This window comes from Astyanax mexicanus, chromosome 12 (assembly GCF_023375975.1).
Source record: "Astyanax mexicanus isolate ESR-SI-001 chromosome 12, AstMex3_surface, whole genome shotgun sequence".
Taxonomy (NCBI): Eukaryota; Metazoa; Chordata; class Actinopteri; order Characiformes; family Acestrorhamphidae; genus Astyanax; species Astyanax mexicanus.
The window spans coordinates 2,191,476-2,317,961 of NC_064419.1; the positions used below are offsets into that span (position 1 = coordinate 2,191,476).

General features: G+C 37.9%; 4 protein-coding genes across 9 annotated transcripts in view; 2 read left to right on the forward strand and 2 right to left on the reverse strand.

Annotated features, from left to right (window-relative positions):
* slc66a1 (solute carrier family 66 member 1) overlaps window positions 1-9,438 on the forward strand; it is a 10,685-nt gene extending 1,247 nt beyond the window's left edge. For 2 of the 4 annotated variants that reach the window (XM_049486228.1, XM_022670609.2), the window contains exons 2-9: window positions 155-333; window positions 1,433-1,622; window positions 2,872-3,001; window positions 3,253-3,340; window positions 5,151-5,311; window positions 6,036-6,146; window positions 6,277-6,462; window positions 7,691-9,438. In XM_049486228.1, the coding sequence (XP_049342185.1) occupies window positions 1,435-1,622; window positions 2,872-3,001; window positions 3,253-3,340; window positions 5,151-5,311; window positions 6,036-6,146; window positions 6,277-6,462; window positions 7,691-7,777 (951 nt within the window). In that variant the 5' untranslated portion in view covers window positions 155-333; window positions 1,433-1,434 and the 3' untranslated portion in view covers window positions 7,778-9,438. Of the gene's footprint in view, window positions 1-154; window positions 334-766; window positions 788-1,432; window positions 1,623-2,871; window positions 3,002-3,252; window positions 3,341-5,150; window positions 5,312-6,035; window positions 6,147-6,276; window positions 6,463-7,690 lie in introns of those variants that run through there. The other 2 variants (XM_049486229.1, XM_049486230.1) reach the window with 2 other exon arrangements.
* A 3,811-nt stretch (window positions 9,439-13,249) lies between these two features.
* Window positions 13,250-44,498, forward strand: nr1h5 (nuclear receptor subfamily 1, group H, member 5). Of its 3 annotated transcripts, XM_022670610.2 has the most exons (11): window positions 13,250-13,345; window positions 22,148-22,277; window positions 34,947-35,300; window positions 35,393-35,533; window positions 37,406-37,557; window positions 38,297-38,392; window positions 39,052-39,151; window positions 39,245-39,361; window positions 39,476-39,586; window positions 41,226-41,342; window positions 42,508-44,498. In XM_022670610.2, exons 2-11 carry the CDS (start codon window positions 22,181-22,183, stop codon window positions 42,714-42,716), a joined length of 1,494 nt encoding a protein of 497 aa, XP_022526331.2. In that variant the 5' UTR covers window positions 13,250-13,345; window positions 22,148-22,180; the 3' UTR covers window positions 42,717-44,498. The 3 variants fall into 3 exon arrangements, with proteins under 3 accessions (XP_022526331.2, XP_049342179.1, XP_022526332.2); XM_049486222.1 differs by lacking the exon at window positions 13,250-13,345 and having other exon boundaries at window positions 21,975-22,277; XM_022670611.2 differs by lacking the exon at window positions 13,250-13,345 and having other exon boundaries at window positions 21,976-22,277; window positions 41,229-41,342.
* Window positions 44,499-45,967: 1,469 nt separating this feature from the next.
* Window positions 45,968-65,103, reverse strand: brpf3b (bromodomain and PHD finger containing, 3b). The gene is made up of 13 exons (XM_049486211.1): window positions 64,440-65,103; window positions 60,154-61,762; window positions 58,988-59,144; window positions 58,337-58,468; window positions 56,422-56,550; window positions 54,406-54,718; window positions 53,076-53,354; window positions 51,997-52,647; window positions 49,949-50,030; window positions 49,751-49,845; window positions 49,023-49,114; window positions 48,504-48,658; window positions 45,968-47,719 (listed from the first exon to the last, which is right to left on the reverse strand). Exons 2-13 carry the CDS (start codon window positions 61,725-61,727, stop codon window positions 47,536-47,538), a joined length of 3,843 nt encoding a protein of 1,280 aa, XP_049342168.1. The 5' UTR covers window positions 61,728-61,762; window positions 64,440-65,103; the 3' UTR covers window positions 45,968-47,535.
* A 2,295-nt stretch (window positions 65,104-67,398) lies between these two features.
* On the reverse strand, window positions 67,399-88,671 carry mapk13 (mitogen-activated protein kinase 13). The gene is made up of 12 exons (XM_049486225.1): window positions 88,380-88,671; window positions 82,613-82,742; window positions 80,746-80,804; window positions 79,565-79,670; window positions 78,193-78,222; window positions 74,843-74,890; window positions 74,565-74,679; window positions 71,347-71,418; window positions 70,234-70,313; window positions 69,835-69,913; window positions 68,662-68,835; window positions 67,399-68,164 (listed from the first exon to the last, which is right to left on the reverse strand). The coding sequence occupies exons 1-12, from the start codon at window positions 88,490-88,492 to the stop codon at window positions 68,079-68,081; spliced, it is 1,092 nt and encodes a 363-aa protein (XP_049342182.1). The 5' UTR covers window positions 88,493-88,671; the 3' UTR covers window positions 67,399-68,078.
* Between the last annotated feature and the right edge of the window lie 37,815 nt (window positions 88,672-126,486).

A 126,486-nucleotide genomic window follows, 5' to 3' on the forward strand; every position in this document is an offset into this window, starting at 1 on the left:
AAAATGAATAAAAATAAATATAATATACTCAATTGGGTTTTTTTATTTATTAGTTTTATGATTAAAAAAATAACTTCGTATTGTTTGTAGCTCAGTTATCTATTTTATAATAAAAATATTAAAATATTATAATATAAATTTGATTTTTTCTTAGTTTTTTCTTAGTTTTGCTGAGGTATCCGCGTTGTTCTGTTTCCGTATTGATGACTCGTGCCTGACGTCACCGCCAGTCATCCAATCAGCGGGCGCGGAGAGCGGTGTTGTTACAGGCTGGTTGATTGTGCGGGGTTGTGTTTGTGCTGTTGGGACTGTTGGAAACTGCTGATCTCCGCGGTAAGAAACGCTTTTACTTCTCTTTTTAATCGAATCTCCGTTTAGTTTCGTGTGGTTTAGTGAGATTTATCTCTTTAAGAGTTATTCTGGGTCTCGTTTACCCGGGTCTCGGTATTTTACACCGGCCTGTGGCCCGAGTTACAGTACTGTATACCTTCCTACTGCTACTGCTGACCTAAATACACCCAGACTAAACCTGAATAACCAGAATAAAAAACGAACTGGAGCTGAGAGATTAATTGATTGTGTATATTTTACATACACTATTGCATCTCAACATTTTTAAGCGTTTATTTCTTTTATTGTTGATGATTATGAAGCTTACAGCCAATGAAAACCCAAAAATCAGTCTCTCAGAAAAATAGAATATTTTATAAAACCTATTTTTGGTACTTTTTGCAGTGTGGGTAGTGTACCAAGTCCTGCTGGAAAAGGAAATCCACATTTCAGGAAGGTATGAAGTGCTGTAAGATTTTGTGGAAAAACAAAACTGCACTGACTTTAGACTTGATAATAAAACACAGTGGATCAACACCAGCAGATATCAGACATGTCTCTCCAAACCATCACTGATTGGTGGAAACTTCACACTAGACCTCGAGCAGTTTGGACTGTGTGTCTCTCCACTCTTCCTCCAGACTCTGATCCCTTGATTTACAAATGAAATGTAAAATTTACTGATGATCAGTGATGGTTTGGAGAACTTTTATGGAGATACGGATTTCATTTTCCAGCAGGACAATAAAAAAAATATAAAAGCTTATGTAAGAACTAATTGTAATAAAGAATCGCTCATATATTTAAAGAATATCAAGATTTTTTTTTTTTACAAAGTTTAGTCATTTATTAGACAATAGTTTACTATTTCCACTGTTTTTTACTGTCTAATAAACTTCTTTACTTATTGCTGATCTAGTGTTGTACTCTGTGCAGAAGCTAAATTTACTATGTGTAGCACAATCTGTGATATTGCATAATATGTGCAATATCACCACTTATTTTATATTTATTTGCTATTAATTAATTTATTTTCAAATGTCCTGCAGGTGAGTTTTGATGACATGTTTGTAATTTGCTCATATGTTTGTCATGTCTTCAGTTATGTCTGATGGAGGGTCTTCTCGTGATGGATCTCTGTTTGGTGGGAATGGAAACTTCAGCTCTCTCTGCCCAAACGGATCAGAGTGGGTTTGGAACGGGCTTGGAGAATGTGCACAAGACGCTCGGGACATGTCCAGCGTTATCCTGGGCCTCCTGTCCATAGTGTGTTTTATGGTGTCCAGTTTCCCGTAAGTATCTTAAATCATCTTAAAGTGGAATTTCTCTCGTGCTATATTACTGAAAGCTGCGATAAAAGTCTTTTCTTAGCACGACCAGCTTAGAAATCCAGGGTCAGACAGACCAAGGGGCCCAACCGTGGCTATTTAGCAAACCCAGACGCAGGTATTGAACCAAAAGCGGTCAATAACAGCACTCTAATCTCTGAGCCCAATACTGCACACAATACTGCAAGTACAGTACCAGTCAAAATGTTTATACACACACATATATATATACACGTTAATATCTATAATGCATTATGCCCAAACCTTAATAAATAATATGACATAATATAGTTTTTACAAAACCATTGCTTGTACTTTTAACAGTTTTTTTGTAGCCTGAAACAGAAAAACATAAAAGTCACTTTTCACTCTGTCACCACAACTGTGATAAATTGTGACACAGTAAGTTCTCTATAAGTGAGCGTTTCACATTAGGCCACTTTGAATGACTTTGGTTTACAGTTTAACCAAATAATTATGCAGAAATGAAACTTCTGAAATGAAAACTTTTCTTATTTTAGGTGTAAATTGCTTTTAGACCAAATATGTAGAGGTGCAAAAGTAAAGCGATATGGCCCTAAAATAATATCACGATTTTTCATGGTATTATCACACTTTCTCATGGTCATTAAGTTGCGACCCACTTTTATAGAATACAAACCGAAAATAAATGTATGTAACTTTTTGCTGGTTTTCTGAGCAACTGCACTGCTGCTGCTAATGCTTCTGATACAAGACCTACTCCGAACATGGAGGACTAGAGCAGCTTTCTCAGTCTGATTATACTAAAGTAATTGTTAAAATAAAGAAATGCTAAAAAAAAAAGTCCTCACTAAAATCAGCAATTTTATCCACTCTGAAAGTAGACCGCACCACAATGCACGTTTTAAAAGTACTTTTTTTTTTAAAAATCATGTCTGGTGCTGTTTTAACATTCTCATCAAATATTTAGGAACTGTCACTTTAAAATCTCAACCTGACAGTACTTCTGTTGCATATGAAAGCTTAAAGAAATGATTTTTTTGTCTGTCCTATCATAATAATAATAAAAAATAATTAAAAAATAGTAAAAATAAATAAATAAATAAATAAATGAAATAAATCAAAACTCATAAAAATAAGATATGATGTTTAAATTGATTGAAGATGATTTTTTTTGTGGAAAATAAAAAACAGTCAGATGATTAAAAGTCATTCTTTTAACCGTCCGTAGGCAGTACTATAAATCCTGTAAGACTGGGAACATGGACAGCGCTTTGTCCATCTGGTTTCTGTTGCTGTGGCTGGCGGGAGACTCCTGTAATCTCATCGGCTCTTTCCTGGCTGACCAGCTTCCGCTTCAGGTGAGGAATAAAATCAATGCTGATTAATGGTTTTCAGTGGAAATTAATGATTTTAAAATGCTGATTAATGGCTTTGAGTATGAATGAATGGCTCTGAATGCTGATTAATGGCTTTGAATAGTGTTTAATGAGTCATTTATGCGAGTAATGATGAATTGTGTGATTAGTGGCTTTGATGAATGATTAAAGGATATTAATGGCTTTTGTCTCATTGATTTTTGCGTGTGTTTTTATTTGTTCTTCTCTTGCAGACGTACACGGCGGTGTATTACGTCTGTGCTGATCTTGTGATGCTCAGTATGTATGGCTATTACTCGCTACGGCATAAAGTGGGAACCGGTGAGTCAATAATAAAGATTTGTGTTTTTGTGGCTTTTCTTTTAGATTCGATTTGCCAGAAGCTTTATAATGATCTAGTGAAGTGCTGTTCATGTTTTATACAAGTATGTTCTCAACAATAACACTTTAACAATCACCAATCAACAAAGAAAACACTGTTCAGATTACAACAGAAATTCTGCTGCTTCTTTTTTTTAGGGGTGTGAATTACAGGGCATCCCTTTAAAAAAAAGAAGTATATTTAAGTACATTTAAGAGCATTAAAAAGTATATTTATTTAGGTTAATACTATTTATGATTAACAGTGCAATTTATATTTAATATACTTTATGAAAATGCACTTTAAATATACTTTCTGTGTATTTTTAATACAATTTATTTGTAAGCAATATGCTTTAAATTATACGTTGTGTTGATAGAAAAAATATATAGTGGTTTAATATACCGCTTTAAGTGTACTTTAGTGTATTTTTTTTTTCAAATAGCATTAACACTAGCATTAGCAATTAATATGCAATGTAATATATTTACTATATACGTCAAGTGTATTAAAAGACTGTGTATATGTTTGCAGCATATATACACAAAAAAATGCACTCAAAAGGACAACCTAATTACTAATTAGTAATGAAATAGTAACTTGAGTAAGTCTAATTGGGGGGCTTAGGGAGTTTTAGGAAGTTCAGAGTGCCGATGTTTCAATAAAAATATTGATATTTGATGCTGTGTATAGATATTGTATTGCAAGTAAAAAGGATGCAATATATCGCAATATGGATATATTGTCCAGCCCTGAAGACAGAGCTCTTCAAAGAGCACCTACTCTCCTAACACCTCTAACTAACTACCTTCTACTACCAGATCAGGAGAATCTCTCACTTTCTTTAATAAACTCCTGAAGACAGAGCTCTTCAAAGAGCACTTACTCTCCTAACACCTCTAACTAACTACCTTCTACTACCAGATCAGGAGAATCTCTCACTATCTTTAATAAACTCCTGAAGACAGAGCTCTTCAAAGAGCACTTACTCTCCTAACACCTCTAACTAACTACCTTCTACTACCAGATCAGGAGAATCTCTGGCTATCTTTAATAAACTCCTGAAGACAGAGCTCTTCAAAGAGCACTTACTCTCCTAACACCTCTAACTAACTACCTTCTACTACCAGATCAGGAGAATCTCTCGCTATCTTTAATAAACTCCTGAAGACAGAGCTCTTCAAAGAGCACGTACTCTCCTAACACCTCTAACTAACTACCTTCTACTACCAGATCAGGAGAATCTCTCGCTATCTTTAATAAACTCCTGAAGACAGAGCTCTTCAAAGAGCACTTACTCTCCTAACACCTCTAACTAACTACCTTCTACTACCAGATCAGGAGAATCTCTCGCTATCTTTAATAAACTCCTGAAGACTGAGCTCTTCAAAGAGCACTTACTCTCCTAACACCTCTAACTAACTACCTTCTACTACCAGATCAGGAGAATCTCTGGCTATCTTTAATAAACTCCTGAAGACTGAGCTCTTCAAAGAGCACTTACTCTCCTAACACCTCTAACACACTAACTACTTCTAACCTCATTTCCTTCTTCCCCTCCTTCACTTCTCTATTCCATTAGCTCCCTTTGACCTCCTTTTAGCCCTATCTAAAGATGTTTTACCTTTAACTTCTATTATTTTTGTACTTCACTATTGTAAGTCGCTTTGGACAAAAGCGTTTGCCAAATTTAATGTAATGTAATGATGATGATGAAGGTGGATATTGATATGTATAAACTGAGCGGTGCTGCTGTGTTCTGGTCTGTAGGGGGGGACAGAGGGGTGCTGAATGTAGCCGGGGTGCTGTGTGTGTTCGGAGTGTCCGCCTCTCTGCTGCGTCTTCCAGCTCTAAACACACAGTCAGGAACCGTCTCGAGCTTCAGGGGCCGATCTCTGCTCGCTGTGGATGAACAGATCAGTTCAGTGCAGGTAAATAAATGGCATTTTTATCCCAGAAGCTCTATTTTACTTATTCTTTGTGATTTAGAATACTTTTTTTTTATCATGTTTAGAAATAAAAGTTAATTTTGTAGTTAATTGGATATCTTTTAATATAGATTTAATATTAGGATAATAATATTAGAAATGATGTGTGCATTATAGAAAGCAAACAGCCTTCATATATACTTTTCCATAACTGAATAATAATTTAGGTGTAAGGGTTAAAAAGTTCAGCAAAGCACAAATTTCAAGTGTATTATTGAGATTATACCACAGATCAATTATCACTGTTTATTGAAAGTTTTTAAAGAGTTAAAGAGGAGGAGAAAATAGGATCTGTTTGGTTATAAAAACTCTACCAGTTAAAATAGTTCCATAGCTGTTCTGTTTGTAGCTGCGCTGTTTGGTTTGTAAGCGCTGCTGCATCGTTGCTAGGTTACCTGTATGTAGCGGAGTAATACATGGTGAGCTTCGGTTACAGTTCATTACTGGCTGATAACGGCACTCATAGAATGCCTCTCAGCCAATCACATTGCAGGGTCGAAACTAACTGTGGTATAGTATTAATAAATAATATAATCAGATTGTCTGTTGGTTTTCAACACTAAACAATCCTGCTGGAGGCTGTGGACAGTTCACAGTTAACGTGATCGTTTTGTGCATAAAGTAACCAATTAATATTATTATTACTGTCTCAAAAAAAAAAATCCAGGCTTTCAGTGCTGTCCAGCCTTTCACTACTAAAGAGATCATCGGCTTCACGATCGGCTCGGCCTCTTCGCTGCTCTACCTGTGCTCCAGGTTACCTCAGATGTACACGAATGTAAGTCTCAGTCATTTTAACCTCTAATTCACTAGAGGATGCTCTTGTTATTCCAGGTGTACAGGCTGTAAAAGCCACACTGTAATTCAGGAAGAATTAAGCACCTCTTTTTCTCCTCTCCTCTCTGCAGTTTCGCAGGAAATCTACAGAAGGCGTGTCGTACTTCCTGTTTGCGCTGGTGATTCTGGGAAACATCACGTACGGCCTGAGCGTGCTGCTGAAGAACCCGGAGCACGGGCAGGGCGAGGGCAGCTACATCATCCACCACCTGCCCTGGCTCATAGGCAGCCTGGGGACGCTCTCCCTCGACCTCCTGGTATCCTTTTACTCACAAAAAAATCATACATTTACTTATATTAAGATAAAATTATTTATTTAAAAAAGTAGGCAGGGCTTGGTGAGAACAATAGGTGAATTAGTATGAATCTCAGTCCAAAGCTTTTCAATCTTTTGTTTGTCAAGATTCAATGTTTTTTTGAACAATGACCTTTGGACAGAGTGATGAATATTATATAGAATACTATATAAGACCAATTGGTACTTTTGGCTGTAGTGTGGGCAGTGTGCCAAATCCTGCTGGAAAATGAAATCCACATCTCCAAACCATCACTGATTGGTGGAAACTTCACACTAGACCTCGAGCAGTTTGGACTGTGTGTCTCGCCACTCTTCCTCCAGACTCCTCCCTTAATTTACAAATGAACTGTAAAATTTACTGATGATCAGTGATGGTTTGGATAAAGAGTCATGTCTGTCATCTGCTGGTGTTGATCCACTGTGTTTTATCAAAGTGGTTTATTTAAAATCAGTGCAGAGTTTTATCACAAAATGTTACAGCACTTGCTACATGCTTCTCTCTGCTGACAACGTCTTTTTATGGAGATGCAGATTTCATTTTCCAGCAGGACTTGACACACTGCCCACACTGGCAAAGCACCAAAAATAAGTCTTATATAATATTGTAATTTTTTTCTGAGACACTTTTTTGGGGGGTTTGGATTTTTGGGATTCATTGGCTGTAAGCCATAATTATCAACAATAAAAGTATTAATAAATGCTTAAAATAGATCACTCTGTCTGTATTACATCTATATAATATATATATATATAATATGAGTTTCACTTTTTCAACTGAATTACTGAAATCAAGGAACCTTTTAATGATATTCTCATTTTTTGAGATGCACTATATATGTGTGTGTGTATATAGTGGTGTCAATCTCGTAAAAAAAAAAATGCTCTGTAATGAATCATGATGATTTTTTTTTTGGGGGGGGGGATGGATGTGTGTCTGATGGAGGGAAAATGAGAGAGATGTAGATGTAAAATGAAAGAGAGGTAGAGATATGATACAAAATAAAACGCTAATGTGTCACCAGGCTCTCTAAACTTACATAATTAATTTGCATTTTAAAACAATTAAACACTTTACGCATTTAAACACTAAAACAAAAAGTGATGTAATTGATCCGTGTTGCTCTGAGTTATTCTTTTCCAGCTGTTTGTTATTATTACCCTTCACTCCTCCTCCTCCTCTTCCTCAGATATCAGTGCAGTTCATGATTTACCGCGGAGCTCCAGTGAATCTCTACGGCACGGCGGAGGAGACCACCGCTCTCCTGTACAACTGAACCAGCATCCTCCACGAGCCGTGCTCTGCACTTACATTCCCCCTCACACACACACACACACACACACACACACACCGGAGCATACAGGACTGTACAGAGCGCATCGGTTTATTCCTCATCCTATCTGATCTCATTTTTTTGTTTGTTTTTACATTTTTTTATTTATAGTAGTTTTTTTATCGGTGGGTTTTGTGGGTTGGTTCTAATGTAGCGTTCTTAAGTAGTTTTTACAATTTTAAACAAAAGGGACTCGTTTTGAACCTCATTCTTTTATAGTACTTGTATTTGGTGTTTTGCTGTTTTCACAAATCCAATTGTGAACTCTGTTAATAGCAGTGTTTTTTTTTTTTCTTTTCATTTTATCTGTGGAAAATCGGTGCCTTTACATTGATGTTAATGGTTGTATACTGTAATACATCTAGTTGTGTACATTTAGTTATAAAATTTGATGCCTGTACTGTGCTGCATGTTAAATGCATGATTTTAAATTACATTGAAATTTTGAAATTTGAAAAAAAAAAATTAAAATTTAGATACTCTTAATTTTTTAAAAAAGTTTATTTTTATAATTCAGTCCTGTTGTTTCATTTTAATTGATTTTGCTGCTCAAGTTTTGCCTTGATATCAGTGAAGGATGCTCTGACTGAATTTTTGCTCCAAGAGTGGCATAAAGTTATCCAAAAGCAGTGTGTAAGACTGGTGGAGGAGAACATGATGCCAAGATGCATGAAAAAAACTGTGATTAAAAAAGGCTTTTTTGTTTGTTTGTTTTAGCCCAAAAAAGTTTATTTTTATAATTCAGTCCTTTTGTTTTATCCTAATTGATTTTGCTGCTCATTTTTTTTTTTGCCTTGATCTCAGTGAAGGATTCTCTGTTTCGGTCACAAAATGTTTTACAGCAAAGCATTTTTGAAGGTTTTTTTGGTCATTATTTTATTATTTTCTTTTTATTCTAACCCTAGTCCAATTCCCTCTAACTACTATTACACAAAACCACACGCTCCGGGAGGAAGAGAGCATCTTATTAAACTTCCACTGGATGCAGCGCTGCTCTACAGCTCAACATGCTCGGAGGAGAACACTAATAAAACACTGCCGGTTCTGTTACATGAAGAGTGATGGAGGGAAAGAGAAGACCATTCTACCCAGTTATGCCCTTCAGGATTGCTAATGGATCACATGCTGGACTTAACTGGTGGCCTCTTGATAATTGAGCCATAATTACGTAGACTTCTGTGCTACTCAGAAGCTCTCTCAGTCAGATATCAGAAATCAGAGATTACACATCTGCCGTTTAACATTGTTTATTGATGTTGCACGTTCAGAAAAACTCAATACTATCAGTAAATGTTGATTAATGTTATAACCGCAATGTGTTTATCCATAATTAACATACACAGACCAAGAAGTTCATGTTTCTGCCCTGAGAAATCTCCAACATTAAAACATTATTCATCATATTTGAGGCTTTATTTGCTTTCCACTTGTTTTTGCTTGAGAAAATTGTATGTATGTTGTATAAAAACTGTATAATAACAGGCTATCAATGATTGAATGTTTCATGCTTCACCAATGGAAGTGTTGTACAAACTGTCGCTGTCAAATGAAAAAAAGTATCTCCAAAGTGGCAACTTTACAGAATAAAGATAAAACCTACTTAACTGTCAATGGAAGTTAATGTAAATTTCAGGTCATTTTGGACAATTTCTATTGGTCCATTTTCCAAAAGAAATTCTGATACAGTGTAAGGGACAGTTTGTGTGTTCAAATTATGTGGTAAAATAAAATTCCTTGTTTTTTATTGGACATAATATACAAAAAACAGTACATACAATATACAGCTCTGGATAAAATAAGAGACCACCAAATTGAAAACCTCTGGAATATAATCAAGAGGAAGATGGATGATCACAAACCATCAAACCACCAAACTGAACTGCTTGAATTTTTACACCAGGAGTAAAGCAGCATAAAGTTATTCAAAAGCAGTGTGTAAGACTGGTGGAGGAGAAGAACATGATGCCAATATGCATTAAAAAAAAAACTGTGATTAAAAACCATCAGGTTTATTCCACCAAATACTGATTTCTGAACTCTTAAAACTATTTTATGAATATAAACTTGTTTTCTTTGCATTATTTGAGGTCTGAATTTGAGCTCTGCATCTTTTTTGTTATTTCAGCCATTTCTAATTTTCTGCAAATAAATGCTCTAAATGCCTATTTTTATTTGGAATTTGGAGTTTAGAAGGTTTTTGTCTCTCCTGTAAAGTCTCCTGTAATTTTTAAAGATACTTGTTTTCCATTGGACAGCAACGATAAAGACAGCAAATATGGCACTAAAAAGCATTTTAGTGATGCTTTTCCAACCCCTGATGAAACAGGGTGGCGGTTGCCCCCTCTGCCCCCCACCCTTGAGTCTACAGTTTGTCAGTAGAGAAGATTTGAGTGTTATTTAGCGGAAGTTCTCCGGGTCTTCACGCTCCTCGCGCTCCCCCGCGGTTCCTGTCATGGTCGCCTGCCGGTCTGTTGTTCCTGGAAAGTGAGCTTGTGTTGTTTTCCCTCATTAGCAGAGTCCCTGTCATTAGTGTCCCGTGAGTTAAGAGAATCAGGGTGGAATCTGTGACCCTGAGAATGTCCCCCCTTTGCCCCCGAGCTAGAGCCCACCCATGGAGGAAAAGAGGGTCAGGACAGTACTATTATCTGTGTGTGTGTGTGTGTGTGTGTGTGTGTGTGTGTGTGTGTGAAAGAGAGATGAATTCTGCAGTGACAGTGAGCGAGTGGGGGAGTGTGTCACGGTGATTGTGAAACCCAGGATGGAGGGAGCGAGGCCGCAGGAAAAGTGGAGAGATAGTGACCGCTCATCCATCAGAGGCCTAACGGGCGCTGTTTATAAATACTGCTCTGCTGGGAATGTCCTAATGAGTCTCACGCATTCACACGCTGCGTCTCTCTCTCTCTCTCTCTCTCTCTCTCTCTCTCTCTCTCTCTCTGTCTTTCACTTTCGCAAGAAAACGAAGGCATCTGTATCATCTGCACTCATCCAGAAATTTGCTTGCTTTTTATATAATCCTTCTTTTCTCCAAAGGTGTAAAAAAGTATAGATAATAGTGTTTAATAAAACACTTCTGTAGAAGTTTAAGCATCAACTCAAGCTTTTTACTCTTTAAGTAAAAGTATGGCTTAAAAAAAGTACTGGTTTCAAAACTACTTAAAGTATTTCATGGCTAAATTGGAGCAGCCTGGTGGTCAGTCTTCATTAATTGCACATTATTGCAGCTGTAAGAGCGTGAAGGTTCAATTAGCAGGGTAAGAGCACAGTTCTGCTCTAAATATTGCAATGCACACTATAACATTATGGGAGACAAGAGGACAAATTGTTGGTGCACGTCTTGCTGGAGCATCTGTGATCAAGACAGCAAGTCTTTGTGATGCATCAAGAGCCACGGTATCCAGGGTAATGACAGCGAGATACCACCAAGAAGGACCAACCACATCCAACAGGATTAACTGTGGACGCTGTAAGAGGAAGCTGTCTGAAAGGGATGTTCGGGTGCTAACCCGGATTGTATCCAAAAAACATAAAACCACGGCTGATCAAATCACGCAGAATTCAATGTGCACCTCAACTCTCCTGTTTCCACCAGAACTGTCCGTCACCACAATCAATTACTGTGCTCTAAAAGCAGGTGTTTCAGTTTCATTGTTTAACCTCTAAATGAAATAGGAGTAACAAGGCTATTTTTAAAATGTAAGGAGCAGAAAGTTCAGATAATTGTGTAAAAGTTAGAGTTAGAGTTAGGACTAAGTTGAAGTGCAATTAGACAAATGACTTGGTTTTCAGCCTAGGCTTAATTTTACAAACTTGTGTCTGGGAAACTCGTCCATAGACTGAAAATGATCTCATGCACTGCTGTTAGACTTTACTTGAAGCTTAAAACCTAAATCTTAAATATGGCTCTGTTCTTCAATAATGAACAAAACCCTCTTCATCTGGTTTTCCAAGCATTTGTACCTTGGACCAGTTTTCCAGAACCAGATTAACCTTAATCTTTTTTAAGCTTTTTAGCTGTAAATCACTACTGATATTATGATTTAGTCTACAGGGTGTCTGTGGATCTTTAGGAAGTCTTAAAATATTTTACATTTGCCTTACTTCATGCAACACATTAATACACATATAGAAGAAAGTTAACCCTTACTTAGAATTACTTTTTTGTACATTTTATACAGCTGGGTTGTGTTTTTTGTCATATCCACAGTGTTTAATTCATTTTTGGTACTAATTGGCTATACAGTTTTACAATAAGAGTCAAAAGTTTGGACACAAACTTTAAGAGATAAGAGATCACTTAAAAAAGACGAGTTTCTTTGCTTCGATTTTAGCAAATTGAAAACCTCTGGAATTTAATCAAGAGGAAGATGGATGATCACAAACCATCAAACCACCAAACTGAACTGCTTGAATTTTTGCACCAGGAGTAAAGCAGCATAAAGTTATCCAAAAGCAGTGTGTAAGACTGGTGGAGAAGAAAACAACTTGATGCCAAAATGCATGAAAAAAAACTGTTGGATTTATTCCACCAAATATTGATTGATTTCTGATTTCTGAACTCTTAAAACTTTATGAATATGTACTTGTTTTTTCTTTGCATTATTTGAGGTCTGAAAGCTCTGCATCTTTTCTTTTTATTATTTCAGACATTTCTCTCATTTTCTGCAGATAAATGCTGTAAATGACAATATTTGTATTTAGAATTTGGGAGAAATGTTGTCTGTAGTTTATAGAATAAAACAACAACGTTCATTTTACTCAAACATAAACCTATAAATAACAAAATCAGAGAAACTAGTTCAGAAACTGAAGTGCTCTCCTCATTTTTTTTTATCCAGAGCTGTATATTGGCCGGTTAGCTCATGTTGTGTCATATTGAATGTCAGTGTTTAGATATGGAAATATAGGTACCACTTTAAAAAATAAAATAAGACTACCTTTACAAAGGGTTTATAAATGGTTTACTATTAGTTTATTAATGGTTAATAATTAGGTTGTAAATGCCTTAAAAATCATAATTAATAATCAATTATAACCCATAACACAAAGAAAGGCCAACAATATAGATGGCTGTGTAATATAGTTCACTATTTGACAAATTTGTCATTGTTGCCCTTTCTATGTATGTGTTATAACTGATTATTAATGATTTTTAAGGCATTTACAACCTAATTAGTAACTATTAATAATTGTAAACCATTTATAAACCCTTTATAAAGGTAGTCTTATTTTAACAATGGTACTGGTGGAAATATTGATACTTTGGAGTTTCAGTCTGTTATGTGCATAAGAAAGAGCACAGAAGCCTGTACTGGTATGTGTTTGAGTTAACGGTTTGTATTTGGGGGAAAGCACTGTTTGTTCTGTGTGTGTGTGTGTGTGTGTGTGTGTGTGTGTGTGTGTGTTTGGTAAGTGTTAGATGTCAGAGGCTGGAACGCTGTCAACATTACAAATGTAAGGGGAGTGAAATCGAGAGGATATTGAGAGAGTCGAGGCAGAGAACATCTCGAGCTGGTGAGTACACCGATCCTCCATCCACACAAACTCACACTGCTGCTGATTTACAGAGAAAACCACCTGTAAACTCAATACTGGGCTTTTTATTCTGCTTTAAACCTCTATACTCTGATTTATTGGTGATAAAAAGTGTATATCCTAATATATGTAGTGTGTATTTAAAGATCTCAGCGGGTCAGGAGGTCGTGTGTGGTCTTGTTGCTGGAATTTTAAAAACACAGATGTTTTTAAAGAGTGTTATCATATCACTCGTCCAGCCGGCAGTGTTTGCTGTATCGGAAAAAACACACATATTAACTCGATAACGCTGATCTGTGTGGAAGTGCACGATTCAGTACAGATAGAATGAAAGAAAAGGACATAAACGTTTTACTAAAAATGCATTTTTAGAACAGACTCATTACTCATTAATCTTTTAGAAGTACACTACTAAGCAAATACTACAAATAATCTGAAAATACTTAAAAAAAACTATAAATTGCATTTTTTTAAAAAGTAATAGTTAAGTAGTTTAAACTACATGAACTCCAAAATGTACTTAAAGTAAAAAAAAGTAAAAGTATTTCTTTAAAATCCGAAGCAAACAAACATTAAAAAAAAAAAAATCTATTCAAAATCTACTTTAGAGGTAGCAGAAGTACATTAGTCCTATTCTTTAGTAAAAAATAAAAAATAAAGCTACAGTATAAATAACATGTTTTACTCAAGCAAAATAAGCATAAAATTACTTAAAAGCTTCGGTTCATGTATAAAACAAGCTATGCTGAGATTTGGTTTCTACTTTTAAATGTAGCAGACATACACTAGTGCAAATACTTAAAAATACTAAAAAAAAAGAGTAAAAACACAGTAAAAGCTGAAGTATCAATTACATTTTTTAACTAATAATAAGTTTAAAACTATATGCTCCAAAATGTGCTTAATGTAACAACATAAACATATTTATTTAAAAGACTTAAAGATACAAATACTGAATAATAAATGACATGTTTTACTCAAGAAAAATAAGTATAAAATTACTTAAATGGAAAAGGTATTTTAAAGGCTACTTTTAAAGGTAGTAGAAGTACACTTGTACCATACGTAAGTCAAAAAATCAAAGCAAAAAAAATATATATATTAAAAGTATATATATATATATTTTTTTTTTAACTCAAGTAAAATAAACAAAGTTTTTAAATCTTGTATTTTTTTATTTTAATATTGCAATTTATATATTCAAAATAACAGTATTGCAATGTGATTTTTTTAGTATCATGACTTTCAAATTTTCTTCAGCAGCTTAATTTTTACTACATTACTGAGAGGTGCAAACCTGTATATAAGCATTAAACACTTTAAAACTTCTTATTTTGGGTGTTATATTCCATTTTTAGTCATTTTGTCTAAACATTATCGAGCAATTAAAGCGTGAAAAATCACTGTACAGGTGTGTGATGTTGAAACTAATGGAGGTCATCGGTACAGAGTAAGGTCAAAGCAGGAATGGAGGAAAGGTATGGAGAGTTTATGTTCAAGTAAACCAATTAGCTACTGTGAAGCGTCTGTTTTACAGGAAAATACACTGAGAATTTAGTTTAAAATGTCAGATTTACTGATAAACTGGATAAATTACAAACATTAAACTAAAACAGATTTGGGTTTTAATTTTTTTTTATTTCTAAATTGATTTCTATGATTGACAACTGTGCACAACTGTGGTGTTCACTACTGTTTATTACTTATAGTGTTTTTTCTTATCATTTGTTTCCCATAAGTTTAATATGAATGGTGTAACAGGATTGAACAAAATTAGAATTGCAATTTTATAGAATATTTACTCAAAATGTGGAGTAAACTACTCAAACTATAGTTTGCTTATAGACTTTTTACAGTCTATAATTGGGTAAAAAAATTAGGCAACCCAAAGCAGTAAATTATTGGTAATTTTTAAAATCTTAACACCAGCTTTTCCTCATGTTATGGTTAAATATACAGGAAGCGGCTGTTTTTATAGGGCATCCCAAGATGCATTGCATTGTACAGTTATTTACTGTATGATTTTAGTGTTTTATTCACACTTCCGCATTAATAATAAAAGAAGCGCAGTGTGAGAATGGTCTATACTGAGTAAATTTACTCAGGTTACAGATAATCAAACACAAATCTCAGTTCCTTTTTTCAGGCACTCTGGTGCAGTTTCTAATTCCTTTTATAGGTTTTACTGTATTTTTAATCCAATCTGCTTTGCTGCTGTTCATACAGTATACTTTGACTGGGGTTCCTTAGCATTAGCATTAGCACTGAAGAGGATCCCAAAAGAGGGTAGAACATAATTTAATGTTTCTATATTAACTGATGTTACTACAGTAGATATATGAAGTAGTTCTATAGTATTACACTGAGACTCAATTTACTAAAACTAGCTTAGATCAAATAGAAATTTCAGAGTTAAACAGCTGAGAGTTGATATAAATACAATACAAAATGCTGCCCAGCTCCACAGAGATTAAATGAAACTCCGCCCAGTTAAACTCCTTATTTGCTTAAATGTTAAAAGTGTTGTTTAACTCCAAAGTGTGTAAAGCTATATAAAACCTGGTAAAGAGTTGAAAGTTAAAATCAATTTTAATTTCTGCTGTGAATGAAATAATAGTAATACCTAAGGAAATTGTGTCTTATCATTTGATGATAATATAATTTCATTATCCATCATGTTATAGTTGATTAGTTATGCCTTAGAGAAAGTACTGTACTTTTTCCCAGCTTAGCTATGATCAAAATCTGCCTGTCAAGCAGTTGATTGATTGTTTTAGCTATTGTTTGATCCTATTGTTTTAGCCTTCATTTTATCACAAATTTCACAAACATTACTGATTATTATTTTTTTTTTAGGTTGTTATACATGTTTTGTATATATACTGTGCTGTATAGAAAAGATTCAGGGATTGTTCCTGAAAAAATAAAATAATTTCTAATGGTAGAAAGCTAATAATAGTCCATATTTAATAATTCCATATTTAGCTTTTATTTTACGATAAAAATGGAATTTAAGTTATTTAAAATTGCTTTTATTTTCAGTTTGTCCTTCAAGAGACGTGTGCAATGTCATTTTCTCAAAGATGATGTCACATGATCTGATATTTTTTTTATTTGTTTATATAGTATAGTGAAATTAATTGGTGTAGCAGGATTGAACTAAAACAATGGGGATGATGTTAAAATGCATTTTTTTGGTTTTAATTAATTGAAAATCCTTGGAGGAAAGTTTTGCTTTTTTTTTAGTAGAAATGCTTTAATTTCAGTGTGAGCTTTAGAATAGTCTCCCCTCCTGTGATGGCAGGTACACATCTCTCGTTCAATAGTGACTCACGACCGATTATCTCTTCATTCAAAGCGTTTCAACCCTGGACTTTACTCTCTCCCCCCACCATCCCCGACTGCAAGGCCACTCTAATCTAAGAGTCTGCTTCCTGTTAGAATCCGTAAACAGCGCAGCGTCCCAGCCAGACTACTGACAAACAGTGCATAAACCACCCGAAACAGAGATAGACGTGACTGATGGGTCTGTAGATGGATGGATGAATGAATTGATGGTCAGATGGATGGATGGATGGAGTGAGTGAGGAAAAAGTTGGTCAGGTATCAAAGTGGTTTTCTGTGTTTCGTTTAGCAGTTTTGGACCCATATGCTGATTGAACTCAAATGATTTAAGTCTGTTTACATAAAATTGGATATTTCTAAACAATACTCAACTATTTTGAGTTAGTTGAACTCAGATTTGTGGCACATATACTGTACTATTCAAACTGAGATCTTTGAGTTGAACCAACTTGTTATTATAACTGAGTTTAGTCTGTTTTGCCATTGGCAGCTTCTTTTCTATTGGCTTCTATCTCAATCTATTTGCATAGAGGGTGTGTCCAACAGTTTCTGACTAACACTCACCATCAGTGTGTAGTGATTTCCCCTGGGCTACCCTAGAAATAAATCAGTAAAATTCCCCTTTAGTTGTAATAAATTAACTTGATGTTTTAAGTTATGCTAACTCAAGTTTTATTCCCCATCACTTAAAAAAATTGAGTAAAGTGGCTGCCTTAAAAAAGTTAAGTAAACTCAACTTATCTGGTCTTATAGTATGACAAAAATAAAAATAAGTTAAATCAACTTCCCCTTTAGTTGTAATAACTTGATATTCTAAGTTATGCTAACTTAAATTTTCAATAACCATTACTTAACTTCTTTAAGGCAACCGGTTTCCTCAATTTTTTTTAAGTAAACTCTACTTATCTGGTCTTACAGTATAACACAACTCCTACTCCCAGAAGGCCTTGCAACACAGGAACCCCTACTGACCTCCTATTCACAGAATAAGCGTGCTACTATACCACATATAAACTACGTGATGCTATTTACGTCCCCCTGTTAAACTCCACACGAACGAAAAATGAATGAACGTTTAAACTCTTTAACCCCCTTGACTCTCGCTGGGGGTTCAGCAGTTCTGCACTTTCTCACCCTGTCCCGAGTGAAGCAGCGTAAGGCGGCCAGGCAGAGGTCCTGTTTTGATTCCTGAGGAGTCTTTAGGAAATGACCCGCGGTCAACATTTTGATGGATAACACTAGAAATAACACAAAAAATAACAGAAATAACAGCCCTCGAAAATCCCTCACTCCCCCGGCACACAGAAGCTCTAATAATGTTCTTATCAAACATCACTGACCCTCACACTAATGAGGAGAACCTCAGCCAGCTAGAGCTTAGCCAGTTAGCATCTACTGCCACTGCTACTGCCACTGCTACTGCCACTGCTAGTGCTAATCGGCTTTCAGTGTTTACCTTAGTAAGTATTTACCTTACATCCAGTCATGTTGGAGCATGTCTATCTACCTGTAAGTGAACATACAGAACATGTGAAAAAGGGACCGTCCCCAAACTTACCTTACACAAGCATTACTCTACTGTCAATAAAATCAATTAATCAATCAATCGATCAATCCATTCATCTATCTATCTATCTATTGTCTGTAAGTGAGTGTACAGAAGATGTGAAAATAAGAAAAAAGGGAACGTCTTCAAATGGTTCCAACAAAGTTGGGAGCATGAAAAGCCCAACTCCCACACCATAATCCCCCCTCAACCAAACTTTACACTCGGCAAAATACAGTCAGACAAGTACAGTTATGTTATACCTTACTATCTATCTATCTATCTATCTATCTATCTATCTATCTATCTATCTATCTATCTATCTATCTATCTATCTATCTATCTATCTATCTATCTATTTCTATCTATCTATCTATCTATCTATCTATCTATCTATCTATCTATCTATCTATCTATCTATCTATATGTCTGTCTGTCTGTCTGTCTGTCTGTCTGTCTGTAAATGTACAGAATATGTGTATTCTGAGTTGTTAGGAAAATAAGGAAAAAGGGACTGTCCCCAAAAAGCACTGTCTACTGTCAATAGAATCAATCAATCAATCAATCAATCAATCAATCAATCAATCAATCAATCAATCAATCAATCAATCAATCCATTCATCCATCCATCCATCCATCCGTCTATGTATTGTCTGTAAGTGGATGTACAGAAGATGTGAAAATAAGAAAAAAAGGGAACGTCTTCATGAAAAGCCCAACTCCCACAGCATAATCCTTCCTCAACCAAACTTCTATATATATCTACATACTATCTATATATATCTGTCTGTCTGTCTGTCTGTCTGTCTATCTGTATGTGACTGTACAGGAGATGTGTACTCTGAACTGATAATGAAAATAATGAAAAAGGGATCGTCCCCAAACTGTTCCAACAAAGTTGGGAGCATGAAAATCCCAACTCCCACACCATGATCCCCCCTCAACCAAACTTTACACTTGGCAAAATGCAGTCGGACGACAAGTACAGTTGTGTCAAACCTTAGTGGACACAAGCACTGTCTACTGTCAATAGAACAGAATCTACGTATCAATCTATCTGTCTGTAAGTGAATGTAAAGGGGATTTGCAGAAATTTCTCCTTTTACAGAAACAAATCTGGTTTTTTTATTTGCATCCGGATCAGCCAAAAAGCCACGTCAGTGTTTTTCTCTGTTAATCTCCGATCTCGTGGTGTTCCGCTGTGATTTTCCGGGGCAGATGTGGCCTCACGTTTTGTCCACTTCTACTCACCATGTTAAACACTTCCCCAATTGCGACACAGTGCATGCTTATGAAGTAGAGTGGTGATGCAATGGTGATTCACCAATCCAATGGCATGTGAGTTTATTGCAAGACTTAGACACTTAGTCAGTGTCCATGAAACCAGCAATTATGTTTATATAGTATAAGCATAGTAGGAAAAAAAATACCAATCAAAAGTTTGGACACACTTTAAATTGAGTGTTTTTTTCCCCTTTTTTTAATTAAAATACATTAATAAAGTCAATCTGAAAAATCTCAAGAACTTTAAAAGTATCCTCAAGTGCCGTACAAAAGTTTTGATAAAACTGGCACTCATCAGACAGGCATTTAGGAAGTCCTGCAGGATCAGGGTTAGGAACCATAGGAAGAGCAAAAATACACATTAGCAGAATGAACTAACTAACTTACGTAACTCAGGGCATTACATAGAATCGGTTGTCCCTTTCTCTTTTCCACAGAATGAGTGTATGTGTGTGTGTGTGTGTGTATGTGTGAGCTGGGGTAAGGGGGAGTAGATGCTCCTAAACTCCTAAATCTCTTTAGTGTCAAATATTAACTGCAGCACAAACAGAGCCGTAGCAAACAGAGCAAGAACAAACAGAGAACAGAGCGTCACAGAGGAGCTGCCATCACTCCAGCCGTCCCCCGGGATGCTCACAGTGACCCACATCCATCCATCCATCTATAGGGCTTTAGTCAAAATAGATAGATAGATAGATAGATAGATAGATAGATAGATAGATAGATAGATAGATAGATAGATAGATAGATAGATAGATAGATAGATAGATAGATAGATAGATAGATAGATAGATAGATAGATAGATAGATAGATAGATAGATAGATAGATAGATAGATAGATTTATTGTATTTATATCCACTCTCAGCTGTTTAACTCTGAAATTTCTATTTTAGCTAAAAAAATACTTCGAAATACTTCGTACATCTACTGTAGTAACATCAATTACTAGTGAAGTGATCTATCAGACTATGAAGGAACACATAAGGAATCATGTAGTAACTTAAAAACAGTAATAAACAAACCAAAATACTCTGTGAAGTACTGGGGAACTGATAGCACTGATTAACTTATCCTGTACAACAGTGGAAACTCTTGGTCTTCCTTTGTAAGGGATGGTCCTGATGAGTGCCAGCTTCATCATTATGTTTTTGATGATCTTTGCGGGTGCACTTGAGGATACTTTTTAATTTCTTGAAATTTTTTCTTTATTTAGTTGAGTAGTTGTTGTTTCTCATAATCTGGATTCGAACATTACTCAAATATTCACTATTCACTGTATACCTGTAACTCTACCTCTTCACTACTTTACTTTAACTGATGCTCTCAAACACTTTATTAAGAGACAAGAAATTCAAGTAATTAACTCTTGATGAGCTCAGCACAGCTGTTAACTGAAAGCCTGAATCCCAGGTGACTCTACCTCATAAAACTGACTGAGAAAATCAGTCAGTCAGTTTGTTTAACACAAGTTTTAAAATAATGGAAAAAAACACTGAATTTAAGGTGTCCCCTCATGAAAAACTTAGTTCAAATTTAGAAAATTAAACTGGTAAAAGCTACTTTTAGCGACTTTTTAATCATTTTTCCAGAATTCCACAACAGGTCCTCCAGCCTCAGAGCTTCTATGTAGGATCTGTATATAAAAATAGCTGCTGATGGTTAACTCAGAACATGGATCAGTCTGAGGAGGGTCAGAGTGTGTGTGGGCCTCTGGGGGTTGTGTATGGAGACGTGGGACAGCGAGTGTGAGAATGAGACGGAGATGAGACCCGGGCGTCCCCTGCAGCTGCTCTGGCAGAGCTTTCAGAGAGAGGGGCGAGTCCCCGGCGGACCCCGCAGGTTTGGACTGAAAGTAGGGACGTCCCTGCGGAGTCAGACAGCTGGAGGCCCTTTATGACGCACCTGAGCGCTTAGCTTTAGGAGCTATACGAGCTGCTATTGGACCAGAGGAAGTGCTAGCATGCTACAGGAAGTAGCCCCACTGTAGAGACCCCAATCAGGACCAGAACTCACAGGATGTTCTCTTCATGCTTTTTTCCCCAGATTCCCCAACAGCACTCAGCGTTCTCTCTGCTCGTTTTAACCCTATAAAACTCATATTTATCACTGTTTATATTTATCACAAAAAATGTTCTGCATTTTCTGCCCGTGTAACAAAGGAAATTTACTTAAGAGCATTGAAAGTATGTTCAAATTAGGTAAAGAATTGTAAAATAACATTTGAAATTTAATATACTGAAAATATTAAAATACACATTAAATATACTTTCTCTTTATTTCAGTAAAATGTATTTTTGTGCTTTAACCCTTTCAGACCTGAATTATGTTCCACTGATGAGAAAAATATATAAGAAAATATATGACCAATGTCTGTAATGCCGACTCTAATGTTAAAAAATTTTTTAAATGTGTACTAAATCTGTAAAAAAAAGTAAAAAAGTAAAAAGTTTCTTGTAAATCTTTACAGCAAGTTAACAGCGAAAAAGTTTATAAAATGTATATATAGAATAATACACAGAAAATATATACATGGTCTCCATTGTAATGGACGCAAGATCTAAACAGGTTAATTACTTTATATATTGCTGTCTTGCTGTGAGACAGGTATCTCTGTGGGTATCTCTGTCAGCCACACTAATGAGGGAGTGGACGGATCATGATATGGGCGTGGCGCCTGGAGGTTACCTGTCAGGTGTAGACGCCTACGGCATTTCAGAACCTCTGCAGTATTACGGTGAGATTCTTTATATTACTGTACTTATCAAACTGTTCTTACTGCTGAACTCTTCATAAATCACATACTCTCTACTGACTACACAACAAACTCTATTTACTCTATAGCAATACCTTAACTCTCTAAATCTTTTATACTGCTCAGCTCTTCTTACTGCCAAACTGTTCATACCGCTCAACTCTACTTAAATTGAACTCTTCTTACAGCCAAACTCTTCATACTACTGAACTCTTCTTACAGTCAAACTCTTAATACTGCTTAACTTTTCTTGAACTAAACTCTTCTTACAACCAAACTCTGCTCAACTCTACTTAATCTGAACTCTTCTTACTGCCAAACTCTTCATACTACTGAACTCTTCTTACTGCCAAACTTTTCATACTACTGAACTCTTCTTACAACCAAACTCTTAATACTACTGCACTCTTCTTACAGCCAAACTCTTAATACTACTGAACTCTTCTTACAGCCAAACTCTTAATACTACTGAACTCTTCTTACAACCAAACTCTTAATAGTACTGAACTCTTCTTACAGCCAAACTCTTAATACTACTGAACTCTTCTTACAACCAAACTATTAATACTACTGAACTCTTCTTACAGCCAAACTCTTAATACTACTGAACTCTTCTTACAACCAAACTCTTAATAGTACTGAACTCTTCTTACAGCCAAACTCTTAATACTACTGAACTCTTCTTACTGCCAAACTCTTCATACTACTGAACTCTTCTTACTGCCAAACTTTTCATACTGCTGAACTCTTCTTACAACCAAACTCTTAATACTACTGAACTCTTCTTACAGCCAAACTCTTAATACTACTGAACTCTTCTTACAGCCAAACTCTTAATACTACTGAACTCTTCTTACAGCCAAACTCTTAATACTACTGAACTCTTCTTACAACCAAACTCTTAATACTACTGAACTCTTCTTACAACCAAACTCTTAATACTACTGAACTCTTCTTACAGCCAAACCCTTAATACTACTGAACTCTTCTTACAACCAAACTCTTAATACTGCTCAACTCTACTTAATCTGAACTCTTCTTACTTCTCTTCTACTAACTTTTTATTCTGCTCATTTCTTTTTACTACCAACCTTTTATACTGCTGAACTCTTCTTATTGCCAAACTGTTTAGACACTTTAATCCTTCTTTCTACCAAGCTCATTATACTGATGAACTCTTCTAACTACCAAACTCTTCATACTTCTGAACTGTTCATATATTGCTTACCTCATCATTCTGCCCAACTCTTCATAAGGTAAAACTCTTCTATTCTATAAACTGTTCATACTGGTGAACTGGTCATATTGCTCAACTCTTCTTACTACATAACTCCTCATAATTCTGAACTCTTCTTAATGGAAACTCTTCATAATTCTGAACTCTTCTTAATGGAAACTCTTCATAATTCTGAACCCTTCTTAATTAAAACTCTTCATAAATCTGAACTCTTCTTAATGGAAACTCTTCATAATTCTGAACTCTTCTTAATGGCAAACTCTTCATAATTCTGAACTCTTCTTAATGGAAACTCTTCATAATTCTGAACTCTTCTTAATGGAAACTCTTCATAATTCTGAACTCTTCTTAATGGAAACTCTTCATAATTCTGAACTCTTCTTAATGGCAAACTCTTCATAATTCTGAACACTTCTTAATGGCAAACTCTTCATAATTCTGAACTCTTCTTAATGGCAAACTCTTCATAATTCTGAACTCTTCTTAATGGAAACTCTTCATAATTCTGAACCCTTCTTAATGGAAACTCTTCATAATTCTGAACTCTTCTTAATGGCAAACTCTTCATAATTCTGAACTCTTCTTAATGGAAACTCTTCATAATTCTGAACACTTCTTAATGGCAAACTCTTCATAATTCTGAACTCTTCTTAATGGCAAACTCTTCATAATTCTGAACTCTTCTTAATGGAAACTCTTCATAATTCTGAACCCTTCTTAATGGAAACTCTTCATAATTCTGAACTCTTCTTAATGGCAAACTCTTCATAATTCTGAACTCTTCTTAATGGAAACTCTTCATAATTCTGAACTCTTCTTAATGGCAAACTCTTCATAATTCTGAACTCTTCTTAATGGCAAACTCTTCATAATTCTGAACTCTTCTTAATGGCAAACTCTTCATAATTCTGAACTCTTCTTAATGGCAAACATACAACTAAATACACAATGTGACGCTGGCTCACGTGACCCAGAAGCACACTCACAGCACTTTGTTTCCAGTTTTTTCGCATCATTTCACGTTGGAACTGTGGCAGCTGAGTGTGGAGTGAGGTTTACTGGACGTTACGTGAGCAGTGCTGTTCACCAACACGGCTGTTTACAGAGAACACTCAGTGGTTTACAAACAGACACGAGCTCAGCTGTGTCACACAACATATCTGAGCCTGAACCCGACAGAAAACATCTGGGAGAGGAGTGGAGGGGAGGACGGCTGAGAGATATGAATTAGCTGTGGTGTCATATACAGGGGGCACGGAAACCAGTAGGGAAAATTAAATACCATGAATTATGTGCATAAAAATATATATCTTGGGTTATTTTAAGCTTGAGTGTAGCTAACCCCTTAACCTGGAGGATTATTAGTTTAGTTAGTTACAGTACGAATCTTAAAACTTCTTAATCAGTCATATATATATATATATATATATATATATATATATATATATATATATACAGCTCTGAAAAACATTAAGAGATCACTTCAGTTTTTGAATCAATTTCTCTGATTTTGCTATTTATAGGTTTATGTTTGAGTAAAATGAACATTGTTGTTTTATTCTATAAACTACAGACAACATTTCTCCCAAATTCCAAATAAAAATATTCTCATTTAGAGCATTTATTTACAGAAAATGAGAAATGGCTGAAATAACAAAAAAGCATGCAGAGCTTTCAGACCTCAAATAATAAAGCAAAGAAATTTGGGTACCACTTTAAAATAAGACTACCCTTATAAATGGTTTATAAATGGTTTATAAATTAGATTATTAATTATTATTGATTAGGTTATAAACACCTTAAAATCCATTAATAAGCAGTTTGATGCAAAGCATAAATTAATAAGGCAACAGTGATCCGTTGTTTGCTTGGTCATTTAATTCAACACAGTAATTTATAGTAAATAGTTAAACATACTTAAAAAAAATATATATAAATTTTACAGGTTGATTACATGCTGATTAATGGAAAACACAAAGTAAGATCAGTATCTAAAAAAATATGAGGTTTGACAGTTTAGGTTTAAGTGTGAAATCACTATTTTTATCACAAAACATTCAGCTCACTGTTGCTATTTTTATTTACATGTTGTAATGTATTTATTAACTGCTTATTAATGGGTTTAAAGTATTTGCAACCTATTTGTTAATTATTAATAGACTCCTTTATAAACCAGTCAAAACCTTTTATAAAGGTAGTCTAATTTTAAAAGTTCAGAAATTATTCCAATATAACTCTGTTTTTTAATCACAGTTTTTTTTCATGCATCTTGGCATCATGTCCTCCTCCACCAGTCTTACACACTGCTTTTGGATAACTTTAAAATTCAAGCAGTTCAGTTTGGTTTGGTGGCTTGTGATCATCCATCTTCCTCAATTTGTCAAAATCAAAGAAACTCATCATTTCTAATATTAATGCATAAGAATATTGTACATAACAATGAATTGAGGCATTGTAATGATTTTAACATTAAAATAATGATTAAAAATGTCTTAATTAGTGTCAGTTAGTAATTAGTAGATGATAATTCATGATACTCAGGCACATTTCTGCACTTCTAGTTAGGACTGAACTGACAGAAAGCTGAATCTCTCTGCAGGAATGTGGTCCACGTCCACCGAGTTGCGTGATTCATGAATTATTTAACGTCTTTCACGAGCGCTCTGGGACATAATAAAAAAAAATCAGAGCAGGACCTTGTGAACCACTGACTGATTTCTGCAGACCGGATGCAGCTGAAGGGCTTTTCGTTGTTTATCATATTAGTTTCCTTTTTATTTGGCCTTCGATCTTCACGGCTGTGAGGAACAGAGGCAGGCTGGGATGTTCGGGCGCGTGAGAGTGGGCCTGGGATTCACGCAACATTTTGTAAGTGACCCCACAGAGAGAACACGTGTTCCTACTGGCCGGCCTTCTGAAACACTGAAACACATCTGTTCATCAGGCCGTCGCTCTGATTCTGTCTCACACACCTACACTCACAAGCTGCAGACTGCTGGAAACAGACTGTAACACCTGCCCAGAGACTTCATTTACACTGTGTGTGTGTGTGTGTTGTGGTGGAAAAATAATGACAGGAAGAAAGAAATTTTCAGAGTCTCTGAGTCTTGATCAGAATGAGTAACAAGATTTATTGAGAAGACACACATGTGAATACAGAGTGATCTCCTGTCTTGCAAGAGTGCCAAAACTCTCTTTATACCCCACCCTTACTATCTGGCTTTCCCAATTATGGGCACAGTGCCACCATTGTGACACGTCATGTGAAATGACATAATCCCTTAGTGAGCATATCAGGCTGGTTCTCAAAACATTGCAAGCAGGGGCTCTGGCGCCAGATAGAGAAAGCTCTCACTCAGCATTTCAGAAATGCTTACTGAGGGTAGAATGTCCAGTTCAGTACACATTATCATCGCATAGAACAAAAAGTAATATCATTAATAGTCGTCATTGTTTATGAATCATCACACGTCATTGATTATGAATCATTTCAATAAACACCTTCCATCACACTCCCCCCTTTGATTCTGAATCAATAATGAAATTTTCTTTTTACAGCTAATTTTCTTTACCTTCATTAAACAAACGGTCTAGCCCAAATGCAGTATCTAACTCTATTGTATCTACTGTAACTTGCAGGAAACTGGCCTTTCTTCTGCATATGGCGGAACAAAAATTAATAGATATATATATTAGAAAAGAGTAAAAGTACATCAACAAATAAAATCTCGATAGGTCAACACATTCGCGCGCGAGAGAGAGAGAGAGAGAGAGAGAGAGAGAGAGAAAGAAATAAACTAAAGCCAGTCGAGGGCCAGAGAGAATTCCTCATACTTCATCCAAGCAGTTATACATTTTGCAAATGACATGTGATTGTACAGAACTTATCAATATGATTACGTCAGCAGAGTCCAGTTAACAGCATGTTGTCCAGTTTTAATGACGTGATTAGCTCCAGTCTGTCTGAGCAACAGATTCTTATCATGATGTTGTTCAGCACTGTGTCCTTCATGAACACAGCAGACAGTCCTTAAGTGTCCTAAAGTCTGTGAGAAGATGAGACAGAGGAAAAGAGTGGATGTAAAGATCTTCTGGCTATCTGAGGAGAGGTTTCCAGCACTTCACTCAGATAACTTGTTGTCTCCTAGTTCATATGCACTGGTCCCAGAACAGCAGAACAGCAGTGAAGCTTCTCTGCCACTCAGGGTCACATTCTCCTCACAGCTCTCATTGTTGATGAAAACACTCTGACCTTCCTGATTCCTGAAAAAAGTAAAAAAAAAAAAAAAACAACCTCCAAAGCCTTGTCATAGTGACAGTTAAAAAGAGAGCAGAGATCATAAGGTTATTAAGTGAATTATAATGTGAACAGTAAAAATAATAACTGTATATATAAATGTATAAAACATTTAAGAATAAGAGTGTGAAGGTGTGGTTATCTCCAATCACACCCTTCACTCCCCCCTTCTAGACCAAATGGAATCATCCAAGATTCCATGATGGTCTACATAACGCCTAAGAAGCCCCGGGAGTAATGACAAGTGTCCGCATACAGAGTATGAGAACAAGTGTTTCTTCATCTCAGCTGTGGACATGCTGGGGCCTATTGCACACCAGTCCCCACGCCGGACTCTCCCTGCCTCGTCATGCCCACCATGGATCTGAGAAGATTCATAAACAAATTTTACTACATTAACTTTCTCTTTTTTTTTTTTTCCAGAATTACAACATGAAGTTTAAAAGTGTTAAAATCAAGTCAATGTTTTTCAACATTGTCACTGTTTTCGCTCTAGACTATAGAATACATAGTCTCAACATTTATTATCAAATGCCTTCATATTTTCTTTTAACCTTTCACATTGTCTAATTTAATCTTCAACCACAATAATGTATATATTTTTATACATTAATTAGACATTTTCTTACACTAGATGCTGAGAAGCTGATCTACACCTTTGTTTTGATTAGAGTATTGTAATGCATTATTCTCTGGATTACAATTATTATTCTCTACAATTTACAAATTACATTGTGGTCAAAATGCTGCAGCTACAGTTCTAACTCACACACATAAAAAAGAGAGAAGATTATTTAGATTGGATTTTAATATTCATTTAGTGTAAAAAGTGTAAAAATCTCTTAACTGCTTAGCAGCTAAGTATATATCAGGACTCCTGACAGATCGACAATTCCAGCTCATTTGTTGAGAACATTTAGCGTTGCATTCTGTATTTATGCACCAAAGATTTGTAACTCTCTATCAGTTTATATCCATCAGGGATCACCCAGTTCTTCCTTTGAAGCACATCTAAAACTTATTTGTGCACTTCAGATTAATCTTAGTTTTATTTATTTTAAAATAGTTTGTTATGTGCCAAAATTCTTAATGCCAATCTGTAGACAAACAATCCTCAACTTTACACATACTCAGAAATCCTTAAAGCATTGTTCAGAATATTTAGTCTGATTAGTGCTGTTATTTGAGGGCGAACACACAAAGAGCATAAAACACCCCCTTTTTATTTTAGTTATTAAGTAGAGAGTTCAGTTCTTCCAAAACACTGATGAGTATGATGCAGTCAGTGCATTTCCTCTATATCCTTCGTAAACTTATTTTCCATCTGTTAACTTGAGTCTAAAAACATTTGGCTGATGTTAGAATTTAAATGTGTGTGGAGTTGTGTCCACAAGCTGTTGTAGGCATGGTCCACCTAAGTTTAGACTAACTAGTTCCTATGACAGTGATTTTGAAGCTATGAGCTGCAATGGTCCTGTTAGAAGTCATTAGCCTAATATTTATTTTCCTTGTTCAGTTCCAATATATATTTTTGCGAACTGTGCTACCTGTAAATTAATTGCAAAAAATAAAAACATATTTAAGTTTCACTTGTTTGGCATAGTTGCAAGACTGTTAGCTGGTGGTTTAGCAAGCTAGTTATTATTATATATATTGAATTAATTTAGCATTAATATTAATGCACATATAAGAGGAAGATTTCTATCTTACCCTATATATATTTTTTAAAAACTTTTGGAGCAAGCAAAGCTCTTTTTGTAGTTGATAGTCTACATTGATGTATTAATAAGATTTTAAATGGTTGATTTTATTTAAGCCAGCATGCTTGGTTACTTTAGCTAGTTACAACTACATCTGAGTTTATATGTATTAATTTGGTCAAAAGCCAGTAAACAACTTCCCTTACATAAGCCTTAATGGAGATGATTGTTATTAAAAATGTTTTATACAAATCATAGTCATTAGGCAACATAAATTACATAATGTAAATCTAAAAAAAAAAAAAAACTTTCCAGTGAAAATTGAGGGCCAATGTGTGATAGGCCTGTAATGTATTAATCTGCCCAGCAACCATGTTTGGCTACTGTTTACAATGAAATTAAAGATTTTTTTTTTTTCCTGAACTAGATATTATTTTTAATTCATCAAAGTTTTTGATGAGAAACACTATTTAAAAGAGAAACAAAAAAGCTAAAACCTCCCTTTTTTTTTCTTAAAAAGAAAGGTAAAACAGTCATAATTTGAGTCACCACCAGATTTAAAGTTTAACCAAACATTTTCTACATGAGGCATAAACATCAAAAAATTAAATAAAATCACTCCTTTTAATGGAAAAAAAAGTAAACAGGCATAAAAATAAAATAAAAAAAAAATCTGGTCTCACGTCTCTGTTGCTGGCTCAGGCTGAGGGGTGGATCCACTGGGCTGATTGGCTGCTGGGGGTGGGTGGTGTTGATGGTTGAGCAGGTGCTGTCTGAAGCGGTCTCTGATCGCTCAGTTCTTCCAGATCTGAAACCAGTTTCCTGGACCAGTGCTGTAACATTTCAATCACAGCAGGTCCGGTGAAGACGCAGTCCAGCCATCGACCGACAGCTGGACCAAACATAGTCTCTCATCTGAGACTCTCCTCATGAAGTGCTCTGGTTCAGATGATGTTCACAGTACTGTTGCAGAGGACCCTGTCTCTGAGGGTCAAAACTCCTGTGATGAGCACCACCCCCGCCTTCTCAAACACCCAGAAAACAGCACTGAGCAACAATCAGTCAAAAGAGAAAAATCCCTCCAAAAAAAACCTTAAAAGAAAAAAAAATAATAATAAAAAAGAAATCCTGAAAGGAATTCTAACATGGTTAAAAATTGTTTAGCCTCATGAAATAACTAAGACAAAAATTATTTCCAGCCAAACGATGCTTGATATTTCTAAACTGTATAAACATTAACATTATATTGTTGTGCTCTGATGGGGACTCAAAATATAGCCAAGAATATGCAAGCAAGTTCTTCATTGCGAGAAATAGAAAACATATGGAAAGCAAAACAGAAAGCTCCATATATATATATATATATTTTTAAAAAAAAAACATCTGATGTCTCCTTGTTTAAAAGTCAGAAAGAGAGACCCAATTCACTACAGCTCGTAATAGATACAATATTAAGTTTGTCAAATTAAACCTTTCCAAAGAAAGTAAGGTCTTTTCTTACTGGTTTCTAAAATCTACTATCCTCATTAAGAGAATCAAAAGATCAGCATAGACTGAGATACATGAGAACCACTAGAGAAATTAGATATGTGTATTCTTTAAATCTCATTCAGCTGAGACTGAGCTGAAATCAGTCTCAATAAAAAAGAATAATAATAGAAAAAGGCCTAAACCACATGAAGACAGAAGCTGTGTTCAGAATGGCTCACTCATTAACTCTTTCACTATGTAGCATTTTCTATTTACTAACCGAATTATGGAACAACCAAACAATAAACCATGTTTGTCCTGCTCTGAGGACGTCTAATACAACAGCACTGCATTGCATTATAGTATATTTTGGAATTTCTAAATTTTGTGATGCATTAGGTTTTTCATAGTGAACTATATAGGGAACAGAATGTACTGCTGCGGTTTTAAACAGTACTGCAAAAATGGTTTTACACTATATAGTGCACTATTTCTGGAATAGGGAGCGATTCTGACACAGCCACACACACATTATATTCATCATTAGATTCGCTTACAGAATATCAGAGTTAGACAAATGTTAGAAACATACACACTTACACACACGCACAGACACACACACACACACACACCAAATGTGATAGAAGATAGCAGAGAAGAGATGTTTTGTCTATCTCTCTCACTGCTTTATTCAACACACGCAGAAACACACACACACACATTGTATCAAAAGCCTGGAATCCTCATCTCTTTTCTGTTTCAATCAGGGATGATTTTCACAATGTGGACATTTGTACATAACTCATCACTACTATTTAAACATGAAGCAGTCTCACATATTCACTAAACTGCCATCCTCAGAATTCTACAGCATTTTCCATAAAGATAATGAAACATGTTACATTGAACAGTTCCAGCATGGCTCAATATTCTGCCCTACTTTAATATATGTATATTGGGTTAATATGCTAATGATTCCAAACCTTTGAACAACACTACATAAACACACACACACACAGACATACACATATAGTCTTGGCTCATTTGATTGAAAAGAGCTGCGTCATGAATTTTTGGATTAAATTTCAATTCTTTAGTTACTTGGGATCCCATTTTTGTTCTCTCATTCGATTTTAATGACTCAGAGTAATTTAGCCCCAATAATCACGTCTCACCTTCCTTCTTCTAACCCTACTTAATACACAATCAGTACCCTGTACTATTATAGTATTATTTATGCACTCCTCCCCACGGTCCCGGGACCTATTACTCTAATGACACGTCTATCAATAGAGGCCTCGCTATGACCAGGCTAGTCTTCTCTTTAACTTCAAAGATATATTTACATACATCAATAAAGGCCTCGCTATGACCAGGCTAGTCTTGTACACCGTCATGTAACTATACACTGTCCAGGGCGGAGTGCTGAAGGAAGGATGGAGGGGAGTAAATTAATTTAAGAACAATTGTTTACATTTAAAATTTCCTTAATGAGTAAATTAGTTAACCTGTCACTCACCACCAATGTTTGTCGATGAGGCCTGGATTTGCGAATGGGGGGGAGAGGCCGCACTTACCCCCGCGGTACTTGTCCTTTATTCTGTGGAATTTTCCCTTGCTTCTGGGGCCCAGCTGTTTTGCTGGAGAGCGTCCTCGGCAGGTGCTAGTCTCTCCCCCTCCGCCGCAAGACCATGCTCATCCTGTTCCGTGACGCCAAATTGTGGTGGAAAAATAATGACAGGAAGAAAGAAATTTTCAGAGTCTCTGAGTCTTGATCAGAATGAGTAACAAGATTTATTGAGAAGACACACATGTGAATACAGAGTGATCTCCTGTCTTGCAAGAGTGCCAAAACTCTCTTTATACCCCACCCTTACTATCTGGCTTTCCCAATTATGGGCACAGTGCCACCATTGTGACACGTCATGTGAAATGACATAATCCCTTAGTGAGCATATCAGGCTGGTTCTCAAAACATTGCAAGCAGGGGCTCTGGCGCCAGATAGAGAAAGCTCTCACTCAGCATTTCAGAAATGCTTACTGAGGGTAGAATGTCCAGTTCAGTACACATTATCATCGCATAGAACAAAAAGTAATATCATTAATAGTCGTCATTGTTTATGAATCATCACACGTCATTGATTATGAATCATTTCAATAAACACCTTCCATCACAGTGTGTGTGTGTGTGAGTGTGTGTGTGTATTATATATATTGGTAGATTTCTTTTTTCCTATATGTTGGGAAATTATTGAGCTCTTCCAATGAATAACCATATATATATTGACTATTTCTCCCTTTTAGAGGAAATTTAGGGCATTTGTTTCAGTTATATTTTTATTATATTATTATCTTTATTACTACCAAACTCTTCTTACTGACGATCTGTTCATACTACTGAACTCTTCTTTCTAGCAAACCCTTTATAATGCTCAACTCTTCTTACTAATGAACTGTTCATAATGCGTAACTTGTCTTTCTACAAATCCCCTCATAATGCTCAACTCGTCTTACTGATGAACTGTTCATACTGATAAACTCTTCTTTCTATCAAACCCTCCATAATGCTCAACTCTTCTTACTAATGAACTGTTCATACTGATAAACTCTTCGTTCTTCCAAACCCTACAAAATGCTCAACTCTTCTTACTGATGAACTGTTCATACTACTGAACTTCTCTTTCTACCAGACCCTTCATAATGCTCCACTCTTTACACTGATGAACTGTTCATACTGCTGAACTCTTCTTTCTGCCAAACCCTACAAAATGCTCAACTCTTTTTTTTCTGATGAACTGTTCAGACTGCTGAACTCTTCTCACTACACACAAACTCTTCATACAGCCAAACATTTCTTACTGCTAAACTCCACATACTTCAGAACCATCTTACTACCAATATATTCATTCTACTGAACTGATCATATGATTGAACTCTTCTTACTGATGTACTGTTCATATAGCTCTTCATACTGTCAAACTCTTAATAAAGCTGGTGAACTGTTCTCACTGCTCAACTCTTCTTACTGCCAAACTCTTCCCACTACTAAACTATTCATAATGCTCAACTTTTCTTTTTGATGAGGTGTTCATACCACTGAACTCTTCTTTCTACCAAACTTTTCATAATGCTCAACACTTCTTACTGATTAACTGTTCACACTGCTCAACTCTTCTCACTACTCACAAACTCTTCTTACTGCCAAACTCTTCTTTCTACTAAACCCTTCATAATGCTCAGCTCTTCTTTCTGATGAACTGTTCAGACTGCTAAACTTCTCACTACTCACAAACTCTTCATACATCCAAACTCTTCTTACTACCAAACTCTCCATACTTCTAAATACATCTTACCAATTATTATACTGCTGAACTCTTCTTTCTACCCTTCAAAAAACTCAACTCTTCTTACTAATGAACTGTTCATAATGCGTAACTTGTCTTTCTACCAAACCCTTCATAATGCTTAACTCTTCATACTGACGAACTGTTCACACTGCTCAACTCTTCTCACTACGAAACTCTTCATACCGCCGAACATTTCTTACTACCAGTATATTCCTTTTACTGAACTGATCATATTATGGAACTCTTCTTACTGATCTACTCTTCATATAGCTAAACTCTCCTCATTATCAAACTCTTAATAACGCTGAACTTTCTTACTAATGAACTGTTCATACTGCTGAAACTCTTCGAATTGCTAAACTGTTAAAACATACTGCTTAACTATTCTAACTGCTAAAATCTTCATATTGCATTATTTTCTTCTTATATTTCTATCTGATTCTGATCTGATGTGTTTTAATATTTCATGACACACAAGTTTTCTTGGTGAAAATACTTACTTAAAATGACCCAACCAAATCAATACCTGACAGTATCATGATGCGTAATGTTGTTTTTCCCCCATAACCTTTGAATGATATAAATGTATTAATTGAGCAGATGTTCTGGTGGACCCGCTGGGGTACCCGTATCAGGACCCGGACCTGCAGTGTTTTTCCTACGGGCAGCAGCACTACAGCCCCCCCAACGTCCAGCTCTCCATGTACACACCCCCCGGCTCTCAGCCCTGTAACCCCCCCTACCCCTATAGCCCGCAGTGCCCCGAGCCCCCCTGTGAAGCAGATATGGATCTCCACGCTCAGGTCCGAGGCGGTGTGGGCGTGACGCCCCTCATGAAGCGGCCCCGGCTGGGCCCCGGGGCCCGAGTGAAGGGTCAGGATGAGCTGTGTGTGGTATGTGGAGACAGAGCTTCAGGATATCACTACAACGCTCTGACCTGTGAAGGCTGCAAAGGTGAGCGGCAATTTTTCATTTTATTTTTAAACGTTGAAACATTTAATGAATGAAACTGGACTGAATAAATGTTCTGCTCCGGTTCTGCACAGGTTTCTTCAGACGCAGTGTAACGAAGAAGGCCGTGTACCGCTGTAAGAGCGGCGGCGGCTGCGAGATGGACATGTACATGCGCCGCAAGTGCCAGGACTGCCGGCTGCGCAAATGCAGAGCTGTGGGGATGCTCGCCGAGTGTGAGTTCTCAACCTGTAGCGCACAATCGTCACAGTTCACTACTGACGACCAGAACACAGCCAGAGTCCAACAAACCAACATTCCCCAACAAATACCACCCAAACACTCTGTCTCCTGTTAACACTGATCTAGAATACTGTCCATTGTTCTAGAAAGATCTTCCCCATCACACCGATCCAGAATACTATCTCCTATTAACACTGTTCTAGAATGATCTTCACCATCAAACAGTTTTAGAACACTGCCTACTCATCACACTGTTCTAGAATGCTTTCTCCTATTAACGCAGTTCTAGAATTATCTTCCCCATCGAACAGTTATAGGACATCCCCATCATATTTATCTATATTGTTCTCCCCATTCTAGAACGGTGTAACAATGGAACAATGTTCTAGAATGTTCTCCCCATCAAACTGTTCTAGAATGTTCTTCCCATTCTAGAAAGGTGTGATGGAACAATGATCTAGAATGTTCTCCCTGTCACACTGTTCTACATTGTTCTCTTCTAGTCCCACTGTTCTAGAATGCTTTCTCCCATTAACACTGTTTTAGAATTATCGTCCACATCAAACAGTTATAGGACATCCCCATCACATGTATCTATACCATCAAACTGTTCTAGAATGTTCTCCGATTACACTGATCTTCCCATCACTCTTTTCTAGAATAATATCTCTTCTTTACACTTTGCTAGAATGTTCTCATCATCACACTGTTCTAGAACGCCCTGTCCTAGTCGCACTGTTGTTCATTCACCCTGTTCTAGAATGTTCTCATCTATTCATTGTTCTAATAAGTTCTCTAATTCCTACTGTTTAGACTTTTTCTCCATTCATTTTTTTCCACTCGCACTGTTCTAGATTTTTTTTTTATTTCATTATTTAGTATTCTAGAGTGTTGTATCCCATAACATAGATGTGCAATGTTCTTCCCTGTCACTGGTATATGTATAGGATGTTCTTCCTTAGTCACACTATTCTTAAATGATCCGTGTTTTTAGACTTTCTAGAATTATTCTTCCTATTCACAATGTTTAGACCAATTCAGGTTGTTCAAGACTGTTCTTCCTCTTTTACACTGGATTATTTGGCTATTCTGGAAGAAGCATTAATCTGATTAATCTGAGAACATTACAGTGTTTATGTTAATCTGGGATTGGTCTACGAATGCTTGTGATAAGATGAAGAGCTGGGTGTGCTAGAACAGTAAACACTAAACAGACAGACTGCAGACCTCTCTCAGACTGGACTTTATCAAGCTCTAGATTACTGAATGAACATCACTTAGGTAAATACCTGATAAGGTCTGTTTGTGGTTTAGCCAAAAAACAAATGTACACACGTATTTCCAATGCAGTCCAATCAGTGAAGACATGGCTGAAGTACTAAACTTCTGTTTCTTTAGTTTTGAACTGGAGCTAATAAGGCTAAATAAGCAGTTAACAGCAGTCAGTATAAAAATAATGTGCCTTTTGCCACTATGCCGGGGAGATTGCTGGTTCGAATCCCGGTCATGCAGCTTGCCATTAGCAGCTGGAGCCCCGAGAGAGCACAATTGGCCTTGTTTGCTCTCTCTCTGGGTGGGTACAGTACAGTAGATGGTGCTCTCTCTTTCCCCTCATCACTTCTAGGGTGATGTGGATCAGCACAAGGCTGCGTCTGTGAGCTGATGTATCAGAACCGAGTCACTGCGATTTCCTCTGAGCGTTAGCGCTGTGATGCTACTCGGTAATGCTTCACCCTCATGGTGTTGCGGCATCACTAGGGATGGGGGATATACAGCTGAGTAGCTAAATAAAGTTGCTTATCATCCATTTCCCCGCCTTATATTACTAAAGTGTTAAAAACCTAATCTGCTCTTCGGTCTCCTAGGTCTGCTGACGGAGGTGCAGTGTCAGTCGAAGCGATTGAGGAAGGGAGCCAAGCACCGAGGAGACTCGCTCTCTCGTCTGACTGCTGAGGACGAGGAGAACTCAGAGAGCAGGAACGTCTCGTCTACCAGCAGACTGCCTCCAACAACACGGGTACAACATACAGCTCAAGACCTCCGTTCTTTTATAGTAGAGTTTTGGGCTGCTCTGACTGTGGGATTGCAGGGAAATAACTTTAATGGGACAAATGTAAAGAAAAGGCTGTAAAAATGTATAATATATAGATACACAGATCTGGAAAAATTATGAGAGCACTTCAGTTTCTGAATCAGTTTCTCTGATTTTGCTATTTATAGGTTTATATTTGAGTAAAATGAACATTGTTGTTTTATTCTATAAACTACAGACAACATTTCTCCCAAATTCCACATAAAAATATTCTCATTTCTTTGGAGAAAATGAGAAATGGTCAAAAATAGATATAAAAAAGATACATCTTCTGAGCTTTACAACTGATGCTCTCAAACACTTTATTAAGAGACAAGAAATTCAAGTAATTAACTCTTGATGAGTTCAGCACAGCTGTTAACTGAAAGCCTGAATTCCAGGAGACTCTACCTCATAAAACTGACTGAGAAAATACAGCAGAGATTTTCTCAGTCAAAACTAAACAATAAAACATATTCTGGTTTATTTCTGGTCTATTTCTTGTTTACAAAATAATTCCATTTATTTTTTTTTCTGCATAGTTTGGATGACTTGAGTATTAATCTACAATGCAGAACATTTTAAAATTATACAACTTTTGACTGGTATTATATATTGTACAGTATTAGTATGTAGTACTTAAGTATTTAAGTAAAAATGTAATTTTGTTGTTGTGTTTGTTCAGGTTTCTTTGGGTCTTTCCAGAGAGCAGAAATGTGTTCTGAACAGAATCGTGGAAGCGTATCGGAGATACCGAGCTCACGACAGCCTACACTTCAGGGTGTGTATCTGCAGGGCTTTGCTGTACATCATTTCAAAATGCGTATAGAGTATAGTGGCAAATAAATATATATATATATCTATATATATATATATATTTTGTTCATGCATATTCTTTCACTTCAAATGTTGGTTCTGTATCTCTTATCTTGTTAACAAATGTACATTTTACAAATGACACAATTACACATGAACGTAAAGAGGTGGTGAAAGTGCGATTTGTATTTACAGTAGTGGAGTGAAAGTGAATTTCACTCCACAGCTGTAGAGGAGCCCAAGTTGCTACATCATAGAAGGAATAGAAAGCTGCAAAATGCAGCTGATATTCAGAGAGATTTAAGGGACGCAACTGATGTATCCTTTGCGTTTCTCGGTTACCAACCCAAGGGAAAAATCTTGCCATCAGCTGCCGGAGCCCCGAGACAGCACAATTGGCTTTGCTCTTTCTGGGTGGATACAGTACAGTAGATGGTGCTCTGTTTTCCCCTCATCACTGCTAGGGTGATGTGGATCAGCACAAGGCTGCGTCTGTGAGCTGAACCGAGTGCTACTCTGCAGTTCGAATAGGAAAAAAAAATTCATAAAATCATATAAAAGTGCTCTTATATTCTCAAATTCTCAGCTGATATAATAAGGACTGTTGTATCTTATTTTTCTCAGGTTCCTCAGTGGTCAGGACTGGATGACGGTGGAGATCGTCTGGCTGATCTGACGCCTTTCCAGACAGAAAAGCTCCTGCAGTTCTCTAAGAGCGTACCAGGTCGGACAGCGCTGTTTCTGTAAACTCAGCAGCGCAGCAGAGATAGATAACCTCTGGTCAGGAGTGATTATCTGACCTGTGTTTGTTGTTTAGGCTTTGAGCTCCTGGACGATGCTGATCAAAGCATTCTCCTGTCCTGCTCCTCCATGGAGGTCATGTTCCTGCTCTCGGCTCAACAGTTTGCCGAGAATCCGTCCGCCTTCAGCGCAGGTACGGCTTAATCGATCACAGCTTGAGTCCTGAGATTAGATAACAGAGCAAAACACAGCTAAAAAAAAACATCGGTAAGTCTTTGTTAGTAAACTCGACCTCGCTCTCTTTCAGCTCTGTATCCTGGAAGTTTATCGTCTGTATCTCCTCACTGCTGGATGAAAACTTCACAGTCTAAAAACAACAACAACAACAACAGCGGCCATGAGGTCATACTAAACTCAGGTAACCGTCTAGACTACTGACGTGTGATTATTTATTAGAGGGCCCATGTCACAGAATTAATCATCAATAATATTAAAGACTATATTAATGATATACAGGAATGCATAAGGAATTATTTAGTAAAGAAAAACAGAATATGTTTTATTCTTTAGATTTTTCTAAGTATCACATTTATCTTTGAACACAAGGATCTGCAGACTAGACTTGTCAAGATTTTAATCTCAGCGTCTTCATGAATAGTTTTCTCAGCGTCTTGAAGGAAGGAGTTCCTGGAGGTGCTAAACAGTGCAGTTTTATTCTTACAGCATCTTACAGCATTTCCTGCTTTTATGGAGAAGAGGATTTCATTTTCCAGCAGGACTTGGCACAATGCCCACACTGCTCCAAAAGTACCAATTGGTCTTATATAATATTCACACTTTCTGAGACACTGATTTTTGGGTTTTCATTGACTGTAAGTCACAATCATCAACATAAGAAAAAACTAAAAACTGCCAAAGTATCGAAATTTAGACATTGGAATTGGAATAGAAAACATGTTTCAATATTCTAAATAAATAAAACATAAATATATTTTTGACACGGGAGAAGCCCAAGACAAAAAATATATAGTTCTTACGTTGAAGAACACATTTACATTTAATTATGTTAAGGGTGGAAGACGATATCAATGTTTCGAAGTAACACCATATTTAGCAATTTTGAAAAACATTTTTATTGTTTAGTTAAACAATTTAAATATTTAAAGTTAGTTTGCATTTAGGACAGTGGTTCATTTTGGGTTATATTTAAACCCCGACCACTAGAGGGCAGTGAAGACCAGAGGGCCTTCAGAGGACAAAAGTATTGTTTGTTTTTTTCATAGCATTTGTATTTAAACCATAGACTGTATATAGCTGGACAGAGCATCGTCTCTTAAAAGTGAAGCCACCACAGGTCGGGCGCCCCCTGCTGTTCGGTTTCAGAAAGCTGTGTAACTCCACCCATCCCCATAGGTTTCAATGGCAAAACAGACAACTTTCAATCACGTTTTTTTCTAATATACTGTAATTCTACCTCCATTATTTAAATGCAGCAGCTAGTGTAACCTCTGCTTATATTGTTAAATTTTTATATCCCCACAGAATTCGGTTTTTAAAACTTTATTCGGCTCTATTCAAAAAAGGTGTGGTTATGGTAAAAGGGCTGGTTATGGGCGGGACCAATAACAGACCGTCAGCTCTGCTCCGCCCCGCTCTGCAGTCTGTGACCGCGAGGCAGCCCTCAGGGGCGGGGTTATTTAAATGAGTAGGCGGTCTCTCCACAGCCTTTCTCCCTCCTCTGGTCTCTACTGCGCAGACTCGGGTTTCAGAATCGCCAACATGGCGGAAGATTTTGGCTTCATTTTCATTGAATGAATGGGAACGGAGACACGGCGTCCATCTTTATATACAGTCTATGATTTAAACAGTGACACAATATATATTCTTGGTAACAGTATTGCAATATATTTCAATATACTAAATCCCTGTATAGTGTTACATATTATATCTCCTAAATTACAGCGCCTGGTTTTGGGTTATCTACATTTTACATTCTTCTACCTGTTACTGCACCATGACCTTTTTCTAATTGTTTGTTTTCTGTTTTTTAATATCAGCAGGGTTGAGTGAGGAGCTCCTGGGACCAGTGCTAAATTTCTTCCACAGTATGGCCGCCATCGCTGTGACTGAGGCTGAATACGCTCTTCTCACTGCTACTGCCGTGCTCTGCTCAGGTCTGTGGTCTTCAGTTAATGATAATATAGGGAATTATTACACTTTTAGCATAAACAGTATTTTTTGTCAGGCTGGTTAAGATGATTAGACTAATCTAGAATTAACAGTGTGATATGAGTTGTTAGTATATTGAGACTAGGATTGGTTTTTCAGAGGAGGCAAGAAGCCTTTATTAGGTAGGAATGTGCAAAAAAAAATTCTTAGATTACACTCATTTCAATGGATTGTTTTAGTCTCATTACCGCCGATTTCATCCAAAATCGTTTGTTTTAGTCCCGTTACCGCCCGCTTAAACCAAAAATGATTTGTTTTAGTCCTGTAACCACCCAATTCAACCAAAAATCGTTTGTTTTAATCCCGTCACCGCCCGATTCCAGCAAAAACTGTTTGTTTCAGTTCAATTACCACCTGCTCCTGTCAAAACCATTAGTTTCAATCCCGTTACAGCCCGATTCCACCAAAAATAGTTTGTTTTAATCCAGTTACCGCCCGCTCCTCCCAGAAATTGCTTGTTTTAACTCCGTTACCGCCCGCTCCTGCCAAAAATTGCTTGTTTTAATCCCGATACCGCCCGCTCCCTCCAAAATTAGCTTGTTTTAATCCCGTTACCACCTGCTCCTGCCAAAAAATGCTTGTTGTAGAGCTGTTACCGCCTGGTCCTGCATAAATTTGCTTGTTTTAGTCCTGTTACTGCCCGCTCCTGCATACACATTTCTGCCGCTTCCGCCCACAGTCCTGATACTCATTGAATTACTGAAATTTAGTGTTTTAAATTTTATTTATGTATTTATTAAAACAGCACTATAGTGATGGATAGCGCTATTTCACTTCTTACCACAGTCCAAACACATGGCATCGCTTCAGTGAATATCTATATATAATATATATAATCAGAAACAGAATAAAGGTGTTTCCATTCGTTAGTGCTGCGCTTGTACTGGTTTGTGCAGCAAAAGTTTAGTAATATTTTAAGAGTTTTTTGTTGCTTGCATTGGCTGATAACTTGAAACTGCTTACTTTGTTCGTTTATTGGACTTGGAATATGTCTTGGCTTTAATTATATTCTAATCTAATAATATTTGTCCGCTTGTTCCCCTCCGTTGTGTGTATCTGTGTGTGTATATCTGTGTATATGTGTGTGTGTGTATGTGTGTGTGAAAGCAGACAGGCCCTCTCTTCGAGCGGTACGGTGTGTGGAGAACCTGCAGGAGTTTGTTCTGGATCTTCTCTCTAAGGTCTGCAGGAACGGCGATGGTGCCGCTGTGGGTCCGTGCCGCTTCGCCCGGCTGCTGGGCCGACTCACCGAGCTCAGGACGCTCCGCCACAACCACCTCACGCTCCTACCACAGCAACCCTGGGACCTGCAGCACTGAGAGACGCCCCTAGACCACAGAGAACAGAGAGCAGAGAGAGGACTGGGTCATCTGGAAGGACTGATCTCACCTCCAGTGTTCATAAAACATAACAGAGTAGGATTACTGTGCTGTGTGCTGACTGTATACTGAAATTAATTCAGTGTTTTTTTTTTATTATTATAGTGAGAAATAAAAGAAAGTTAAGGTTTAAGGTTTAGGATTAGCCGGTTTATCAGCAGGCTTCACTTTGTTTAGAATGACCAAGTTAAAACAGCTTTACTGAGCTGATCTACTGTTTAAAAGCTGATATAAGTAAGATTTAAGGCCCTCTCTGGTGAGAATGGGTAATTGCACTGAGAATCATGCGGAAGAATCATTTGAATCTGAAACTGGGCGGGTGTGGTGCCGCCTCCTTTCAGAGAGGATGAATCCGATTCCAGGTTATGTTCAGTCAGAGAGAGAGAGAGAGAAAGCTCAGTCAGAAACTTTACTCTTTCATTTCTTTGGTTTTACAATGAGTGAATGAGCTGCTGAGCTCTGAGTTCCCTCTTCTGAAGTCCCCAATACTCCACCAGCCGCTCACTTTTTGTTAAACTGAGCCGGATATTCTTTTAAAGGCTGTACGTGTGACGTAAGCACGTAAAGACAGACCTGTGACGGGCCAGAAGAAGAACTTTTGCGAAAAGCGCCCCAGTTTTTAGAATGAATACTGTATATTACGCTTAGCAGGGATGGTCGTATTAGAACACTGGTACACTGGTACAGGTAAATTTGACAATATTTTATCCATATTCTTCTCCACTCAGAAATGCTTCTGCTTTCAGTTTAGAAACTAAATAATACAAACTACGAGTACGAATAAGAGTGAAGAGCAAACAGCTGGTCTAAAGTACATTCTCAGGTCGAGGCTGTTTGCTTTTGCTGTTTTTTTTGCAGCTATAGCTGCACAGCTGCACCAAGAGATGTGTACGATGGGTACGAGAGAGAAGCACATAGCGCTAATGCTAATGCGTAAAAGCAATAAAAAAAAAACGCATGAATTCAGATTTGACCGTTCACATTCATGTCGCATGTCAATGGATCGGATACATATTTCTCAAGCCATGAAAAAATCAGATCTGAGCTACATTGAGCAAAAAAAAAATCAGATTTGAGTCACTTTCAGTCAGCCTGATAATGTGAACGTAGCCTCCAGTCCACAGACTGAGCTACAAAACCTTAAGTAAGAAGCTAAGGGAGAATCTACGAATATAATCCACTAGAATTACATATATAGATAAACGTCTATCACCTTTATGAACTTTTCTAAGACAGTCTGAGACAGTCTGTTTGATCGCTTAATTCCCATTAAACAGCAAAACTAGGCAATAATGCCACTTAGTGGACAAAAAAAAAAAAAAAAACAGACCAAGAACGCTTCTTAATAACTGGGATTTTTACAAGACTTCTCATTCCTACAAATTATACACTATGTCGTATAATAATAACCTGTTTACATACCATATAGTATTACTGTTTTATATACAGTTGGTCCACAGCAGCTAGTTATAAAGCCTGACCCCAGATCAGATCTCCTACTCTAAAATGCTCTATGAACACTGGAGTGCTGTGTTACAAAACGGCAACTTGTTTTTGATAATGCAATAACCTGATTCAGTGTACTGTACTCTTGTACTTATTTTTTTTCTCATTGTATCTTTTAGAAAGTATATGCAATACTTTACACGCAAGTCAAATCAATGTCTAAAGGTCTAATGAACAAAAAAACATATGCAGTAAATAAAAATCTATGTTTCTAAAGCTGTCTGGTGCATCAGAACGGGATTTGAACCAGTGATTCTTGAGTCATAGTGGCAGTGCCTTAGTTTACTGGAACACTTGGAGCCGTAGCTGCAACAATTTTTGCTATTATTAATATTTCTAATAGGTTTAAGCATTAAGATATTGCTACTGATTAAGCCTGTCCACATTGTTAGCTGGGCAGCTAAGCTATGAAAATAGCATGCAAGTAGCCGTTATATGATATGGTGAGGTTCTTATTTGTGTTTTTACCATGCTTTTTATGCTTAAACTGCAAAAAACCCCGCAAAATTCATTATTTGAAAATACTTACATCTCCCTCATTTGTTGACTTGCTATAGACAGTAGGTACAGATCCCTTCCTCAGACGAAGTCTGCTGGCTAATCCTAATGTTGTGTACTTTCTTTCCTCAACCGAAATGGCATTTCATTAACTAATCTAGTGGGTGGGGCTCTGGTGGAGGTTGACAGGGAAAGGTGTGGAGCCAGGGTGGTTCTACGTTGGTTTCCTTACAGTGACATCATAATCAGGGAGCCAAAAATTCAGCAAAAAAACCTGAGCTTTGCCAAATATTTCAACCTTGACATGTAGCGTCAGAGACAGAAGCTACTCTATTGCTACATAATTTGTGATGGTCATGCTTAGGTTATTTATCAGTGATCACAGGACACTGTTGAAGAGTATTCTCGCCGAGTGGTCTAGCAGTCTAAAGCGCTGCCATTATGATGGGGAGCGTGTTTGAATCCAGGTCATGCAGCTTGTTATTAGCTGCCGGAGCCCTAAGAGAGGACAATTTGTCGTGCTCTCTCTGGGTGGGTACAGTACAGTAGATGGCGCCCTCTCTTTCCCCTCATCACTTCTAGGGTGATGTGGATCAGCACAAGGCTGCGTCTGTGAGCTGATGTATCAGAACCACCAGAGTCGCTGTGCTTTCCTCCGAGCATTAGCGCTGTGATGCTACTCTGCGATGTTCAAAAAGAGGCAATAATGGTCCTGTGTGGTCTTGACCATTGATGAATAGAGTGAAGCGAAGACCATAAGGTGTCTCTAGGAACAGATACAGGACTACAGTCTGTGATTACAAAACTACAAAAATGGCTAATGGGTGTAGAAACAAGGATTATAATGTTTAAACGCTTGATCAATTTAAGTAAAAACAAAAGAAGACAAAGTGAAGTGACCTTGGCCCTTGAATTCTCTGCTGTCCTGACAAGCAAAGCTGAAGTTTGGTCACGTTTATCTGGTCTCACTCAGATTCCACTTGATGCCACTTCTGTTGGAGCCATGTAAAACAAGCTGAATCATCCCTTCAGTACTCCCACCGCTGAGTCACGGGTCGAGGGAGTAGAGTCTGCTCAAAGAGCCGAAGAGAATTTAGCAAAGAGTGGTAAAATAGTGCTTTAAAATCAGAGAAGAAAGAGGATGAGATTTCACATTTTATGTTGCAGAAAACAGACGGACAAGAGCATTAAGAGATTCAATAGAACATTTATTTCCCCACATGAGAAAATACTGTTTGAGACTGGTTATTTGGCGAGTAGGTAAAATCTGCAGTTTGTACAAGCTTAAAATTTCTCTCTCAGCTCCATCTTTATAAACAGGTCCTAGAGCTCAGCAAGTTTCTACAATAAATACAAGGCTCTGCGCTTTAATGGTGCAAAAAATGTGATCAAAAAAAGAAAAAAGAAGGATTTACTGTCTGTCTGTCTCTTTGTTTGTGAATAATGCATCCTCCAACAAAGCATTTCATCTGAAAAGCTGAACATAATAAAAACAAAGCCATAAAGTCTCAAAGCCCATCTCGTGTTAAAACCCCTATTCAATAGTTCATCTTAAATACGATATTTGATTCGATTCTTCTTCAACCAATATATAATTTAATTATCTCTATCTCTTTGCGATCCATAAATAAATTACATTTCTGTGTATCAAAAATGATAGAACCATATAACAACTGGCTGCTGCGTATCATACATAAATGTACATCGTACGATGTATGTGTATACCTTACATACATACATACATACATACATACGAACATATGAGTGTATTCTCACAATCTGACATCGAAGACAAGCGGAACACACACCCTTTGCAGCAAAAGTAAGTGATTCAATGATTCGATATTCTTTCTTTCATTTTCTTGATGTTGGTTTGTTTTTTTTTGTTTGTTTTTTTCTTTTTTACAAATATGTACAGAAGAGATCTGACTTCTTCATACATCCAGGCGATTGAATTCACAATATACAAGACTCAAATTAAATTAGATATTGTACGACAAAAAAAAAAGAAAATAAAAAGAGAAAGAAATGTACTTCTATACACACACACACACACACACACACGCACATGCACGCACGCACAAGTGTCGTCTTTACAATATACAAGAAATAGAAGTGGTTTGTAAAACGTTAAAAAGTAAAAAGCTATCATAAGAAAATGGCAGTGATTCATTCATACGTTGGAACGCGCTCGCTTCCAGCTGATTCACTCCGATTCACCGACTCGTTCATTCGTCTTATAAATGAATCATTGTCAGAAAACAGACTCTGCTCTACGTCCATCGTCGACAGCAAGCCTTCGGATGGTCCAGACTCTCTAAACCACCAGATTTAAAGTGACACTAGTTTAAAAAACACAAACACACACACATATTTGCACGTATGCTTGTTTAAAGCTCCCCCCCCACGCACAACTCACGCTCACTTTAAGCCCTAAGGGGGATTAAAAACCTTAAACAAACTACGATTTCATGGCTGACACTCCTTCTTCTTGACACTGGAAAGAAATGAGAGGTGAGTCAGTGGAGAGTCAGTGGACAGTGCACTGTGTTTGAGTGACTCCACTCCCTGAACAGTACCCTTCATGTCCAGTAGAGGGAGAGAGGAAGGGCGCAAGGGCACAAGGGAGAAAGAGAGGGAGCGAGCAAAGGGATTGGGACGCAGCCGCCTGTGCGAGTGGTATTTGAGTAGTAGTAGTGATGAGGAGGAGAATGGATAGTGAGGATAGTGACGTGTGCTGAGGCTTTGGTGGACTCTATAAGAAGTTGGAGCCGACGAAGCCGTGGTCCCCTCGTACTCGGCTGAGGTGCATCATGGCTCGGTCGTACGCCACCTGCACGGACTTCCGGATGCTGGTCTTCCGACCCTCCATCAGGCGCAGTTTGTCCACCGTGTCGTCCATGCCCAGTGGTAGCAGCTTGTCTCGTGGTAACCATTGCCTGCAGCACCAAGAAAGAAAGAAAGAAAGAAAGAGATGAAGTATAATTTATGAGAGCAGACCAGAAAGAATTAAATAAGAACTCTAAACTTACTGTATTTTTTAGATTATAGGGTGCACTGGATTATTAGACACATTTTAACACTATCAAGAACTTCTAATTCAGCAGATCTCACCGCTGGGTGGTTGTGGGGGGGTAGCCAACTAAGTTAAGTAAAGCTAAGCTAAAGCTTAGTAAACAAAACTGTAATAACTGTAAAAACTCTCCTGAAAACTGATGTTTATTTGGGTGAGTAAAGCGCTTTTGTTTATTCACAGTAATCTTAGACTAAGGCTGGAGCATTAGCACTAAAGTTTAACCACTAGCGGTTAGCGGCTAACGCCACCCCACAGCGCTACACTGAGGAACCCCGAGTGCTCCGGTAAGCCTGGCAATATCGGCTAGTGGTTCGTCCCACATAGCTTGTTTTAACATGGTAAACACGCAGACTACAGTCCAATATACTCCCCTCCGAACGAAAAAAATAAAGATAGCATGATTAGCAGCAAATGTTAATGCTGCTCCAGCAATGCTAGCTGGGGTTAGCAGTAGGTTACAGGCCGATAATACTCACCTTTAAATAGCTTTTTTTTACATTTTTTTTTTTACAAAATCACTCATGTCTAGTGCAAATCCTTCATTAATCACTTTTTTTTTGTCAGATATCCTAATATAAATTTAGAGAATTTGCTTAATTTGCTGAATTTGGTGATTGCATGCTGATCTGCTCTAATGGTAAACCCACCAGGTGCGCTTGTTGTCGAAGAAGAGGACGAGGAAGAGTTTCTCGCCAGCCTCCTCCTGCCTCTGGTCCCCAAGCCGCAGCACATCCGCAGGAGGGACGGGGATAGGCACTCCATTATGCAGCAGACCCTCCTCTGGCATGTCTGGATCTATGATCTACCAAAGAGGAATATGATTAAATTACCTGTATTAATCAGATACTTTATCAGAGACAAGATTCAGCCTATTCAGTAATTATTCTGCTATTTCTTGCTCATTTTTAGCATCAATAAAAAGTGAAGAGTAAATAGTTTCTATAGAAAGTCCTGTTTTATTGGCAAAAAATGGCAATGCAGGGGCTAGACAAGCAGATTAATCCCAGATAATTTAAATTTTAATGGGAAATATCCTTTTAAAATGAGGCGTAGTCCAAGACCAGGCTTAAACCCTGCTCTGCAAACTGCCGAGCAAAAACGTATTGCTGCCCTCTGAAGATGAAAGTGTGAAAATTAGTGCAGAATTGAGGAGTTTTCTCTCTCACCAGAGCAGGGTAGGACGGGTAACCCCTACACTTGGCCCACACCAGGTCCAGAGGCTCCAGTTCAGCATCACTTTCTATAGACAGCATGTCCACTGAGACAGAAAAGAAATACCCATTATGAGAAAGTTTAGTGTAGCGATGGGCCGATAATCAATTTTTACTCTGTGTTTTAGATCACATCATAACACCAAAATACACCACACAGCACATCCTTTTAGAAAAGCAAAATAATATAATAATAAATACACAGAATTTAAATACATTCCCAAGTAGGGGTGGGCGATATAGCCTTAAAATAATATCACGATATTTCATGATATTTTTGTGATAGCGATACTCTTGTCAATATGACAAAACACTGAATTTAAATATTATTTTAAGAATACACTACTTGTAAATTTGTAAATTGTATTATTGCATACAAAAAAATGATATGGCACACTCCTAACTGAGAAGTCAATGATCCAGAATGATCAGTCATGATACTAATAATAATTATGCACTCCAAATATCTCCATATATATTCAGGATTAAAGTAAAATAAATGACGCTGGACAGATATAATCTATAGTCTCTAGTAAATATATAATGGGAAACAGGAACAGAGTGAATTTTTCTTTTGATAAAAACAGCAAAAATTTTTTTTAAAAATTTAAAAATCATACCCTGATGTGATAATTAGGGGTGGTTGATATGGCACCATATTTCAGGGTACTCATCTTTCTTACCTGGACCAGTGTAGTCAGAATCTCCATTAACAGTCTCTAAGAACGGAACTTTGGACAGCGCAGGTTTTCCTCGACTTTTTTTTGGTGGCAAAACACTAAAAACATGCAGGCATACATTCTATTAATACCTGTTTACAGTCTTCAACAAAATAAAAATAAAATCTAAAAGTATTAAAAGTGGTGAAGTCTTTCTCTTACATTTCCTTCTTGAGTATGGGGGAGGGGCTGCTCTCAGAGTCAGATCCTCCATCTTTGTGCTTTTTGAATCCATTAGTGAGAGCTGTGAACACAAACGGTGAATTTAGAAATGAGTAAAGCTTAGAGACACAATCAACGTCCAAACCACAACTCCTCTTAAACTGTGACTCATCATATTTACCAAACGGCACAGTGAAAAAAGCACACTGTGTGATTGTGGAAGGTAGGCTTTGTTGAAATGGGGGTTTAAGGTGTGTTTATATGTAAATCAGACAGAAAACCCTTTTTAGCTGCTGAACAACATTTAGATTTAGAGCCCAAAACATATACAAACAGCAGCACTACTACTAATACTACTATTAATAATATTATTATTAATACTACTACTATTACTACTAATACTAATAATATTAATTCTACTGCTACAAAAATACTACTACTACTACTAATAATAATAATCATACTATTACTACAAAAAATACTACTCCTACTAATACTACGACTAATAATAATAATAATATTAATACTACTGTTACTACTACTACTATTAAAAATACTACTACTGTTACTACTACTACTACTACTAATAATAATAATATTACTATTACTACAAAAAATACTACCACTACTAATAATTTTACTACTACTACTACTACTACTACTACTACTAATAATAATAATAATAATAATAATACTACTACTACTAATAATAATAATAATAATACTGCTACTACTAATAATAATAATAATAATACTGCTACTACTAATAATAATAATAATAATACTGCTACTACTACTACTAATAATAATAATAATATTAATTCTACTGCTACAAAAATACTACTACTACTACTAATAATAATAATCATACTATTACTACAAAAAATACTACTCCTACTAATACTACGACTAATAATAATATTAATACTACTACTATTAAAAATACTACTACTGTTACTACTACTACTACTAATAATAATAATATTACTATTACTGCAAAAAATACTACCACTACTAATAATTTTACTACTACTACTACTACTAATAATAATAATAATAATAATAATAATAATAATAATAATACTACTACTAATAATAATAATAATAATACTGCTACTACTACTACTAATAATAATAATATTAATTCTACTGCTACAAAAATACTACTACTACTAATAATAATAATAATCATACTATTACTACAAAAAATACTACTCCTACTAATACTACGACTAATAATAATATTAATACTACTACTATTAAAAATACTACTACTGTTACTACTACTACTAATAATAATAATAATATTACTATTACTACAAAAAATACCACTACTAATAATTTTACTACTACTACTACTACTTCTACTAATAATAATACTGCTACAAAAAATACTACTACTACTACTACTAATAATAATAATAATGCTCCTACTAATAATATTATTCCTACTTCTAATACTACTATTACTAGTAGCACTAATATTGATAAGAATAATATAAATACTACTACTACTTCTACTAATAATAATAGCAGTAAATAACATGTTGCTATTTTATTTATTTATTTATTTATTTTTTAAATGTATACAGAGCCTAAGTTGCAATACAAATATCAATATTTGCTGCCACATATTAATACAATATTTTATAATCCAAAAGATACATCGATATAAACAGGTGCCATATATTTAGATATTATTTAGAATTTTTACAATATGTGTACAATATATTGCAAGACAGATCATTTGTCCCACCCCTATCTGACAATGTATAAAATTAGACTTAGATAGTATTTTAGCCTCAGAGTGTGTCCACTAGTTATCTAGTTTTCACTAGATTTTCTTGTTTTCTTCTAGGAACGATGCTGAAGCTGGAAGAAAACAAGAAACTGTATTTTCATTGACGCTGCAGCACAGGTTGGGTCAGATGGGGTCATCAGTTCTGAACTGGGTGCTCCTCTATCTGAATCAGCAGTTTCAGTTCTGGTGTGAATGTGGCATAAAACTAGTAATTTCAGAAGCAGCAGGTAACTGAATGAGTCTTTACCCGTTTCTATAGAGCGAGGCGGGGTCATCTCGTGCTCAGGACTGCTGCTGCGGCTGCGGACCCTCTCATTGGCCGGGCTGAGTAATGGCGGGGGTGTTGATGATCGCAGTGTCTGTGCTGTTGTGTCTGTGGTGGTTGTGGTGGAGGCGGGGGGTGTGGCGGCGGGGGTGGGGGTGGGTGTGCTGCTGCAGCTGCAGCTGAGCGAGAGCGAGGGTGGTTTGCTCTCCCCGTTGCTGCCGTTCTGCAGCTGACTGTCTCTCTCGCGCTGCAGCTTCACGCCGTTTTTCGCTTTCCTGAAGAGGACAGAGGTGCGGCGTCCCACTCCCCCGGAGACGGGCCGGGTCGGGGACGGGGACGGGGTGGAGGACGAGGAGAGGCCGTTCAGCAGCTTGCCCTCGCTGGGGGACAGAACCGGAGGCGTGTCCAGCAGTCTGTTCCGAGATACAACATCTGCCTCTGGTTCCGGTTCTGTCTCGGCTTCCCTCCTCTCACTGCTCCGACTCAGAGCTTCAGACGGACAGGAGGACGAGATCTTTGGGTCAGCAGTCATTGGACGTAGAGTGGGGGGGTCCTGGGGGGTGTCCCCGGGCGGAGGGGATAAGGCCAGGCCTGACGGCTCCAGGGTTGGAGGTGGGGTGGATTTACAATCATCTGAGAAGCAAAAACAAGGCCAGACAAGTTATATATATATATTGTATATAACAGATGGAGTGCATTATTATTAGTATCATGACATTCTGGATCATTGACTTTTAAAAATTAAATTTTCATTTTGTTGCAGGAGTGTTTTCTTAAAATATTTTTTTAATTCAGTGTTTTTTCATACTGCCAAGAGCATTGTTATTGCGAAAATACCAGGAAATATCATGATAAATAAATTAAAGGCCACTGAATATTCAACCTGGCACCTCATGGCAAAGAACTCTCCAAAGAGAGGTGGAGGGTTGTGAGGGTTGTACTCATTCTAGTAGATAGTGTAAGCTTTATGCCAACGTTTTGATGAATTGTTGAAAATTTTAATTGACAATTTCAAAAGCAATTTCACTTTTTCATAAAAGACACGACTTTGACAATCTCACCTTTGTCCGAGGATGAAGAAAGGTTGTTTTCAATGTCCATCTCTTTGTCTTCCTCATCCTCATCTTCGTCCTCGTCTTCCTCCTTCACGTCTCCGTTGGAGAGGTGCGAGTTGCGGCGGTAGCGGACGTTGTTGATCTCTTTGCGCAGGAGCCGGATGCGGCGCGTTCTTGCGCCGCTGCAGCGCATGGACGTCACCACATCCAGCTTATCCAGTAGTTCCTTCAGCTGATCCTCTGCTGTCATGTGCAGCCTGTTCTCCGGGTCCAGCAGCGTGTCCACTACACAACACACACACAAAAACACACACACACACAAAAACACAGTTAGGAATAAGTTTGATGCATTGAGCTTTTGTCATGAACAAATCCTGTGGGACCAATTCAGTTTTCTAGCAAGGTATAAATTAGCAAACTCTAGAGCTGTAATTAGTATAATAACAGACTCTAGGATGATTTCTAAACACTGACAAATGTCTACAGTTGGCCATATGGCATATTTAATATTCTGGCAAATACACAAATAGTTCTAGCATCAGTGACTCAAAACTCAATAAAATGAACATTGTTGTATTATTTTATAAACTAGGGACAACATTTCTCCCAAATTCCAATAAAAAATATTGTCATTAAGAGCACTTTTTGCCGAAAATGGCTGAAATAACAAAAATTATACAAAGCTTTCAAAAATCAAATAATGCAAAGAAAACAAGTTCATATTCAAGTTTTAAGAGTTCAGAAATCAATATTTGGTGGAATAACCCTGGTTTTTAAATCACAGTTTTTAATGACAGCATCTTGGCATCATGTTCTCCTCCTCCACCAGTCTTACACACTGCTTTTGGATAACTTTATGCTGCTTTACTCCTGGTGCAAAAATTCAAGCAGTTCAGTTTGGTTTGATGGCTTTTGGTCAATAAACTTCCTCTAGATTACATTCCAGAGGTTTTCAATTTGATATAATCAAAGAAACTCGTAATTCTCTTATTTTTTTCTAGAGCTGTATATTGTATGACAAGCCAATAATGTAAAAAACGCGACAGGTCTAGCTATAGGGATTCAAAGTATTGAGCATCGAGTATTTTTTGGACGAAAAGATGCAAATATAATCCTTTAATTTTCCCAAAAATTATCAGTGCACCTTATGTATGAATTTAATCAGTCAGGTATTAAGCAGCAGTAAAGCCTTTCTGCTGAAGTACAGCGTTATAAAAGGGAGTTTCAGTAAAGTTTCTCCAGCACTAAGGCTGGAGCAGTATTAGCATTAGCCGCTAACCGCAGCGCTAACTCTTTCGCCGTTCAGAGGTGAGTATATTGGACAAGCATTACTCACCGTCCTCCAGCGTACAGCGGTAGTAGTCGTTCTTATGCGGAGACTCTGGGAGGTGCATGCCTGTATTGGGGTCCAGCCCCGTATTCTGAGCCTGCCGTTGCGCGTGCCGCAGTATAGCGCCACCTAGCTCCCGCAGTCGCACTGCAGCGCGGTGGAACACCGTATCTTTAGCATTATACAGCAGACAGTTCGCGATCATGAGGTTAAAATCCGCCTCCAGGTCCAAGATCGAGCGGTATTTGTGCGCTTCCAGCTTAGACCTCATGGTGGAGAAATCCATGGGCTGAGAGACGAACTCCAGGTAATCAGGAACCTGCGACAGATGGAGAGAGTAAATTAGGCGACAGCAGAATAAAAACAGAACAGAGATAATAGCCGGTCTCTGTTCTGAACGACTGCTAATTTAATTGTGACTTTCAAATTAAAATCAGTGAAGCTAACGATGAACAAAACATTATTAGCATCACAAAGCAGAGTCTGATAGGTAAATCAGATATGGTCCCTGGGACTCAATTAGTACTGTGTTTAAAAAAAGATCCGACACCATGAAGAAAAAGGGCTTTAATTGAAGCTAACAGGACTTATTACACCGCGGTTACACTGTGATAATCAGGCACTGAAAAGCAATCAGAAACAGAATAGAACAGCATAGATCAAATGTGTTGATGTGCCTTTTCATAATTTTTAATAAGCAGATCTTGGCAGAGGAGTCGCCAGGTAATGGAAAGTGAATCAGTTTTGTTGCTCTGGACTTTGTGCAGCAGAAAATTAGATTTCAAAATGATTATTACGGTATTATGCTTTGAACCTCTACCTTACAGTCATCTAAAATAAAGCTTTTATACTTTTTTTACTTGTATACTTGTAAAACTTCTTAGTTCCTGTTTAATAATCCATCCAATCATGCAACTTTAAAGAAAAGCATTTTCCAATACATCATATCGACTGAAATTAAGAAGTATATCATGACAACTTTCTTTTAAACCACACTATGGAGGAACTATGGGGGTTTTCCTTTAGTAAATATGCAGAAACTGTACTGAAGTGAAAGTTGGGGTACTCAAGTCAAAGTGGAAGCAAGCAGCCAAAAATCACCTAGAGTAACAGTCTAAAAGTACCTACAATATATCACACTCGCGTACAAACCAGTAAAAGTTTTTTTGAAAGTGCTTTCTGATGAAGTTGTGTTGCAACTAATATTCAACACTACAGTTTTATCAGGAGTAGTAAAGCTACTCTGCTGGAGTACAGCGTTATAAAGTATAGAGTTTCAGTGAAGTTTCTCCAGCACCAAGGCTGGAGCAGTATTAGCAATAACCACTAACCACAGCACTAGTCTCCATGTTTGCCATGTTAAAACAAGCTACCTGGGATAAACTGCTAGCTGATAGCGCCCTGTGTTACCGGAACACTCAGGGTTCCTCAGTGTAACACTGTCGGGCGGCATTTACTTGTGCTTAGCGCTGCTAACTGCGGCTAGTGTGCTAAAATATTGGATATCTACGCTTACTGTAAATAAATGGAAGCACTTTACTCACCCAAATAAACAGTTTTTAGGAGAGAAATCTGTGTAGATTAACATCCAGCACTCGTTTGACTTTAAAAGGAAATTTTTTTTTTTTTTTTTTTGGGCACAAACCTCGAGTGTATTTTTGCCATACCACTCCAGTTCCATTATCGATGTTTATGGAAAGATTTTGAGTTAAACTGGAGGAGAAAATAGGATCTGTTTGGTTATAAAAACTCCGCCAGTTAAAATAGATCCATTGCTGCTCTGTTTGTAGCTGCGCTGTTTGGCTTGTAAGCGCTGCATAGTTGCTAGGTTACCTGTATGTGGCGGAGTAATACATGGAGAGCTTCGGTTAGTTACAGTGCATTACCGGCTGATAACGGCACAGCCGGTAAGGGTCGGAACTAACTGTGGTATAACACTCCATAGATTACACCTTCAAAATCATTCTGTAACTCACCAAAGAGCACGTATCCCTGTAAACAGAACAAGGTGTTTTGTCTCACCTCTTTGAGATCGACAGGCTGAGCGAAGATCTCAGCGGAGTCTTTCTCCTGCAGCTGATCCAGGGTGGAGCGCTGCAGCATCAGTGCAGGAGTCAGCTGCAGCTCCATCACTGCCTGCTGCACCTTCATCTGAAATACGCAGAGCAGGACTCTATAAATGTGCAGTCTCATTCAAATATCATTTTAAAACATTTCATCCACAGAAAAGTCTGTATGGGATAAATCTGAAGCAAAAAAAAGGATCTAAATTACACAGATATTTCATTTTTCCAAAAGAAAATATATATATCCCAATCCGATAAATTTTTTTTAAACCAGCAAGTTCTGACAGTGACTGGCCAAAATGATTCAAATCAAATCTGATTTGCTTGACTGATTTAGACTCATTATAAATACAAGGCAGTTTTCCCAGACATGGATTAAGCCTAGCATTGGACTACACTGCAGAGACAGTGTTTGTGTATAGTTGTATTAATAATGTGTGTAAAAAATCAAGTTAAACTGCACCTGAACAGCCCAAACTAACCGCACCAAAAGTGCAAACTAACCAGAGTCTGTTTTAACATGACCAATAAGTGCTAGGCCCAATCCCATTTCACCCCTTGGTGCTACCACTTAGTCCTACTCCTCTTTTTAGTGTGTGCACATCGAGGAATAGGGTGTCCCACGGGCTAGAAGAATAACTGGCAACCCACAAATTTGAGTATTTTCCTTTATAAAAGGAGAAAAAAAGCTTTCAGAGGCTGCAGCATTTAAGATGGAAAGAAAAAATTAAATAATGCTAATTTCACACGCACATTAAATAAAAAAAAAAATATATATATATATATATATAAAAAAAAAAAAAACCCACAAAAACAATTACAGCAGGAGGATGACAGGTAATCAACCCTCGGTAAATCTCTCTATACCTTTAGGTTGTTTTTTGAAAGTAATGTTTAAAAGATACTCAATTTTACAGAAAACTCTCTATTTTTTAATGCATATATCAATATACCTATTAACAAAAATGAAGGCAAATGAAATTATTTAGCAATGCTGATCTCTTTCTGAAGATGTACAATGCTTACTCCCTCTCTCTCTCGCTCTCATGCACACACAAACACACACACACACACACACACACACACACACACACACACACACACACACACACACACTCCTGTTGAGTGTGGAATATGGAGCTACACTAGCCTTTATTTTCCCTAATGAAAACTCTCAGTTAAACCAGTAACTCAGCACGTTACAATATTCTAGCTTTAAAAGCATCAAAACTACCCTGAGATATTATGATATATAGAAAAACAAAGATCTAGTCCGCCAGGTATAAACCACCCAACACCATTATTACTGTCCCCTTCTCAAAACAGAGTTAAGTATCAACATTTAAAAATATATATATTCATGATTTTATCCATAATTTAGTCACAGCATTTTATTGTGATTATTTTTTTAATCAATTGTTTAAACTATAATCCTGGGCTATACAAGGAATTAAACGCTATAAAAGCTAAAAATTCCCCAATAAGAGCTCTGATCGGTTTCTCTGTTAAAGAGGGAAGGACAGTCGTTTTGCAGTCTTTGAGCCTGAGTGTGTATATATACACACACACTCTCACACACACACAACAATGCAGCATGACAGGACGGCATGCTTCATTTATAGAGGAGAAGGTGTGGCAGGTGATCGCACTTCTAGATTGGTGTTGTTGCCACGCAACAGACAGCTACTACAATGGGGGAGCCGTCAGATAAATCAGGGAGGAAACTGTACTTAAACGTACTGAGCTGCAAAAAAGCAGAAAACTAAACACTTAAACACATTTAGATCAGGTTTAGAGGCTATTTATCCAGCTGTAAAGCATAAACCGTCTAACATCTGGTTAAAATAATACAAAATATAATAATAATCTACCTGCTCTCTCTTTAGTTTCTCTCTCTTACGGATGAGCTCCACCAGAAGCCGGGCTCTCTCCAGATCATGCCGCAACTTCTGCCAGTATTTCAGCTCTTCTCTTACAGCGCTCACTTTTTCATCTGGCTCGGCCTGATGATTCGCAAACAGACAAAAAAAATGGACGATGATAAAAACATTAAAACGTGTTTCTAGGACTAGACACAATAAAGCTCTGTATGATAAGAGCATGATTAGAGATTCACTGGATTATTATGGTAAATGTGAAAAGACTGTAACAGAAAAGAGAATTATTTATACATTTATAAATTTTTACACCATACTTAAGCATCACTTATTCTTGGAATCAAAAAAGGATATGAGCTGTACTGGGCTGTAAATATATGATTCAAGCAGCTCTGCTAAGGTAAATATATGATTGAAGTAGCTCTGCTCAGGTAAATATATGATTGAAAGAGCTCTGCTGAGGTAAATTTATGATTGAAGTAGCTCTGCTAAGGTAAATTTCTGATTAATGTAGCTCTGCTGAGGAAAATAAATTAATTTCTTTAAAAATGAGAAAAAATGTGACCACAAAAAATGTGTTTCTGCAAAAAACTTGGTGCATCCCTAAGAAATATTCGTTTATAAGCAACATAAGCAACCACTAACCTGATCTGCACTCTTCTGGGCCTGCAGATGAGAGTGCAGCCGGCGAATGAGAGGCACTCCGTTGCGTGATTGACGCTTCAGTAACCAATATTTGTGCAACCTCTGCATAAAATAGTTCTTTTTTTGCATTATAATTCCTTTAAAAACTTTGTTCAACCTGTGGAAAACAGATACAAGATTTTTTTCTTTTAAAATAAAATCATCGTAATTAAAAATTTACAAACAAACAAACCTTAAAAATGCTTTTATTGTAGTAATCTAAAATCTTTAATACATTAATAGAAATATAGAATAAAAATAACATCTAAACTACAGTAAAAAAAAAAGTTCAAAAAGGTTCTTCCAAGCTTATGTTTTACTGTTTTCCTAGACTGAGCTGCGCTTCTCTTATAAAAGTGCATTTCATACATAAATCCAGAGAGAAGCAGAATTAGTGCACCTTTTTGTGCACTTATTTCTCACAATTTTGTGGCTGTTTGTTCAGTTATGAGAATGAACTTGAATGAAATTATGGCCTCTAATGCTGAGAACTTGGGAAAAAATATTGTTTAAAAGGTTGTGTATTTGACCCAAATGAAGCCAAATCAATAGTGCTAAAATATTGGTTAAATATATAAAATACTGGTTAATATTAGAGAGGCAACAAACAATTACATTAGGCTAGTATACCATATTTGCACTGCTATCTATTCAGGTTCTGTTCATACTTGTATTGTCATTTCATATTAATCACCCCCCATCACTATTGTACTATTGTCTTTTGTCTCACATCTCCCAGTGTTTCCCCATTCTTTTATATTATATTATATCTTATTTTTCGGTACTTTCTGTAATTTTTGGGAAGGAGAGCAACGTAATATCAGTTCTCTGTATGTCCTGTACGTATGCAGAACTGACAATAAAAACTACTTGACTTATTTATCAGATAAAAAAATTTAAAAAAGCAAGGCCAATTGTCCTCTCTCAGGGCTCTGGCAGCTGATGGCAAACTAGCTGATGACCTGACCATATTAACCATAGTAACCCTAGCAACGCTGGTCCACTCGACACCCTACTAATTGTTTATAAAATTAGTTGCCAACTAAAGAATTTAATTGATTAAATCGATTAGTTGTAGAAAATTAATATCGCAATAGTTCAATATAAGTGATGGCTGATGGACTCACCTATTTGAAGGTATCTCTGGCACGGCAACCACAGGTGTGGTTAACTTTTTAGATATTACTTCTTGGCTCTTCTTCCCCTTTTTCTTGGGACTCTCCTCCTCTTTCTTATTGCTCCGTCCCGACTTTTTTAACTGTGGCGTCGGGACATACGCACTGCTCCCCCTGTTGGCCCGTCCTCCCACCACCCTCCCCCCTGTCTCTTCGTCATCAGAGCCCTCTTTCTGTTCGGGCGAGTGAGCCTCGCAGAACGCCGTCTTCTTCACTGAAAACGTTGTTCCGTTCACAGTGGTCTCCCGCACCGGGTCGATTTTCATGAAGAGACCTGCTCTCTGGGCACAGGTGACGTGGAACGCTGTGTAGCAGTTGGCCTTGTGGCACTGGATGGACGCGCCACGACCTTTCTGCTTGCACAGGTAGCACGTCAGCTTCCACCTGGCCGGAGGGATGTTGTCCACTCCCTCCACAGGCTCTAAAAAGACAGTGTTGGCGAAGCACACCTCCGGGATCCAAATGGCACAAACCACGTGTGCCCATCGTCCGTCGCTGGTCTGTTTAAAGGCTCCACCCCGATTGGGGCAAAGCACGCAGTCCACAGGGCGGGAGGGGGACTGGAGGCAGCAGCGGCACAGCCACTGACCCTCAGGGATGTAAGGAACCCCGTAACACTCTTGGTGCACGGCCAGGTTGCAGATGTCACAGAAGAGGATGACATTGCTGTTGAGGCACTCGTCGTCCAGGCAGACAGAGCAGAAAGCGTCCTCGTCGATGGAGCTCTGAGAAGGCACCTGGCTCCTCGACTCCAGGAACGACTCCTTCTCCATACGGTCCATCAGCAGTTCAAAAGTGTCCGGCGAAACAATTGGCTGACCCTCGGACGTCCGCTTCTCGTTCACCATCTCCAGCCAGGAAACGTCCTCCTCGTCCATGTCGTACTCGGCCTCGTTCTCCAGCTCCTCTTGAGACTTCTCCATGTAGCGGTAGTAGGCTGAGGGTAGAGGGGGGGCATCCGTAGGTACAAAAGAATCTAGCACCCTAAAAGTGGGCTTGGGTAAGGGGCAGTGGTTACCGTGCTGCGAGTGAGACTGTCCTTGAGAGCTGGGGAAGTGGTTCAGTATAGAAATGTACGCATTCTTAATGTCCTTCTTTTTGTTTTTATTGCTGGCGGTCCTGCGGCTCAGGTTGGCCGCGCTGGACGCGGACGTCTGCTCTGTGTTTTCCTTGTTGCTGTTGCACTCTGCGATGTCCTGAGCAGTCATCTCGTCTTCTGTGATGATGGGCAGCGGGTCGAAGATGCTGATCCGGTGCAGGCGACCGTCCAGATCTACTTCTACCATCTTCTGTGCCTGGGCGTAAGTCAGGGTCTCTCGCGTCGGGGAAACTTTGAGCCTGTAGGGGGACGGGGAGCGGGGCTGTGCTGACCCTCTACCTCCACTACCTCCTCCTCTACTACCACCATCACCACAACTGCTGCCGCCATCTCTACCACCACCACCTCCACCATCTTTGGGTGTGTCATCACTGCTCCTGTTCCCCAAACCCCCAGGCAGACCCCCCCTCCGGCGTGGCTTTCTCATGGGCACCTTTATTGCTGGCCACGCTGAGCCTGGACCTACAAACACACGAATGGATTAAATAAGTAAATAGACAGTTAGCAATTAATAGACATTAGCAATTTTACCAAAAAGAGGTCTTATATAATATTTATTTAGGTCTTATATATATTTTATATAGTATTCTAATTTTCTGAGACACAGATTTTTGGGTTTTCATTGACTGTAAGCCATAATCATCAACAATATAAGAAATAAACGCTTCAAATAGATCAATCTGTGTGTAATATAATCTATATAGTATATGAGTTTCACATTTTTAAAATGGATTACTAAAATAAAGCACCTGTTCAATGATATTCCCATTGTTTGACTACTTATAGGTTTGGTGTGTTTTGTGTTATTATAGGATTAGGCACCCAAGTTTCTGAATCAGTTTCTCAGATTTTGCTATTTATAGGTGTATGCTTAAGTAAAATGAACATTACTGTTTTATTCTATAAACTACAGACAACATTTCTCCAAAATTCCAAATATAAAATTGTCATTTATAGCATTTATTTGCAAAACAGATACAGAGCTTTCAGATCTCAAATAATGCAAAGAAAACAAGTTCATATTCATAACATTTTAAGGAGTTCAGAAATCAATATTTGGTGGAATAACCCTGGTGGTTTTTAATCACAGTTTTCATGCATCTTGGCATCATGTTCTCCTCCACCAGTCTTACACACTGCTTTTGAATAACTTTATACCACTCCTGGTGCAAAAATTCAAGCAGTTCAGCTTGGTTTGATGGCTTGTGATCAAACCAGGTTTTCAATTTGGTAAAATCTAAGAAACTCATCAATTTTAAGTGGGCTCTTATGTTGTTTCCAGAGCTGTATATGATATGACCATTAATCTAAATAGATCTGATCTGATCTCAGAGAGATCACCATCAGCAGCACAGTGTTTTTATTTTTTGCTCTCTGGGGGCGGGACTTCTGTGGGACGGGATTTTGTGAGCGAGGCCTCCGGCATTTCGCCCTTTCAGCGCTTACTTTGTGATCATTTCTCGTGTCTGATACGAGGTTTTGGAGGTGCGTTACTTTCGTACCAGATGCGAAGCGAATTTTGATCGGATTGTCGAGAAACTGGAAGTTATTTAAAGTTGTTCAACATCCAAGTTTTCTCCCTTTCAGCGTAGCTGCACTACAGCGACCAATCAGAAAGCTCGAAACTCAAGCGGATCCAGTTTTCAGCCAATCAGCGCCGAGCTGAGCGGATAAAGCGTTCAGTTACGCGTCCTCATTTCTAGAACGAAATGTCAGCCATGTTCAGATCTAACAGAACTTCAGAGCGCAGTTACCGCGGCCGAACTCTATTTTTTTTTACACTTAATACGGTGTTTTCTGACGAGACAACGCAGTATAACTACTGTTTGTGCCTTTTATATAAAGTTACAGCTGAATAAAGGAGGGTTGGGTCGGGCCACAGCCGAAAAATAACTGTTAGCTAACCTGGCTAACTACCATTAGCTACGGAGTAGCTAGCTTAGCTACGCTACATTAGCTAGCATGCTAAGCTAAACTGTTAGCTAGCTCGTCAAGTCTGGTGTTGTGTCGAGTTGTGCTACCCGGTGATACGTACTTCTTCGCGTTACTGCGCAAGCGCGGATCCACTATTTGCTTATTAAAATATTAGTGTGGCTTTTTTTAAACAACAATAAAAGCTCAAAGCTATTATTTGCATTATTGGGTGTTAAAAGGCAGCTAATTGCCAGTTAATAATAAACAGTAATATAATAACATACAACTTCTATGTATTTATATATCTTTCTAAATATGTTAGTGAATGCTATTATTATTTGCATTATTGGGGGTTAAAAAGGTGTAGCTAATAATCATAATAATAATCGATTAAAATACAACTTCTATATATCTATCTTTTTTAAAAAGGTTAGTGTGGTTTTAATGATCACGATACTTTTAACATGAGCTCAATGCTATTATTATTTGCATTATTGGGGGTTAAAAAGGTGTAGCTAAATGCCTAATAATAATAATCATAATAATAATCGATTAAAATACAACTTCTATATATCTATCTTTTTTAAAAAGGTTAGTGTGGTTTTAATGATCACGATACTTTTAACATGAGCTCAATGCTATTATTATTTGCATTATTGGGGTTTTAAATGTATAGTTAAATCCTACTTAACAGTAATAAATAATAAACTTTTAAAATAGAACTTATAGCTATATAGGTTAGCTAGCTAGCTGATATTTCTAGCTAAATGACATCTCATTATCTTAACTAAATTTACCATGATACAGAGATTTAGGCTATCCAATCACCATAGGTAAACATCTGCCTAGAAAAAAAAATGATACAATATTTTTAATTAACTACCTTTAAATATAGTTAACCTACACTGTGCTACATAGGGGAAGCACAGCTTGACACGGTAGCACAACTCGACACAACACCAGACAACAAACTCTTAACAGCTAGCATTAGTTAACTAAGCTAACCGAGCTAGCTATGTTACTTTTCTCCTTAGGCTTCAATCAAACATATTATTTTCTCATTTTTAAGCAGCTTTAAGATATAGACTAGCTCAGGATGGACTTTATTTCGCAGAGGATTAGCATTAACTGTGCAGAAATGGCCCTGAGTTAAAGTTAAGCCTTTAGTAAATAAATACGTCCTCAACAAGTAACTATAAATGCAACAGCTATTAGGTTAATTTACCTGCTTTAAAACCAGAAAATCCACGGAATCGAGCTTGAAGCTGCCGTTTGTGCTCCTCTGGATATCGCCAAATCAGCCAGGAGAGGAGAGGGAGCCGTTTAAAGCCGAAAAGCCGGTCAAATTCTCCGATAAAAACACGTCCCCCCCCTCGTCTCTCTCTATATCTCTCTCACTCTTTCATCATGTATTCCATGTTTCCAAACGTTGTTTCTCCACTCAGGAATAAGGCATTTCTCCCTCAGCACTGACTAAAGCGAGCTAACAGCTCCCAGATTCAGGTCCAGAAATGGTTCAGAGCTCTAATTTACCCAGCTGGTTGTTTTCAGCTTCAGTATGTAACGTTTACCGACGTTTCCCGGCTAGAAAGCTAATGCTAACGCTAGGCAGTGAGCTGCTAGGCTGGGTTAGCTGATACAGAGGGAGAGAGTGGAGCGGGGCTTTCAGTCAGATAGCGAGAACACGCCCCTTCTTCACGGGGAAAGCAGGCCATCTCCACACACCGCCACCGGCTTTCTGCCCACAACATTCCTGCAACAACACGTTTATTTAACGCTTGACGGACAACAGAGGTTTATAACAGCCTTTTGAAACTGCCCGCAGTGCCCGGTAGTGAGGGTGAAGGTGCAGCTGCTTATATGCAGCCGCTGCGAGCTCTACCGCCTGCGCGCGGCTGCTGGTGATCAGCTGTGTGTGAGTGTGAGTGGGGGGAAGAGCTGCAGTCAGAGATCCGGCCGGTTAAACACAGCGGCGCTGCAACACCGCGAGCTCAGCCGGGTCTCAGCAGCAGCACAGAGTACAGGAGCCTCAGGAGTTACAGGTAGTTAGCTTAGCATAGCTTAGCTTAGCTTAGCATAGGTAACACACACACACACACACACACACACACACACACACACACACACTAATAACTGAACTAATACAATGTGGGTCACATAAAGTTTATGTACGGAAGCCTATTGCCGCCACTTTTTCTCATTATTAAGTAAATATATAAATAACGAAGATATCTAATTATTTTGAGTTGCTATCTAGCTATTATTTTGGGATACTAAGTCATTATTTTGAGATACTATCTTTTTAATTTTAAAGTTTTTTAATGATATTAAGGCGTTATTTTGATAGGCTAAGTTGACATACAGAGTCATTAATTTGAGATGCTATCTTTTTTTTATTTTTAGATACTAAAGTGTTATTTTGAGATACTGTCTCATTATTTTTTAAATACTAAAGTGTTATTTTGAGATGCAATCTTATCTTTAGATATTAACTCATTATTGTGGGATACAAAGTTGTTATTTTGAGATACTGTCTCATTATTTTTATATTCTAAGTCGTTATTTTGAAATACTATCTAATTTTTTGAGATGCTATCTTACTATTTTGAAATGCTATCATTATTCTAAGATACTTAGTCGTTATTTTGATATGTTATTTCATTATTTAGGATACAAAGTCGTTATTTTAAAACTTCATAAAACACAGTGGATCAACACCAGCAGATAGCAGACATGTCTCTCCAAACCATCACTGATTGGTGGAAACTTCACACTAGACCTCAAGCAGCTTGGACTGTGTGTCCTTCAGACTCTGCTCCCTTGATTTACAAATGGTTATTATTGGCTGTAAGCCATAATCATCAACAGTAACAGAAATAAACAATTAAAATAGATCACTTTCTGTGTTAATACATCTATATAAGTTTCACATGTTGAACTGAATTACTGAAATACAGTAACTTCCCAAAGATATTCTAAGTTTTTTGAGATTTACCTATATGTGTAGAAATAATAACTTGCAGAGAAATGTAAAGCATGTAATCACAGCTGTACACACTGTATTAAAGATCACCATTTAAACAGAAAGGTAAGTCTGCCTTTAGAATAACAGGTCTCACATTTCACACTGCTGTATCAGCTGTAATGCTCCTCTCCTCCAGCGAGAGACTGGTTTGTGTAATCAGTTTGTAAATTTGCATTTGAACTGATTTTCTCACAGGTTATGTCTGGCAGGCGTCCTGCCCCACCTGCAATTAACATTTCTGGGGTTACTCCCTTTAAGCTTCTGATTTACTGATGGTTTGCTGGGTTGGTTGTAGATTTTTAAGCAGTGTAATAAGCATGTCTGTAAAGGTGTAGGAAACAGTACTCACCGCTCTTTTGCTTCATCTGTAATTCCTCTAAAGAAAAGTGTTTTTTTTTAGTTATTATTCCTTTGGAAATTAAATTTTTTAAAATGTCCTAATTGTTGTATCATTCAAGTTTTCTGGGTTTTGTACTATTTCAGGTTATTTACTTGACTTAACAAGACTTAACCCTCTGTGGCAGAGTATTGCCTTCAGGCAATAAAGCGAATTTTTGGTTACCACCCCTTTTCGTACCTAACTCTTTTTTTATGATACCAAGTCGTTATTTTGAAATACTGAGTTATTTATTTTAGATATATTTTTTTTGGATACTTAATCATTACTTTAAGAGTCTAAGTCGTTATGTTGAGATAGTATCTCATTACTTTTAGAATTCTACGTCATAATTCTGAAATGCTAAGTTGTTGTTTTAATATGTTTTTAGCTGACCTACTATCTCAGAATGATGACCTAGGCCTTTTTTCATTTATGGGCAATGTTATGCAGGTAAATCACTTTCTTATGTTTTGTGTGCTTCCTTGCTCTAAAACATCTGATTCAAAGGAATAGATGTCAAAAGTCAAATTAGGAAATTTATATGTGATATATCCACAGTGACAGATTTCAAAAAAATACATATTTTCCCTTCCCATGCCATAGAAGAATTAACGTCAAAAATAAAAGAAAATAAATAAACAAAATTAAAGTTCTGGTATATTTTCAAAACGTATATATGTACATATCTAATAAATTGTAATTTTACAGGAGACATTTACAAAAAAACAACAACAAAAAAACAATGTAATGGAAGTCAAATTAAAACAATTGTATTGTAAGTCATTTTGGAGCATTTTTATTGGTTCATTTGTCATGAGAAACTTTTTGAAAGTGTAAAGAACAAGAGCCAAAATCTATTTTTTTTTTCAACAGTAAAGGTGAAAAAGTTGTGCAGGTGTGTCTCTTAAAACTGCTCTGCTTCAGGACCTTTTCTTATACTAATAATTAAAAATATAATCTGGATTTGTTTTATAGTGCTTTTGGCAATTCGAATAAGAAAACAAACAAAGATTTTCTTAATAGACTAACTTTAATTCGCTAAATTCTGACAAATGATATTTTGACAGATGGGCATAGTGAAAAACTGTACAGCTCTTAAGGTCTTAAGCATCAGCAAGAATCTGTATTTATTTACAACCTCCAACGTGATAACACTTTTCTTCTGAGCACGAGAAGCCACAATGTCAAAGAAAACATCTTAACTACTTTTTAAACAACTGTTCCAACACAGCACTTAAAGGCAAATTGGCAACAAACGAAAGCCAGCCACCACTGTAACAGCAGTACATCCTTAAGTCCACTTATCAGGTCCACAGAACTCAAACATTCATCACCGATTCTCGTAGATTGTCATGAAAATATTTCAGTTTGTAACAGCTGAGTGTGTAAACAGCTTCCACACTGTTCTTCTGCTTTAAACGTGTCTTTAAAATAGTGTAAAATCAGCCGCAGGCAGAGCTTCACTGAGTCATCGTCAGCGTGTTTCTCCTCTTCGAGTCTCGTCTCGGGAACGGGACAAAACTCTTCACTTCTTTAAATGATAGTCCTGAAAAAACAAGAGCATAAATTAAGCCTGTCATTGAATGAGATTTTTGCCCATTCTTCTTTGCAAATTAGCTCAAACTCAGCCAGGTTAGATGGAGAATGTCTGTAAACAGCAGTTTTCATGTCTTGCCACAGAATCTCAATGGAATTTAGGTCTTTTAGGACTTTGATTGGGCCATTCTAACACAGGAATATTCTTTAATTCTTTTATTATTTGGGAAAGTGGTGGAGATTTCTTTTTCCGTAATTTCATTGGCAGTATGTAGCTGCTGCTTCTGCCTCCCAGTTGCTGACTGGGTCGGATATCTAGCATGCCAAAATTCACAAATCCGTCCCTGACTGACACACTACTCGACAGGCAAACTGAGCTAAAATCATCTAGTGTAAACCTGGCATTAGCAGAATCCAATGTACGCATCTGTGTGGATGTGTAATACAGTATTGTTCATATCCGTAGTATTATTGGCTGTAGTTTTGTGTTTGTGTCTGTTTTCTTACGTCTCCACTCCTCTAGGGGCAGTGTAGCATTGTCATAACTGTCATCATATGGTTTAGGCTCCGGGCAGTCCTCTGGATCCCTCAGGCCGTTGAAATAACTATGGGCCAGCGCTCCATCAGCAGTGAGGCGAGCTCCTGCATCTAAAACCAGCATCTTCTCCAGCAGGTCCACCGCTGAATAAACATCAGATTAATTCAGATTCAGAAAACGTATATATGAAACATAGTTCACAATTTTTAATAAAATCTAAAATATAATTCATTAAGCTAAATCAAATTAGTTGATAAAATATTTTATTTGTTTTATTTGTAAATGATGCCAACAATTGAATCTGGTAAACTAGCAAATCTTACATTAGCATGCATTAATTTACAGAACTATACAAAAAAAAAAAAATCTATTCATTTTCAATCAAAACAGTTATTAAGTTAACCTTATTTACGATTTTAGTTTCAAGAAGATAACCTTAAACAGACAAACTCAACAACAAAGTTAAAAGCTGCTTTATTACAGCTTTTTTTTCATGATTTTATGTAAAATTTCTATCCGATTTTCTCCCCAATTTACACAGCCATTTTACCAAACCCACTCTATAGGCCGAGTAGCATCACAGCGCTAACGCACGGAAGAAAAGTGCAGTGACTCGGTTCTGATACATCAGCTCACAGACGCAGCCTTGTGCTGATCCACATCACTCTAGTAGTGATGAGGGGAAAGAGCGCCATCTACTGTACTGTACCCACCCGGAGAGAGCAAGACCAGTTGTGCTCTCTCAGGGCTCCAGTAGCTGATAGCACGCTACATAACCGGGATTCGAACCAGCAATCTCCTGAGTCCAAGAGAGCACAACTGGTCAAGCTCTCTTTGGGTGAGTAGATGGCACTCTTCCCATATTAGTCCTGCCCGTATTAGTCATCACGTACGTCTGTTAGGTGATTAGGTATTGGCTTAATTTTGTGATAAAATAAATTAAGTTTAATAACCACTGTTCTACATTGACTACATGGATTTGTAGTTTACTTTTGGAAAAAACTGCAACAGAAAACCTCTAAACAAGCTCTAATTCATCTCGTTCTTCTGGAAAGATTACAAATACTGTCTTGATTCAATATGCAATTATATCATAATGAGTTACTGACAAACTTCAATCAGAGACGACCACTTGCCCTTACCTTCCTCGCTGGCCCGGGGAAACAGCGTGGAGAAATCTTTGCGAGGATAATGAGGAAGCGTCCTCACGTAGGTCTTCGCCTGTTATCACAACAGTGATTAAAGCACAGGCAAAGACAGGTCATTAACACCGATCTCATTTACAGTCTGCAGAGGAAACCCAAACCAATTTACAACAAAGTCAGCCGTCTCGAAAGAGCACAATTATTCTAATGCCTCAGTCAGGCTACATCCAAGGTCAGCTTCATATACAGAACAAACAAACTCAATTCTACAGTAACTTTATTTTAGGTACAAAGTTCAGGTTTAACTTTAATGCCTGTGCAAACTATAACATTTATCAATATTAACTCTGTATTTAGGTCAGGTATTGATTGTATTCTACAGTAAAGTTTTCCTACCTCTTGGCTTTCAAGCTTCTCAATGAATTCTGGGCCAGGTGTGCCGGTTACCTTCATTATTTGAGTAAGCTGATCCATGTCTGAATTTCATCCGTTAAAGAGAATTATCGGTGAAACCAATCTTATAACCAATAAATGGTCTATTATTTCATTTTTAATTTCACAGCTCCAGTCAACTCCAACTCCAAACTCAACACTCCAACCCAGGACACCAAATCCATCTCCAAACTCAACTCAACTCTGACCTTGACCACAACTCAACTCCAAACTCAACTCCAAACTCCAGCTCAACTCAGACCTCGAACAGAACTCAACTCCAAACTCCAACTCATCTCCAACCTCAACCACAACTCAAATCAGCACCGACCTCATCCACAACTCAACTCTAAACTCAACTCAAAACTCCATCTCAATTCCGACCTCTACCACAACTCTACCTCAAACTCAACTCCAAACTCCAGCTCAACTCAGACCTCGAACAGATCTCAACTCCAAACTCACCTCCAACCTCGACCACAACTCAACTCTAAACTCAACTCAAAACTCCATCTCAATTCTGACCTCTACCACAACTCAACTTCAAACTCAACTCAAAATTCCAACTCAACTTCGACCTCGACCACAGCTCAACTCTAAACTCAACCCCAAACTCCACTCTGACCTTGACCGCAGCTGAACGCCAATTTAACTCCGACCTCGACCAAAACTCAATTCCAAATTCAACTCAAAATTCCAGATCAACTCCAACCTCAATCACAACTCAACTACAATTTAACTAAAACTCAATTCCAAACTCAACTTAAAACACCAACTCAACTTGAAACTTAATGCAAAACTCCAACTCAATTGTTTTAAGATGCTTTAAAGGCTTACCATGAAACTTTTGAAAATCCTTAAACTCTGGAATTTAAGACTTTCTTCAACAGGAAATTCTGAACACTTGACTATGACTATATATCTTAGATTAAAATTATGACCATATATAATATCTTAGTTAAAAAGATTAGGAATAAGACTGTGTGTAATATCTCAATACCTCAGCATGCTCAGAGACCAACCCAACATAAATAAATTTAACCATTGACTAAACATCACATAAATAATAAAGGATACAGTCTTTTCCCTTGAAGAGTGTCTTGCCATTGAACATTTCTCCCATTATGCACCCAACTGACCAGATATCCACTGAAGAGGAGAAAACAGAAGAGAAAATACTGTTATTATTATACATTATTATTCACGCATTGAATATAACATTATTTTTAGCTCCACTGACCATACAGGAGCACTTATAATGTAGTCATATAATGTAATAATTGATCAGTGTATTATTTATTATTATACACAGCAAATGAAAAGTACATCAGTGAAGAAAACAAAGGCTGGAAAAAGCTTCGGCAACAGAACTGCAATATATTTCACATCTCCAGAAGTCCTTTATCAGTGATGAAGCTGTAGGAGAGGGAGCAATTGAACCAATAAAACAAGTTTTATTGCACAGCCCCCGAAACATCAATCAAAATCTCACACTTCTCGTCTGGGATTGTGTCTGCAGCAAGAGGCGCAATCAATTCTGCACTTCAGAACCAAGATTGATTGCTTCGTTGAGCACATTTGAAGCATCGGGGTGTCCAAACACAAGACAAGATAACACAATAACAGAGCAGAGGACGCAGACGCTTACAGACCACTTCAGTCTGTTCAGAAGGTTTTTTTTTTCAGGGCTGGATGGAGTATGATTGGGTTTAAAATCAAGCAGCAAATAAGATTGTTTTTGTTGTTTTTTACCAGTCCAGTCTTGTTTTCATTGGATGATGTTCAACACTGAGTAAAGGGCAGAGACCACACGGACTGCCCGTCATTTATTACCTTTTCTGTCAAAATGCAAGTTATTCCAGTTCTGGATTTATTTATGAGAAGATCACATACAAGATGACCCACATTGATAAGAAAGCAGAAAGTCATTGGAAAAAATAAAAATAAAAAACAGGATTAAATTATGAACCAGGGTATAGATGTGTATGGAAATGTATATTAACAAAAATCCCATAAACTTCTTATATGTGCAGTTTCTAAATACTATACCTCAGGTTTATTGTTTTATATTAATATTTAGCGCTTCAGTGATTTATGATAAGTGTAGCATCTGTCTGTCTGTCTATCTGTATCTATTTTCCAATCCCTCCAACCATCCATCCATCAGAAAAGCAAAAAAATCATTTTTTCAAAGATTTATTCGCAGCCACATTCTTATAAGGATCTCACATGTGGGAAATGTGGGCTAGGTGGGTTTCAAGTGGGCAGGTTTTCCGAGTGGGTTGAGTAAACAAAACTGTAATTCTCAAAGGTAAACGAGTGCTGGATGTTAATCTACACAGATTTCTCTCCTGAAAACTGTTTATTTGGGTGAGTAAAGCACTTCCGTTTATTTACAGTAAGCTTAGACTTCCAAAATTTTGTCTAAGGGTGAGTTTTCAGTGAAGTTTCTCCAGCACTAAGGCTGGGTGCAGCAGTATTAGCATTAGCCACTGAACGCAGCACTAGCGGGGTGAAAATGCCATCCGATAGCATTAAACTGAGGAACCCTGAGTGTTCCGGTAACCCAGGGCACTATCAGCTAGCGGTTTATCCCACGTAGCTTGTTTTAATACGGTAAACCCGCAGACTACAGTCTGATATACTCGCCTCTGAACGGTGATAGAGCTAGTACTGCCGTTAGCGGCTATTGCTAATGCTGCTGCACCTAGCCTTAGTGCTGGAGAAACTTAAATGAAACCCCTGTATAACTCTGTACTTCAGCAGGGCGGCTTTACTGCTCCTTAATACCTGCCTGGTAGAATTCATCCATAAGGCGCATCGGATTATAAGGCACATTGCCGATTTTTGGGAAAATTAAAGTATTTAAGATGTGCATAATAGTCCGAAAAATACAATAATCTCACATGGGTCCTATCTAGGCCTGTTCCCTTTTCTCAGTGTCCACAGACACTTCAGAAGCAGTAAATTTGGCCTAATCCCTGTTAGTGTTTCTAAGTGTTGCTATGGCAGCTATGACTTTACCAAAGTAAATAAGCAGCTCATTTACATGCTCATAATTTTAAAGCCCGGTGGAGTAAAGAATAAATGTTGTGCTTAAAACAGCATGAAATCTGATTATCATCTGGATCCCCCGATACACTCGGCTGGCAGCTGATGAAGATCATCTGTCTGAAACGTCCTGCTTTTCTCTATAAATGTTCATAACAATCTTCCCAACCTCGACATTTATTAATACTGAGATTCTCTATGTTATATAGACACACAGAGCCAGTCAAATGTCATGACATTTTAGCTGCACTAAAGACTAATAGAAGACCATTTGATTTTTATTTTATTTTTTTGATTTGCAAAAACTGTAAGTATTTTCGTATTTTTTAAATATAAGAACAAATCCTTTGTAGAAACACATTTCTGGACATCTTTGACCACAACTACTGTTTATTTGTTTAACTATTATGTACCTTAGTTTGTGTGGGTTTATGTAACAACAGTAACCCTGTCACTATAACTAAAACTATAAAAGTCTGTTTTATTTGTCCATCAATATTTCTGCACCAAATAGACCTGTCACTATAAATAATTTAGTTTGAAAGGTATATTGCACCATAAATAATGGCAATAAGAAATATTACCATATTTTTCGCACTATAAGGCGCACTAAGAATTAACGTCTATTATCTGGTCTATTTTGATGCATAAGGCGCATTATGTGACACTAGTAAGGAACAAGGAACACGGGTGCGGTAGGTGGCTATTGCTAATGCTGCTTCAGCAGTGCTAGCCATTGTTAGCAGCCGGCTACAGGCCAATAATACTCACCTCCGAACAGCGAAAGATCTAGTGCTTAGCTGCGGTTCGCGGCTAATGCTAATACTGCTTCAGCCTCAGTTCTGGAGAACTAAACTAAAACTCCTTCAGTGGAGTGGCTTTACTGTTTCTTACAATCTGACTGTTAAAATTAATTAATAAGTTGCAATTATTAAAATTAAAGCATTTTAAGGGCACCTTATAGTGCAAAAAATATGGTATTATCATTTTAAGGCTGAGCTTTAATGTTAATTTCATTGTTTTTTCTTAATTTTAAAATGTGCTGCCTGGTTGAAACGCAGAAAATCATTTTGAATTATTTAGTACATAAAGTATTTTAGAATGGCTTTCAGTTAACAGCTGTGCTGTATCCTCAAATGCAGTCCAGTGTAATCTCAGTCAGTCCCTGACTGGTAAATTATAGGTTTTGTGATTAAGCCAGCCCTACAGGTACACTGTAAATAAAGGTGTGGTGTTTCTCTTGCCTGTCTGGGTGTAGTGCATCCAGTTCAGAATGACCTCCGGCGCTCTGTACCACCTCGTCACAACGTAACCCGTCATCTCTGCATCTGCATGCCGCGCCAGGCCGAAGTCCAGGATCTGTATCCACCGCAACAAAACACCATCAACACCTCCCACATCCCCAACATGTTCAACCATGTCAGCATCTCCAGCTCCTCCACCAACATGGACAACCCAACACCCATCCACCCATCACACCATCCCATTCTCTTATAGACCAACCAGATCTCAATCAACCAACCTTCAGCTCACAGTCCTGATTTACAGCCAGGTTCCCGGGCTTAAGATCCTGAAAAAATAAAAATAAAAATCAGTTCACAACACAATCAGTTTCTCTGATTTTGCTATTTATACGTTTATTTTTGAGTAAAATGAACATTGTTTTATTCTATAAACTACAGACAACATTTCTCCCAAATTCCAAATAAAAATATTGTCATTTAGAGCATTTATTTGCAAAAAAGTGAGAAATGGCTGAAATAACAAAAATTATGCAGAGCTTTCAGACCCTTAAATATTCATAGCCAAGTTTTAAGAGTTTAGTTCAATCAATATTTGGTGGAATAACCCTGGTTTTAATCACAGTTTTTTTTTTCATGCATCTTGGCATCATATTCTCCTCCACCAGTCTTACACACTGCTTAAAATCTAAGAAAATCGTAATTTTTAAGTGGTCTCAAGTGCACACAGCAAGTAGGAAAGTACTTTTAATAGTGTTTTGTGGTGTTAACTTGCGGTTTCTGATGCTGGTAATTCTGATGAACTTATCCTGTGCAACAGAGAAAACTCTTGGTCTTTTTTTCCCAAGGCACTCCTGATGAGTGCCAGTTTCATCTTTACGTTTCTGATGGTCTTTGTGACTGCACTAGGAGGTGTCTTGGATCTTAACTGCACAGATTTTCAGATTTTTATATGGTTTCTGCTTGTCCAGACTATCAAAAATCAATGTGGATACACTATAGATATGCCAAACATCAGATCTGGGCAGTCCGAGCAGAAAGGGCTGTAATATTGTTGATGTTATTAGTCTTTTGCTGTGAAACGTTTTAGCTCGGAGTGTACTACAAATAGCTACAACAGGAACAATCTAGGACACCGGCGTTATAAAATGCTGCACTTTGTAACTGTGCCAGTAGAGTCTGTGCTCTTGTGTTTCTGCTCAGCGGTTCCCAACATGTCAAAACACATTCCTGTACCTGGCACATACTGTCCAATAAGTGCTTATGATTCACTATGGGTGGGTGGGGTATCAGATCAACCATCCATCATTACATGGTGAATTATATTTCTTTATAATGCATGAAACCGGAGTGGTTTTTGCTCCAGTTAAATGATCTGGGGTCCTATTTTAGCGAATTATCTCTGTTCTTATTAAACAATTGTATTAAAGCAGCACTGGGTAGGATTTCCTTGATTTTTTTTATCTTTTTAAAGAAGTAAAATTACAGCTTGAAACTCACTGCAGCGCTGCATTGAGGTGTCTGTGCCGGAGCTCCTCTGAGCTCAAACCAGACTCTAAGTTTTCCGTGTTGGCTGCGACCAACGCTCGCGAGAACTGCGACCTGCTTTCCGACCTTTAGTTCTAACAGTTCTACAAGGACTACTGGTTCATTCTTTACAAACTAACACACAGACACTCTGGCAGAAGCTGGAAAGAGACCGAATATGTCTGTGAAAGCTAGAAAACGAGAAAGAGAAACGAATCCGCCTGAAACATTTATTATCACACTCTGCAACTGTAGGGGGAGCCCACGAGCACAAAATCTCTTAATCCTACCTAGTGGAGCTTTAAATAATAGGTCTATGCTTCTTCAGTGTTGCAATGTTATTTTACCATCATTCTGAACAGATTTTGCTCATTCAAACAGCTCGGGCTTAAATTTCAAAATCTGATTTGGGTCGAGTTGGATACTTTGGGCCTGGTCTAAGCTCTAAATAACAGTATGTACGTAGCACCATGCATCGCATTAAAATATACATACTAAAAAAGTACATTCGCACATTTTGTACCATGTTGTGAAACTCCTTGCTGTGCTTCCTTTGCAGATCCAGGTTTTTACACAGCTTGCTGAGTTTAGCAGGGCAGTAGAGAACAGTTCTGAACTTGCAAAGTCTGTGTCACACCTTACAGGAAACCGCCTACTGCCTTACCTTAAATGCCATGCCTGAGGTGTAATAGCACGGTTAAGACCTGGTGCATCTACTGGGCCTTGTAATGCATCTACTGCCTTTAACTTTCTAGACTTTACTTTTCTTATAATTAACGTTAAATAAAACAATTAGCGGATTAATTTTCAGACATATTTTAGTTGCACTGTTAATCTAACAACGAGAGGAAACGAGCCAGGAAACTCGAAAGCCGACTTGAAAGACCTGTCTGTGTCTTATTGTTCTGGAACATCTTTCTTGGGACGATTACATAACCTGTAATCCAACACTAAACTCTGTCAGTGCAATGCCTTAGAAGCCACTTGGATTTCTGAGCTGCTTGGCCAGACAAGAGACACAGCGGCACTCTGGAAAATACTGGGAAGAAAAAATAAGAGACCACTTAAAAATGATGAGAATCAAAGTTTCTTTGATTTCACCAAAAATAAAAACCTCTGGAATTTAATCAAGAGGAAGATGGATGATCACAAACCATCAAACCACCAAACTGAACTGCTTGAATTTTTGCACCAGGAGTAAAGCAGCATAAAGTTATCCAAAAGCAGTGTGTAAGACTGGTGGAGGAGAACATGATGCCACGATGCATGAATTAAAAGAACTGTGATTAAAAACCATCAGGGTTATTCCACTAAATATTCATTTGTGAACTCTTACAACTTTATTAATATAAACTTGTTTCTTTTTTAAATAGCTTTTTTTTTTTGGTTATTTCAGCCATTTCTAATTTTCTGCAAATAAATGCAATTTTAACAGTTGACTTGCTCGTTTACACTTAATTTAAGGGAGCAGCAATGTTGTTTTATTTTGTATTCTGTTTACTCTTGATGTAAAAGTTGGTTTTGTACACTGCTGTGTGCCTTTGTGTTTGTGTGCAGTGCCTGCATTGCCAAGATAGCAATGAACGCCTAACGGTAGACTGTTGTCAGTGCCCAAAAATGTACTTGAAAACATCTAATTTCCAGACTACTATGCTCATCGGTGTAGATATATATTCGTAAGCTTATTTGCTATTTAAACAACACGAGATGCAAGGCATGAAAAGAAGAAAAGACTGTTGGCGGGGTGTTGCAAGATAGCAATGAGCATTGTAATGTGCATTGTGCAGTGTGTTCGATAGAGCCCATAGTGTCAGAAGCATTGGAAGGGAGAAAATTTAGGATTAACAATTGTAATAATAAATAAATAAATAAATGACAAAAATACATAAGAAAATTGGGTTTTGAGTTAATTATATTAAACATCTTAGTTTTTTAAAGTATCTTTAAATGATTAGCAAGGTTTTTTATCTTAGGAAAGCTTTCATGAATCTCTTCTCTGTTTCCTGAGAGGAAAAAGTCAGAACTTGCTGTGTGTCTTTAAATCAGCCATGTGTTGAAATCGTGATAGCTGACAGATGCCGTTTATTCACTGCCAAACACTCACCCTGTGAATGATGCCAGCGCTGTGAATGTACTGTGGAGAGATATTAAAAAGACATGAGTTACAGTCTCCAGAAATTACTCATTCCAACTATGATCATCTAACAGCCGGATCTCGGCCTGATCTGATTACTGTAGAGGCTGGAAGCTTCGTTTAAAACTATTTATGCTTCTACTATAAATGTGTAAAGATGTACTGAGTTAATATGTAGTATTTAAAGGCTGAGCACCAGCTAATATGAAATTACCAAACACATGAATACAGCTTAAACTGAGATTATCGATGGTTAAAAAACATTTCTTCCCACAAATACAAGCAATACAGCTTAAAATACTTTTATTTGGCAACGCACACTGTGTTCGGAGTCTGTAACATACATCATATGTGATGAAAAATGTATGCAAATGGCTCAAGACCCCAAAATATCCAAAAATTGGACAAAATTTGTAAACTTTATAAGGCCAGACTGGAAAGAACACTCCTTGCACTCCATTATCTACAGTGCTCACTTCACTCCTGAAGATTAACACAACTATATAGGATGTGAAAAGCCGGTGTTGTGCCAAATTCAGAACCCCCGCCAGGAAAAGCACCACCTCTCAGGTTATTGATTAGTGAAATGAGACGTATTTAAGTTCATTTGGTTAAAATAAACTAATGTCAGTGACATAGTGTGTGCATGTGCTTCCGAGAGAGGGTGCTTTTTCAAGCAGGGGTGCTGAATTCATAACAAACACCAGACTCACATGACAATTGGATCTTGAAACTGGCGCTTTTCCAACAATATGGAAACATAAAGAAGTTTTAGTAAGTAAAATAATGTGAAATCTTCAGGAAGGTCCTTTACGAGGTGTTTAGCCTTTAAGAGTCTAGTCATTGTTCTAGATCAGGGGTGTCCAAACCCGCGAGGTATTTTAGAAATAGAATGAAAGTTGGCCCGCTGTTAAGCAGGTTTTTATAATGTGAGATTCAAAGTTTGAACGCTAGGTGTCAGAAAACCGTCCAAAGAGTCTAAAAGCGGAGAGAGTGTTCAGTTGTAGCGCAGAAAAACGGGCCAAAGAGTCTAAAAGTTGCCGTAATTAAGAAGTTTAATATTAAGAGACATCATGAAATAAAACATCAATTAGAAAAATCTTAGTTTACTCAACACTGTCAAAGATAAAGATAGTAAGTCAAGTAAAATGGTGTGTAAATGAAATAACCAGGAAAAATGTTTTATTTAAAGTGGTATATTTCATTTTTTGTTTTATTACAGAGTCTGTGGCCCGTGACTTCAAATATATTTCTCCTTCTGGCCCCCAACAAAAAAAGTTTGAACACCCCTGCTCTAAATCAACTAAATGAAACTAAACTAAACTTTTGTGAGATTGATTACCTTCAGTCCACAGAGCATCTGATAGACCAGGAACTGAACCCGGTCCTCTGAGAGCAGACCTCGAACCTTGGACAGGTCCGTGTACATGTACGGCATCACCAGGTAGCTGCAATAAAAATTCAGTGAAGTTTGTGTGCTGGTAAATTTGGAGTCATATGGATCAAAATCAGAGTTTTTCAAAAAAAGGACATTATTTCATCTCATAATTCTATTTATACGACTTTAAACCCTATTTTAGCGATCTATTGGCAAGCCATCGACCGCACATCGTGCAGCTTGATTTAGGGCATTAGTGTGTCTTTGCTGTCGTAACGACGGGAAAAGTACACCTTGCCCAAATCAAAATGCGCGTAATGCATGTACTAATAGTCTTAGTCTAAATCATGGGTGTGTTTTGGGCGTAACATGAAATAAACTAATCAGATTCCCCTTTTCCATTCTCTTTAAGAGCCAGGTGTGCTCTGACTTTGGCGGATTGCTATTTTAACAGTGCAGGGCTTCTACATGGGACGAACTGTTAGCTGCTAACACACAGCTAACCACAGCTAGCGTTTAGCCACTAATGCTGCTGCACCCAGCCTTAGTGGAAATCTGATCCCTGATCCCCCAACACCACCCAGCGGCAAGACCAGCTGAATTAGAAGGAAAATATGGCGATAGCCCTGTTCCTTACTAGTGTTGCATAATGCACCTTATAATCTGGTGTGCCTTATACTGTGAAACATATGGTACTGTTGCTTGCAAAATAGACTGAAAGTTATATTCTTGAAATTAACACAGTATTTTCCAGTGCTTTATTGTAAAAATAACCTAAAATAATTATTTTAGGACCATATCACTCACTCCTACATCAGATTACTGATGTTTTAAATGTATAAAACATTAACGGAATACTTCTCAAACAAGAAACCACTGCTTAGAGTCAGAATATTAATAAAAACTTGTTTTATTGTGAAGTTTCTGAGTAGAAACTTCTTCTTCTTTATAAAGTGGAACAGCAAACCCTCATTTTCATGTGTTTCCATTCCTGTTCTGGTTTTTTGTTCTTTGCTGAACACTGTTTGTTTCTGGCTTCATGTTCTTTTCCTTTTTCTTGTTTTTTTTTTTTTATTAGAAGAACTGGATCCTGTTATTTTTAAAGCTGACTGGCTGCAGCCTGAATGCAGGATAATTATACTCACAAGTCCTGAAAGGTTTCCAGGCGGGTGGCGGGAGTGAACACGTCCAGCAGTCCGATCACCTGAATCAGACAGTGCAGAGAATGAGGGCTTTATGCAGAAGATAATCACAGGCTTTACTGGTGAATCACATCTGATACAGTGGTATGAAGAAGTTTGGGCACCCCTGATGATCATTTTCATGATTTTTCTTTGTAAATGTGCAATAATTCTTTAAACTACATTTGGCAGGTGCAGAAAGTTGGGCACCCTTGTCGCACTAATTATCGGAACACAAAATTTGTTAGGTCATCTCTTTAAACCAGGGGCGTCCAAACTTTTTTTGTTGGGGGCCAGAAGGAGAAATATATTTGTCACGGGCCACAGACTCTATAATACAACAAATAATGAAATATACCACACACAATTTTACTTGACTTACTATCTTTATCTTTTACAGTGTTGTGTAAACTACGATTTTTCAATATTTAATCTTAATATTAAACTCCTTAATTACGGCAACTTTTAGACTCTTTGGTCCGTTTTTCTGTGCTAAAACTGCGCACTCTCTCCGCTTTTAGACTCTTTGGCCCGTTTTTCTGTGCTAAAACTGCGCACTCTCTCCGCTTTTAGACTCTTTGGCCCGTTTTTCTGTGCTAAAACTGCGCACTCTCTCCGCTTTTAGACTCTTTGGCCCGTTTTTTTTTTTGCGCTAGAAAGACGCACCCTCTCCACTTTTAGACTCTTTGGCCGTTTTTTTGCACTAGAAATGCGCACCCTCTCCACTTTTAGACTCTTTGGCTGTTTTTTTGCGCTAGAAATGCGCACTCTCTCCGCTTTTAGACTCTTTGGCCCGATTCTGACACCTAGCGTTCAAACTTTGAATCTCACATTATAAAAACCTGCTTAACAGCGGGCCAACTTTCATTCTATTTCTAAAATACCTCGCGGGCCGCTCCAAAAAAGGAAACGGGCTGCAAATGACCCGCGGGCCGTAGTTTGGACACACCTGCTTTAACCCTTAAGTTTTTTCTTAGGGTTAAGGCGCCAACTGCAAGTTCTTTGCATCCTTCTGCTACTTTTAAGTAAGTCTGGCTGCATTTTGGCTCCAGTGGAAACAATAAACGGTAACAGAGTGACCAACAAGATACAAACCATATATAAATACTGTAAGTAAATCCTACATGTGACTGTTTCATAGGCAGCTGTACTAATCCCTTAGCTCTGTACTGTATTTAAAAACATGTTCTGTCTCTGTTTCACTCAAAGCATAGTCTTAATATGACTGGTTATGGTTATACATAGTTAAATTACAAGAGATTTAGGAGAAAAAAAAACAAACCCTAGGCTTAATATGACTGGTTGTGGTTTGCACTTATTGTTTGCACCATATTAGACCTATAGAAAAATAATTATTCTTATTTCTATTTCTTATAGAATCAATGTGAGAGAAACCAGCTTGTTAAGTTTGTGTTATTTGATTTTGTCAAATAATACTCTAGTTTTCAGCCATTTTTCATTTTTGATGTTTTCTTTAAAATTTTATTTTTAAATCTTGTCTCGTTCTCGTGAACGCAATATCGTGTCTCGTCTCGCCTTGTGATATTAGTGTCTCGTCACACCCCTATAGGATTGCCATTCCTAGTCTAAAATATCTTTATTTTTCAGCTTCTTGCTTGCTTGTTTCTGAGTGGAGATTCTAAATAGAGTTTTTCTTTCATCATAAACTGGTACTGAAGGGCAGTAGTGACAGCAGTGTGAGTCCTGTAAACCTTTTATTAAAGCACCTGGTGGCACAGCGGGACCTCGCCGACGTTCTCCTCGCTCTATAACCCGAACACATTTCCAATTAAGGGAAGACAGGAGAAGACAGCGGGAACCGGGGACTCACATTCTCGTGCTTCATGTGTTTGAGCAGCCGCAGCTCCCGGTACGCCCTCTTCGCAAAGATCTCCGACTGGAAGGGCCTGTGCAGCTTCTTGATGGCCACTTTCTCTTTGGTCTTCTCATTGATGGTTGAGCTGAGACAAAGAGGAGAGCGTTTAGAGCTTGAGGCGAGGCGGTGGTGAGAAAGGCGACCGCAGACCAGGGCACGGCCGTACCATCAGGACACCGCAGCAGTTTTTAGAACAGGCTTTTAAACAGAGGAAGCCACGAAACAGGGACGAAATAATGACATTTATAGACTTCCTTCTGCTGGACAGATGATTAACCAGGGAGAACTCTTACTCGCTGTACTGTGGCACGTTTTAGTTCCCTATAATAAGGATAGATTATTCAGTTGGTTAACATAAGTAACAAAACTTTATAACATATGCATATCATTAATAAAGATTTCAAATATTAAAGTAGCTCACTGAGTATAATAAGCATTATAAACAACTTCTATCAATATTTACAAGATGACACAGTAAGTTATACTGAGTAGGAGTGGGCAATATTATATTGTATACAATATATCGTGACACAGAAATATCATGATATTAAAAATCCATATTGTGATAATAGGGCTGTTCTGTCTTAAAAGTATTCTATTATTTACTGTGAAGCTTTAGGTGTATTTATTGTATAATTGTTTTAGTTTGCAGTTTATATGCATGCACTAAATATCCTGCAATATTATTTGCTGCATTATATTATTTTATGCTATATTATTTATTTTGCCACATTATGATTATTCTGTTATACTATTATACTATATTTCTGAAATGAATGAATTATTTTTGTTATCCTATAACGCCAAGTATATCGTTATCGCAAAAATACCCTGAAATATCGTGATATTATTTTAGAGCCATATCGCCCACCCCTAATACTGAGTTAATATAAAAGCCCTCAAACTAAAATAACAGACACTCTATTTATAACACTCTTTTGACGTATCATTACGGTGTAATTAAACATTAATATGTACAAAAAAAACACTGCATATGAAGAACCACCAGAATTACAGACATATATTTAATTAGAGACATATATTCAATTACAGACATATATTAGGCCGGGATTTTTGAAATAATAAACATGTAATAAGCTCTAATAGCCTATTTTACTTTAAACATTCAAATCTCTCTAAATCTTCAGTAGAACAACATTTTAATAAAGCAAAATTAACAGTTAAAATTTGTCAATATTTATATTATTTTTATATAAGAAGAAAAATTGTAGGCTTGAAACTGTTTAAAGAAACTTGCAGCAAAGTTCTTGTTTTAGAGGAGAATACGCACTTGAAGTGAGTGCAACATGAATGGGTTCATATGAAGCAAGTGAGCAAAATCAGAATTTATAAATGTCTGATTAGTTTTATACTGAAATATATACTTATGTACTCAACACAGAACTGTATCTAACGACATAATTTTTTATAGTTTTAAACTCCAGTTATACGCATTTTAAACATGCTCTACCTGTATCTCCGGTAACAATTCGCCAACCAATCAGCTCACAGTAGCAGTAATGCTAGTGCTTTACAGTGTAAAACAGAAACAGTGTTTTCTGTAGATAAACTGAAACATACAGACACGCTTTCTTTACTTATTTTAATAATAAAGGTAAAGGTAAAATACTTTATTCTACTTTCTAATATTAAAGAAATACTCAGAACAAGTTTAGCTTTTAGCTCCATTCGCCTAATTCATAGAGGACTCACTCTCAGGCTCCCTATAGAGTTTAACAGTTATTTCATGACATAAGATGGGAACAGAAAGTGGTCAGACTCTCCATTAACAGCTTTTGTAAAGCAGAAGACGAGTTTTGGACCCATGGTTCTCTCTCTCTCTCTTCTCCATAATTCAATTGGCTGTATGTAGCTGCTGCTCTGACTCCCAGTCAGCGACTGGGTCAGATATCTAGCTTACCAAATGTTTGCCAGGCGTCTGGGACCTGCGATGTGACTGTGCGAGCGTCGAGAGATCCCCAATTTCAACCAATTCAACCTGAATTTTTGTCGCAGATCAACAAAAAACTACGACTGAAAAACTGGGCTAAAATCATGTAGAGAGAACCTGGAATAAGACCGTGAGACCCGCAGCCAGATCGGGGGCCGTACCACAGGTAAAGGCTTGCAGTACTATGAGGACATCCAGGAGTATTTTCAGAGCTTGGCACTGTTTATTTAAAGCGATGCATTGAGTAAATGTCAAATCGTGTCTGCCTGAAGGGTGGTGAGAGTGTAGGAGTTTGTGGGCTGACTGCTACCAAAGCGGCAGAGCAAGAAACAACAAGATTCATGGGAAATTTGTCTGACACCTCAGCTGTAATGGGTGCATGTGGTTGTAGATTCAGGCCACATCTGAATGGACCTGCTGTAGAAATCTCATGGTTCTCCAACCTACTGTTTGGTACATACATTATATATACATTCAGTATATATATATATATATATATGCCTGTGGGTAGATGATATGATTTAGTACACAAAATATCATATGCATGCATTATACTGTACATGGTATATTGTGATCAGCTGTTATTAAGATTTTTTTTAACAATTTTAAAAAACTATTTTTCACTATAAAAAATTAAGCCACTTCAAATTTCCTTACTTAGATTTTTAATACTGCATCTATGTTAGATACATGTTAAATACAGATTGGGTTGCACCTCAAAACACTAGTAAATATTCTACAGCTGAAATTGCTCAAATATCACATTTAATAAACACTTAATTAAGTTTTATGGTTTTTCCCTATGAAATCTGTTTTATATTTTGGCAAATTATGTTTTATTATTTTTCTTGTATTGTAGGTTTTAAATAGTGTTGTCAGATGATTAAAAATATCTAATAATATTTAATTGCATTAATCATCAAATATTTTAATATGTTTTATTAAAAATTTAGAAGCCGGAATAAAAACAAGCTTAATTTTTTTCTTTATTGTAAGGAGTAAACAATTGCAGATAATTGTGTGAAAATGTAAGAAGTAGAAGTAAAAGTAAAAAGTGGGCTGAAAAATAATTACTTTTATTTATTGAAGTATAGATAACAAACTTAATTCTACTTAAGTAATGTAACAAGGGTAGAGTAACATGGAGTACAGGATTTTACATTATTGTGACTCGCAGAGTTACGCAAAATTACGCAGTGTTATACAATTCTGGATTGAGTTCCTTTTAGTGCAGTTTCACCAAAGTTACAGAGTGCAAGAGCAGCAGTATCACAATACTTATCACAATACTCTGATTCTGCGATACTCAATATATATTGCAAGACTCTCAATTCTCTATAATACTTCACAGCATCTGTGTTATGAGTTAGAGCATTTGACTAAAAACCAAAAACACTCTTTAAACAGATACAGATACATGATGATTCATTGTATGTTGGCCTGTATCGCTATATTATATCATTTTTTCTGTATCGTCCATCTTTTGATCTGCCAAGTTAATGCACAAGATGAAGCGTGGGGAGAAAGTATTGCATTGCTCGTTTTTTTTCTGTGCAAACAACAGCATGGTTTTCACAGCCCCTTTTCCTTTTGAGATGGTTTTGTCTCTCGGTGGTTTTTAGCACCGAACAGGAAGTGCATGTGCGTCAGCCACTGGGATCCTTTTTGTCACAGAGCTGAATGCATGCTGTATATATGCTGTTGGACACTATTACTTATAATGGCAGAACTGAAACTGCCTCAACTCTCTATGCATTTTCACTTTTCGCTGGTTGTAATTTATAGATATTAGTGCCTGCAAAATACAGACAAAGCCAAGTCTTTCAAGCACTTCACAATCAAAAAGAAAAAGAATATAGATTTCAAAAGTGCTTGTAAAGCAGCTTTAGCCTGCCTCTCGCCGCTAATACTTCTTTATACCAGCGGAAATACGATAGCAGGCTGCATGTCCAAACAAAACAAACCATAAGAACATGGAAGTCAGCTGCACAAAAGCACAAGAGCCCGGCTCTGCTTACAGTTAGCGAAAAGGGCGGGGGAAGTTCTCGCAATGAAGAGAACAAGAGCGAATAAGGGGCAAAAACAGGCAAGCATGGCCTTGAGGAGAAACGTCCAAACAAGTGCTTATCACAGTGTCACACTACCATTAGTGGGAAGACGCTGCACAGGCCTTAATTCAGCCTCTCAGCTTTACATGTAATCCATTAAAACAAGCCTGTGAGGCAAACCAGAGGAGCCTTAACAGGAATGCATGGAAATGCTGGGCAATTCTAACAGTCATGCAACTGTTATGCAGCAAGGCCTTGTTGTATTTTCCCAAAAATCTAAAGTGCACCTCATTGTAATAAGCATTAAATTCACTTTGATAAAGTACAGCTTCATAAGTTTATACGTTTTCAGTGAAGTTTCTCCAGCACCAAGGCTGGAGCAGTATTAATACTTGCCGCTAAGTACGCTAAGGTAGCGCTAGCTCTTTCGCTGTTAAGTGGCGGATATACTGGACTGTAATCTGCGTGTTTACCATGTTAAAACAAGCGACGTAGGACAAAACGCTATGTGATAGTGCCTTGGGTGACCAGAATACTCAGGATTCCCGTCAGTGTAGCGCTGTGTAGCAGTTAGCCGCAAAGGCAAATGCTGCTGCACCCAGCCTTAGTGGAAATCTGGAAATCTAAGCTTACTGTAAATAAACAGAAGCACTTTACTCACCCAAATAAACAGTTTTCAAGACAGAAATCTGTGTAGATTACTGTGCGGCACCCTTGTTTCTCACTATTGTCACTTATAATGCGCCCTATAATCCGGTGCGCCTCATGTATAAACATAGACCAGAAAATAGATGTTTGTTAATAGTGCGCCGCAAAAAAACGATGCGCCTTATAGTGGATAAACTAATACTACGATATTTCATGCTATTCTTGCGATAACGATACTCTTGGCGATATGACTAAACACTGAATAAAAAATAATGAATCAAGAATACTCTACTGCAGCAAAATGAAAATTTAATGTTATTATTGCATACGATATGATGAATGATGAATTTTATCCGATTTGTCCCAGAAGTCAATGATCCACAATGTCGTGATACTAATAATACTTATAGTAATGCACTCCAAATATCTCCATATATCCAGGATTAAAGTAAAATAAATGATACTGGACAGATATAATCTGTCTCTAGTAGATATATAATGGAAAATGAGAACAGTGTGAATTTTTGCTTTTGCTAAAAACAGCAAAAAAAAGTAGTACCCTGATGTGACAATTAAGGGTGGCAATATGTTTAATCATGTACACCCTGTATTGTAATACACATCATATCACCAAGTTCTTGCCAGTGCACAGCATTAATAGTTATGCAACTAAAAAAACAAACTTTAAATAAATGCTGTAAAGCCTACCATTGATAATCTAAAACATTTAATAGTAATAATGCATAATAATGTTGTGCAATCAAAAAGCAACCCTAGAAGCAACACAATGCCCATGCAACTGTGATACTTCACATGCTGTGAAAAGTCTAGGGAATGTAATAATAATAACAACAACAATTCCTGGAAATGTGAGCTGTTGTGTAATCCTGGTGATCTGGGGTTTAGTGCTCTAACGTTAGATACAGCGCGTGCAGTGCTGGGGAACACCAGAGCAGGGAACGCTCGCGAGGCAGATAAATAAAAACAGAGCAGGGGAAGCTCGCGCAGCAGAAGCTAAAGGGTTTAGCGGGGTTTATACGGGTTTTAACGGGGTTTACCGGGTTATTTAACTCACCACACGGTACCGTAGGCTCCGGTCCCAATCTGCTTTAAGCGCACGTACTTCTCCGGCACCTCCCACACCGTGCTGTTGATCTCCTCGCGCGTGAATCCGGGCTGCGGCTCCATGGGTGAACTCGAGCTCGCGCGGGGAAACAACCCGCCCGTCTACCGTACCGCCCTGCAGCTCGCGCGGCTCCCGGCCAGCATTATCGCGGTGCGCGCGCGCGACGACGACGACGTGAAAACCGGGCTGGAGTCTCGCGCTCGCTCGCTCCGTCTGCTAAAGTCGCCCTACGGCAAGGGGGGAGTGACGTCACCCGCCCACTCCGTGCCCACCGCGCGCTCTCTCTCTCTCTCCCGGTTCTGAACTGAAGCCACTTTCGGTTGTGAGTCAGAAAGATCTCGAGATCTCCGGCCCTCGAGCGAGAAGCACGTTAAAGAAGCCGTCTGTAGCGTGAATACAGAGTTTAAGCCTGGTAGAGTTCGGTAAATCTGTTTTATAAAGAGATCTGGTTAAAGTTGTACACAGCAACAGTTGGTCGTTGACAGTCACGTGTGTTTATAAACGTTACATCACTAAAGCACCGCCATTTTTAAGGTATGAAAGTACTAGAAACTAACCTATCACTTGGCATTTAAACAGGTTTTGGTTTGGTTTCACACATGTACAAACCTAAAAGCACCAAAAAATGTGCGCACCAATAAACCACGCAAGCACATCGTCTTCTCTGATTGATCAGAGCTGTCTGGCATGGCAGCAAAAAAGTAAATAGGGGACATTCCAGGATTTCCTGTCCCACCACTTACATTTCAAATGTACATATCCAAAATATCTAAATGACTATTGTTTGTGAACAATGTACTTGTTATCAGACAAACTGTAAAATATGGTGGAAAAATAAGCTCCTTAGATATTATTCAAAAGACTGAATACCTTTGGACCACCTCAAAAAAATGGCTGTTTTCTCTTGTCCCACACATTGGGTGACCAACCCTGTTACCATAAGGAATTTTACCTGGCAGAGAAAGAGTTAAAAATATTTGTCTACTGGCACAAAGGAAGTGACATCACAAGGACATTTTCTGCCCACATGGCAAGACCAAGAGTAAGTGCTCTAACAATTAAATTTTTTTTTTCCAAATATGTTTGTCCAAGTTGTGTGTGTCACTCAGTGAACTCAACCCTGTTACTCTTGTTGTAAGACTAATAATGAGTAGAGTCTAAATTTACTTTATATACTTATATAACCATGTTTGTCCTTGATCTTGTATACATAGCTAAATTTTACAGTTAGCATCTGTTCCTGCGGTAAACCACAACTTAGCCTAGATTTGCAACCCTGTTACTCGCAACCCTGTTACTTTAAGTTACCAAATATATTGCATTATCTAATAAAAAAACTGCTTTGATACCTGAGCTTGATGAATCAAACTTTTTGATAGTCTATTATATAGCAGCAGAGACAGCTTTTGTTCCTAGCTGTGGTCATTAGCTCTATCAGGCTAATATATCAGATTAAACTGTGCTTTATCAGCAGTTTAGCTCAAATAAAAAGGGTATATTTGATAAACCAGATCACGTTCTCACCACAAGCTTGGGGCCGGTTGATTTGATCCGCACCTGAGTGCAATTAGTGTTCACACCTGCTCAATCTGACTGCATTAAGGGTACAAACAAACCAGAGTCCATTTAGTGCTGGTGAGAAAACACCCTTTAGGACAGAGTTTAAGCCTGGTAGAGTTTGGAAAATCTGTTTTATGCAGGTTTCTGTAAAGTCTGAGTCTGAGTGCCTTAAGTTGTGCACAGCAACAGTTGGTCGTTGACAGTCATGTGGGTTTAATATGCGTAACATCACTAAAGCACCGCCATGTTTAAGATATAGTTACTAAAATCCTTTCTTTAAGTAAACTTTACTTAATTTCTGCATTTAAATTACATAGTTACAACTACTTAATATATACGAAATTACTCAAACCATTTATGAATTATGATACATAATATATGTATATAATTCCTAAAATTTAAATATTTTAAGTTAAGACACACATTAGAAATTAAGTAAAGGACTAAAAGAAAGGATTGACTTATTTACTTTATGTAACATTTAAGTCTTGAAACTGAGTTGAAGTTTACATGAAATTAAATTTATTTAAAAAAAGCAAATGCAAAAAGTTGCGAAACTTACTTTTCACACCTCTGGTACGCAGTACTTCCTGTGGAAAGAGATCCAGGTAGAGAAAGACAGACATAAAAAACATAAACAGGGTGTTTACACGTAACAGCTCTGTTTTATTTATACCAGATTTGCATTTGAATGAAGAGACAACAGTGTTTGACGGTGTTTAAGGTTCACAGTTTGTCACTTCCACAGTAACAGACAGAACTCTCATTATTCAGCTATGACAAGATAAATACACACCATTTTCCACTGCATCTTTAAACATCATATTACTGCTGGAGTGTGAGGGTGTGAGAGACTCAGCAGGTGGATACCTGTATCACGTCATTTCAGCTCATCGTCTGCAGCTTATTTCCAGCTTTGATGGATAATAGCCTCGCTAAACCATCTGCTGCTCTGCTGCTGCATCCATAACGATGACGAACGAATAATATAGACCACTGTGTATATACTGTATATACTGACACGAATCTTGAGTCTTACATGACAGAACTACATGCTTAGTCCTACTTGTATAACATTTGATTTTAATATTTATTTAACACAATTAAGAAGAGTAAAAAAGACTATATGTCCAACAAATTGTGGACACCTCTTCTGAGGCCATGTCAACCACTTCAGTTTCTGAATCAGTTTCTCTGATTTATCTATTTATAGATATATGATGTGTGAGTAAAATTAACAAATTAGCATTATTGTTTTATTCTATAAACTACAGACAACATTGTTCCCAAATTCCAAATAAAAATATTCTCATTTAGAGCATTTATTTACAGAAAATGAGAAATGGCTGAAATAACAAAAAAGATGCAGAGCTTTCTCAAAAAAACAAAAATTCATTAAGTTTTAAAAGTTCAGAAATCAATATTTGGTGGAATAACCCTGGTTTTTAATCACAGTTTTCATGCATCTGGGCATCATGTTTTCCTCCACCAGTCTTACACACTGCTTTTGGATAATTTTATGCTGCTTTACTCCTGGTGCAAAAATTCAAGCAGTTCAGTTTGGTGGTTTGATGGTTTGTGATCATCCATCTTCCTCTTGATTATATTCCAGAGGTTTTAAATTTGGTAAAATCTACATGCTGTATGTATAATCTAAAACCCTATCTGGACGTGATTAGTTTCTCAGCGGGACATCTGCGAAAAATATTTCACACTTCTACTCATTGATAAAACTCCTGCATCCGGACTGCAGTTGAAAAAACAGGAGGATCTGGGTTTTTTTAGGCTTTCTTGGTCACATGACATAGTGTTCAGTAGCTCCTCTATTTCCACTCGCTGTTGTGTTTATAGATCGTGGATCTCCGTGGAAACGCCCAAGTGCCCAAAGTGTAATTATGGTGCGCGGCAGTGGACAAATAGTTACAGTATTTTATTAAAGGCGAGGAGACGAAACTCAGAGATGTGGATCCAGACGGGACTAAAATTACCGGAGGACCGCGATTACAGGTGTTCAGAGAAAAACAGTAGATTATTCAGCCTGTAATTTTTTTTCTCAGAAGAGGAAATTACCTCAGGACCCCCTGAGGAACCAATCCCGTCCAGATAGTGCTTAAGAGTTTATACAGTACATTTCTATTAACTTGGTTAAACTTTATATTAAGAAGTATAGCACTAAAGCTGTGCACAACCCAGCTTAAACCATTTAGCAATAGTTTTGTAAAGAAAGCAAACCTAGTTACCCTCAGTTTCCTCCTGTTAAGCAGTGCTACTTCCACGTGTGAGAGCGCTGGTTGTTGCATATGAGTCTGTTGGTGAAACAGAGGAAATTAAGTCAGGCTGGAGAGCAGCAGATCACCTCCAGGCTCTGCTAGTTGTGGGAATATGAGTTGTTATGTGAACCAGGCCTCGTTTCCTGTGTCCGGGTCCACAGAAGGGGAGCTCAAACTTAATAAAGCAAAAGCTGGTGAGAAAAACATGGACCTGTGCTAGGCTGACAACAGAGTGACCAATTAAAACCACTTAAAAATGATGAGTTTCTTTGATTTTACCATATCGAAAACCTCTGGAATATAATCAAGAGGAAGATGGATGATCACAAGCCATCAAACCACCAAACTGAACTGCTAGAATTAATTTTGCACCAGGAGTAAAGCAGCATAAAGTTATCCAAAAGCAGTGTGTAAGACTGGTGGAGGAGAAGAACATGATGCCAATATGCATAAAAAAAAACTGTGATTAAAAACCATCAGGTTTATTCCACCAAATATCGATTTAATATGAACTCTTAAAACTTTATGAATATGATCTTTGATCTTGTTTTCTTTGCATTATTTGAGGTCTGAAAGCTCTGCATAATTTTGGTTATTTCAGCCATTTCTTATTTTCTTTCATTTGGGAGAAATGTTGTCTGTAGTTTATAGAATAAAACAACAATGTTCATTTTACTCAAACATAAACCTATAAATAGCAAAATCAGAGAAACTGTATATATATATATTTTATACTGAGCTTATCAGGACATTTATGGTCATATTTAAGAAAGGAAGGAAATTAAAAAGTGTGTCAAAACAAACAGACACTGAATTCAGATCAGCTCTCCACTCTGAATTATTCATTTGACCCATTAATGATGAGCAGAGTGTCTCCATTCAGCAGATAAGGCCTCAGGCTCTGTTCTGCACTGCTTGTGTTTTTCATATCGGTCACTAGATGATGCTGTAGTGCTTCACAAAAATCACCAGATCTGACTCTGCTGAACAGATCCTGGAAAAAGGAACATGGGAAAGACTAAAGATCAATTGCCAGTTCTTTGGAAATTTTCCAGTGCGTCAATAGCATGTGTCTTTATAAGGGACGTTTACTGGAAGCAATCTGAATTACATTTTCCTACATAGTAAATGAATAGAGAAGTGATCCAGACTATGAAGGGACACATACGGAATCATGTAGTAACTTGAAAATGTTAAACAAACCAAAATACTCTGTGAAGTATTTAGATGCTCTTATCTGTGGAGCTGTTTGTTAACTTGTTAACTGGTTTGTGAAGCTGGTAACTCTGATGAACTCACCCTGTGCAACAGATGAAATTATTTGAGGTCTGAAAGCTCTGCATCTTTTTGTTATTTCAGCCATTTCTCATTTAGTCATTTTCTGCAAATAAATGCTCTAAATGAGAATATTTTTTATTATTTTTATTTAGTTTATAGAATAAAACAACAATGTTCATTTTACTCAAACATAATAATAACCTATAAATAGAAAATTCAGAAAAACTGAAAGTGGGTGCTATATGCTAGGTTTAGCTGAAAATAAAGAATAATGGGTGTAGAAACAATGTCATAATGATATTGGTGGGTGAGAGCAGATCTTGTGAGGTGTTCCTTGTAGATCCAAGGATGGAAGGACAAACAGGATCAGGAGTAGAGGTGGGCGGATTGATCCAAATATCGATAATATCGATACCAACGCTGGTATTGGTATTGAGCAATACTCGTGTAAAAATATCGATATTCAAGCTTTTTTCTCTGCCGCACGCACTGACTGCTGCGCACGAGATTCACCACAGTCTACTCTCTGGTCTCTTGTTGTTGCACATGCGTCACATGGCTCAGCAAAGCCAGCAGGTAGGCTCAGCCTGGCCCCGCCCACTCAGCGCTCTCCTCGAGTCGACACGCCTCTACCTCAGGAGATTAGTGTTGAGTGATATTTTTTTACACTCTGTTTATTTAAGAAAAACTTGCATTTGAATTGCACTGAAAGGAAGACAATTCCTTATTTTTTATTGTTTTTCCAAATGACAATTCTATTAAAAAAAAAGAAACAAAGAACTAGAAAAGATGTCTAGTGAGGGGAGAATTTTTATTTTATTTTTTTATATTTTTTTATTTTATATTTAAACTTTGTTTTGTTACTGTTCCATTGTTTCTAAAAAAAATGTTGATTGTGATACTAAAGTATTTTGTTATCAATGTTTGGTGAAATTATATCCTAGGTTTTTGGATCATTTGGATCTATAAAGCTTAAATATTAAAAAGTATCGGTATCAGTATCGATCTCGGCAATACTGGCCCTGCGTTCCCGGTATCGCCCACCTCTAATCAGGAGTATCATTGCAGTGATCAGGACTCATTTAGAGACCATCTATGGAGGCCTACCTGACTTCCTACAGGACTTCCTAAAGAACTTCACTGCTCCTCACTTTCATTAGTCTTGGTGCCAGATTCCAGCAGGGCACCTTCAGGGGTCTGGTGGAGTCCATGCTCCAGTAGGTCAGAGCTGTTTGGGTGGCATGAAGGAGACCTACAGGATATTAGGCAGGTGGATTTTTATATAAATATCCCGTAGGCCTATATAGGCCATGTCTGAATTAATGATTACGGCTGAGTGACTTTCAACCAATCACATGACCAGCAGGGGCTATAAATACATACATACTGTACATGTCAACTTCTCTTGGTCAAAAAAAACCTCTGAGGGAATAGATTGTGTAGGCAAATTGAAGCGGATGGGAAGTCAGCACTTCCCTCAGCTTCCTGTGTTTGCAGTGCAGAGATAATTGGTTCATTAGTAGTATATGTATGTATATATATATGTGTACGTGTGTATGTGTATGGGTGTGTGTACGTGTGCACATGTATTGTGTTGTGGTGGGCTCTTCCTTCCTGAACTAACGCTTGCACGGGGTCTCGGCTCACGTCTTCCGTGCACCGCAGTTTAATTTCAATAGCATGAAGGAAATACTGTATAGACGTGCCTCTCTCGCTTCAGGTGAAATACAGAGAGCTGCATGCTAAAAAACCAAAAAGTTAACAGGAAGCCGTATTTATATCTATAAGCTCTGATGGAGGTTTTATTTAGCTACATGCATCTCATTCAGATGTTAAAGGCATCAGCAGAAATGTTTCAGTACTACTAACTCAAAAACTAAAAAAAACAATGCTTATTTTTTGAGATTTTGCATGAAATGCACGTAAAAATGTGCACATCAAGTAAAAAAATAAAATAAAGCTACAGCACCCTGGTGCACACAGTGGCAGAAAGTGCACTAGCTTTTACTAAATGAAATTCCTGTAGTAATGTTACAGAGTATAGTAGAAACCCTGACCTGGAAATTCAAGACTACACTTTTTAATACCATTAAATTCAGAAGAAACAATAAATGAGTATGTGTCCCATTACTTTTGTCATTACTTTTTGGTATAAAAGTTGTGGGATTAATGCTGTTGAAAGTAAAAAGTATGTTACTACGTCATATTTTATGTTTAATAAACTATTTATCAGTAAAATGAGGAATATATTTATATATTTATAGAAAATGTTCTAAATTGATATAAGTGATCTGTATCGTTATTGGGATATTTTTGGGAAGTTTTTTGGTCATGCTGCACAACCCTAATGCTGTGTGGTGTGGCAGGTTTAAAAAAAAAGTTATATGTTCTGATCACTGGACAAAAATACAATTATTTAATCGTTTTTCAGTCTTTGACATTTTTGTTTAGTTTTTTTTTTGATGAAAAGTGTAATGGATTTTGTCATACTTTTTCACATTACTTTTTATTTAGTTTTCATCCTCAAAAATATGTTGCCAACCAGAATTTCATATATTTTTTTTCTTTAACAAGATTAACACATACTCAGTATGTTATTAAATGCCTTGTTACTAGACCATAACGTTGTGATGCATCGTTTTTTTAGGATGTTTTCTATTATCTGGGAAATTATTAACCAAAAAAGCAACTTTACAGGAGAGAGAAAAAAAACTTTGTAAACTTTCAATGGAAGTCAATGTAAAAAGAGTTTATTTCAGGTCATTTTGAAGTTGAGTTTCTATTGGTCCGTTCATCAAGAAATTTTGGCACAGTGTAAGAGACAGCCTGTCTGTTCAGATTATGTAGTAAAGTAAAAGTCGAGAAAATTGTCAAAAATGGAGATAAGTGTTTTTCATTGGACAGCGACGATGTGTAATTTAATTCATGCATCCTACCTACCTAAAAATAATTAACACTGATATACACTGATAAACTGTGTGCACAATTCCTTAAACCCGCCGCCGAATCCAGCAGCCTGCCTCCCCTCGCTCCCGCTGAGCACTAACTGCACTAAAGTGTGTCAGGCCGTTGCCTCATAAATAAACCAGCGGCTCTGAGATTCACATTAGAGCGCATTTTGACATTTCCTCTCTGGCGGTGCACAATGAGAGGCATTGTAGGGGCATTGCGTGAGTCGCACGGATCCAGAGGAGGATTACAGCCGAGGAAACTAATAAACAAACAAACAGACGAACAAAAACCCGCAAACAAACAATCACATTCATGACTCTCACCCTTTCCAAAATCCCCTTCCTAATCAGCTCAGCGGCTCCCGTCATGCTTCTGTCGAGAAATCAGGAGCTGCCTGGGCTGGCGGCTGTGATCCGATTTGTCAGTCAGTGTGCAGGCGGAGGCCTCCCGCCGCAGGATGAACTCAGAGTCACTTTTTACACTTTTCACAGTGGATTTTACTCCCGAATGTGTAAAAACGGAGGAAACACCTTTTTTATACATGGGTTTTGTCTGTACCTAGAGCTAGGTATCGAAATTCAATAAAATCAATACCAAAAAGGCACCGACATAAATGTTTCAGTACTACTGAATAAAAAAAACGATGCTTATTTCTCGAGATTTTGCATGAAATGCACGTAAAAATGTTCCAAAAAAGCGTGCACGGTGAGTAGAAAATAAAATAAAGCTACAGCACCCTGGTGCACACAGTGGCAGAAAGTGTGCATAGACACATGCAGTGTCTAAGTGCTCTAAATTTAGGCTCTACTTTAAAAGATTCATCTACACTTTATTTTCCTCCAAATTCTCGACTCACTGCTGCTGTGCTGAAACACAGCTGAAACTACTTTACTGTGTTAATAACTACTTTACTGTGTTAATAACTACTTTACTATGGTAATAACTAATTTACTGTGTTAATAACTACTTTACTGTGTTAATAACTATTTTACTGTGTTAATAACGACTGTACTGTTTTAATAACTACTTTACTGTGTTAATAACTATTTTACTGGGTTAATAACTACTGTAATGTGTTAATAATTACTGTAGTGTGTTAATAACTACTGTACTGTGTTAATAACTATTTTACTGTGTTAATAACGACTGTACTGTTTTAATAACTACTTTACTGTGTTAATAACTATTTTACTGGGTTAATAACTACTGTAATGTGTTAATAATTACTGTAGTGTGTTAATAACTACTGTACTGTGTTAATAACTACTTTACAGTGTTAATAACTAATTTACTGTTTTAATAACTACTTTACTGTGTTAATAACTAATTTACTGTTTTAATAACTACTTTACAGTGTTAATAACTAATTTACTGTTTTAATAACTACTTTACTGTGGTAATAACTACTGTACTGTGTTAATAACTACTTTACTGTGGTAATAACTACTTTACTACGGTAATAACAACTTTATTGTGTTAATAACTATTTTTCTGTGCTATTAAATACTTTACTGTGGTAATAACTACTATGCTATGGTAATAACTACTTTACTGGGTTAATAACTACTTTACTGTGTTAATAACTACTGTACTGTGTTAATAACTACTGTGCTGTGTTAATAACTACTGTACTGTGTTAATAGCTACTTTACTATGGTAATAACTACTTTATTGTGTTAATAACTATTTTTCTGTGGTATTAACTACTTTACTATGGTAATAACTACTATACTATGGTAATAACTACTTTACTGTGTTAATAACTACTTTACTGTGTTAATAAGAATGAGTCAGTCCTACCAAAGACCTAGGAACCCAGCTACTGGCTTTGATCAGAACCTCCCTATTGCTAATGGGGGAAAGCGATGCTAATCCCTCCACTCGTCTTTAGGAAGACATCTATTCCTTCTTTTGCCAGCGGGTCTCAGTGCGTCCGTCCAGCCAGTGATTAGAAACAAGTTAAAGGTGCGTTTTCACGTGCTCCCAGTGCTCCCACTGCTCCGCCGGGGAATTAACCGCTGATCTCAATCAATGAAGTGAGAAAAATGAGAGAGAGAGAAAGAGAGAGAGAGAGACAGAAGGATGCTGGCATGATTAATGGGGGTGACCTTGTCTGTGGCCTGGAGTTACGTCCCCTGTGTGGAAGAGACCTGGGGACCGGATGTGTGGACCAAACCCCCAGCATGCAAATGTTCCTTTTAGCCAAGAGAGGAATATAAAGCAGTATTTAAACAGTTCATTTACAGCAGGCCTGTCCAATTAAAGTCCTGAAGGCCCACAGAGCTCCACAGTACAGGATAAATATACAGCTTCAGAGAGCACTTCAGTTTCTGAATCAGTTTCTCTGATTTTGCTATTTATAGGTTTATGTTTGAGTAAAATGAACATTGTTGTTTTATTCTATAAACTACAGACAACATTTCTCCCAAATTCCAAATAAATATTGTCATTTAGAGCATTTATTTATTAGCAGAAAATGAGAAATGGCTGAAATAACAAAAAAAAAAGATGCAGAGCTTTCACACCTCAAATAATGCAAAGAAAACAAGTTCATATTTAAAATATTTTAAGAATCACAGTTTTTAATCACAGTTTTTTTCATGCATCTTGGCATCATGTTCTCCTCCACCAGTCTTACACACTGCTGCAGAGCTTCCAGACCTCAAATAATGCAAAGAAAACAAGTTCATATTCCTAAAGAAGTTTTAAGAGTTCAAAAATCAATATTTCTTACAGTTTTTTTCATGCATCTTGGCATCATGTTCTCTTCCTCCACCAGTCTTACACACTGCTTTTGGATAACTTTATGCTGCTTTACTCCTGGTACAAAAATTCAAGCAGTTCAGTTTGGTGGTTTGATGGTTTGTGATCATCCATCTTCCTCTTGATTATATTTTAGAGGTTTTCAATTTGGTAAAATCAAAGAAACTCATCATTTTTAAGTGCTGTCTTATCTAGAAATGACGATTGACTGTTGTCTAGGATAATTGTAAATCAGTGGCGCTCCTGTGTTTTCCGTTGCCAAAATAGAAACGCGCCAGAAGGGTGTACGATAGGGCCCGTATATTGTGGTTGTTTTAAGTGTCATCATTAACTTATCGTAACATATCGTATATTTATCTTGTGTTTCAGCACTGTGTTCTTTGGGCTTCACTGGGTGATGTAATGCATCTCCGGCTGTTTAAATAAAAGTGTATCAGCAGGTTTATTATTTAGATCTCTCTGTTTATGAGTGGAGTTATTCAGCTGGAGGAAACTGAACGGTGTGCGAATGGCTTTCGGTAATTTACCCCCCGCCATACGGCTCTTTATTTCCTCGTACTGACCTGTTAGCTGCCCGCATGGTGCCCGGGTCCCGGCTGGCGCTGGACTGGCTCTGCTGTACATGGAAAACCCTGCTTTTAGGGCTCTGAATGAGGCTAATGAAAAGTCTCCAACCCTGTAAATGATTCATTTGTTTTAAAGAGATTAGAATTAGGCGGCAGATGGACAATAAGGTCTCATTGCTTTTCCCACGGAAGCATGCATTCACACACACACTTACACACACACACACACACATTTTTAATTACCCTCGACAATGCCATTGGCCTGCTCTCTGCATGACTCGTGAAAGTACACTCGGGCAGCAACAAGGCGTCTCATTACCATTATTCTCTCTCTCTCTTTCACCTGCTGATTCTCTTTCTCTCTCTCTACCCCTACTCTTCCTATCTGTCAGTCTGTCTGCTCTCTCACTCTATTTTTTGCTCTCTCTCTCTCACGTGATCATTTACTCTTCCTCTCTTCTCTTTCTCACTCTGTCTTTTTCTATCTCTTGCGCTTCCTTACTCCTCTCTTTCTTTCTCTCTCTTGGCCTGTCTTCTTTCCTTTGCTCTCTTTCTTTCTCTCTATTCCTCTTTTTTCTGTCCCCCTCTCTCTATATTTCTATCTTTTTCTCATCTCTTTCTCTGTGTCAGTCTGTCTGTCTCACTCTCTCTTCGTCTCTCTCTTTATCTCTTGCTCTGTCTTTCTTTTGTTTGCCCTCTTTCTTTTTATGTCTTGGTCTGTTTCTCATCCTCTATATCTTTCTCTCTCTCTATTCCTCCCTTGGTTTGTCTCTTTCCCTTACTCACTCTATGTATCTCACTGTCTCTCTATCCTCAAATCTCTCTTTTTCTATCTCTCTATTTTATTCCATTGCTCTTATTCTCTTTTCTCTCTCTTTTTCTGTCTGTATCCATCTCTCACTCAGTGCTGCAGTTTCTCTCTCTCTCTCTCTCTCTCTCTATCCCTCCCTCTGTTTGTCTCTTTCCCTTACTCACTCTATATATCTCACTGTCTCTCTATCCTCAAGTCTCTCTTTTTCTCTTCTTCTATTTTACTCTGTTGCTCCATTCTCTTTTCTCTCTCTTTTTCTGTCTGTTTCAATCTCTCACTCAGTGCTGCAGCTCTCTCTCTCTCTCTCTATTCCTCCTCTCTTATATGTCTTGCTCTGTTTCTCATCCTCTCTCTCTCTCTATTCCTCCCTCTGTTTGTCTCTTTCCTCCACTCACTCTTTGTATCTCACTGTCTCTTTATCCTTAAATCTCCGTCTTTCTCTCCCTCTATTTTACTCCATAGCTCTTTATCTCTTTTCTCTCTCTTTTTCTGTCTGTTTCAATCTCTCACTATCTCTCTATATCTCTCTGTCTCTCTATTCCTCAATCCCCCTCTTTTTCTCCCTCTATTTTACTCCATGATTCTTTTTCTCTCTCTTTTTCTGACTGTTTCAATCTCTCACTCAGTGCTGCATCCCTCTCTCCTCTCTTGTGCTCTGTCTCTCTGTCTTTGCCCTCCCTCTCTTATATGTCTTGCTCTGTTTCTCATTCTCTCTCTCTCTCTCTCTCTCTCTCTCTCTATCCCTTTCTTTGCTTGTCTCTTGCCCTTACTCACTCTATATACCTCAAATCTCTCTTTTTCTCTCCCTCTATTTTACTCTGTTGCTTCTATTCTTTTTTCTCTCTCTTTTTCTGTCTGTTTCCATCTATCACTCAATGCTGCAGTTCTCTCTCTCTCTCTCTCTCTCTCTCTCTCTCTCTCTCCGTCATTGTTGTTCTCTCTTAATGAGACTCCATTGTGCCGCAGACTCCGCCACGCTGCCGGCCGTTTATTTATCTCCCAAATTATTTATGCATGGATTTATTTGCTCATTAATTTGGATTCACGGGGAAATTAAACACATGAGAGCTTTCGGGCGCGGCATTGTTCAGCGGCTGCATTATCTCCCTCACTGTTACCCGGGCAGAGAGCTGGGGAAGAGTCAGGAACACTCAACATGATAAGGCTTAGTCATTAAGGGGCGGAGCGGACGGACGGACGGACGTTTAACTCTGGCTTTTCCCCTGATATTCTGCTTTGAAGTAGTCAATCTAGCACCTGGGCTCTGTATACCGTGGAACTGGCACAGCCTGTGCTCTGCAGGAGAGGAATTTCAGCTCAAATCTGTCACTTCTCTCACTGTGATCCAGAAATGATTTACTAGTCCAAAAAAAAAAATAGTCTAAAAGATGAAAAAACTGCCGCTGAATCTGTTATTCAGGTTATTTCAACTCGACTCTGCAGAAGATTGTTTTTTACTACTTTATAGAAGCATGCAGGAAGAGTTTCACCCAAACATTAACCTTAAAAAAACATTCTATCATCTTTATCTTTATCAACTTTTATATAAAATACAAACAACTGTGAACAAAAGTATGCATGCTAAAATCACACACAAAGATGTCAAAACTATTCCCAGTCATTACTAGATACTATGGGTTTAATAAAATACTTCTACTAGAAGTTAAAGTATCAACTCAAGCTTTAAAAAAAAAAAAATGATAAAGGCATTAAGGACAAAAGCGCCACAGAGTCCTATAGTGCACTACCCCCCTTACCCAAAACACATTTTTCTAAAAACCATAATGACTATAATGTTAAAATATTAAAATGTTAATGTTGATACATCTGAGATGCACTGGGCTCCCTGTTCCCAGTCAAACAAAATTACCCCAAGAGTGCAACAATGACTCATCCAAGAGGTCACTAAAAAGGACATCCTAAGAACTTCAGGCCTCACTTGCCTCAGTTAAGGTCAGCATTCATGACTCCACCATAAGAAAAAGAGGGCAAAAAAAGTAAAACTGGCCTGCATGGCAGAGTACCAAGATGAAAACCACAGCTGATGCAAAAAGAACATGTTTCAATTTCAGATTAAAACATTACTCAAATAGGCCTCTGAATTTTATAACAAAACGTACTGGTCAATCTCAGGCAGCTTTACTTTAAGTTTTCTAATTCAAAGATGGTAACAAAACTCATGTAACATTTAAAAAGCATGATAAAAAGCAAGTCCACTAATTTATTTGACTTTCTGTCAAGAAAGTCTTTATTTTATTAAAGAAATTATTGTGTCTGCATGTTCAAGTAATTGATATTTATGACAAAAAAAAAACACTCCTGTTACTGGCACTCACTCCTGTTTCTTTTTATGTTTAGAGTAGCAAGAATTAAAGTAACAGGACTGAGTTTTTAGCATAGAATTAGCATAGAATTAGCATAGAAATAGCGGCTGTGCTAACAGCATGAGCACATTCTAGTGATTTTTCCCCAAAATTTGTGTTCTAAAATTAAACAAATAAGACCTAATAACTAATTTAGGTAACAGGATAGAGTGCTACGGTTGAGTTTGTTCAAAAGGCATCATTAATAGTAGTGCATTTCAACATACGTACAGTCTGAAATAAAGAAAACTGAAGTCCTCCTGTACAGTCCTGCGCCCTGAGATTACTCACAGCTGATTACAGTTCACTCTCCGTCGCCTCTGGCAGTGTTTTTACTGCGCTGACCATTTTCCTAACCACTGCCGTCATGCTGGACTCAAGCTGTGTTCGCTCCCGACGCTGAAAGGGATTTGAATCTGAGAGCGTCCTTGGAGGTCAAAGTCTGAAGGGTGTGCTTCTAGGCAACAGTAGGGGGTCTAATATTTTGAATACTGCTGTTGTTTGAAGCTCATGCCCACAAAAAATCATCAGAACAAAAGAGGGTTATATATTTGATATTGTAAGCAAGGATGTACCTGTTTCATGTGACATTATATAAAGTTATTATTGTGATTTGTTAAAGTTATATTTGATTGTATATAACAAGAAAAGCCAATCAGATTGGTGCTTACACTGTGAGTGAAGGAAAAATCAGTGTGCTAGTGGGGAGGCCCCTCTAGATGAGGAGATCTGCACAAGCGCAGCAGCCATAAAATCCCACATTTTTGGTCTTTATTCACATTTTTGGTCATTATTGAGCCAGTCTCTGGTTAAAGCTGCCCTGCCCTATAAAAAAAAAAACACACCAGTTTATAAAACAACACACCAGAAATGGCCGTCAGTGTAGATATATTTCTAAACTGATAAAAATGAACTGTTGATGGGGGTGTAAGATAGCAAAGAGCATCAGAATACTGTTTTACTGTAGCCGTCAGTCCACAGAGCTATTCCAGATGTGTAATCAGATGTGTAATAATAGCAGATCTGCAGTAATTATCCACTGTTTGTGTTTGTTATGAATATATTGAATGTAGTGTGAAATAAAACAATCAGATTTCCTGAATTTGTATTTTTTAATGAGGGTCTGCAGACCCACCAGGATTACATAATTACAGCTCTATTAATGTACATGCGGGGGCGGCTGGGGGGCATGCAGGTACACGGGTCCGTGTCAATGTGTGAATGTGTCCATGTCCTGTGTGTGTGTGTGTGTGATGTGTGTCCGTGTGTGTGTGTGATGTGTGTGTGTGTGTGTGTGATGTTTGTGTGTATGTGTGTGTGTGTGTGTGTGATGTGTGTGTGTGTGTGTGTGTGTGTGTGTGATGTGTGTCACTGAGTATTAAACTCAGGGTGAAAACGTGTTACTCACGCCTGTCATCCTCTTTTGCCCGACGTCAACCGAAAGTGACAGTGATGTTCAGCGTCTAAAAGAGAGAGAGAGATGAAGAAAGAGAGAGAGATGGAGAAAAAGAGAGAGATGAAGAAAGAGAGAGAAAGAGACAAAGAGAGAGATGAGAGAGAGAGATGGAGAAAAAGAGAGAGATAAAGAAACGGAGAGAGATGAGAGAGAGATCGAGAAAAAGAGAGAGATGAAGAAATGAAAAGAGATGGAGAGACATTGAATGAAAAAGAGACATGGAGAGAAAGAAAGATTGGAAAGAGATGGAAAGAAAGAGAGTGATGAACTGAAAGAGAGAGATGGAGAGAAACAGAGAGATGGAGACAAAAAGAGAGATGGATAGAGAGATGGAGAGAAAGAGAGATATGGTTAGAGAGATGGAGAGAAAGAGAGATATGGATAGAGAGATGGAGAGAAAGAGAGATAGATTGAAAGAGAAAGAGAGAGATCTAAAGGGAGAGATGGAGGGAAAAGGAGAGAGATGGAGAGACAGAGACAGATCGAAAGAGAAAGAGAGAGATGGGGAGAAAGAAAGAGAGATGGAGACAAAAAGAGAGTGAAAGAAAGAGAGATGGAGAGACAGAGAGATAGATCAAAAGAAAAAGAGAGTGATCTAAAGGGAGAGATGGAGGGAAAAGGAGAGAGATGGAGCGACAGAGATAGATCGAAAGAGAAAGAGAGAGATGGAGAGAAAGAAAGAGATGAAAAGACAGAGAGTAATATGGAGAGAGATATACTGACACCAGATTCTAATACATATATTAATACATATAAAATATATGTTTTATAAGGAGATAGGTAGGCCGAGAACGGGCAGAAAAACGAGAACGAGAACAGAACGAGAGAGAGAGACAGGGGGGAGGCATGTAAACAAAAGCTCACCAGAGAAGCATTTTTTTAATTAATTTATTTTTTATTCATTATCGTTCATTTTAGTTCAAACAAACATCCTCATGGACCAGATGTTTCGTTGCATATTGCCGACCCCTGCTGTATATTATGCTTTGTGGCGTCTACAATTCTCAGTTTTCAGTTTTAGTATGGATGCAAGTCTTGCTGAGGTTCTTTATCTCATTTTCTCCATTTTCTTCACCTGGAGAAACAGAGGAAGCTGAATGTATGCTGAATGTATTATTTTAGTTTTTCATCTAAATGCACAGGTTTATTGCTGCAGTGATGGAAAAGCAGAAATTCGATCTTTTATTTATCATTCATTCGCGTTTTGTGTTCACCGCGAGCTCGCGTTTCATCTTACGCCTGTCTATTACACCTGAAACACTGTGCCTACAGGCCAGAGCGCTGTGTTTAATCATACGCTTTCAAAACTGAAGGATTTTTGCCTTTTTTTTTTTTTTTATTCTTTTGGCAAACAGAAATGAAGAAAATGTAAATGTGAGTACAAGGCAATTTCTTCGGGAAGGCTTTTTTCTTTTCTTTTTGCTTTTGCTTTCCTTTTGTTTTTCCTCGAATGAGACACACGCACATATAAAAGATGATATAACAATAACTTGGCACACTGCCTTTGCATTATTGGCCTCTGCTATTTTACATGCCAGCTTACTGTAGCCTACATCAAATCCATTATGTATAAAGCGTGGATGCAGAGCAGGCGGCATCTTAAAAAGCATTTGCTGACGTTATTATGAACGCCATCCAGGGTCTACAGTCGGGTTAAGATCACAGCAGACTCTAATACTGTTCTCGGGGCTGCGGCACGGCTCGGCAGCAGGGCTGTTAAACCCTACTTATCTTAAATAAGAGCAGGGTCATTGTATCAGAGCTGAATCTACAAGAACAGTCAGATTGAAAACCCCACAGAAAATACTACAAAAAAAACAGACAATACCACAAAAAAATCTATTTCCTTACACTAACATACATGGAACGTTTGATGGGTGCAATAAAACACAGCCAGATGATGGGCTAATCTGTATCTAGTCGCTGTCCAATGACAAGTTTTTCTAATTTTGTCGATTTAAACTAACTAACTGTCTCTTAGGCTGTCAAAATTTTTTGATGAGTAAACCAATAGAAAGTCTCTAAAATGACCTGAAATAAGCTCTCTTTAAATCGACTTCCATTAAAAGTTAAGATTTTAAGTGTATCTCTTAAAGTTGCTGTTTTGGAGATACATGTTTTTCAGTGGAGAAAAACACTGATCTAAAATCCAAGAAGTACTGGAAGGACTGACATCATTCTAGAGCACACAGTTCCACTGCTCCACAGCATCATTGAGATAACATGGAACAGTGGTAAACCTTCCCAGGAGTGACCGGCCTACCGAAATTACTCCAAAAGGGCACGAACAACTCATCCAGGAGGTCGCAAAAGAACCCAGAACAACAACATTTAAAGAACTGAGGGTGTCACTCGCCTCAGTTAATGTTTAAACCCCTACCTCACTGCCTTGCTATACCTGGCTTTACCTTACTTTAGATGGCTCTGCCTCACTCTACCTCACTCTGTCTTGTTCTACCTCACTTAACCTCGCATTGCCTTGCTCTACCTCACTTTGCCTTGCTTTACCTCACTTTACCTTACTTTACATGGCTCTGCCTCACTCTACCTCACTATGCCTTGCTCTATTTTGCTTTACCTCACTGTGCCGCACTCTACCTTGCTCTATCTTGCTTTACCTCACTCTGCCTCAGTCTTTCTTGCTTTACCTTGCTTTACATGGCTCTGCCTCACTCTACCTCATTCTATCTTGCTTTACCTCACTCTGCCTCCTTCTGCCTTGCTCTACCTTGCTTTACTTCCCTTTACATGGCTCTGCCTCACTCTACCTTGCTTTACTTTGCGGTACCTCACTCTGCCTCACTTTACCTCTCTCTCTTTTGCTCTACCTTGCTTTACCTTTCTTTACATGGCTCTGCCTCAATCTAACTCACTCTTTCTTCCTTTACCTCACTCTGCCTTGCTCTACGTCCCTTTACATGGCTCTGCCTCACTCTACCTCACTCTACCTCGCTCTATCTTGATTTACCTCACTCTGCCTCTGTCTTTCTTGTTCTTCCTTGCTTTACATGGCTTTGCCTCACTCTGCCTTGCTCTACGCCCCTTTACATGGCTCTGCCTCACTCTACCTCACTCTACCTGCCTTTACCTCTCTTTACATGGCTCTGCCTTGCTTTACTTAGCGGTACCTCACTCTGCCTCACTCTACCTTGTTTTACCTCACTTTACCGTCCTCTGTTTTGCTCTACCATGCTTTACTTACCTTTACATGGCTCTGCCTCACTCTACCTCATTTTACCTCACTCTTTCTTGCTCTACCTTGCTCTACTTTGCTTTACCTCACTCTGCTTCACTCTACCTCACTGTACCTCACTCTGTTTTGCTCTACCATGCTTTACCTACCTTTACATGGCTCTGCCTCACTCTACCTCACTCTGCCTTGCTCTACCTTACTTTGCCTCACCTTACCAGGCTTTGCCTTGCTCTACCTCACTCTGTTTTGCTCTACCTTGCTTTACCTCCCTTTATCTGGCTCTGAATCACTTTATCTACCTTGAACTCACGCTACCTTGCTTATCCTTCCTTTTACACGGCTCTACCTCACTCTAAATGCTGTTTATATATGTTTTATCCGTGTATTTATGCAGTTTGGGCCTCAGTCATGTTCCACTGTGCTTAAACCCATCAGGTTTATATCTGACTGCACAGATCGGACTCCCTCCAGTGCGTTTACCAAACTATAAACCATCCCACCCAGACAGAAAGCGCCTGTCCCGCCATGACGAGGACAAATTCCCCGCAGGATCTCACCTCTGCCATTTTGTCTCTGTCTGTCAGGCGCGTTCCCTCCCCCCCAGAGAACAAAGTGTCCCCGTATCTCCATCTCCACAGTAACATGCACACGGGCAGCAGCATCCGCTCCAGATTTTCTGCTGATACACGCCACACGCTGCTGTGAATGACAAATAGTCGTTTTATTATCTGCCATAGACGGCATTCCACTAGCAGCCTCTTTATTACATCTCTCTCTCTCTCTCTCTCTCTCTCTCTCTCTCCCTCTCCTGCTATTAGAGTGCTGCATCATTAAGCTGGATAATGCCATTTTTAAAAAGGCTGACGGGCGCTGGGTTTTTATGAGCGGCGGCGGCTGTGCTGGAAGAGCTGCAGAACCATATGGGGAACGCTGGTGCAAATGACTTCTTAGTGGTGCACTGGCTTGTGAAGGACGAGTTGACAAGCGTCTGTGTGGCTCGCCGAAGACTAACGAGATCTGTGTTACACAGCGCGCCGTCACCCTAAACACAGGGGAGAAGAGTGTGTAGATGTGTGTGTGTGGTGGTGTGTGTGTGTGTAGTGTGTGTAACACAGCGGCGGTAATTAAAAAACGCAACATCAGAAGCCGACCTTTCGCTGATTGAGTCCCGTTTGGCTGAACGTTTACTCGACAGAGTAAAGTTTGTGTTGATGTGCCGGTTGGGCCTGTCATTAAACCACACAATGATTTTCTTCTCTTTTTTAGCATCTTATTCAAATTTTCAGACACGGTGTGTGAAAGGAATGGGTAATTATATACAGTAGTTCATCACTATCACCATCACTAGCATGCACATAATTGTATCATGTTGTATCAGTTGTCTCATGCACAATGTTGCCTTTTTACTTTTACCGTATTCTTCGGACTATAAGGTGCACTTAAATTCCTTTAATTTTCCCATAAATCGACAGTGCGCCTTATAATCAGGTGCTCCTTAAGTATGAATTCTACCAGTCAGGTATTAAGGAGCAGTAAAGCCACTTTGCTGAAGTACAGCTTGGTTATAAGGGCGAGATTTCAGTGAAGTTTCTCCAGCACTAAGGCTGGGAGCAGCAGCATTAGCATTAGCCTCTAAATGCAGCACTAGCTCTTTTGCCATTCAAAGGCAAGTATATTAGACAAGCTACGTAGGACAAACCGCTATCTGATAGCTGATAACGCACTGACTTACCTGAACCACCAGGGTTCCTCAGTCTTTTTTTTTTGGTAATGGTATTTACGTCCTGCTAGCGCTGCAGTTAGTGGCTAATGCTAATGCTGCTGCACCCAGCCTTAGTGCTGGAGAAACTTCACTGTAAATCTAAGGTTACTGTTGATAAATGGAAGCGCGTAACTCAACCAAATAAACGGTTTTCAGGAGAGAAATCTGTGTAGATTAACATCCAGTGGTAAATCGTTTGACTTTGAAAGATTATTATTACAGTTTTGTTTATTTAGCTGCTTCCCCCAGCTTCCCAATTAGAAGGGAAACATGGCGACACCCTTGCTCATTTCGATGTAGGCTTCCTTACTAGTGTCACTCAATGCACCTAATAGTCCGAAAAAATACGGTACCCTATTTTGACATAATTTGAATATTGTTACAGCATTATGGACCAATACATTTTAGCAGTGCGGCCTAGAAGAGGCGATTTTCACTTACGATGAAAAATTATTATCATGACATGATTAATTAAGAGAATTAGTTTATGCCTTTTGCATGTTTTGATTTGCACAAAGTGTATTTTTTTGTGACCTCACAATACCGAACACACACCGACACGCCCTAAAATCAGATTACTAAAAAAGGGCTCTATCTGTTTTTAATAATTACATAATTACATAATTACATAATTACATAATAATGTCCTTGCTAATTCTTTTGGTGCTAAATCCAATAAAATCTTCACAGCAATGCTAGAAAGTTGTTTTTTTTTAAAGAAAGCATCCTGGACAGTTTCCAAAACAAACTGTATCAGAGCATGCATGCAGTATACTGCATTTGCGTGTGGGTACACATCCGCACAATCTCACGTTCATGCCTTCGGTACGTGCGCTCACTCAAACACGGGAATAAAACTTCCTTACAGTCTCATTTAGTCTCTATAAAAACTCATTCGAGCTCAGCATGATGACAAATCTGTTAACCTCCCAGCCTTTCATTAGTTCTCAATTTGAGAAAACACTTTAAATGATTCTTTCTCCGAATGATGATGATAGAACTTTCCAGCAAGTCGTTCCTCTAAATGGCTGTGCTTAATATTCAGACCTCTGAAATATTCAAAACAACCATTGCTCATCTGAAGCATGGGTCTTGCTTCTTCCCCTCATCTGGTGCGACTGTCGGTGACGGCACTGAAAAAAATGATGAGTAAAATTTATTTTTAAAAAGTTTTGCAACTTTCTGCATTTGCTTTTTTTTTAGGTTAATTTAATTTCAGATAAATTTAAGTAACTTCAACTCGGTTTCAAGAATTAAATAGAGTTACACCAGGTTAAAGAACAGTTTCTTCCCCACGGCCATCAGACTCTTAAACACACCTAAGGAATGACCCTGCCTTCAGACTCTAAACACACCTCAGGTATAACCCTGCGATCAGACTCTTGAACACAACTCAGGAATAACCCTGCACTTTACTTCAACATGTTTACATTGCAGCCGTCACTTTACTGTTAATCTTTTTTAATATATATAGTTAATGTCCATAACTGCATTATTTCGCACTTGCACTTTTTTATACATTTCTTTGCTTAAGTAACTTTTATTTTTTATGTCTTTGACAATAAGTTTAATATTTATAACCTTATTGTATTTTTTTTTGCACTTTTTCTATCTTCTATTTGGCATTCTTGGCGAAGAGCAAAGAAAGAATTTCATTGTACACTGAAACCCGTTTCTGTACTGTACATATGACAATAAACTCTTTGAATCTTGAATCTTGAACAGAGTAAATAAGTGAACTGAACTTCAGTCAGTCCTTTCTTTTCGTAAACTTTACTTCATTTCTGCATACAATATTACCTAATTATAATTACTTAATTTGTACAATATTACTCAAATAATTTATGATACTTAATATATTATAATTTTATTTTCCTGAAATGTTAATAATTCTAGTTAAAACACACATATTACACTGTCTCAACACATAGCTGGCATGTAATACATTCTTTATACTTGTATACTAAAAAAGAATACTACATGTTATCCATGTGTTGAGACAGTGAGACTTGGTCTGTTTACAAGATAAATCTTTGAGATTATGTAAATATTTGAATGCGTGTTTTAACTAAAATTATATATAATAATATTGTATAAAAATAAAGTAATTGTAATTAGGTAATAATGTATGCAGAAATGAAGTAAAGTTTACTAAAAGAAAGGATTGATTCAGTAAAATAAATGAAGTAAAGTTTACTAAAAGAAAGGATTGATTCAGTAAAATAAATGAAGTAAAGTTTACTAAAAGAAAGGATTGATTCAGTAAAATAAATGAAGTAAAGTTTACTAAAAGAAAGGATTGATTCAGTAAAAATAAATGAAGTAAAGTTTACTAAAAGAAAGGATTGATTCAGTAAAAATAAATGAAGTAAAGTTTACTAAAAGAAAGGATTGATTCAGTAAAAATAAATGAAGTAAAGTTTACTAAAAGAAAGGATTGATTCTGTAAAAATAAATGAAGTAAAGTTTACTAAAAGAAAGGATTGACTGAAGTTCAGTTCACTTATTTACTCTGTGTAACATTTAAGTCTTGAAACCGAGTTAAAGTTACTTAAATTTACATGAAATTAAATTTACCTAAAAAAAAGCAAATGCAGAAAGTTGCAAAACTATTTTAAAGTAAATTTTACTCATCATTTTTTGTCAGTGTGTAGTGCGAGTGGATAAACAGGATATCCAGGCGTGTTGAGGATCTCGCTCCATCGCTCCGTGCCATAATCCGAAGCAGAGCCGAGGACGAGGATCTGGATGAGCTGAAGATGAGGATAAATGAAGCCCCACTTAATTACCACGATGCGTTTGACCCAAACCGATAAACAGGTTTGATCAGGCCGATCTGTAATTAGTGCTCTTTTCCTTTTGTGTGCTCTGCTCTCCACTTTGTGTGCGTGTTTCTTTTTACCCCTGTGTAATTAGGCTGCTGTGTTTATTAGCCCCGCTAATTAGTGTATGCAAATCACGGGGAAGTCGTTAATTTTGATCCCTGCCAAAGAGTGAATCACCTGGCGCCGGCATCACAGGAGAGGCAGAGCCGCCGCTTCCGTCTTTTTGGCTCCTGCTCCTCGTCTTGAGGCGCGATGCAAATCTCGGCCTATTTCGGGCTCCGGCGCAGCGCCACCTCCCGCGGCCCGTCTGCTAAACTACTGAACTATTTCCCTGAAAAAGCTGGAATCCATAGCGTGTGATTAATGACCAGTAAAACGCTACTTTTGACACATGGTAAATAATGCAGCAGCATGGCCAGCAGTGTGAGTTTGAGTGAGTGTGTTTGTGTGTGTGTTTGAGTGAGTGTGTGTTTTTTTTTAGAGTGTGTGTGCGGTTCTTTGATTCATGCACCTTGAATCGCCAGCAGGACTGGGGTTTTTTTTTGGGGCGTGCATGAATAAGTAAATACCTTCTGGCAAACATATCGTAAATTAATCTTTAAGTTATAATTTTTTTGTACTTTTAAGTGCTGATTTCTTATTTAACCCCTTTGGAAACAAAGCCAAATCGAAAACTGGAATTTTACTATTTGTTTTAGTTAAGTTATACATAATATTAATTATATATTTCCATTTACAGACCTTCATTTGACTAAAGGTCTTATACAGAGTGACTTATATCGTCACGCCTGGGGTCGTAGGCACGCCTGACTCTCCCACACTCAGCTCTGCCTGAGATTTCCTGTCTTCGGACTACATTTCCCAGAATGCACATTACCAAGGCACACCTTACATCACACAGTCACACGATCACATGATAGTAATATAATAGTCCCAATCTTTACGATTCCAGCTCATACTGTTCTAGAACGTTCTCTCCGTATTGATTGTTCTATAACAATCCCAATTCTACATTGTTCTAGATGTTTTTTCCAACTCATACTTTTCTAAAATTTGTTCTTTTCCTATAAACATTATTTTATAAAAGTGCCAATCTTCACATTGTTCTAGAATAGAATGTTCTCTCCCAATTGACATTACTCTATAACAGCCTTACAGACTTTTCACATGGTTCTAGAATGTTCTCCTGTTTTGCCGTTATTCCGTGATAATCTCAATTTTTACCATGTTTTAGAATGTTCATCCAACTCATAATATTCTACAATGTTCTCCCCATCTTGATAATTTACTGTAACAGTCCCAATCTTTATACGGCTCTAGAATGTTCTCTGCCTATTGTCATTATTCAAACGGTCTCACATTTCACATGGTTCTAGTGTTCTCTCCCTATTGACAAGTTTCTGCAACAGTCCTTTGACATAGATTGTTCTAGAATGTTCTTCCAATTCATTTTATAGCAGTACCAATCTTCACATTGTTCTAGAATAGAATGTTCTCTTCTTATTGATATTATTCTATAACAATCTCACCTTTCACATAGTTCTAGAATGGTCTTCCAACTCATATGGTTCTAGAATGTTCTCTCCCTATATTAACATTATTCCAAAACAGTCCTACTTTTCACGTGATTCTAGAATGGTTTTCCAACTCATACGGTTCTAGAATGTTCTCTCCAATTGACAATTTTCTGTAACAGTCTCAATTTTTACATTGTTCTAGAATGTTCTTCAAACTCATACGGTTCTAGAATGTTCTCTTCCTATAAACATTATTTTATAACAATCCCAATCTAAACATTGTTCTAGAATAGAAAGTTATTTCCCTATTGACATTATTCTAAAACAGGCTTATGTTTCACAATGTTCTACAATGTTCCTTCAACTCATATGGTTCTAGAATGTTCTCTTTTTATTGACCTACCACCCACTGTGTATGGCAATGTCTTCTATGTCATATTTCTGGTGAGACACAGAAATCTATGGAAAATCTCTGACCTGTAGATGAACAGTCTGGAAAAATTTCATCACTATCATTCCCTCCTCCTGATTATCTTTCAGTGCTCTGTGCAGGACGGCCTATTTAGTTCGGTAGGACTAAATAAAAAGCCCTGCCCTCTCTCTCTCTCTCTCTCTCTCTCTCTTTACAGCGGGAGTTAAGAGTTCATTACTGGTGCCAGTGCAGTTCATTCATTAGGAGAGCTGCTTCAGTTTCACGCCAGACTTGCTGGCAAAAGAACAAATTGCTTGTTACACTATTAGTTTCATTAGGGCCTGAAAGTTTGCGTCTCCTTTACCTTTAAAGAGCTGCTTTACTCCTGTGTTAACATTAGTGAGAACTTAGAGACTGAAAATACGGCCAGTCCTACACTAAAACTACACTGAACTGAATTTAGCTGTATATAATATTAAGGCTGTGTGTTGTTAATGAAGAAAAGTACCAGACATCCCACCTCTCACACAACTTACAGGATTCTCCCACATATTCAGTTCCCTGAGATCAGCAAATCATATATAATGTCTCAGAAATTACAATTTTGTATATAAGGTTTATTTGTGTGATTAATTGTGAAAGGGCACTTGAGTGAATGGCATTGGGAGAGCAGGACATGAAGAGCATCCTGATTGGTCTTTCTTTCTGCTCGTTAGACCTGTTAGTGTGCTCTGTGGGCGGGATTTACATCCTGATTGGTCTGTCTTTCTGTTCGTCAGATCCGTTAGTGACCTGTTAGTGTGCTCTATGGGCGGGGTTTATATTCTGATTGGTCTGTCTTTCTATTTATTAGACCTGTTAGTGTGCTCTGTGGGCGGGATTTACATCCTGATTGGTCTTTCTTTTTTCTCGTTAGATCTGTTAGTGTGCTCTGTGGGTGGGATTTACATCCTGATTGGTCTGTCTTTCTGTTCGTCAGATCCGTTAGTGACCTGTTAGTGTGCTCTGTGGGCGGGATTTATATCCTGATTGGTGTTCTGTGGGAGGGATTTACATTCTGATTGGTCTTTCTTTCTGTTCGCTCGTTAGACCTGTTAGTGTGCTCTATGGGCGGGGTTTATATTCTGATTGGTCTGTCTTTCTATTTATTAGACCTGTTAGTGTGCTCTGTGGGCGGGATTTATATCCTGATTGGTCCTCTCAGTGTAAAATGTAGGATACTGGCCCTTTAAAGTAGCAATGGAACAAAATGCCATCACCTCCCAGTCACTGAAACAGCAGTAAACCTCCGGCTTGCCAGAAAGAAATGGGCAAAATGAAAAACAGTGCCAGCCTTTGAAAGTTTTGAGGACCACCGTGGGTCAAGTGAAGCCCATAACCTCCAGAGATGACTCTCCCCACAGCCTACATACCGCAGGCTCCTCGGCGGAATGATCCACCACTGCTTGGCATCGCAGTTACCGTGAAGGGAGCACTGGAGAGCGTGCAGAGGAGGGCGACCAAAATAATCCTTGGCTCTGATTGCACATCCCTCCAAGAGGCCTGCAGGAGGTTTCAGATCCCTCCACTGCAGCAGCCAAGAGGAGAGCGAGAGCCGGGCCACAAAATAAAAAAATATATATCCTCCGAGCTCTCACAGCTCTCTCAGTCCTCCCAGGGACTTTTTATTATTTCTCTTCTGCTGGATGCTTCGCTTAGAGGAAGGCAGAGCTGAGGACTGAGCTCCACATTTCTTAAAGGCCAGAGCACACTGACCCCAACCTTCTCCATCAAATACCAGCAAACCTACACGCTTGATTAGTGTAGCAGACCCACGTCTGACTGCAGGAACATACGCTCTGCTCCAGTGTTCTCTCCCCTTTAAATGGTTTAAAACCTATAAAGAATTTCACTATTATTAAATCAAACCACATTTATTTTTGTAGTACCTTTTTACAAATTCAAATTCTATATAATCAGGAAAACAAAACTGCACTGACTTTAGACTTGATAATAAAACACAGTGGATCAACAGCAGCAGATGACAGACATGTCTCTCCAAACCATCACTGATCATCAGTAAATTTTACATTTCATTTGTAAATTAAGGGATCAGAGTCTGGAGGAAGAGTGGAGAGACACACAGTCCAAACTGCTCGAGATCTAGTGTGAAGTTTCCACCAATAATTTGGACACCCCGCATGACCAGAGCAATCTAGCATCCATAGCTACGCTATTATAACCTGATTTATACAAACAAGTTACTTAGCAACCACCTAGAAACCCCTTAGCAACGCCTTAGCGACCACTTAGCAATACCTTAGCAACCACTTAGCAACCACCCAGCAACAACTTAGGAACAACATAGGAACCACCACAGATACCAAAGCAGCACTTAAGTAACCACTTAGAAATAACAAAGCAATCATCTAGCAACCCTCATGGGTATCATAGCAACACCTTAGCAACCACCTATTAACCACTTAGAAACAACATAGCAACCATCTAGCAACCACCTTAGATATTATAGCAACACCTTAGCAATCACCTAGCAACACATTAGCAACCTCCTAACAGCACCATAGAGACCACCATGGATACCATAGCAGCCCACTAGTAACACATAAGTGACCACCTTAGGAACCATCTAGCAACTTTTTAGCAACCACTTAGCAACTGCTAAGCAACACCTTAGCAACCACTATGGACACCATAGCAAAACCTTAGCAAACACCAAACAACCACTTAGCAGCACCATAGAAGCCACCACAGATACCATAGCAACACCTTAGCAACCCCCTACCAACCGCTTAGCAGCACGTTAGCATCCACCGTAGACATCATAGCAATACCGTGACAACCACCTAGTAATCGCTTAGCAACACCTTAGCAACCACCTAGCAACACCTTGTCAACCACTATGGATACCATAGCAACACCACTTTAATCACTTCAATAAAATGGTTGCGCCATTTTAGCTGCGCAACCGTTCTGCGTTTCCTTCAGGAAATGCACTGTTGTAGTTCATTCTGGTACAGATTTGATTGGTACAGTGATTAAAGTGATTCCTGCATTATATACAGAGTTAGAGCTACAGGCACAGCTGGTAAACCACAGATCTACTTTACAGTTTGCCTCTTTCAGCATCCAGGAGAGGAGAGAGTGATACAGAGCGTGAATACCAAATTAACACAGGCTTTACTCTGTGCTGCTCCTAATGAGAGAGATCCAATTAAAGGCAGAAGAATGGAACAGAGTGAGCTGCTGTGTGGGCAGGTACGGTGCCGTAACCCCCTGCACTGAGTGACTCAGCTCACCTGGAAGAGCCGTGGCGTGGGAGGGACGGATCAGGGCGGCTTATTATGCTCTCATAAATGCTACACACCACCTCGGGGCTACCGGCTCATTACACGATGTGAAGCAACACAGGATCTCAGATAAAACCGCAGCGCATGCCTTCCCCATCTACACCTCCATTAAACATAAAATTCTGTTATTTAGAGCTTTTTTGGGTGAGTGATTCAGGGTATCATCGAACCTCAACAATTTGATGGATTATTGGATTGGAAATACATCGACTGTGTAAATATGGTGAACTGTTAGGATAATAGTGGGACTCGGGAACTCAGGCCGGGTCGGGTCATGCTCAAGAAAATTGTCTGTGATGAAGGCGTCTGATTTTTATTTAACATAAATCTATGGCATGATATTCACAAAATAGCAACGTAGCAAATCTAACTGAGGTGTGTTCAGGAAAATTTCCGGAGTATTGCTATCTGGGCAACAGAAAACACAGGTGCTCCAGTGACTGAATACAACTTAGAAAGACTACAACATTCAGACGTTCATTGCTATCTTGGCAGTGAATTGTCAACACAGACTCATCCCCAATGTGTATGATTATGTACACATGGACACGCAGCAGTGCACAAACCCATAGTGAATGCCAGTTGGTAGCTATGCAAACTATGCTATGCAAAAAAGCAGTTTTTATTTAGTTTTCTCTGCTGAGAAGCGCAGAAGCGATGCGCAGTTAAAATAGCAATCCGCCAAAGTCAGAGTGCACCTGGCTCTTAAAGGGAATGGCAAGTGACATAATTAAATGATAAATTAAGAGAATTAGTACATTTGTGCAGAATTTTGTGCGTTTTGAGCTACACAATGTGTCCTTAACCTGTTGTTATGATAGCAAAAACACAAGGTGACACACCCTAAATCAAGTGCGGTTGACGACTCACACTCAGATCACTAAAACTGGGTCCCTTGTGAACAAGTCAAAGACGTCAGTGGCAAGAAAAATTCCCTTAAATTGCGAAATTATGAAAAAAGAGGTATATATTTATATATATATATTTGTTCAATCCTAAATGAGCATTTCCAACACATTTTATTGCTTATGTATGATTAGAGCATTAGATGCTCTTTTTCCTTTTTTTGGTTTGAGTTTTGAGTTTTGTACGCAAATAACTGGTGAGCTCAGCGATTTATCAGTCTACTCAGGCTTTAGTAGAGCTCAGTAATTTATCAGTGTACTCAGGCTTTAGTAGAGCTCAGTAACAGTAAACAGATTAATAACTGATCTGAACTTGCAATTAGATCACTACTGCTATTGCAATTTAGTTCAAGGCAACACTTTACCCAGGTATAACCACACAGGAACTAAAATAGCGATCCAGATTGTGCAGAAAATGCTCATTTAAAAATAAAAGAGAGGGTTCTCCAGCCTTCTCCTTCTCTGTGCCACTCTCTCTTTCTCTCTGCATTCAGCTCAAGGCTGAGAAACGTTGATGGTGGCGACCTTTGGTGGCAGTCTGCTGTAGAAAAATAACCAATTAATCACACATGAGCGGTAACCCCCTAGCTGGCGATCCTCATTAGGCGAGACAGTGTGTGAAAACAGCTTGCTTTTCTTGGGTGCTGCAGATTTCCATACTGAAAATGTAGAAGAATACTTAAAAGTGGTCCTGAATTGCTTTTTTTTATTCTGTAGAACTCTATTGAACTCCAATTGAAGACACAAGAAGTGGTTGTTGGAGAGGAATATGTATTCTTCACTGTATCAGGAGATGCTTGAAGAATATACAACTCTGGAAATAAAATTAGAAACCACTTAAAAATGACGAGTTTCTTTTTGATTTTACCAAATTAAAAACCTCTGGAATATAATCAAGAGGAAGATGGATGATCACAAGCCATCAAACCACCAAACTGAACTGCTTGAATTTTTGCACCAGGAGTAAAGCAGCATAAAGTTATCCAAAAGCAGTGTGTAAGACTGGTGGAGGAGAAAACATGATGCCAAGATGCATAAAAAAAACTGTAATTAAAAACCACCAGGGTTATTCCACCAAATATTGATTAATTGACTGAATTCTTAAAGCTATATGAATATGAACTTGTTTTCTTAACTTAACTTACTTACTTTTTTTTGTTGTTCCTGAAGGATAGTCAGAAGAATGTTCATATATACACTTTTATATAACTTACATAAGTCCAAATTAAAGCATGAAAGTGGATTTTTAAGTTGGTGAGACTTAATATTTAAGAAAGAAGATTTTGGTACATATAAAAAATTAATTACTATACCTAAAGATTTCAAGTTGGCACAATTGTTGGTGATTTTCTTCTAAACTTAAAATTTTGAGTTGGCCTCAAAAATCTTGTGCACCACACACTGACATTACACCCAATCCTGATCACATGACACAGCACAAGACACTTCCAGGAAGCAGATCACCTGAGTACTAGCCGCATTGGTTTAGCCCTTTAAAAGGGGCTCATTTGCTTTCAGTCTGTGCTGAGTATTGACAGTTCTGATCTCTGATCTCTCGTTTTTGACCTTGTTTTGTTCACCGATCTTGATTTTTGCCTACCCTTTAATATTCCCCTTTTTACCTATTCTGGTATGATATCTCATTAATTCTGCTGTTTGCCATTGTTGACCCTTTTCTGTTTGGCCACTCTTTTGCCTTGAAATTTTGAGTTCTCTCAACTTTTTACAGTGTTGGTGATGAGATTAGTTTGCATGAACAAAAATGAACGTGTTAAAGTTTCCTGATTAATTGCATACTGCTTGTTTACACATGACTGTATTTTTTAAGGAAGCAGATCACCTGAGTACTAGCCACTTGGTTTAACCCTTTAAAAAGAGCTCATTTGCTTTTAGTTGGTGCTGAGTATTGATAGTTCTACCCTTGTACAATTTGTTATTTCTATTGTCTGTGTTTATTATCTCTTCTTTTGATCTTGTTTTTTTTGTTCAACCTTTGTTATTGCTGATTGCCATTGTTGGTCTTTTTCTACTAGGGCAGTAAAGTTGCCTTATAAATTTTGAGCTCCCTCAACTTTTTGGTGAGGAGATTAATGCATGCATTAAAGTGCATGCATTAAAGTGTAGATGTATTAAAATTCACATCACCGATTGTTTTTTGCACGGCCGTACTTTTCTTTAAAGGTGCATTTAAGACGCCTACATTCGCAGGTACGGGGACGGTTCGCCGGCGTGGGTTGCCATGGTGAGGAACGGTGAAGCCTGACGAGTGTCCCTTTGCTGTTCTTTGTTCGCTGCATTAGTAGCCTCCCCGCTAACAGTAATGATGTGTTTCACTCTGATGGAGTGTGCACGAGTGTCCTTTGGACGAGCAGTTAGATTACCTCTGCTGGATGAATGGATGGTGGCTTCTTGAGATTACACTATAACCCGAGGAGCGATTCCCTGCGGCTTCAATTACCAGAGCTGCCGCCGGCGCTGGAGGCAGGGACGGGGGGATGGAGGAGTGGCGGGTGGCGGGTGGCCGGTGGTGCTCGGTACTGTCAGCTCTCTTTCTCTATTACTGCTTTTCACTTATTAACTCCAACAATCACCTAACTTTCCTCACCAATCACCCTCAACTACACCTTAAAAAAGCTCCCTGCCAGGCCGGCGACACGCTCATGCCTCCGTGCCCTTGAAGGCACTGGCACTTCAGAAACTGGACGTTGGTTTAAGGAGTAGAGATGCCAAAACACTTGGCATCTATTTTCTAAAACCTCAATTGAGCTTTGGCATACTTTCTTGGCTACTTTTCACACATCTTTAATTCATTATTATTACAACAAATTTAGTGATTTAGATTAAGTGCAGGAATGAGTCACGCCAAGCATTTTTCAGTCAAAAAAAGTTCTTTTTTATCATACTGAAGAAAAATTTGACTGAGAATTAATAAGAAAAATGATGCAGTAACTGATTAACCAACCAGTTTGCTGTTTTTCTGTGTTTTTGCAGCTCTCCTGTGTTTTTCTTTCCCTACGTGCTCTCCTACACATGGCCCTGTGTGTTCCTCCTGTGTCTTTAAGCTGCTGTGTTCATGTTGTAACTCCGCCCCCTTGTTACCTATCCCTAGGTGTTTCCAGTTACTGTTTCCCACATGTATTTATAACCCCTTTGTTTTAGTGTCCCGGGTCGGTTCTTGGATGTGTTTAAAGTCTGTTAGGTTGCTTTGTTTCTTGTTTTTTTTCTGTCTGAAGTTTATTCAGTGTTTTTATTCTAGTAGTCCTGTCTCTTCGTGTATTTTGTTTTTAAGTTTAATTTTGGTTTATTGTTCTTTTTCTTTTGTTTTTTTGTTAATAAAAATTGTACACTTACGTCTGGCTCCTCGCCGCTCTGCTGTGACCCTGACAACTAAAATTTTCTTAAGTCAACTCAAATAAATTTAGTCAGAAGCTCTTCAAACTCACATTTAAAGATCATGAGGACACGATTTACATATGTCATAGGTCACAAAATGAATCATCATGAATCATGAATGCTAAATGCTTGAATAACATGCTGATTAGGTTAAATGCTGATTTAATTAATAACACACAGATTAACTCTTTAATCAATGAACATAATAAGGCAAAACTCCTCCATATTGTTACAAACCCCCCTATGATAGTTGGATGGCTCAATGGCAATCAGTCGAAACAATCAAACGAATTGAACATATTTCTTAAGGAGTTTTTACATTAAATAGTCGATTTGAAACAGTTTTAACCTTAAACCCAAAAAGTAAACCTTTCTGCTGCTTAATCACACGTCTCAGATACCAAACAAAAAAAACAGGGTCACAGTAAGACATAACACCACCATGGAGAGGAATGAGCAGATCTGAAAAACATAGTTGAAACAGGCTGTGCATTCAATCAAATCCTCATGCATCACACAGCTGAAAGAATTCAGTGAACAGATATATCAGATAAGTGGGTCACAGTACACTGTACATAGGTCTGTACCTATGTACCACTGTACATCCTTCACACGAACTGTTCTCCCTCCTGCCTTCGGGAAGAAGGTACCGCAGCATCCGGTCCAGCACGACCAGATTCTGCAACAGCTTCTACCCCCAAGCCATCAGACTCCTCAACTGCAGAGACTGAACTGATTTCTTTTCTATTTCTTTTCTGTACTGTCACTCTACCCCACTTACCCCAGAAAATGAAAGCACTAAAAAACCCTACTACCTCACTGGACTCTATTGCACACTGCGTAATAGAGGTAATAACTACCTCACTGGTATTTTTTGCACACTGCATAATTTGCACACTGTTTTGATATTTATTATTCTTTGTCTGTATTGTGTTGTATTGTCTGTCTGCACTTTTGTACTGTTGCACTATTGTTCTGTCTACACTGTGTTTATGTGCACCATGGTCCCTGGAGGAACGTTGTTTCGTTTCACTGTGTACTCTGTATATAGCTGAAATGACAATAAAAACCACTTTGACTTTGACTGTACAGGCAAAAAGCAGTTTTACGTGGTTACGCTGTTATCACGCGCTCTACGTCCAGAGAAAATCTTCATCGTTATGTGAATTAGATGAGACGAGAGCTTTTTAAAAGTTTTTATATAGTCTAGTTACTGAGGGAAATGCAGTATATTTCAATAAGTGTGACAGCGACACTGCAGGCCCTGAGGCCGTGCACAACTCCACCAATGTCAGCCTCTCTTAATGCCACCTATGCTGAGTTATTGAATTGTACATCTCGCTGGGAATTTAATTATATGGTCGTGGGCGTCAATCCGGAGCCACATGCCTGCAGGATCTAAACTACAATATGATCATCTCTCCGCCGGTACTCCAGCCTGACACTTTATCCTTGTCTAAGAAAACCTCAAATAGACTCCCATTCACCAGAAGGGCAGCGCGGCTCAATATACCCAGCTAATATCCTGTTGCGAAAATGTCATATGCACAGTATATGCTATATATATATTCTACTCAGTGTTATTTCAATTATTTCGTCCCATCTGATATGGGTGACTGGCAAGGACACTGGTTCTATATGACATGGGTTATAACATGTATGTCTGTCAACAGAAATATGACCAAAGATTTATAATATTATAATATTACAATATCACATAAATATAAGCTGAATAAATATGAAAAAAAGTTTTTTTCCACAAAAAATTTATAACTTGGCAGCAACAAGAGCAATCAGGTGTTTGCGATAAATGTCAATGAGTCTTTCTATTTCCAGCAGCCCCAGACTATCATCACACTACCACCAACATGTTTTGTTCTGGGTTCTTTTGGGACCTCCTGGATGAGTTGTTCATGCCCTTTTGGAGTAATTTTGGTTGGCTCCGGGAAAGGTTCCCGAGTGTTACATGTTTTCTACACTTGTGAATAATAGTGTATCACTGTTACAAAGCTTTAGAAATGACTTTGTAACCTTTTCCAGACTGATAGGATTTCTTCGCATTGCTTTTTGAGATCTTTTATCTGTTTCGTGTTTTCAAGCAAGTTTTATTTAAGGGATTTCTTGATTCTACAGGTGTGGCAGTAATCGGGTTTGATTGTGGATAGTGAAATTCAATTCTGCTTTTCAAAGAATTTGGTAAATTACAGTTAAATCATTACTTTTTTACATAGGGCCAGGTTTGTTTGGAAACCTGTTAGGAAGCAAATATTTTTTCAGGTATTTTATTTTTTAGTATTTTTTTTTACTATGCCTGCTTTACATTTTCTTTGCCTAATTGCAACATCTACTCTTATCAGTAACTATTAATGTATAATTGGTGTAATTAAAAATGAATATTGAGCCAAATTGATATCAATCTATTGGACCAGCCCTCCAAAACAGTCTCTGGCACTCAATGAGCACTTTTGGAAATTTGGTAATTGCCCAACCCACAAGCCCAACTAGAACAACTGTTTACCCTGTAGAAAAATCAGCTTTGCTTCTGTGCTGTAAACTCAATGAAGGCGGTCTGAGACATGCTTTATCTGAAAGAAGTGGGCAGGTGTACCAAGGGGTAGACATGAGTCTGGCTTTAGTTTTTGGCCTCTACTTTGGGCAACATGCAAGAACAAATTGGGTTTATTTCTGTAGAACAGAAGGAAATGGATCTATGGTGTCCACATTCATTGGTCATTGGTTGGAACCAGTTTCACAAAAGATATCACTCTGGTTCTCCTGGATGTAGTGCTGGACGATCATATATCAAGATGAAATGGAATTTTAAAAATTACGATAACGATATATATCATGATATAGAGTATGTTTTCAGTTATTTTCCAAAAATATGACAAAATAATATCATTGCTTACTTTTTTTTCCCAACTTTATTTTAAAGTGACATTAAACCAAACTTTTGAGGTAGATGCAGTAGCAAATGTTTTCTTAATTATACAGGTGTTTAAATTGAGTTATCAAAATAAACTCAATTAACATGTCCGTCAAATAACGTAAAGCAGCATCACGTCGCACATTAGCCACATTATGAAGCTTTTTTTTGTGAAGATTACTTTTATATCACTTATATAAACCAAGTTTATGCAAAGTGACCACGCCAATACATTTCATCATAGCCTACTTTATATATTTACATGAATCATTGATGAAATTACTGTAGAAACAATTGTCTCCACGATATTTATCGTCGTATAGCATAGCACTACGTGGAAGGAACATGTGTTTCTGACTTTAAAATATTAAAATCCAGAGTTTAACAGAAATGAAGCTCTCATGCTATAACACACTTTGATGGACACAGTTATCGGAGCCAGAATAAATTGAACTGCATCGCCAGATGCTTCCACTGATGCGGAAACTTGATATTTCATAGCAGATTAGCCGGACTGAGTCAGTGTATAAACATCTTCTCCTCACATGTTTCCATATGTGTGTGTTTTATTTCTCAAAGATTCATTGACTTCATAAAGACAAAGCATCCAGCATGCGAGGAATCTGCTCCGAGACTTTGCCTCGGGTTATATCATTCTGAGTAAGTGTTTATCAAAGCGAATATCAACGGCAGCATTTGATCTTTTTGATAACAGACACTTGAAGCTGCATCATTGGTGCAGAAGATATTGGATGTCTTGTCGGTCTGGACGAGGCGAATGATCCTGATGCCTGATGCTTTACTCCTCAAAGCCACTGAGTGAGTTTGAGGGTGAATCCCATTTCTCCCCTTGGCCCTACCCCTTACCCCTACCCCTCTGTTTTGCGCGTGCACGTCAAGGGGTAGGGGTGTCCCGATTCCTGTTAGGATGAAGTGGTAGGGGTAAGGGGTAGGGCTAGTTAGCCCTTCAAACGGAGATTTTCCAGACCCACACTTCGTACCGAGGGGTATGAGAATGACTGGCAAGATGGCGGAACAAGCGTCCAAAGAAAGTATTTTCCATGTTAAAAATTACGATTAGCACTGTATTACCTTAGTTTATTGTGTAGTTTTGATGTTTTATGGCTGAATTATTCATAACAAGCATAAAAAGTTCGCTAGTAGTTCGTTTCGGTAGCTAGCTAGCTAGCTAACTTTACAGTTCCACCTTAAATGGTGCAACAGACGGCAGGCGCTACCGCATTTAAGGCGGAACGGAAAAAATAAATCAAATAAAAAATAATCAGAGCTAATTTCAGCTCCCCATAACAGAGGAATTAAGGAATGGACAATATTAATTAATTTCTGCACCTCCTGCCCCCTTTCTGTACACATACAATGCCCTAAAGTTAACTAGTTAACCAGCAGCTAGGCTACTGAACTTTAGCGCTCCACTGCTATCATCACATCAGCCCAGCAGGGTCACCTACACACCACCGCTAGTAGCCTGGTCATAAATCAGTGCTATTTATTTATGTATTTATTGTTCATTGACAAACGTCATTGTGATATACCAGTGATTCCTCTGTCACTGAGGACCCATATTCTTGCACATTATATTGTTTTTGGAACACATTACCTGCTCCAGGACCAGTTTTGGGAACCAGTGTGATATACAATTTCTAGTATATTATGGAGGCTATTTTCAATAAGATTCACCTTTCACCGGGTGCTTGAAGGGTTGTCCCAATTCCTAGGGGTAGGATTTTACGAGTTCC

Coding starts and splice junctions, on each gene's coding strand:
- brpf3b (XM_049486211.1), bottom strand. CDS start 61,727: ATGAGAAAGCCACGCCGGAGGGGGGGTCTGCCTGGGGGTTTGGGGAAC. Junction 59,145..60,153: donor CCAGAGATACCTTCAAATAG/GTGAGTCCATCA, acceptor TGTTTTCCACAG/GTTGAACAAAGTTTTTAAAG. Junction 58,469..58,987: donor CCCAGAAGAGTGCAGATCAG/GTTAGTGGTTGC, acceptor GCGAATCATCAG/GCCGAGCCAGATGAAAAAGT.
- mapk13 (XM_049486225.1), bottom strand. CDS start 88,492: ATGGAGCCGCAGCCCGGATTCACGCGCGAGGAGATCAACAGCACGGTG. Junction 79,671..80,745: donor CTGGAAACCTTTCAGGACTT/GTGAGTATAATT, acceptor TTTTTATTGCAG/CTACCTGGTGATGCCGTACA. Junction 69,914..70,233: donor AGAAGCTTGAAAGCCAAGAG/GTAGGAAAACTT, acceptor TTGTGATAACAG/GCGAAGACCTACGTGAGGAC.
- nr1h5 (XM_049486222.1), top strand. CDS start 22,073: ATGGTCTCCATTGTAATGGACGCAAGATCTAAACAGGTTAATTACTTT. Junction 39,362..39,475: donor TCCGTCCGCCTTCAGCGCAG/GTACGGCTTAAT, acceptor GCTCTCTTTCAG/CTCTGTATCCTGGAAGTTTA. Junction 41,343..42,507: donor TACTGCCGTGCTCTGCTCAG/GTCTGTGGTCTT, acceptor GTGTGAAAGCAG/ACAGGCCCTCTCTTCGAGCG.